This window comes from Maniola hyperantus, chromosome 10, assembly GCF_902806685.2.
Source record: "Maniola hyperantus chromosome 10, iAphHyp1.2, whole genome shotgun sequence".
In the NCBI taxonomy this organism is placed as follows: domain Eukaryota; kingdom Metazoa; phylum Arthropoda; class Insecta; order Lepidoptera; family Nymphalidae; genus Maniola; species Maniola hyperantus.
This window is the reverse complement of record NC_048545.1, coordinates 13,416,065-13,560,243: the sequence shown is the minus strand read 5'-3', so window position 1 is coordinate 13,560,243 and position 144,179 is coordinate 13,416,065. Positions and strand designations below refer to the sequence as shown.

The following is a 144,179-nucleotide window of genomic DNA, read 5'->3' as shown; positions in this document are numbered from 1 at the left end:
ACTTTAGGACTTATGGTCCTTTTCACTCTAAGATTATCGTATTCCGATACTCGAAATACGTTATCGAAATGTACAAACTCGTAATAAGGGTACTGAATAAGGCCGATGAAGATGACCGCTTGCATATTTTTAGGCATATTTTGTGCTAAGTGACACACATAACTGAGTACAAGGTCGCGTTGTTAGGATACGTTCACACCGCTCTGACTGCGTGACAAGAAACAACGAATACACTCAAACATTTTTGTCAATCGTTCCTTAAAAAAACTATTCTTCAGAAAATATGAGATTTAGCGGTGGAAAAATAAGGCTGAGATCTATAGAACGCACTTTGACTTTGCTCAGACTTAAGATTGAGTTTAAACGAGACAGATTTATGTGAGAGATATACATCTATCTCGTTTTAACTCTGTCTTAAGTCTAAGTAAAGTCAGAGTGCGCTCTATGGATTTCACCCTAAGAATCGCTCGGTTCGGAAAATAAATACCTAGTTCGGAGTTTTAAAAATAGTAGGTAGGTAGGTAAGTTTACTATTCTGGTAAACTGAAGGCGGAAGTGTTCAGCCTGAGCCAGAGGAAGGAGTTTTAAAATGTTCCAAAGATAAATATAATTAACTAGCTTATTCTCGCGACTTCGTCCGCGTGGACTAAACAAATTTCCAACCCATATTTCATTCCTTAGGGGTTGAATTCTTAAAAATTCTTTCTTAGCGGATGCCTATGTCATAATAGCTATCTGGATGCCAAATTTCAGCCCGATCAGTCAGTCAGTCACATTTGCCTCTCATGTATTTAGAGTACAAGAATTTAAATAGGTAGGTACCTATTTACTTAATAATGTATTTTTTTACGTTTTTATATTTTGATGTCATAACACACATAATAAAATACTTAGGTCCTAGGTATATAAAACAATCGAATAAATGCCGCAATAATTAGCTTGGCGCCGCCCGCGCCAGTATGAACAGATCTTTACGCTTTTTTAACCTCGGGAGATGTAATTAATTCAATTGGACTTTCTCGCCCTAGTTTTTAAAACAGTACAACGTCGATATTTTTAAACCAACAAATTAGCACAATGTCAAAAAGTAAACATGTAGGTATTAAAAAAACAAGTTATTTATTATCACACGGAGCCGTGATAGCCTAGTGGTTAAGAGGCCCACCTCCTACTCAGTTTTTGATAGGAAAAAATCATATTATAGTCCGTTCAAAATGACTTCTCACGCCCCATTTTGACTCTATGGGTCAACTGTCATGTCAAAGGTATAGTTCACCTTTATAAAATAAGTGGCCCTACCGCGGTTGTTTGACAGCTACAATGTCACGATCGCAATCATCTCTGATTGGTTAATGCTCGCTCACTATTGGCCACAATGCATTGTTGCAACAAGAATCGCAAAAATTCAGTCAATCAGAACAATTGAGATTGTAATAATGATTGATGCAGGTTTTAGACAATCGCCCTATTGGAGGACTTAAATCGTACTTTTGACATGACAATTGACACAAAGTTAAAATGGCGCGTGAAAAGTCATTTTGTACGCATAATTCCTACATGTAGATTATATTATGTTTTAGACCTTTAAACGAGATTATATTTATGTTTCAATTTATTATCATATCCGGGGCCATTCTACACTACTAGAATAAAATATGGCTGGATAGATAATAATTTACTTGTCTACCACGGTTCTATGGCTAAACGTCTCTTAGGTTGTTTTTACATATTTTAAAAATTACAAAAATCCGTGACACTTTCGAGCACCTCTTTAAGTGCTAATAACCTCAATATTAGCTATTAAACTTAAAAAATTGAGGACGGACTCATAATTTGTTTTTTTTCAAACTGATTTGATCCTTAGGTACACTTCAAATCTTTTAGTAGGTACCTTTTTTTTTAATTCGTTATAGGCGCACGCTTGACCATGATCACCTATTTTATTTCCTTCTAAAAGTGCCATATTTTGTGTTTCTTTGGAAATTTCAAACTATTCAACAACCTAATTTTGAGCCGTTAGATAAGTATTATAATACGTACCTAGTAGGTAAATATTTTTTTTAATATAATTATTATTAGTCAACTATAGTCATCTGCAAAAAAAATCGTAGTGCGTAAACTTCTTTGACGTTATAAAAAAAATTGTCATGTTAGAATACCTACTTTTTAAAATAAGTCATAGTGAGTAATAAATAAATAGCGCTTTTAATCTATGGCACTAACTACTTGGTACGTACTTTAAAACACAACGATAAAAGATGGCAGTATCAAACGTCCTGTTCTGTTTGGCGGCCAATTTAAAAATTACTTTGGTCCAAAAAAAAATCTGAGTCACTCAAATCACGCCTGAAGAAGTTTTACTTCAAAAATATAAATATAAATAACGATTCTACAAGTCTACAGATTGACTAGTGCAAAAGTGGTCATTTAGTCTTACATAATACAAATCTTAATAAATTAGACTATAATTTATTATTTATTAATAAATAAAATTAATTATCTAAGTATTTAAATTTATAACTAGAGGTATTTTGCCAAATTAACTTAACTTCAATATAACTTTAGTATAAAATCTCAGACAAGGGAAAATAAATAGACGGTATAAATATTAATAAGTAGTCTAATCAACACGAGGCGTTTGACAGCGCACCCGGCACCATGTTATAACTTCAGATTGGACTACTTATTTTACGATCAATGTAATCGGGACATATGGGACACCAAAGCCGATTTCAAGAATAAACTTTCAAAAGTCTATCTTAAGGCAGTGATGTTTATTTCCATTGTGTAACTACTACCTACATTTAAAATCGTGCATTCATGTTAAAGTTTACTCGCAAGAGATCATTCTATAGTTTTACTTTAGTCTGTGGCGGTTATAAAAGTAAAAAAATCCAAAATACAACTTATTAGATATTGGTATTGGCATGAGATCAGAAATAATGACTTATTTTGGTTACAAATACGACTTCAGGTCGTTCAGTAACCTTTCAGACTATAATGTTATGCTCAAGACACATTGTCAGAGTCGAAGGGAAGTTACGTGTTTTTTGTAAAATGTATCAATGTAAACTGAACTTTATTTATAACAGGTTATGTACGAATTTGAAGCAAAATGAAAAAGACCATACCAGATAGCATACCTGCATTTGCGCGTGTGGATTTGTCAGTTTTTTTAGGTTACAAATTAGCCCTTGAGTGCGATCTTACCTGAAGGATGTAATCTATGACAGCGAGTCTATGAAGGGATTTATATTTATATGGCAGTTTAACAAAACAGATATCTCAGAAAGATTATGCGCCCTATATAGAGGAATTAAAGTTCAGTTTACTTTTGCAATATTTTAGAAAAGACGCATCGTTACGCGCTTCAACTTTCCTGCAATGGGCTTTGAGCCTTATGTATGTAATGTACTCAATTATTTGAGCGAAAGGTAACGCTGCACATACTTTCAAAAACCTTTATTTTTTATTTGGAAGAATCATAGCTGTCGTTGAGAGGCGGCAGGCTGTGTGTCAGAGTGCTGTCTAGCTTCCTCGCTTCGTGCTCCAAAGTGTAGGAATCTAATGCCGGATCCTGACGGAAAAAAAACATTGTGAGGTTAATCCAAATAGTTTTTGGTAAGATTTGTTGTTAAGAAACTTAAATACCCTCTTAAAAAATGTCAGTTCGAAGAAACTGGAAGGATACGTATTTCTCTGCTTTTTCCCAATTTTTTTATAGATCGCACCAAACTTTTAAAAAGTTGTATTACGGCTCGGTGATAGGTATAAATCTCGAAATAGTGATTCAATTACCTGCGATACGGTCCTCAGTGAGTCTCTGAGAGCAGATCGTATGCCCTGCACGTCGCGAGCGGCGCGTCCGCTGCGGGCGATGTACGCTTGGCGACGACGGATCTCCGCCGACAGCTGCGAGCGAAGCTGCGACAGCTGACACGAACAAAAATACGTTTTTTTTTTAATTCAGATAAGTTAATAAAAAGTTAGCCCTTGACTGCAATCTCACCTGGTGGTAAAGTGATGATGCAGTCTAAGATGGAAGCGGGTTAACCTGAAAGGGGTATGGCAGTTTAAATTACACCCATACGCCTTTGATTTCTACACGGCATCGTACCGGAACGCTAAATCATTTGGCGGCATGCCTTTGCCGGTAGGGTAGTAACTAGCCAAGGCCGTATTCTCCCATTAGACCAAAGAAAATTTAGAAATTATAAAATTCTAAACTTCTCCTGCCGGGAATCGAACTCGGGACCACATTGAACCTTTGGGACCTCCCAACTGTGCCAGGGAGGTCGTCAAAAATCAATCTTGCCTGTGTATGTCTTGTCTGTTCTGTCCACAGTTAATTCAACCTCAAGAGTACGCATATATAAAACTTTACGATTTTGTTTTGCATGAAAACAAAATCGTAAAGTCTTGGCGGGGGACAGGGGAGAATGCTTTGTTGTGATTGGTGGACTCAAGTCACGTAATCAAGACAATGTGCGGAATGAGGGTACCGAACGGGCGTGGGCCGAATTTTATGCTAAGCAACTGCCTAAGCTTGGCGATCGCGGGTCGGCTATTAGGAGTCTATCGGTTGGTGGTGGTATGTGGTTGTGTCTTACCAATATAATTCGTGTGTGTTTGCTTTTATCTGCGCATGTGCGCGACTGCTGAATACGGTATTTGACAACTAGTCAAATCAGTGACTTTTTATCAAACGTCAAAACGCGCTCTTAGTATGCGAGATTCTATGAAGTACCGGTGTGTGACGTCACAATCATTTGAAGTGCTTTTTTTAGTTTAATCGATAATTTAAAATGGTTATTACACTTAAAACCAACAAAGGACGTGGATTCTACGTATTTTGGAAGACCCTCTATTTAATAATCACTGAGAAATAATTTATTTTTGATGCAGTCAAATACCCAATTTCAAATTTTTGAACTTGAAGCAATTAAGTCTTGTCAGAGTTTAGAACGCACGCGCATACTAATTTTATCATAAGTCCCGCAAATTGATATTGCGGTGGAACCACGTCTAACATCGAAATGACGTCATTTTGATGTCAGCCGAAATAAAAATATACCATCAGCTCGAAACTTCAGTCTAGTACTAACGCAACTAAAATGGCGGACACGCGCATTAGCGATTTGCGGGACTACAAATAGTGTGCAAACGAACACGACTACTATTCTCACCTGGTTCTCAAGGCGTATGATCTGTTGTCTATAGTTGGCCTCTCTCGCCTCCAGGAGCCGCTCCGCTTGCATGGCCGCCATTCTGTACTGCTCTATGTCTTGTCTATTATTCGCGCCGCCATTAGACGCGTCGCTGAAGTAGCGGTTGCGAGCTAATGTTAGCTCGGATTCCTGCAAAGGATACCGTTTTTTGAATATTAGAAGAAAAATATAAGTAGATAGAGAATGTTGAATACAGCTTTTTTCATTTTATGGTTGTTCCTTAACTTCCATTAGGGTGCAAAGGAGCTCATCTTGTGCCAGCCATATTGTATTTGTTATGACGTCATATATCGTACCATTTTCTGTAAATTTTCTCCATCTTTGGCAAGATCAATACTTATAATAAAACTGTAACAGGTCAAATTCTGTACATTGAAGATATTTTGAAATTTTTTTTTCGAGGGCACTCTATAATCGATACTGAACCCAAAACTGTAATTTTTTTCATTTTTGTCTGTCTGTCTGTCTGTCTGTCTGTCTGTATCACGGCCGCGCATCACGCTGAAACTACTGAATGGATTCCAATGAAACTTGGTACGATTTGAGGTCATACTATGAGGAAGAATATAGGATACTTTTTATCCCGAAATTCAGCATGGTTCCCGTAGGAGAGGGGATGAAAGTTAAAATGTATACTGAGTTGTAATTCATTAACGCGTAGTCCGATTTCATTCATTCTTTTTTTGTTAGAAAGGGGATATTTTAAAAATTGTTCCGTAAATATTTCAAGGTAATCGGTTTTTAACCGACTGTCAAAAAGGAGGTGGTTCTTTTTTCTACATCGATTTTTTTGAGGTTTCTGGACCAACAAAAAAAGTTTTCGTGGTGGTCACATAAAAAATTCTGGATTCAACTCCTTAATCCTGATGCTGCAGGGTTACTGCCCGACTGAGTTATCAAGATTCAGGAAGTGTTCATAGTGAATTCATATTGTAGGTACCAAGCAACGACTTTATTCTCAGACTTCAAATCTCAACTCCTCAACCCTGATGATGTAGGGTACAGCACTCCTAAACTATAATGTTTCAGGAACTGCGGATGATGCAAAATTATTAGGACCGATTTGCAAATATTTTTTTTAAATCAACAAAAAAAGTTTTCGTGGTGGTCACATAAAAAATTCTGGATTCAACTCCTTAATCCTGATGCTGCAGGGTTACTGCCCGCCTGAGTTATCAAGATTCAGGAAGTGTTCATAGTGAATTCATATTGTAGGTACCAAGCAACGACTTTATTCTCAGACTTCAAATCTCAACTCCTCAACCCTGATGATGTAGGGTACAGCACTCCTAAACTATAATGTTTCAGGAACTGCGGATGATGCAAAATTATTTTAGGTACCAAGCATAGGCTACATCATTGAACTTCGGATCCTAACTCCTCAATCCTGATGCTGCAAAATTATTTTAGGTACCAAGCATAGGCTACATCATTGAACTTCGGGTCGTAACTCCTCAATCCTGATGCTGCAAAGTACTGAAGTCCTAAATCGTGGGGATTTTTAAAAAAAATAAAAAATTTGAATCGACTGTTAGGCGAAACGAAGTTCGCAGGGTCAGCTAGTTCTTTAATAAACCTATTGCACCCAAAGTAAAAAACCCCTTCTTTATTATGTATTTTGTAACTGAACTTATCATTTAAATAACCTTTCAAAAAAAAAGAAACGGGCCGAATTGAGAACCACCTCCTGTTTGGAAGTCTGTTAGTAACACTCGAACATAATTTAGTATTAGATGTAGGTTTTTAGTATTAAAGTACCTTTGACTCCTTCAGATATAACAAATCAAATACTATTTAATACCTAAATACGCAGGGAAACTTACTTTATCGGCAAGTTCCTTCTCCAATCGCCGTATCTTCATCTTGAGCTCTCTGTTCTCAAGTTCCATCAGACTAAACTCGGCGCTGTAGGGCTTGTCCTTGCACGGAACTTCTTTATATGTGCGCGAGTCTTTCGTGGAATCTGGTCCTGATGGGGAAAGTGTTATTTTGTTTCATTCTATTAAAAAACCGGCCAAGTGCGAGTCAGGCTCGCGCAATGAGGGTTCCGTACTACAGTTGTATTTTTTCGACATTTTGCACGATAATTCAAAAACTATGATGCATAAAAATAAATAAAAATCTGTTATAGAATGTACGAGGGAAGACCTTTCATATGATACCCCACTTGATATAGTCACTCACTTCGAAAGTTGAAAATACTAATTATTAGTTCATGACCACAATATATTTTTTTTTGTGTGATCTAACCCCTAAATTCACGGTTTTCCGATTTTTCCCCGAATGTCAGCTATAAGATCTACCTATCAGCCAAATTTCATGATTCTAGGTCAACGGAAAGTACCCTGTAGGTTTCATGACAGACAGACAGACAACAAAGTGATCCTATAAGGGTTCCGTTATTCCTTTTGAGGTACGGAACCCTAAAAAGTAGCTGATGCCTGCGACTTCGTCCGCGTATACCTATTTTTTTTAAAGAATGCCAATGTTAAATGACTAATATTGCCCTTTCCTCTCAATTAAGCGTCAGGCTTGTGCTAGGAGTAGGTACGACAATAGTGCAACGGGCGGGGTTTGAACCGTCGACCTTTCGGTTTTCAGTCCACTCCTATACCGGTTGAGCTATTGAGGCTCTATCCTACCTATCATCATGATCAACCCATCGCCGGCTCACTACAGAGCACAGGTCTCCTCTCAGAGTGAGAAGGGCTTTAGCCATAGTCTACCACGCTGGCCATGTGCGGATTGGTAGACTTCACACACCTTTGAGAACATTATGGAGAACTCTCAGGCATGCAGGTTTCCTGACGATGTTTTCCTTCACCGTTAAAGCAAGTGATATTTAAATAATTAAAACCCACATATCTCCGAAAAGTTAGAGATACGTGCCCGGGATCGAACCCCCAACCTCCGCTTAGAAGGCAGACGTCCTAACCACTATATTGCGTATACCTATAGGTTTTCAAAAATCCTATAACATAGGCTACTTTTATCCCGTAAAATCAAAGAGTTCCCACGGGATTTTTATAAACCTAAATCCACGCGGACGAAGTCGCGGGCATCAGCTAGTGTATATTAAAATCAAAATTAAAATTATTTAGATAATAAAATCACTTACCCGAATCCAAATCTGAAGAATAGTATACACTCTTCTCAGTGCGATCGTGACTTTTGCTGCGAAGAGCGGAAGTGACGGACGGGCGCACCATCCGTCGATCCGCTTCTAACTTCCGGACGGTGTCTTGCAAGGCGTCGCACTTCGCCTTCAGTTCAGACCGGTCGCGCTGTAAGGCGTGAAGTTCGCGCTCCAACTCGCTGCTGTCGTTACTCTCTTTGCCGTCCCAGGTTGTCATGCGGAGTTGGGATTCGAAATCCGCTCTGACGAATAAGTGAAAACACTTGAACCAGATTATGCCCACAACTTCGTCCCCGTGGACTTCACAAATTTCAAACCCCTATTTTACCCCCTTAGAGGTTGAATTTTCAAAAATCCTTTTTAGCGGATGTCTACGTCATAATAATAGTTGTCTGCATGCCCAGCCCGATCCGTCCAGTAGTTTGAGCTGTGCACTGATAGATCACTCAGTCAGTTAGTCACCTTTTCCTTTTATGTAATTAGACAAATGCGAGACTACAATCACGCCCAATGAAGAAGTCGAAAAATGCGGCGAATGTCGAAAGGTCTCTACAGGCGCCAGAGGAAATGCAGAGGATAGTCAAAAATGTATGCCCAGTTCAAGCATGATATATTATATCATAATATATTATATAATTAATATAGCACTCTCTTTACCTAATCCCATACAAAAACAGAGAGAGAGAGAGCTATACTAACTTGATTCCACAGATAAGTTAGCATAGCGCTCTCTCTGTTACGTACCTTACAAATGATAGAGCCAAAAAGAGAGAGCGCTATATTAACGTCATCCCGCGGATAGGGTTTAGAAGGGTGCATACACAACTAATTTCTACTAACTTCTGCGCTTCGAGATTTGCCAACTGGTTGGTGAGGCGATGCACTTGGTCCTCCAGAGAGCAGTTGTGTCGTTTCAACTCTCCCAGCGCTGCTTTGGCGCTTTCCAGCTTTTCGGTTAGGACACGACGCTCGTTCTCACAGTTAGCTGTGATAATTAAAGAAAAATGTAATTATTATTACACCCTTTTACAGCAGTTATTATGAATAATCGTCGAAAAACTGATCTCTATTATTGTGGCTGATTCTGTTTTAAAGTCTGTTCACTAAGATAGTGTCGGGACGCCGGTGTACGCCACACGCGGCGACATTTCGTATCGTGGCGGCGCCTTTGGCAAGATACGGCACGTGCCAAGGCGGCGCGACATAGAGGCGACAGCATCTAAGTGAACAGACTTTACACAATCTCCAACTTAACTTTTAGTCTTGTCAATTTAGTTTAGTTTTGAGGTTGTGTCACTTTATCTGAATAAATATAAGCTACAATGACATAGGTACTATTGTGTCTAGAAACAAACATCTGAATCGGTCTAAGGGCGATTACGCATCCGAATCCGTGAAGAAACGTTCCGAAGTACATAGTCATATAACTTTGTATGGTGGCTTACACACTAGCTCTGACTTTCGTCATACGAGTTCTCTCTGTCATCCGTGAGAATATAACATCCCTGAGTATAAAACTTAACAATACACTTCTGCATCTGCCTCAACTTGTCCATAGCATTGGCCTCATCGTTCTTCGCCTCACTCAACAAGCGTTGAGTCCTGCTTACCTTTTCTCTCGACTCGTACTCAGCAGCGATTGTATCTTGCAGAGATGTCGATACTTACCAATACACTTCTGCATCTGCCTCAATTTGTACATGGCATTGGCCTCATTGTTCTTCGCCTCATTCAACATGCGCTGAGTCTTGCTCACCTCGGCTCTGAGCTCGCTCTCAGCAGCGACTGTATCTTGCAGAGATGTCGAGTTCCTTCACTGCCCTATGGGAAGTAAAAAGTATAAGACTTACCAATACACTTCTGCATCTGCCTCAACTTGTCCATGGCATTGGCCTCATTGTTCTTCGCCTCACTCAACAAGCGTTGAGTCCTGCTCAACTTTTCTCTCGACTCGTACTCAGCAGCGACTGTATCTTGCAGAGATGTCGATAGATGTATTGAGTTGCTTCACTGCCTTATAGGAAATAAAAAGTATAAAACTTACCAATACACTTCTGCATCTGCCTCAATTTGTACATGGCATTGGCCTCATTGTTCTTCGCCTCATTCAACATGCGCTGAGTCTTGCTCACCTCGGCTCTGAGCTCGCTCTCAGCAGCGACTGTATCTTGCAGAGATGTCGAGTTGCTTCACTGCCCTATGGGAAGTAAAAAGTATAAAACTTACCAATACACTTCTGCATCTGCCTCAATTTGTACATGGCATTGGCCTCATTGTTCTTCGCCTCATTCAACATGCGCTGAGTCTTGCTCACCTCGGCTCTGAGCTCGCTCTCAGCAGCGACTGTATCTTGCAGAGATGTCGAGTTGCTTCACTGCCCTATGGGAAGTAAAAAGTATAAAACTTACCAATACACTTCTGCATCTGCCTCAACTTGTCCATAGGATTGGCCTCACTGTTCTCCGCCTCACTCAACAAGCGTTGAGTCCTGCTCAACTTATCTCTAGACTCGTACTCAGCAGCGACTGTATATCTTGCAGAGATGTCGAGTTGCTTCACTGCTCTATGGGAAGTAAAAAGTATAAAACTTACCAATACACTTCTGCATCTGCCTCAATTTGTCCATGGCATTGGCCTCATTGTTTTTCGCCTCATTGAGCATGCGCTGAGTCTTGCTCAACTCGGCTCTGAGCTCGCTCTCAGCGGCGGCTGCCTTTTGTAGAGACGTCGACAGTTGTTCGACTGTGCCCTTCAGAGATGTGCACCTGTCTTCTAGGGATGCGATAGTACGGGTGTAGCCTTCACAGCGCTCTTGAAGTTTCTGATAAATTCTAGATATTTAAAGAAAACTCCCGCAACTTTCGCCTCATATAATTAACAATATTCCGCATTAGGTAATGAAATAACAGCAGTTGACTTTACAGCGCTAAAATGTTGTAGAGGAACTTAAGCTATTAGACAGGCAATTATTAATTTATTTACCCCATATACCTGTTTTTAATTCATCCATACTTCCTTACTATACTATATTTTGACTATGACTTTTGACCAACAGTTTAACTAATTTTGATGGGTACAGAGTTAGCTTCCATCCCGGGGACGGACATAGGCTAATTTTTTTGCCGAAAAACCAAAGAGTTCCCACAAGATTCTTAAAGGCCCATCCGTTTAACCGATTTATTTGAAAGGTACAGAGATAGCTTGCGTCCTGGAAATTAACATAGGCAACTTTTTATACCCGAAAATCAAATAGTTCCCACGCCATTTAAAAAAACTTAAATCCACGCGGACGAAATCTCGGGCATCGTCATCTAGTATTTATATATTAACTTCAACTCAGCGTGTTGATTAGATACTTACAACGCATGTTAAGGTTAGTCCCTGAACTTTTCTCACTGGTTCAATGTAGTTCTAGGTCAATTAGTTATACAAAGAAGAACTTAATATATAACACTTACCTTGAGCGCTTGATCGCGATCTCTGGCAGCGACGGCAGCCCTCTGTACGTCGCCTTCTAGTTGCGCTCTACGTACATCCAACCTAGCAGCACGACCTACGCAAATTTTGATACAGATAAATAAAAACTTAATTTAGATACAGATAAATTCATTTAAACTATACCTGTGCCTTTTTTACTATTTTTTACTACCTATTTCCTTTTTAGGCGTTCAAAAAAAAGGGTTGAAAAATCTGTGAAATCCTATCTGAAAAAAATTGTTGGTTTGTCCTTCAATCACGTCGCAACGGTGCAACGGATTGACGTGATTTTTTGCATGGGTATAGTTAAAGGCCTGGAGAGTGACATAGGTTTTTTATCGCGGAAAATCAAAGAGTTCCCACGGGATTTTTAAAAAAACCTAATTCCACGCAGACGAAGTCGCGGGCATCAGCTAGTAAGGGTATATAATAAGGGTACTGATACCTTCGGCAGCTGCCAAAGCTTCACGCAACTGTCCAACTTCCTGCACACGTTCAGCCAACTGCACCCGAAGATTCTCAGCTTTATTCTGAAACACCAAAATACTCATGATTTATCATGTCCCCAAGTTTATACATTACTATCTTATGCTCGCGACTTCGTCCGCGTGGACTACACAAATTTCACACCACAATTTCACCCCTTCAGGGGTTGAATTTTCAAAAATCCTTTCTTAGCGGATGGCTACGTCATAATAGCTATCTGCATGCCAAATCTCAGCCCGATCCGTTCAGTAGGTTGAGCTGTGCGTTGATAGATCAGTCAGTCAGTCAGTCACCTTTTCCTTTTATATATATATATAGATTTCGTTTATTTTCTACCCCATATTTTTGACTCGAATAGGATTGATAAAATGATGAAATTACCTCATTTTGGACTTTCTCTTCGGTGACAGAGGTCAGGGTTGCTTCCAGACTGGTGATCTTGTCTCTCAAGTTACTGATCTCTATAGTCTTCGACTGTACCGACTCGTTCTGAAATAGGATGTTCGTATCATACAACAAAACAATCGATTTTTGTAAATAATGTACCAATATATTGTCTTTCAGTAATGTTTTATGTTGACTATATTTGGGAACAGATAAACCGCGATTTTTCTCATTAGTTTTGTTTGTGTTTTATTTATTTTTGGTTTGCGTCTGTTTCCAAACTAACTGCCACATGCCACAAGCTCATTTTTTAAAAATTAAACACCATAATATGATGGTGGGCATAAAAATATAAGGAAAGGTCAAGGCGTCATGCGCGAACCCAGAAGACGCAGGTGCGAATCCTGCCGGTTCCGCAATTTTTGATAAATATTTAAAATTATTTATTTTACAAAGTATTATAATAACTAAGTAGGTACGTCTTTCATGTTGTAGCGTTACATGTTAGCCCCTATACTATAAAGGATCCCTCACTATCAGATGAGATTGTAAGCTAAGAACACTCTTTTAGCCAACTTCAAAAAAGCGGAAAAATTATATTCGACGCTTAATTTTTGATTTTTTCCAACTTTTCCAAGTTCCAAAACTGGAAAAAAAATGTAGAAAAATAACATTTAAAAAATCTTACCAAACTATTGAACTGCGCATCCTTCTGGCCCAAAGCGGCTTGCAATCGCCCCTTTTCTTCTTGCAAGCCACGTAGGTTGGTGTTGAGTGACTGTAAGCGACCTTCCCCTTTGCCGTGCTGTTCCGTCGCCTCCTTGAGTTGCTTCTTGAGTATGCCCACTTGAGACTTGAAGTCATCCTAAAATTATTTTGGAAAACATTTAAATACATTCTCGTACTGTTATGTTATGTAAAATGTTCGGGAATGTTTTTCTCTAGTAATCTCTTGTTTTTGAAAGTGATTTCTAGTCTATGATTGTCGATGGAAGAAAAAGGAGAAAGAAAGTAGATGACGGATGTCTGAAAAGAAAACAAAGGAAAGTAGGAGTTTAAAGTCGTTGTAAAAAATATACACGATTCTAATTTTGGCGTTATTATTTAGGCTAAGGCCCAGCAGAGACCAGCAGTCCTGCACAAATTGTTTTCATATCAGCAGGGTGCACTGCGTGCAGTTGGCATAACTCAGTTACCTTTTCTCTTTCGATCTGGCAAACCTCGTGCATTAAGTTCCTAACGCCCTTCTTGATTATTTCCGGATCTACGTCTATGATCTCGTTCCGATCTTCCGAATGGTCACGACCTGCAAAATTTGGCTGTCTTAGGTCAAACACAAAGTTCGGTCTTAGTATAGAACTATGACAAAATTTTGCCAAAGCTGAGGTTTTTTGAAAAACTTCACTTAACTTCACTTAACTTAAGGCAAAGCTAACCTGAAAAGTTAAAAAAAAAATGCACATGTTTAGAACGCAATTTCCATCTGAGTCTTGTTTCTCATGGCCATGAAATCAAATGAAAACAGAAAAACTGCCTCGTAAAATTTCCAATAAACACATTTGGAAGGATATTGCCCATTTTCTTAGGAGCTTTGGGCCCCCCCAATATAATTGTTATGTCACCACGGTTTTAATTTTATTTTGTAGACAAACAATTACCTTTTTATATTCTGCAAACGATTTCAATTTATTCACCCGGGTTATAAAGAAATCTTATTTTTTATTATGCTGATATTGAGGTTATATTTAATTAATACTTCCTCAAAATAAATGAATGTTTACGATTCTAACTGTAATTGTGGATATTTTCAATGATAGGGTGAAGAGAAGTCGTAATAAAACATATAATCGTAAAAAATAACACATTTTTTTAAAATCAATTTTAAGTATTGATACGCGACGCCACAAAGGAGGGCCCGTTTACGGGCAATCTCCTTTACAAGTCACATACCTCTGTGCGGGCTGTATCGCCGGGACGGGCTGGCGAAGCGTCTTCTGGCCGCCTGCTGCACGCTGCCGTCAGGCTGGATGCCGCACACTCTGCGCAGCGAGTGTGCAACTGACGATAGCCGCGCTTCGGCCTCGCGTCTGCCCGCTTCTGTTTGAGCGAGCGCTGTCTCTACCGCACGACAGCGGCTTTCGCTGGCGCCGAGACGTGTCTATGAAACAAAATCTTTAAAGACAAGTCTGTTATAAACGCCGAAAGCCATGTCCGGCGTAACGCTGTACGCGACCGACAAATGATTATTATTAAAATGCAAAATAGTGGTCTCTCTACACGTCTGACGCGGCACATATGCGCTATGCACGTTAGGCGTATGCGAGAGACCACTATATACCATTACATCATACAAGAATTGGATCACAATGAGTTTAATTTTTCTTAAACATACGCTTCAGAAAATAACTATTTTATTACTGTTAGCTACATTCCACTGACTACAAGTTTTAACATAACGACTGCTACTGGCGTCCGACTTATACAGACGGTTAACATTGGTCCATGAAAAAAAATATAACCACATTGAGAAGAACCAAAAGAACAAAGGAATGAATACTTATCAGCCAAATGGGTGACCACAGTTTGGTTATCAATCCAGTTACATTAAAACTGCCGAAACTATTTTTATTCTAAGTTTCAATGACATAAACAAAACCCATGACGTCCTAGTCACTTATTAAGCAAGTTTGGGAGAGCTATATAAAAGCTTACTGCTGAAATTTTTCTTACCTTCAACTCCTGAATCTGCTGTGTAGCATCAGCGAGACACACTTCCAAGTTGTGCTTCAGCTCCTCCAAGCGACGTTCTTTAGACCTGCAGTCTTCCAAACGTAGTACCAGTTCCTGCCGATTTTATTTACACTCAATATATTATATACCTACAACCGCAAACCTCTATACAAACGCAAACACAAAAGTGGAACGAAAATCATGTTAAACTAGATTTTAGCAACCACACCCTCTAAAAACGTAAAAAAAAATTTTTTTGACAATAGTGTTGCTGAATGTGGTTTATTGTTTTTTTAATTTAATGTTTACCAAGATTGTGACACACATTTTAAATTTTTTGCCATACCATATACATACCTTTATTCTTTCATCTCCTTTATCGACATAGTAAACAATCGATCTTCCTTACACTAGTATGCCTACATCTTCCAAAATATTTGTCGAAATTTCTAACCTGATCTCTAGCCCGACAAGCCTCCTCCAACTCTGCGCCGCGTTGTCTAGCTGCGGCCAGATCGGACCTGGCTGCGGCTAGCATCGCCTCCAGTTCAGCGCTGTGACGCTTAGCCGTCGCCGCGTCGCCCGCGCTACGCTCACGTTCTTCGCTCTCGTTTTGCAACCTAGGGAAGATTGTCAAAATTTAAATTCACAAAATTCTTATGACTTGAGAGTCTCTGCTCAGTGACGGAATTTCTTAGACCCGACTGCGTGGAAGCCCAACCATGAGGTGCGAAATTTTCTCAAGAGGTCATAAAATATTTTTACTCTAACAGTGTTATATGGTACAGAATCTTATTGTGGGGGCAGAGCTGTTCTATCGGAACTATTTTTATTTTTCAACTGGGCTAAAGGGGATTCGCTAGCTGTATATCAGTTTGTAAACTCAAATCACGCAAATCTGATCCAAAACGTCGCAGTCTTTCTTCAGGTTCCGTATATTGCTGCCACTCTCCAACATTGTTGCTACGCCCAACAAGTGAGCTCTAGAGTTTTAGTACTCACCTAGACTGCAACTCCTTGATGTCATGCTGCGCCTGCTCCAAAGCTGCGCGCTCCCTCTTCAACTGCGCCTCCGTAGCACGCAGAGAGCGCTCCGTGTGTTCGCCGCCACTCTCCGCCTCCTTCAGCATTGTTTGTACGCGCGACAACTCCAGCTCAAGAGTCGTGCGATTTTCTTCTAACCCTTAACGCGTCGGAAAGAAATTATTAGTATTGACGTTTTGCCAGAATTAATCCAACAGCTTGTTTGCGGCCACAGCTGAATATAAACCTTCACAACAAGTGTCTGCACTTTAGTGGCGCGTGGAAAGCTTCAATAGTTTTCTATGATATGATAAGACATTTTGTGGTTATGAATTGATATGATTGTGTGACATATCTGCAATCTTATGATAAGCTCCGTCACTTGTTCCCTCACTAGAGTTCCACCGCTTTAGAGTCTTGAGGAAAGCTTCAACAACACTATGATATGATATGACATTGTGTGACATGACATACCTGCGATCTTATGGTAAGCCTCGTCTCTGGCTCTGGCCGCGTCCCGTCTCTCGTGCTCCGAGCGCTTGACATGCTCGCGCAATTCCCTACATGCGCTATTGTATTTATCCCTTTCAGCCGTACAGTTGCTGAGTTGACGACGCGTATCGGTTAGTTCTTTGCGGAGACTTTCTGTTTCGTTTTCCACTGGAAACAAAAATTTTATTAGGGTACCCCGATGAATTTGAAAGAATGCTACTTTTTGTACAACATTAGGCTGGCACGGATGCAGGACAATTTCTTTCGCGATTATTATAGAACATGAAGAATTGTAAACTGTGACGGTTAAAATTTGTCTGTATAAAAAATTTACTAAGGCCAAGGCAGTTAACGTTTGTTTGTCTTCTGATCCAGCACACCCATGATCAACGTATAGACGACACATTATATAAATGCGTGATCAAAAAATACACATACCGGCATAAAAAGTATTTGTATTATTTAATTTTAATGAGATAGCTTTATATTATAATCAAAACTTAACTAAATTAATAAAGCAACCCCATGAATAAAATTAGTCTCATACTTTACATTCGCAGTTGATTGCCACATTTTTGAGGCTCTCGAAACGGTCTATATACTCACAATCCTTCAGTCTGCGTAAAGTGTCTTGCAACTGCGCATACGCGGCATCGTACTTGTCCTCCGCGAGCGACAGTTGCGCGCGAGTCTCCTGACACTCGCGATTGACTGCCTCCTTCTCCACGTGCAACTCTTTGATGCGGTTTTCGAAGCGAGCGCAATCGTCTTCTGCCGCCGCCCTATTGGATGCTACATTACTAGATGCACATCACAAAATTGTTACACGCATTTTGCTGATTATCGTTTTAGAAGCTCAAGTCGCGAAGACGTCTATGAACATTTTAAGGTTCCTGCTGAAACCCAGCGCTGCAACTTGCTGCGGCTTTTCTTAGAAAGCAGTTTGTTTTCAGCACCGAACTCCTCATTCCCTCCCCACTCCGACAATTCATCGGCCTCTACAAGCCCGAGACTTGCTATTTATCTACCAACTTTTGCTGACATCTCTAGATTTCATTCAAAGTGCGTGTAATATGTAGTTATATTTATTCTATTTGATGGATGAGACTAAGATTTCAATAATTTGGAAGGCTAAACAATCATTGCATCGTTGCCTATTATATCATTTCAAGATCTCTATCATCTATCTTCTTATGCGTGGCGGCGGTATGTGTTTCTATGAACTGTATTATCATTGCGATTAATATAGAACCAGACATTTAAAAAAAATTATAAAGCCTGATACACAAGTCATCACGCGTTGTGTGTTTGCACTGCAAAGCGCGGTTGGGTTTTGATTTTTTACTTACTTAGCCTCCTCTAGCCTGGTTTTCAAAGCAGCCAAGTCATCCTTCAACTGGTTGATATGATTCCTGTCCTGATCCGAGCGCGCTTGCGCGTCGCGACGCACGCGCTCCAGCTTGTTCTGCTCACAGCAGAGAATCCGCTTTGCTTCCTCCAATCTTTCCATTAGGGCTTGGTGTTCTTGGTGAGCTATGGGCAATAACATTCATTATGCCCGTAAAATAATTCGATAAAACTTCATTCTAAATAGACTACTTATGCCCTAGGAGAAAAAAAGCAAGTTCTTAGGACGACCTTTGAAAGTTCATTGAAAACCAATGTAAATAGGTTTATGTACAAGCCAGATCAGTTACAAATTCTCCTCATACACTTGTCTCGTATTTTTCACGCTCCTTTGTTACCCTCGCTTCCACCACACATTTATCTCTTTCTAGGCTCTGACACAAGAGTTCAGAAATATCCTAATAACTTACCAATAAGCAAAGCCTGTTGTTTATCATTCTCAGCTCGTAGCATAGCCTCATCATGTTGCAACATCAACTGGTCTTGAGCTACTAATAACTTCTTCTATTTCTCACACTCGCTTCCATCTACTCGCTCTATCTCTTTCTAAGCGATGACACAACATTTTGGAAATATCCTAATAACTTACCCATAAGCAAAGCCTGTTGTTTATCATTCTCAGCCCGCAACATAGCCTCGTCATGCTGCAACATCAACTGGTCGCGAGCTGCTAATAGCTTCTTCTCTTTCTCTCTCGCAGCGGCCTCGAATGATTCCCTTTCACTCGTCAATGATGCTATTGTCAGGCTGAGTTTCTGTTCTAATGATTGACGCAATAGTTCCTTTAACATAAAATAATTATTTTTTAAATTTTATTTAATTTGGTTTACTTACGGCTACTTAATCTAATACATTAAAAATAGTATTTACTTATTCTAAAAATATTACATACTAAAAGTATTTTTGATTTACAAAATTACATATTAAAATGGAGTTTATAAAAAAAAATTTTTTTAAAGCATTTTTGAAAGGAAATTAGGTTTTTTTTTTACATCTAAGTACCTTTTCCTCTTTAAGTTTAGTAATATTCTCCGTTGTGGTCCGGTTGAGATTAGTGATGACCTGTTGGTACTCGGCCTCTTTCTTGCCAGATTGCTGCGACATGCTGTTCCTTGTCTCTCGAAGTTTCTTCTCACTGTTTTCCAGATCTTTTGTAAGACGGGCGATTTGGCCTGTTACCAAGTTTTTTTTTTTTAAACAATATTAGCCAAGTTAATTGCTGACTAATATTCCCCTTTCCCTTCCAATTAAGCGTAACGCTTGTGCTAGGAGTAGGTACGACAATAGTGCAACGGGTGGGATTTGAACCTGCGACATTTCGGTTTTCAGTCCGCTCCTTTAACCGTTGAGCTATTGAGGTTTTAAATTACTAACCACATTGTTGTGATCTATATCCACGTGCAAGCTTTATATGAGGGAACATTTTAATAACTTATAAAATTAGTTAAATTTAACCTGCTTTTCTGTCTTTAAGCTTATAAAATGCAAAGGTTTTTTCGGTAGTGCATGCAATCTGAACCACTGGTATAGGCAAAACTGAGTAGGCTCCTGCGATAGTGGAGCGGTGCGCCAAGGTGACAGATGTCACAAACTGACGAATCACCGAGGTCTTGCGTCACGTCACCTCACGCCTTCCACGGGTCTCCACTACCGTAAGAACCTCGTCAGTTATGCGTTACGCCTGTAGATTCACTAGACGACTCGAAAGCACTTGTAAAATTTTATTTGAATAAAAATATCTATTTCTATTTCCTACCTACGAGTAATAAATTTCTGCTCCTTCTTCAAACTCTATTTACAGTACGTGGCAGAAAATAATGTACATCGGCCTTTAAAATGACATTATGGCTTTGTAGAGCACTTTCTCCGTCCCTCATACCTATATGACGTTTTGTCGGTCTCAACGACTTTCTAACTCCTTCTAAAGGTCGATGTACATTATTTTCTTCCGCGTCAACAATTGGTCAAAACTTTACCTTTGTGATTCTCCTGCTGGACAAGCGTTTCCTGCAAGTCATGTTCCAACTTGCTCCTCTTATTCTCCGCATCTTCCAACATATTGGCCGTATCAAACAACACCGCCTCTAGCGCGTCCTTCTCAGATCTCACCCCCGCTAATTGCTCTTGCAAATGCTGCTTGTCTTTCTCCAAATTGTCTATTAATAACTATGGATAGAATAAAGTTTGAGCAGTTTGGCAATGAAACGTAGACCTCTAAAGTCATCGCTAGAGTGTTTGCAGTGTTTCAGCATCATCATCATGATCAACTCATCGCCGGCTCACTACATAGCACAGGTCTCTTTTAAGAGTGAAAAGGGTTTTGGCCACCACGCTGGTCATGTGTTGATTGGTAGACACACTTTTGAGAACATTGTGGAGAACTCTCGGCATGCAGGTTTCCTCGCGATATTTTCCATTACCGTTAAAGCAAGTGATATTAAATTTTAATTACTTAAAAACGCACATAGCTCCGAAAACTTAGAGGTGCGTGCCCGGGATCGAACCCCCGACCAACGATTATAGGCGGACGTCCTAACCACTTGGCTATCACAGCTACCACTATAGGCTATCACAGCTCAAAACTCAAGGCGGTGGAAAATTCAATAAATTTAAGGTGGTGGTACTAATATGGGTTGGATTATGAACATGCGCATTCAGTAACAAAGGTTTTGTTTTTGGGTATGCAAAAAGTTGCTGGACAGAAAGTACTGTACGCGGCCAAAAGTGATGAACATCTGTAGAAGAAGATAGCAGATTTGTAGAGCACTGTCTCGGTCGTTGAAACCGTCAAAACGTCATATGGGTATGAGTGACAGAGACAACGCTCTACAAACCTGAAACATCATTCTTAAGGCCGATGTTCATCACTTTCGGCCACGTACTGTAAGCAGGATAGGTGGTGTTCCTAAGAGCGCCACTTTACTTGCCTGTTTTTCCTCAGAGTCTTTAACGTGGTCATCAAGAGATCTATTCAGTCGGCCGATAGTTTCGTTCGCCTGCTCCAGTCGTTGTTGCAAACGTATGATCTCTTCGTTCAGAGTGTCCTTCTTGCGAGCCATCGCCGTTAATTGGGAACTGAGTTCACCACGCTCCCTGATAAAATACCATTTTTGTCTCAAAAATATGGTAAAGATAAACTGTTCAATCCAACCTGGACCCTTTTTCTATGTAGGTATAGCGCATAACTGAGTAGGCTTCTGCGGTAGTGCTGCTGCACACCGCGCTGTGCGGGAGGGTGACAGTTGTCACAAGTACACTGACATTTCGAACCACTGAGCGTACTCAGTTATGCGCTATGCCTGGAACACAGACCACCACCTTTAGACGCCTAATAGCCGGACACCCCCGATCGCCAAGCTTAGGCATTTGCTTAGCATAAGTCGGCCCACGCCCATTTGATACTCTCATTCCACACATGATCTTGATTTGACGTGATTTTTGAGTCCACCAATCACAACAAAGCATTCTCCCCTGTACCCCGCCAACATTTTACGATTTTGTTTTCAATACAAAACCCCGTATATGCGTATTCTTGAGGTTGAATTCTCTGTGGCCTGGAACAACTTTGCAAGCTAAAAGCTAAAATACTAAAAAAAATCACTTCGGCTTTGGCTTAAAAGTCATACCAATATTGTAAAAAAATTATCTGTCTGTATGTCAGTCCGTTACCTTTTCACAGCTTAGTCATTCAGAAACAATCTTGGCAAAATTTGGTATGGAGATCCTCCTGAAGCCTAAGCCCCTGCCAGGATAGGATACTTTTTACCAAAGAAAATCAAATAGTTCCTACAAGACTTAAAAAAATATACGTGAACGAAATCATAGACATCTGCTAGTTTAATAAAAATGCAAACTCTGATGAAACCTCATCTCAATCTCTTACCTCATCACTTGCCGTAACTCCATCTCAACTTTCTCCCTCTCTCCCTCCAGGAACTTGATCTTCTCATGCAGAGACGCCTTATCTGCCTCCAACTCCATCCTATTCTGCTCAGCCGCTAGCAACTCTTTCCGGAGCGAATTCAGATCACCCTGTAGGTCTGATGACTGGTTTGACAGAGACGATCTGTCGTCTTCGAGCTACAATGATAAGACTTATTTTTCAATCGACAAATAAACTTTGACAGATGAATTTCGACATTTTGGCAGATTACCAATACTTACAAAATCTATCAAAACGTCTCAGTTCTTTGGACAATAGGTAAAAGTCCCGCAAATTTCTACTGTGTTGGAACCATGTCTCATTAACATCGAAATGACGTCATTTTGATGTCAGCCGAAATAAAAATATACCATCAGCTTGAAACTTCAGTCGAGTGCTGACGTCACTAAAATGGCGGCCACGCGGTTTGGCAATTTGTGGGACTTATATTGTAGATATAAAAATATTTTTTTTTCTATATTTAGGCTTATTTTAATCGTATTTACTTAAAAATCTATATTACTAGTAAACTTAATCTCACATGTTTGACATCTTCCTGAAGCTTCTTCTTCTCTGCTTCCAGATTTCGGACAAGATTTTGCAACTTCTCCACTAAATCTTGAAAATCTCCGCGTTCTATTAACGTTCTTTCTAACTCGATTTCTAGTTCACCTGTACATATTAAAACGAGACAGGTTTATGTCAGGGACACAAATCTGTCTGTTTTTAACCGACTTCAAAAAAAGGCGGAGGTTCTCAATTCGTCGGAATCTTTTTTTTAACTAACGTTAAGACTTTTGTCGATATTTCAACCCGATTTCACAAGTCGTGGTCACGACGGGACTGCGGTGCTACGAGAGATGAAGTTCGGCGGGACAGCTCGTGCAGTTCCAGCGAAAAGAACAAGAAAGAGGGTAGTTCGCTACTGCCCATAACAGCTCGAACTTCATCTCTCGCAGCAACCCAGTCCCGTCGTGACTACGATCCATGCAATTGAGTTGAAATTTCGACAACAAATTAATCATGGTATGTCCCCAATACTTACTTACGGCTGTCAAACGTGGGGTCTGACAAAAGCTCACAATCAAAAAATAAAGGTATGCCAACAAGGGATAGAGAGAAGCATGCTGCACATCAAACTGAAAGACAAATGGAGACTGACCAAAATTAGAAAGATCACAGGTGTGACAGATGTCTCAAGAAGAATCAAGAAACTTAAATGGCGTTGGGCTGGCCATATGATCAGATCCCCAAAAGATAAATGGACCAAAGAGGTCACTTACTGGTACCCCAGAGATGGAAAGAGAGCGAGAGGACGGCCACAGAGGAGATGGGAGGATGACCTGCCAAAGGGTTGGCGCGGACTAGCGTTAGATAGGAAAAAATGGAGAAGTCTAGAGGAGGCCTATGTCCAATGAGGACAACCTGAACTGTAAACTGCTGGTGTTACTAATTTTTTTAGAATAAATTATGTAGGATAGGATAATTAAATAATAGGAAATAAGAAATTAGTAATACGTTTAGTTAGTAATATAAGATGTAAAACTAGTGTATCAGTAAATAAAGGCTATTTTATTTTTATTTATTTATTTATGTCCCCGTTATCTACATTAAACTATGCTACTTACTTCTGTTTTTCTCCATCTGCGACAGTATGGCGTCGGCCTCTATTTTCTGCTGGTCCAGCAAATCTCGCGCTAAGGCGATCTTGTTAAGCTCCTCTCTCAACGTCACGAGTTCTGAACGCATTCGCGACGAACGCTCTTCCTCGACTCTACAAATTGTTTTAACTTAACATAATCATCCCATCGCCGGCTCTCTACAGAGCACGCTTCTCATTCTGAGAGATCCTCTCAGAATAAGAATGGATTTGGCCATAGTTTACCACGCTGGCTAAGTGCGGATTGGCAGACATCACCACACCTTTGAAAACATTATGAAGAACTCTCAGGTGTGCAGGTTTCCTTCGCCGATAAAGCAAGTGATATTTAGTTACTTAGATATGTAAAGTTTTTTTTTATCAGTCCGAGGACATTTAGCAAATTAGGTGTAGGATATCGTTTAGCGGCTGCTCCTCTTTAGGAGCTAGCACTCAACTCTTTATTGCCTATCAAGAAGCGAGGTCGAGAATACATTTCCTCTTTAGGCCTCTCGGGTAGTCCTCAATTAAGAGCTTGTAGCTAATGGATTCGGATTCAGAAGCCGTTCTTTGTAGCGTTTCGCTAGCCCCCGAACTTCCTCCTTTACTGATATTACGTTCAGGTTCTGATGGAGTTCTTCATTAGTTATAAACCACGGCGTGTTAGCGATCGAACGTAAAATTATATTTTGCATTCTCTGTAATATGTTAAGGCTGGAGTCACATGCACTACCCTACAGTTGTGCGCCCAGGTATGTAAAGTGAATCTATAAAATACCTCAATACAGATTCTCTGCTGGACGCTTCTCGATGCAAGCGATCTACTTCGGAGTTGAGGGCGCGTTTTTCACCCTCTAAAGATTCGATGTTCTTTTCTAGACGACTGTTAATTTTCTGAAGCTTCTCGTAATCGGATGTTAACGACTCCACCTAAATAAAAATCGTTGTTTAATTTTCTTAAACCAAACCAAAGTTAAATTACGGAATATGGAAAATATAGATATGGAAAATTTGTAATCACTACTTCCTATAGTAAATGCGAAATTGTGTTTGTTTGTTGGTTTATTGGTTTGCTGGTTTGTCCTCCAATCACGTCGCAACGGATCGACGTGATTTTTTGCATGAGCATAGTTTAAGACCTGAAGAGTGACATAGGCTACTTTTTATCCCGGAAAATCAGAGTTCCCATAGGTTTTTTAAAAATCTAAATCCGCGTACCAAGTCGCGAGCATCATATTAAATGATAACTAGCATAATATTATATAATAACTAGCATATGCAATCGACTTGGTCCATATGGACTACACAAATTTTAATCCACTATTTTACTCGTTTAGGGATTGATTTTCAAAAACCTTTCTTAGCGAATGTTTACGTAATAAAATAATAGCTATCTGCATGCCAAATTTCAGCTCGACCCGTCCAGTAGTTTGAGCTGTGCGTTGATAGTTCAGTCAGTCAGTCAGCCAGCTTTTCGTATTATATATTTAGATTCCTAAGAATTTATTTTTGACATAGGGCATCATCCCAATCGAGGATATATCAAATTAACTTACCATAGCATTGATTTCAACGCGATTTCGTTCTAGATTATTCTTATCTATTCTCAAGGCTTCGAGGGTCTTCTGCATCGATTCCTTCTCTTGCAGGAGTTGGTTCAGATCTGTGTTGGCTTGATCTAATTTACCTGCGCAGAAAGTAAATACTAGAAGTGAAACTATACGCGCACGGGATTCTATTTAAAATGAGCCAACAAAAGTTGGGTAAGCCTTCTTCATAAACGTGACACTGGCGAAACACTCTGTGCCCAGCTGGCACAACTAAAAGCCAATAATTGGGAATTGAATTGAATTGAAAGTTGTGTAAGTGATAAGCTTCTAATCTATGGTACTTACTAAGTAAGTTTCACCAAAGCTATATTGATACGCTAATTGCCTTGTCTGGTTAACATGTTCGATGTAGATTACGAAGGTTTGAGTTCGATTCCCAGGTCGGACCAAAAATGCAATTGGAGTTTTCTGTCCAGAAACTCAATAATAGCCCAGAGGTTTTACCTCCAAGCTTCAGAAAGCAAGAAAAGCCATTGATTCTAGACCTCTGTCCGATTGTGTCGGATTCTAGATCTCTGTCCGATTGTGTCGGATTCTAGATCTCTGTCCGATTGTGTCGGATTCTAGATCTCTGCCCGATTGTGTCGGATTGCCGTCCCATCGGATTATGAGAGAAAGGGATTGTACTATTTTAATTGTTAATATAGGGCCATACATACCTTGCAAATCTTGCACTTTTCCTTCCAAGGACGCTATGCTACTGTCCGCCGCTTCACAGTGCTTTCTACTCGTCAGGAGTTGTTCTCTAGCGTTTTGGAGTTTTACCTACGTAAACGTTTTTTATTATTTGAAATTGACACCTTCATTGAACAAGAAAAAAATGAGTCTCAAAATTTGAAAATTTTGAAATCAAAATACACTCTCTCAATACAAGAGAAACTGTTCTAGAGTTTTGCTTAAATTTAAAAATATCATTGATTTGAATTAATTAATTTCTATCATCCTCAGCATCCTGCGTCACTATGATATAACCTTTGTGTCGAGTCTACTATTTATCTTCTATTCTTCTAGTTAGCATTCCTCTAATTAGCATGATGTTACACATATAAATGTACACATAGTGACCAATATTGTTGATACTACCACCGATTTCTCCAAGATTGCTGGACCGATTTGCGTGATTTTTCTACTGAGGCTTCCACTAGTTTATCCTATCATCCTATGGTCCCAAAAAAAATATTAGGAAGTACCTGCAATTCATGTATCTGAATCTGATACTTGTGCAAAGCCGCTTGCACTGCGGAGATGGTGCTCTCAGCGAATGCAGTAGCATTGCCCGAAGATGGCGCACCGCGTTTGGGCGATCTAAGAGAAAGTCAACATCAACAACCTATGCGATAATCGCAATCATTAACTGCTAATGTCACTATTGGCAGGCCGGGCTCACTTGGTCACGTGACCCAGCAGCGCGCCCCTTCGAGGGCACTCGCGTTACTCTTATCTCTCCTGTGAGAGAGAGAAAGAATAAATGTTGCGTGATAAAAAGAGGCGTTTAAACGCCTGTGCAGAGTGTCATTTTTTACGTAAAAACGTGACGCCTTTTTATACCTGAGAGACATTCCCATACTAGACGGACAGACGACATCAAATCAGTCACAGAGAATCGTTGGAATCAGCGGCGCAAGACCGTGGTGTTTATAAATCCCTACAAGAGAACTATGTCCAGCAGTGGACAGCTATTGGTTGACGGTGATGACAATATGAATTACGCGTACGCAAACATCTGCAAAATTGCAGGCCTAAGTTCAAGAATGAACGCCCACATATTAATGCTAATAAGATGCCGAACTTTTCTTTCAGCAAAATCGCGGCAATTTCTAAGGACGCATAATAGAAACTCACCGCTCAGAGATATGCAGATGTTGTGGCGTTGCATCGGCCTCAGAGTCCTGTATGAGCGCGCGAGCTACTTCCTCTAAAGCCGAGCGCATAATGCCGGCCTCCGAGCACAGTGTTTCCGCGCATTCACAACGCTCCTCCTACAGTAAAAATAGGCTTAATAAAAACTAGTGGTTCATTGATGTTTAGAAGTTTATTGAAATCGTTTTTTGAGATTACATGAAATGCAGATAAACTGCTAGCAGTATTTTATGCTGAAAATTCCAATCATCTATCTATTTACAGTATTACTATTTTTGGTTTCGGCATACCTTTTGGTCATCTCTGCTGAAAATTATCATTATTTATCTATCCATCCACTCACTAAGCCCTGCAATTCTCCCAGCAAGCGTTGTATGCGGTTGTCCCTCTCCCGCAGCTCAGCGATTGCGGAGTCGCGTTGTGAAGTGATGGTATGCAGCTCCACTCTAAGAACTTCTACCGTCGAACTTGAGGTCGTTTGTGTAACGCTTGTGCTTGAATACTGCTGTTGTAAGTCAGACTGGAAAATACAGGGGCTCGATTATGGAAAAGCTTATGCTCGCGTTTTAGTCCGCGTGGACTACACAAATTTCAAACCCCCCTTACATCGATTACATACTGAACTTCTGTCATCAGAGTTCTATCCGTCATCCGTGAGAATACCAGCGATTATCTACGACATACATATATATCTTAAGCTCCCATACAAAACAAAAAGGAACGTATTTTCACGGACTCGGATCGGATGAGTGCGTAACCGCCGTTGGGGGTAGAATTTCAAAAATCCTTTCTTAGCGAACATCTACATCATAATAGCTATCTGCATGCCAATTTTCAGCCTAAGCCATCCAGTAGTTAGTGTATTGATAGATCAGTAAGTCAGTCAGCCAGTCAGCCAGTGTAGCAGCCTAAACCATTCTTATTCTGAGAATCCTGCTCAGTATTCTCCGGTGGGTTAATGATGATGAAAGAAAGAAATATGTTCATTTTGTAAATAGTGCCACACATCACTTTATATCTAAAGGTTCTAATCTAAATGCAAATAAATGTCTTACCTTGGAGCCCTGGGAAGCATAAGCAGTTATAGCATATCCACTCAACGTGCCAACAAGTTCCCGAGCAGCGGAGTCTATCTCATTCTTCACTTTGTAGAGATCTCTCTCAGTGCTGGTCTGAAGCTCGGAGAAGAATCGCTTGACTGAGACTACCTCGCGCCAAAGGTTTAGAAGACGGTTGTGCTCGCTAGAGTAGTAGTCATTGAAGGCCTAGAATAAAAAAATTATTAGATTAGATCCATATCCTCCATACTAACATTATAAATGCGAAAGTGTGTCTGTCTGTCTGTCTGCTAGCTTTTCACGGCCCAACAGTTTAACCGATTTTGATGAAGTGTGGTACAGAGTTAGCTTATATATCTACCGGGGAAGGACATAGGCTACTTTTTATCCCGGAAAATTACAGAGCTCTCATGGGATTCTTAAAGGCCCATCCATTTAACTGACTTATACGAAATTCGACATAGAGGTATTTCAATCAATCAATTCGATCTAGTTTGATATAATTAGTGGTGATACTAAAAAGAACACCCAGCTGAGTTTGTTGTGGGCTCTTCTCAGAGCTTTGAAGTTTGGAACCCTCATAGCCTTTAGTTTTAAGTTTACCGAGTTAATTATCAACATTACATCATCTTACAAATCCAATAATTGACAGTCAAAAAGTTTACAATAGTACCTACTTTGAATAAATTAATTGACTTTGACTTTGACTTGATTTTGAGTATTCTATGGGCCCTTACTTTTTTTGCTTAAAAGATTTTACCTGTTCTTCATCCTTCCACTCATCCTCCTTGATAGCCATCTCATCCCTCAAGGCTTCCCAGTCATTGGTGAGCTTCTGCAGGTCATTGGTGAGGGCTTCGTTCAGCTGGTGCGACTCCTCCAGCTGGTCTCTCAACAGGTTGTGTTGAGATACCAGCTTCTCACATCTGTTTAACAATGAAAATTATTGCTTCAAATACAAACAAATGTTATAGATTACTAGCTAATGCCCGCGACTTTGTCCGCGTGGATTCAGGTTTTTAAAAATCCTGTGGGAAACTCTTCGATTTTCCGGAATAAAAAGTAGTCATCAAATTAGTAGATCAAAAGTATGTCACTCTCCAGGTCTTTACCTATACCCATGCAAAAAATCACGTCAATCTGTTGCACCATTGCGACGTGAGTGAAGGACAAACCAACATACCAACAAACAAAAACTTTCGCATTTATAATAAGGGTACTGATTGCTTCAAATACAAACAAATATTATAGTTAGCTGATGCCCACGACTTCGTCAGTGAAGATTTAGGTTTTAATAAGTGCAAATGAAAGTGAAGATTTAGGTTTTTTAAAAATCCTGAAGGCATTATTTGTTTTAGGGGGATAAAAGTAGCCTTACGTCACTCTCCAGGTCTTTAACTATATCCATGCAAAAAATCACGTCAATTCGTTGCTCCGTTACGGCGTGATTGAAGGACATATCAATATACAATCACAGTTTCGCATTCATACTATGGGTAGTGATGGATATAGTGATAAAAGGGACCTACTTGCGTTTTTCCTCGTCAAGCCTGCGCAAGGCCGTCTCCAAGTCGTTAATACGCTCATCCCGACGGTCGGATGTCGATGGAGTGGCAGCGGATAGTGCAGAAGGCGCCGGTAAAGCGATCTTGCCACTCGGCTGCCGGTAGCTGGGTTCGCTGCGAGGAGTCGTCTCCAGCATTTGATTCTCCAGCTCCGAACATCGTTGCTTGTATTGGAGAACCTTGGAGCACGTAATAATCCAGTAAAAGTCTTAGAACTGGGTAATAACTAAGTTAATAAAGAAGTTAAATTCACTCGGTTTTGTGAAGGCGTTTTGTGAAGGCGATTTATCAACATAAATAACTTCGGAAATGTCACGTAGAATGCAACTCCTGTTAGTGAATATTAAAAACGACAATTTAATGTAGATTTTATAAAAAATCCAGGAATTTTTAAGTTATAATTTTATCATAAAATGTTTACAAACAAGTTCAGAGTTCTTTCAAAACAAAACCAAAACAAAACATTGTCAAAAATATCAAATGTCAATGTCAACCCAAAATGACATTGACGTTTTCATAATTTGAAGAGTGTTGCGTTCTGAAACGTATAAACGAATTTGTTAAAAGTTTAAAACCTTAGGATATTAACTAACTATTAGTTACTCTTTGAAACCTTGCGCCAAAACGATTATTTACTGCATTTACCTTTGCTTGAAGCCTGGACACCAAAGCTGCCTGTCCCTGCTGCGCTCTGCGGTAAGCATCCAGCCGCCGCCGGTGGTCAGCGCTCTCGCCAGCGAGGCGGGCGCGTAGCTCCTCGTTCTGCCGCCGCAGGTCGCTGCCCACGCTGCCCACTGGAGAATCCATCTCCGGCGGACTTTCTGGCACCTTCTATTGATGGAAAAATTTATGCCTAAAATTAGAGCTTCCCGAAAAATTTAACCGATAGATGTCCACAGGTCTTTTGAATGGACTTCTATATAGCACGGTCTTGCACCGCTTGAATCCTGTACCTAACTCCCTACGACTCGTTTGATGTTATAAGTCAGCGCAATAGCAATTTGCGGTGCTATTGCGCTGGAACCATGTCTCATTAACATCAAAATGACGTCATTTTGACGCAAGCCGAAATAAATATATACCTACCATCAGCTCGAATCTTCAGTCTAGTGCTGACGTCACTAAAATGGCGGCCAAGCGTATTAGCAATTTGAGGGACTTATATCAGTCCACCTAGACGGCGGGGATCTTCCAACGCTGCGCTTTCCGGTGACAGGTCGCCTTTTTAGCATCTTTGGACCCCAATGTCTATTGGTCTTTCGAACTATTTTCCCATTGTATGCCACTTCAGCTTCGCAACCCATTGAGCTACGTTGGTTCTCCTACTGATCACCTCATTTATGATTTGCTCACGTATTTAAAGAACCATTAAGCATAACCCTCTCCAGTCTCCGTCGCCCGCCGAGTGATTCTGAGCTTTCTCATGAGGCCCATAGTTAGCAATCATGTATCTTACTTACTACCTATGTGAAAACCTCTTGAGGCATTCCTGGAGACCAGTTTTCGAGACAGGCCTCAGCTTCGGTTCCTCAGACTGGTAAATTTCAGAATGTATAATTTCTAAACCTTTAGAAACTACTAATCGGTGGCATCGTAATTCGTACAGGCCTACCTACTTGCTTGATCCAACCTACTAGTTATTGATCCATGATTTGCCATGGGCCATGGCAGATTATAATACCTTATACTAGATGATGCCCGTGACTTCGTCTGCGTGGAGTTAGGTTTTTAAAAATCCCGTGGGAACTCTTTGATTTTCCGGGATCAAAAGTAGCCTATGTCCTTCCCCGGGATGCAAGCTATCTCTATACCAAATTTCATCAAAATCGGTCAAACGGATGGGCCGTGAAAAGCTAGCAGACAGAGAGACGGACAGACAAACAGACACACTTTCGCATTTATAATATTAGTATGGAGTATGGATGAAGGTCTAGCAATGTCACAATGCACGACATATCTACTAATTTTTGAAATTGAAAATGCCTACTAACCTCTTTCTGCTCCTTCTTAATACGTTGATGTGGTAGCGTGCTCGTCGGCCTCCTGCCGATAGGAGCCCGAGCGCTCCTAGGCGTTGTTAAACCTTCCCTCGATGGCAACTAGAACAAAATACTTAATCAGAATCGTTATCATCATCGTCTCAACCGTTATGGACATCCACTACTGGAAAGAAAGCTCTTTTCTTAGCAATCTACCTAGTCAAGGTTGTCATTTAGCTGTGCTGTGACTCTATATTTTAGTGTATAGCTTTTAGTTATTAGGTACTCTTTGGCCTTTTTTTATCGTTGGGAAATGCATTTACGCATCCCTCCCGTGAACGGGCAGGGTATGTGGGACTCGCCAGGGTCACTGCAAGTCCGAGGCGCGCTAGTGCGTCTCCCGACCCTGGGTCTCAACGGGCGACAGCTGATAAGTCGCCCGGAGCTCTCGCTAAGGCGGCAGGCGGCGATCGTAGGTACTCTTTGGCACTAGCTGGTAAATAGAATCACGTGTTTACCTGAAATGATACTTTCTTTTTTACTTTTTTCTTATGTTTCACTTCTAAAAGATAGTGCCGATAATGCCGGAGTTCAAAAGACATTTAAAAAAGTTAAATTGCAACACTATACGCTATCTCAGATTTAATCTGTGCACAAAAAAGCGGAAAAAACAAAAGGAGGTCGCGACCGAAAGAGGTTTTACTTATTTTCTTCCCTTTTTTCCAAGACAACGATGAAAATGTGCCGAGTTTAAACCACAAACTAAAGTAGACTCGCCGTGTTTCCGTAGGGTGGTGGAACGGTAGGTAAATGGGAATACTGGATATCGAGCCTAGGCATCTAATTACCGCCCACATCGCAATAAATGCAATTTAGTGAGGTGAATAAACCCGCCTGCTTAGAGCTATTAAAAAATGTATCTACCTAATAATTCTAATCAAAACATTGTATGTCTCCTCTCTCCGCATGAATTTTCATTTAGGTTTTTAAATTCTCCCGAATTCTTTGTTTTCCCGGCATATCCCATGCCCTTCTCTCCGGTCAGGTTTAAACTAACCAGCTAGGTTTCTTTTTTTTTTTAATTCTGATACAAGTTAGCCCTTGACTGCAATATCCTGATGGTAGGTAAGTGATGATGAGGCAGTCTAAGATGGTAGCGGGCTAACTTGGAAGGGATATGGCAGTTTCATTAAACCCATACCTCTGATCGGTTTCTACACGGCATCGTGCCGGAACGCTAAATCGCTTGGCGGCACGGCTTAGCCGGTAGGGTGGTAATTACCCACTAGCGAAGCCCGCGACTAGTTACGTGATTATAACACGTTTAAACTAATAAAGGGAAATCGTGTTCGCCATGTCCTATAAAAACCATTGAATATCTCCTATCCTTATTAGTTTGTACGCTTTACAATCAGAATCAATTGTTGCTATGTTTTAAAAGTAAAAATTTAAAAATACCTACGGTTTGTTACTTAAAATGATAATTAATAAGTATTGCCATTTTCCGATATCAAAACGCCCACCCACCTTTGATGATGTAGGTACTTACTTAATAAATTATTTGAGGTAGGCTTAAGCACTTAGATATTTATTTTATAAGGGGCTTTTAATATTTTGTGATAAGTTAGAGGTGACTCCAAAGTCGAGATTTTGTCATAACCAATGAATAACTGGAAAATATTATATTTCATGGATGTCTATCGATACTTATTGGTGTAAATTCGTGGGCCACTGTCCACCTTCGACAGCGAGAGCTGGAGTGGACTGTATGCGGGTTGTTTAGAATTTAGAAGGTGTCCACGCAGATGAAAAAGGGGCAAATGAAGGACAAAGGATTCGTGCACTAACCTCGATGGTCTGCCAGCAGGAACAGGCTCAGCACGAGCACTCAGGGGTATCTCTCAAATGCACAATTCACTTCACGGGACACTTCGGGGCGTATCTTCAGACGAACAGCGGCGAACTTGGATTCACCTTCTTTATTGGGTTGTATGAACACGAGGACGCGACTCAATTGTCAACGGGGCGTCTCGCGGAGCACGCAGAACATACTGGCGTCGTGGCATTGTATTTGACACCACGAACATAGGCAAAAGTGCACGAAGGGGAAAATGGAGGGTAGGTAGATAAAATAATCGTGAACACCTTGTCAAATTATGTTTATCCAAAAGTACCAACAGGTGGCGCCACCACTTATCATACTAATTATCGACAAATTGCATTTACAAAACTTCCTTGACGGATTAGAATGCAAATCCTAAATAAAATAAAATAAATAAAAAATAAAAATAGCTTTTATTTCCAAGAACATTTAGATAAGATTGAATTATGTTTAGATTAGATGATTAAATAATTATTACTTACATTAAGTTTTCATTTAGTCATTTTTCGATTTCATGTTTGAGATTTTACCTACTTTAGATGATATCCCGTGTCTCAGAATGCAAATCCTAAAGATAATTTTATAAGGTTGGTTAGTAGGTAACTATAGATATTATACTATGTACCTATAAAGGGAATGTGGAAGATCTACTTCCTAAATAAACTTTCTCTTTAGTCTTTAAATTTTCCCTTAACAGCCTTACAGGCAGGAGACTCAGTTCAAGGTTTGAAGGAAGAGTAGTACCTCTACTTAGTTACCTGCCTACTAGCTGCTAAACCACTTTAGTATCTCACCTAGGAGCTAGGTGATAGAAAGCAATTAATGAAAATCATACCTGCTGCGGAAAGACTAGGGAAAAAGATTTACAACTTCATTGTTTTAATATTTCTAAAAGATTTCTGCTCGTCACTGAACAACTACACGTCATATTTTAACACTAGCACTCAAGCGCCTACCACTTTATAGTTAGCAACAAAAAGTTAAATCAATATCACGTTACATCTTGACATCCAGATTAATTTATTATTGATAGATACATTTTAGTGGTGCGCTATGATAGACAGGGGTTGCGATACTGTTAAATATTTTATGCTTTTTTCCCGTATTTTTTTAAGTTCCGCTTGAATAAGCACCCCATATTGTTTACGGTTCAACCCCATACGCCGTGCACCTTGCTCACTGATAGCGATGATAAGGGCTATGTGTCATAGACATGCATTACAATCTATACAAACTATGTAAGCAATGCATGTAGCTAGATACCTACGGGTAAATCAATTTTTTTATCAAGATTTTTTTTAACAAAAATCGAACTAAACCAAGGCAAGTGCTTGACTGCAATCACACTGATGGTATACTTTAGTTTTCCTTAGTTTACTTAAAAGATAAAGTATAAACAAATCGCAACAGCCTTCTCCAAGAAAAGCGAAGGGACGCGATAGGCTACTTGACACTTTTTTAAGTAGGTCTTAAATGGTTAATATTTGTCCTATAAGATCAAAAAAATTAACACTATATTTTTTTGCGCCCTAAAAACCGTAAAACTTTAATTTAAAAATATATTTTTCTTAGACAGGTGAAAACACTGTCGGCTATGTTTGGCCGATAGATTATCTGTGCTCTGACGTCTTGCATTTGTAAACAACAGCATAACCTCCCAAAGTTTAATAAACATGACTTCTATACTAGTTTACATGAAAAATATAGTAATTATCGTTATTGTATCATCCAAGAATGTAAAAACGCATCGATAAAGACCACAGGAAAGTTGTGGATTAGAGTGCCCAGTGAAATAAATATACCTAACACGCGAAGACTTGCTTAAAGGGATCCTATATGACTAACGACTGCAACCCAAATTTATTTTTGCAAAGATCACTTTGTTGTAAGTCTTACTTAATAACATATTCAATTTATAAAGAGAAAACGATAATTTTTTACGTTTACTATGAGTTTTTAGAAATATATAAAAACTAGCATATGCTCGTGACTTCGCCCGCGTGGACTTCATAAATTTCAAACCCCCATTTAACCCACTCAGGGGTGGAATTTCAAAAAATCCTTTCCTAGTGGATACCTTCTCTTTACCTACAAAGAACACACCCACCAAATTTCGTGTATCTAGGACCAGCTGGTTAGATGTTTAGGCTGTGCGTTGATATATAAGTTAGTCAGGACTTTAAATTTTATATATATGGATACTACGTTAGTCCCCGCGTGACATAGGGATGACATTTCTTTGTTTACATATTTAATGACGTCACATCATGGCTGACAGCGTTTTCTGCATTTTAAATAAAAATAAAAACTGTATTCTTTAAAATTGGATTTATATATCCATCCTGCGTTTTTAATAATTGTTATTGATATATTTCGTTGTCTTAAGCAAAATTCTATAATAAATAATCATTTATTGGATGAAATTAGATATGAGTCAAGTAGCCTATTAGCTCGGCGCTTTAAAGAAAACTAAAGTAAGTATACAGACTGTTTACCTCACTAATCTATATCTATATCTATATCTGTATATTATATTATCTATCTATACTAATATTATAAAGAGGTAATGTCGTTAAGTTTGTTTGTAGGGGGTAATCTTTGGAACTACTGAACCGATTTTAAAAATTCTTTCACCAGTAGAAAGCTACATTGGGGCCGATTCTCTTGTACACAATCTTTAAACTAAACTAAATTAAAAGGTCTAAATCTGGTGCTATGCTTCTCCGCAAGCAACAGTATGAAAGGGATAGCAATAGATTTAGTCGTGTCATTTTAATTTAGTTTAGAGATTGTGTACAAAGGAATTAGCCCCATTATTCCTGAGTGACATAGGCTACACGGGATCTTTAAAAACCTAAATCTACGCGAGTGAAAGCCGCGGGGATCAGCTAGTAGCTATATAATACAAGTGAAGACAACTTTACAAAAATTCCATTCCAAGGGCAGGTGGAAAAACGGATATTGAACTTTGAGAATATACAGTACCTAAGTACTTTTATACTAGAGAAGAACCCAACGTTTTATTTTTAAGGATTTATTTTTTAACTGCAAAACTGCCTAAGTATTAAGGTTTTGAGTTTTGATATTTTCCGGGCTGTTGTAGTGGCGACGGTGATGTCTTTAATTTTCGGCAGGGGCAATTTGGAAATTTAAAATTTCCATCGAATAATTCGTAGGTAGGTAGGTACTTACTAAATTTTGCGAACATAATATATTTCATATTCGTATACTGTATTTTTGGTATTTACCTACAAAAACCAGTCAAGTGCGAGTCAAGCACACGCACCGATGGTTCCGTACTACAGTCGTATTTTTTTCGACATTTGGCACAATAATTTAAAAACATAAAATTGCATAAAAATAAATAAAAATCTGTTTTTTTGATATGCTGCATAATGCAGCATATCACGTAAAACTCCATCAGATATAGGTAGGTACACCTATCATAGACTGGGTAAGCAGTAAACTGGCGCCTTGTAATTGTAATACGCTATCAGACTTGCACTTATCAGTATACGGATCGCGTATCGGACGATGCCCTCACGCATGGTTCCTGCGTATTGGCTGACGTAAGCAACAATGTTGTGATGGACGGAAAATAGCATCATTCCTTATTTTTAGTTCGCTTGTATCAGGGACTCACTCACTGGGTGGGTAGACGATCTAAAACGATAGTTCCAGGGACCCATTATTCGCGGATTACAATGCGGATTGGCAGACCTTACTTCACACACCTTTCAGAACATTGTGCAGAACCCTCAGGTATGCAGGTTTCCTCACGATATTTTCCTTCACCGTTAAAGCAAGTGTTAAAACGTGCATAACTTTGAAAAGTTAGAGGTTCGTGTCCGAGATCGATCCAAGGACCCCCTACTGAGTAGGTAGCCAAAGTCTCAGAACGATAGGTTACTCTAAGAACTAGGCTATATCAACGCTTATTAAGTCACCTATTTAATAGTAAAAAAAGATTCCGACGAATTGAGAACCTCCTCCTTTTTTTGAAGTCGGTTAAAAATAGTAAAAAAGCTGTGATAGGCTAGTGGTTAAGACGTCCGCCTTCTAATCGGAGGTCAGGGGGCTCGATCCCGGGCACGCTATTTAATTTTTTGGAGTTATGTGCGTTTTAATTTTAAGTAATTAAATATCACTTGTTTTAACGGTCAAGGAAAACATCGTAAGGAAACCTGCAGGCCTGATGAGTTCTCCATAATGTTCTCAAAGGTGTGTGAAGTCTGCCAATCCGCACTTGGCCAGCGCCAGCGTGGTAGAGCTTCTCGCTCTAAGAGGAGACCCGTGCTCTGTAGTGAGCTGGCGATGGATTGATCATGATGATGATGATTGAAAAGTAAGTAATTATACTTTATTATTATGTCACAATAAATAACTAGTCTTATCAAAGCAGATTCAGAAATTCACGAGCCTGCTACAATAAAATCTTCTCGCGGTCATTGACATTGCCCAATCTTATCTGTAAACTAGGTACCTACCATTACTTATTATAAGTAAGCAAAAAAATTTAAGTGTGGAGGTCTACCTTATCTCGAATCCAATACATGCGTAGAAAATTCTTACTTTTTCGATTTAGTGGGTATCTAAGGCTCTAAAGCACTTGAATGGATTTTCATAAAAACTGACTGTAAACCGCACTTACCTAGGTAATTAAGTGATGAAAAAAGCCCTTAAAAATAAATAAAGATATTAAAAAGAAAGTGGTGAACTATTGATCAATCTACTAATCAAGATACTAGAATGCATTTTTAGCTGGAATACTTACTCAGGTGATCATTTCTTTCATGGATACATGGATAAAGGTACTTAATTAAAGACTGGGAGAGTGACAAAAGCTATACTTTTTATCTCGGTGATTTAAAAAAAATCTAAATAAACCTAGACGGAGTCGTGGATATCATTTAGTCCTTTGTAGGAACTCATCATCATCATTATGAACATCGCAGGGTCAGCACACTACTAAGCACGGATCTACTCTCCGAATAAGAACGGTTTAAGACCTGACCTAGGAATCTGCTTATGGACGCTGTCCATGTGCAGATTGGTAGACTTCACACCTTTGAGAACGTCATGGAGAATTCTCAGGCATGCAGGTTTCCTCGCGATGTTTTTCTTCACCCTCAAAGCAGGTGATATTTTAACGGCTTAAAACGCACATAACTCCGAAAAGTTATGGACTAAGACTAAGAGCCATTTTATAAAAGCTGAAAGTTTCTATGCGCATTGTCTCTACCATAGGGAGGAACAATCAGCGACTATGAAGTTTCGATCATGGTGGCTTTGACAGATAACAGGTAACAAAGACGTATTTTAACGAAGGTCTGGGCCTCACAGGCTCCAAGTCTATTAGGTTGCAAAATAGCAACACATAATTAGGCAATTCGTGGAGCTGTTACAACTGATTGCAGAGATTACCGAGATTGCTCGTACAAAACTCCGCATTTCGACCGACCAACTTTCGAATTAGTTCGCCCAAATTTGCACTACTATACTGTTCACTTGTATCCCAAACGTTGCGTGACGATTCACGGGAAACAAACAAACTGGGTCGCAGAATATAAACAGTTTATCATTTACGATTAAATGATAAACCGGCGGATTATGAAAATGATGAGGGAGCATTTACCAAAAATAAATTGGGGAACGCATTGCCGTGATGTCCCAAATACATACCTAAACTAGCATTTTAGAAAACGTATACAATAGATAGCTTGTATACTGAACAGAAGATAGGTAAGTATCTATCTAATTCTAATACCTATCCTAATTCCTACCTGAAAACATCGAAGTAAGTAACTACTTATTGTGATATCGATAGAAGTGGTCCACATCCGTAGTGAAGTTGCGACTCTGTTATGTCAATAGATACCTACCTACTATTTTTTTTATTTTTTTTTATTCAGATACAAGTTAGCCCTTGACTGCAATCTCACCTGGTGGTAAGTGATGATGCAGTCTAAGATGGAAGCGAGCTAACCTGGAAGGGGTATGGCAGTTTTTATTAAACCCACACCCCTTTGGTTTCTGCACGGCATCGTACCGGAACGCTAAATCGCTTGGCGGCACGGCTTTGCCGGAAGGGTTGTAACTAGCCACGGCCTAAGCCTCCCATCAGACCAGGCCAGTAGAAATTATAAAATTCCAAACCCCTGCCGGGACCTTCCACTGATATGACAACAGCGCTTACCACTGTGCCTGGGAGGTTGTTAACTTGGAAAAGCCCCTCCCCCCCACTAGATGACGATGAGTGGTTAGACACAAGTGACACAGGACGGTGTCCAAATCAAATCAAATGAAAATGTTTAATATTCAAAATAGGTAATAGGTAAATTACACTTTTTGATGGTCGGATACATTTGTAAAATGAAAATATAGTGGTGATAATTTTTAGGCGACGAGGTGGTCCTGTGAAAGTCCTCTCAAAACATTTGGAAGATATATTCATCCAGCAGTTTAAATCAGTGTGAGACTGCTAGTCCCCATGTGAGTTCATGTGAAAGGGCAATATTCGAATGCTGTATAGATGAAGCGTGGAAAGGCCTGGAAGCTCTTGGAAGAGTCGATGCCCACAACACGGGGAGGATAGGCATACATCTTCTAGTGTCAGAGGCCAAGATCGGCTTTGGGTCACTGAGCCAGCAAAGTAAGTATTAAGTAAACATGGCCACAATATTTTGAAAAGATTCATTATTATAAGGTCAGCGGGTGATGAAGATAAATAAAAATATTATTATAAAGATTAAAAAACCGGTCAAGTGCGAGTCAGACTTGCACACCGAGAGTTCCGCAGCCAAAAAGGATAATTCATACCTATCTAATTATTTTGTTGCTCTAATTATTATCTCCAACTGCAAATGTCAGTTTGTAAAATATATATATGTATATTGTGATAGGTAGATAAAAACTACCTAACTACAAAATATTAACGATTTTCAGATTTTTTCCTTCATTGTGCTGTCAGACTTTGCTCCTAGCCAAATTTTACAGTTCTTGGTCGACCGTAAGTACGTAGGTATGCTTTATAGATTTTGATTTATTTGCGAGGCTTAAATGATCGTACTTTTTGATTAGATACCTTATGACTAGAAGCTCTAGGACCGTAAACCTAAGTATAGTCCGCGACAGATTGAGATGGCAATCGAGGTATGAGGCGGGGGGACGCGCCACACACACGCACCGGGTGAGCGCGGGGTCTGTGCGGGTGTGCAGAGCATCCCCACCCCGATTGTCATCTCGACCTGTCGCGTACGTTAAGGTATTTAATGTTAATTTCAGCGTGATATCCTCCATGCGTTCCGGAGAAAAAGGGTCTTGGGGTCGGACTTCTGAGGTATGAGGTACGGAACCCTAAAAATAGCAAACATAAGAGCACATTGTTTAAAAACAACCAGCAACCATTATCTCCTTTCACTCGGAGTAATCATAATCGTCGTATTTACAATAACAATTCGAAATGAAAGCAAAACATTTCGCCTCTTCGCAGTTCACCGCTCAAAGCAGATTAAAATATAAAGCAGATAATAAAGCCTCAATAGCTCAACCGGTAAAGGAGTGAACTGAAAATCGAAAGGTCGACGGTTCAAACCCTGCCCGTTGCACTATTGTCGTACCTACTCCTAGCACAAGCCTGACGCTTAGTTGGAGAGGAAAGGAGAATATTAGTCACATTAGAGAACATTTTAAAATTTAAAAAATGGCTTTGGGTAATGAAATGCAGGCGAATTTGATACTGTACGCAAATTAAACTAAACTAGAAAAGGTGGTAAATTAAACTAGTTGACGATTCAAAAGCACTTGTAAAAGTTTATTTGAATAAAAATCTATTCTATTCTATTCTACACGGCAGAAAGTCGACCTTTAGAAGGAAATAGCAGATTTGTAGAGCATTGTCTCTGTCGTTGAGACCGACAAAACGTCATATAGGTATGAGTGACAGAGACATCGCTTTACAAAGCCGAAACGACATTCTAAAGGCCGATGTACATTACTTTCAGCCGCGTGCTGTGCAGCGATCCTGGCCTTTTTCTGATTAGGTTGTCAGTGCAGCAGCGGTGCGACATCAGCACGCTCGGTAGACACGGTACCGAAAGCTTACCGAGTGCCTATAATATTTCTATGGGGCATTTCTGATTGGTGTGGTAAACGCGGCAGCAATGCAGCGCGGCGGCGCGGTACAGATTTGGTTTACCGCGACGTCTCTGCATGCATGTCTGGTATTACCCGGCATTAGTAGGTACCTACTGAAAGTTCAAAATCTCGCGGCTCTGCATATTTTTCTAAATATATAAAAGGAAAAGGTGACTGACTGACTGACTGACTGACTGACTGATCTATCAACGCACAGCTCAAACTACTGGACGGATCGGGCATGGCATGCAGATAGCTATTATGACGTAGGCATCCGCTAAGAAAGGATTTTTGAAAATTCAACCTCAAAGGAGGTGTAATAGGGGTTTGAAATTTGTGTAGTTCACGCGAAGTCGCGAGCATAAACTAGTGTGCAGATAAAATGACAAACAGAAACGAAAGTGGAGGCGGTGCGGTATGCTTTCAACATACGAGCGTGCCGATGTCGCACCGCAACTGCTGCACCGACTAAACAGAAATCGATGTTTCGAATTTGCCTGCATTCCATTACCCACTTCCCAGGGCTATATTATTATCCATTTTAGGCGGTGAACTGCAAAGAGGCTAAATGTTTAGCTTTCATTTCCTATTTCCTTATGCCGAAATCCTCAACATAAAACTGTCATGAATAGAAATTGTTCGTTAAAATCGTTAAAGGCCGTATTTCCGCGGTTCATGTCGTTCTCGCATGTCCCATCCCGCCTCGCGAACTTCCCGCCCATAAAGAACATTTTATGTCACGTGTCAGAGGCGCCATCTTTGTTCAGCGACCGAGCCGAACCTACCCTCAAACTGTGACACCCTTAAATCCATATGCGTTGCGTCCTCGGAATAAGGTCCAAAATTCCCTAATTTTTTTTGTTTAGCGAATTCCACGTAGCAAACTTATAAAAATTGGAGTCGTCTCTATCGATTGTGCCAACTGGTGCTTACCGCCGATCTCGATTATTCAATTGGTGTGTAATCGTTGTCTCGATTACTAGAATAGCGTCGATACTGATAGGTTACGTGAAACGCAACTTTTGTTTGTTTTGTTTCTAGTAACTACTACTCTATGAGTTTACAACTAAAATTGTACTAGGTACTTTGGTAAATTAATCGTATTTAGCTGTTTCAATTAAATACAAATACAAACTTTATTGCGAATCTGTGTAAACAGTGGAGTTTTTTTTTTTTTAATTGATATACCTAGCGAGCAAACGAGCAGGCGGGTCACCTGATGTTAAGTGATTACCGCCGCCCATGAACATTTGCAGCACCAGAGGAGCCGCCGCGCCGATGCGTTGCCGGCCTTTTAGGAATTTGTTGGTCCGCCCCTTGAATAACCCCATGTCATAATCTAGTGGGAACACCGCCGATGGGAGATGGGAGATGTTACAAAAACAAAAAGGTACAGCCAAATTCTGCCTATTAGCATGCAATATGACATCGGGTCTTTTATTTTCTTTATTTACAGAAGACGTCAGTAAAGAAGCCACTGGTGTGTGCTGCTGGGTGGTGTGCACACTACACGTGTCGTGGTTGCTATAGGTAGGTACATTCTAAAAAGCTATACTTTCAAGCAAATAAGAATTTCTATTTAATAGGTATTTGATGTAGTAGGATACCTACCTACTTAGTGAATAGTATTTGGTTGAAGCCATTAACAGAGCATACCTATAGGTACCTATGCTAGTAACTAATTCCAATATAAAAATTATACATTAACTAGGTGATGCCCGCAATTTCGTTCGCGTGGATATAGGTTTTAGGAAAATCCCGTAGGAAGCTTTTGATTTTCCGGGATAAAAAATAGCCTATGTATTAATCCAGAGTATAAATCTCCATTCCAAATTTCAGCCAAATCCATGCAGCAGTTGTTGCGTGAATGAGTAACAAACATACACACACACACATACATACTACACATATAAAAGATTCAGCCTTTATAATTTGTATCATTAGTGTGATGTCAACTACTTATTATATATTCTGTGGTGATGTGATTATTAATCATTTTGCTGAGAATTACCTAATTTGCAGATAAAATACTAAAGTTGATGTTAAAATTTGGCGATAAGAACCTGCCAAAATCGGCAAACTAAACTGAGGAATGTTTAATTAGAATAGGTTCTGCCCCTGGATTATAGAACAGTACCTATGATAGCCCAAGAGGCTAAATAGGGATTTACTCGAGCGTCGTGGGGATCTATTGGATTGTGAAGATTAGGTGCTAAAAAAAGGTTATATGATGTAACCCCTTTCACTGGTGGGGAGAGCGCGTACAGGTTTTCAAAAATGTAAAAAAAATCACAAAGTAATACTCGAGCGCTTTAGATTGGGTGTTTTTTTATCGCAAAAAATATTTATCTGCCGATTTGCATGGTGGGGGTGGTTGTACGAGGGTGTAGAAGTGGGCGCTCCATCTTAAGCTGCATTATCACTTTCTACCGGGTCTAATTGCAGCCAAGCACTAGTCAGTAGTCTATAAATTTTAAAAAAAGAAAAGAAAAAAGAAAATAGACCCAAAAAACATTTATCGAGCGCGTCAGATATTGAGAAGGGATGTTAAGTGAATCCCCAAGTAGCTCCGATCAAAAAACTGACAATTTGGATGCCACCAAAAGTTATGGCTGATTTTTAAAACCTTGGGACTCTCCCATTTCCTTATGTCACGCTCAAATTGTCAGATCAATGAAATGCACACTTTTCTAAGCATCTAATTAACTTACCTTGTCTTAATCTGACGCGCTCGAGTAAATCCCAAAATCCCTTCTTGGGCACCCCCACCATAATGAATGGTCTAGAGTCCTACTGATATTTAGAACCATAAAAAAACTCATTTCAAAATTGGCCAGAAACATTGCAATTACACTGCTAATGGCTGTATTCGGATCAACTTTATTTTTACGAGGCACGCAGAACATGACACGATTATGAGTTGACTGGCTCATGCTCGCGACTTCAAAAATCCTTTCTTAGCGGATGCCTACTACATAATAGCTATCCGCATGCCAAATTTCAGCCCGATCCATCCAGTAGTTTGAGCTGTGCGTTGATAGATCAGTCAATCAGTCAGTCAGTCACCTTTTCCTTTTACATATATAGATAGATTTGTAGAAGAAATAGGTAGGTAGGTAATAAAACCACTGCCTACCTTTACCTATCCTTTCTTCCTGTTTTTAGGGTTCCTTACCAAAATTGAACAAAAGGAACGCTTATGATGCAACAAAGTCCGTCTTGCACCTGCTTTTTTCACTAACTACATTTTGTTACTAATCGACTTGAAATATGGGATAGTTTTAAATATTAGGTGCATGCTCAACCTTATTATAATTGAAAGAATTAATAAAATATTATCAAGTACTAGACCTGGGCGCGTTTGGAACCCTCGTAGCTTTAGTTTTAAGTTTGCGTAATAATTATCACCACTATATCTTAGAAATCCAACATCTGACCATCAAAAAGAGTTATTAATTACCTATTTTGAATAAATCATTTGACTTTTTGACTTTTGATGCCCGCGACTTTGTCCGTGTGGATTTAGGTTTTTAAATATCCCGTGGGAACTCTTCGATTTTCCGGAATGAAAAGTAGTCTATGTCCTTCCCCGGGATACAAGCTATCTCTGTACAAAATTTCGTCAAAATCGGTTCAATGGATTGACCGTTGAAAGGCTAGCAGACAGATAGACAGACACACTTTCTCATTTATAATATTACTTAGTATGGAAGTATGGATTATAATAATTAAAACGGGTTTGAAAATTAAAATTGGGTCGATCTTTGAGACGACGCGCGCGCGTAGCTCTACGCTACTTAAGGTGGTCGACTCTGACTCGTATTTGGCTGATTTTTGTTCAAATGAAAATTTTTAAATCCGTTTCTCTTTATTTTTAAATACCAAACCAAATACCTAACAATTTCATACAATTCGTTGTTTTGCGTCCTTTACCTACCTCTCAAACATTATATCTATTTGCAAATATAGATAACCAGTGACGCACTACATTAATAAACAAACGATCTATAATTACTTTAATTGGATCTATTTTATTAATAAACTTATTTACTTAATACGCCTTTCCATCAGCCTACGCTTGTGGCACGTGACTATGGATGTATGGGTGATATGGTAGGTACTTCTACATATCTAATGAGAGGTAGTAAACTGCGGCGTCTCTAATTAGTCAAATCAATACAATAATTATTATAAACAATATTAAATGTTATCATATTAAGATTGCGCTTGTTTACGGTGTCAGTGGCTAAATTAGACGAGAAGATGCTTCGGAGAGCGAACAAACTACAAACGAAATTTGACTCTTATTTGAATGTTGATGATGTTCAAAAAATCCAGTGTGAGTTCACACAGAATTTTTTGTTTGAATTTCCAGGATAACACGAAGTATTTCCTGGGTTTAAGATGCTAAATTTTGTCAAAATCGGTTAAGTGGATGCGCTGTAAAATAGTACTAACAGACAGACCGTTCGACAGACAGACATTTTCAATGACATATATACCTACTTATCTACTTTCAAAGACTTGTACGTTTTGTATGTAAATCTTTGATCCCATTTAACTACGAAACAACTTACTTACATCTTTGTACAGAAATCTGCCTGCCTTAAGTACGATATCAGTCTTATAGACTATATAGCATATCAACAAATTGATTTTGATTGGTTTTTAACGATTTTTTTAAAAAAAAAACCTAAAAAGCGAGCAGCACATTCGTGCATGGGTTTTCTATTGCAGGTTCATGGGTTGTGGTCAACATGCCTGCTCATTCGTTCGCTATATTTATAGGTAAGTATATCGAAATCAAAATTCATTTATTTGCATGAAAGAAAGATTTTTCAACAATCCACAATCAACCGCAGATGGGAACATGCAAAATTCAGCAGGTCTATTCACGTTTTTAACTAACGCATTATACATAACGACTTAGAAATGCAGCATAATAATAAAACAAACAAATAAGAATCAAATTTCGTTCGTACGGAGAATGCTCCAAAGACACTCCTATAACACAATTGAAATGGGTAAGTATCATATTGAAGGACTAGCTTATGCTCGCGACTTCGTCCGCGTGGACTACACAAATTTCAAACCCATATTTTACCTCCTTAGGAGTTGAATTTTGAAAAATCCTTTCTTAGCGGATGCCTACATCATAATAGCTATCTGCATGCCAAATTTCAGCCCGAATTTCCGGTTGTAATTTCCATTGAGAAGTAAACTGCCTCCCCAGAAATCTTTAAGTCGATCGATCGCGATCAGTATAAAAAATAGCTTAGTAAAAAGTAGACACTAGACACTTAACCATATTACGTAGCATATAACATACAGTACATTTTCATGTCTTCCCTATCAGTAACAGCTTTGATTCCGGTCAAAAAACCGGCCAAGTGCGAATCAGGCTCGCGCAACGAGTGTTCCGTACTTCAGTAGTATTAGTAGTTTTTCGACATTTTCCACGATAATTCAAAAACTAGTATGCCTTATAAAATAAATAAAACTCTGTTTTAGAATGCACAGGAGAAGCCCTTTCATATGATACTCCACTTGATATAGTTATCTTACGTCGAAAATTGAAAATACTAATTATTAGTAATAACCACAATTGAATTTCTTTGTGTGATCTAACCCTAATTCAAGGTTTTCAGATTTTTCCCCTAATGTTTGCTATTAGACCTACCTAACTGCCAAATTTCATTTTTCGAAATACGATTGTAGTACGGAACCCTCAGTGCGCGAGTCTGATTCGCAGTTGGCCGGTTTTTTTACTTTAATCCTGTAAGTACTCCTAATAATCACCAGTTTGGTACTAGAGGGCCTGATTTAAACAATGTTGAATCTTAATTACGCATGAATGTTACGAATTACGATAAGAAAAATGCTAGAAAATATTCCATAGATAAATATAATTTTAGGTCAATGATCTACCTACCCAAAAATATGACTGCGTCTTATATTGATTGTTTACAACTTTACCTACCTACTACCGCCGAGTTTCTGGCTGGTTCTTCTCAGTAGGAGGGGCATTCTGAACGAGTGCAGTGGTAATTTCAGTGCCGATTGAGAAGCACTTATAAAATTTAATTTGAATAAAAAATTATTATCTTTCCATTTCTATTACTATTTGTAAGGTTCTGTGCCTCAAAAGGAAGCTTTATAGGATCACTTCATTGTCTGGTCTGTCTACACCGTCAAATAACCAAAACGCTATAAATCTCATCCACAGCCTAGCCTTACGTAAGGATTGCGACTTGCGAGTTTAGTAGGCACCTCCGCCGTATCAATTCGACAGTAGGTAAGTATAAAGTCTACACTAGTGTTCAGACGAATCGGTTCGGACTTTGGACTGGTCAATGCTACTGATTACTGATATGTTATATTGCATCAAAAAATATAATTATTCTCAGTAATAGGCTACTTGACACTTTTTTTAAGTTGGTCTTAAATGGTTAATATTTGTCCTATTATATCAAAAATTAACACTATATTTTTTTGCGCCCTAAAAACCGTAAAACTTTAATTTAAAAAAATATTTTTCTTAGACAGGTGAAAACACTGTCGGCCATGTTTGGCCGATAGATTATCTGTGCTCTGACGTCATGCATTTGTAAACAACAGCATAACCTCCCAAAGTTTAATAAACATGACTTCTATAGGTACTAGTTTACATGAAAAATATAGTAATTATCGTTATTGTATCATCCGAGAATGTAAAAAACGCATCGATAAAGACCACAGGAAAGTTGTGGATTAGAGTGCCCAGTGAAATAAATATACGTAACACGCAAAGACTTGCTTAAAGGGATCCTATATGACTAACGACTTCAACCCAAATTTATTTTTGCAAAGATCACTTGTTGTAAGTCTTACTTAATAACTTATTCAATTTATAAAGAGGGAAAACGATATTTTTTTACGTTTACTATGAGTTTTTAGAAATATATAAAAACTAGCTTATGCTCGTGACTTCGCCCGCGTGGACTTCATAAATTCAAACCTCCATTTAACCCACTCAGGGGTGGAATTTCAAAAAATCCTTTCCTAGTGGATACCTTCTCTTTACCTACAAAGAACACACTCACCAAATTTCATGTATCTAGGACCAGCTGTTTAGATGTTTAGGCTGTGCGTTGATATATAAGTTAGTCAGGACTCTAAATTTTATATATATGGATACTACGTTAGTCCCCGCGTGACATAGGAATGACATTTCTTTGTTTACATATTTAATGACGTCACATCATGACTGACAGCGTTTTCTGCGTTTCAAATAAAATAAAATTGTATTTTTTTAAATTGGATTTATATATCCATCCTGCGTTTTTAATAATTGTTATTGATATATTTCGTTGTTTTAAGCAAAATACTATAATAAATAATCATTTATTGGACGAAATTAGATATGAGTCAAGTAGCCTATTAGGTAAATATTACGCTTCGATAAAAATAACGTGTTATAATATCCTACATAATCACATTCTCGAGTGACACTGACTACCTACTTGTAGATTTTTTGAAAAAAGTTCAATAATATGGTAGGCGTGTTTTTTTAAATTCTTGTTTCCATTATTTTAAAGCGAGGTTATGGCAGAATTACACCGATATAGGAAAAAATAATAGGCAAATAATCAGTATGCCCGTTGGATGATTGATAACACAGCTTAATTATACTATATTTATCTAGTTTGACCGTGAACGCATGTTTGTCATGTCTGGTGTCTACGTGACTACGGTCGTCGCTAAAGTTTGACCCGGATTCGTGGTTTCTCTCCCCACTTATGTATTACTTATGTAATACTAGCTTATTCCCGTGACTTCGTCCGCGTGTACTACATAAATTTCAAACCCTATTTTACCACCTTAGGGGTTGAATTTTCAAAAACCCTTTCTTAGCGGATGACTATTATGACGTAATAGCTATCTGCATACCTTTCAGCCCGATCCGTCCAGTAGTTTGAGCTGTGCGTTGATAGATCAGTAAGTCAGTCAGTCAGTCACCATTTCCTTTTATATACTTAGATTATAATATTAATGTATGCATGTATGTAAAAGCTTAACTCACCTGTTTGTCGGAATATGCCCGACTAGTTTCGAACCTTTTCACCTAAAGGTAGGTGGGTAGGTAAAACTCCCGTTAGAGTTTCTCAAAACCTACCTTTCTTAGTAGGGGTCTACGATGCAGAGAAGATAAATACATGAAATCTTAACACTAAGTAGTCGATACGGATTACTTCACTTATTCTATTCGACATTTGAGCTACTCAAATACTTCACTTATTCTATTCGACATTTGAGCTACTCAAATACTTCACTTTTTCTATTCGGCATTTGAGCTACTCAAATACTTCTAGCTCAAATGTCGAATATAATAAGTGAAGCTGAATGAAATTATTTAACCAAGCAAGTCTTGTGGCGTAGCATACTTTGGACTCCACTATAGCACCTCAAACTCAAACTCAAATTATTTATTCAGAATAGGTAAAATGTAACGTTTACTTATGGTCAAAACTGTTAATTTCTACGATAACATATTAGTGGTGATAATTAATATGTACTTAAAACTAAAGCAATTGTCATATAGTAATTAGATAAGGCTAGCTTTAAGTTTTATTGTATTAAAAAAAAAAAAAAAAAAAAAAAAAAAAAAAAAAAAAAAAAAAAAAAAAAAAAAAATTGTCAAAATAAATTAATGTAGAAAAAATCGGTTCAGCTGTTCTCGAGATTTGCGATGAGCAACACATTTTAGTGATTCATTTTTATATTATAGATGTAGTTTGACAGAACTGATTTGTACCGAAAATCGAATTCGGCCCTAGAACTAGGTTAGGCCGGTTACATAATATTATTATATATTTAGGCAAGCTCAAGTAGGTAGGTATATCCGTCTTATTCATGACGTTGATTTATTTCATCACTAAGCATAAAACTATTGTCCACAGAACTAATGAAGTGATAAAAATGGTATGTTTGTGCCTTTAATACGACGACCGCATATCGCTGATTACAGAAATGTAAAAAAAATATTTGAAAGAACCATTTATAAAACCCAAATGGATGTGAATTATTAAACTGTAAAGCACTAACACACGAGTAGATATATAGACCAGAGGAGAAGCTTCATACTAGCGGCTGGCTGTAGGTTCACTCACTCTAGCGCAGCTCACGCACACTATGACGTGTCACGGACGCTCCGTTTGCCGCCAAATGGGCGCACGGAGCGTCCGTGGCACGTCGTGATGTGCGTGAGATAGTGTGAAGCTTCCCCTCTGGTATATAATATCTACTCGTGTGAGCTATATACTAAGCTATGCTTGGAGATTCAAATCAGGAGGAGGAGATAGGAGAACTAAAGTAACCGACATAGCTCAGCGGGTTGCGAAGCTAAAGTAGCAATGGGCAGGGCATGTTTTTCAGGCAATAGGTATTTTTTCCTCAAATTTTTCTTTAAAATTCCGCCCAAACGGAGTCGGGGTGGGCTGGTCGGCTAGTTCAAAGATTATTACAGCAACCGGCAAGAAATATTGTAGGTAGGTACATCGACTTTATAAAGACACTTCGGCTTCGTAGAGCGTTGTTTCTGTCACTCATACCTATATGACGTTTTATTGGTCTCAACGACAGAGATAACGCTCTACGAAACTGCTATCTCTTTCTAAAGGTCGATGTACCTAAATATTATTACAGCAGTTGGCAAGATATATCGACTCGTCGTCGTCGACGTCAGCACCTACTTTTAGAAAGACACTTCGGCTTCGTAGAGCGTTGTTTCTGTCACTCATACGACGTTTATATATGACGTTTTGTCGGTCTCAACGACAGAGACAACGCTCTACGAAACTGCTCTCACTTCCTAAAGGTCAATGTACCTACAATATTTTTTGGCGGCTACTGTATTTCTGTTGTAAAGTTGGAGCAGTAAGCAACCAACTAAGTAAATTACCTACCTAGTTACTGCATTATTATTATTATAACATAATAAATCTTATCAATATCAGGCGAGTTTTCGTGATAAAAGATAATTTTGTTTTTCACTTTCACTGCTAAGATAGCACTTATCTGTTTGTGAAATTAGAAATTAAAACCCATTAAATATTTATTTTTGCAATCCTTTCTGACTCGTCTGCGACACGGTAATGTTATCATACAGTAGGTATTGTAACTCGGTCGTTTCTTTGAAATAAATACCTACAGCAGCGCGGTACGTAAACATGCGACAGGGCTGCCCGCCTTTCCAGGTAATTGAAATAAACTTATCTCTGAATGCGTTAATGAAGAATTCATGCAACCAAAAACAGCACAATATTTCTTACTGGTCATACTAAATATGTACTTGAACTTATTTTAGTGGAAAAATCGCGGGGTTATTAAAAAACAACACACCATTCGTTCGTCACTGAGGCACAGTCGCGACTGGCAGTGTCCCGAGCACATCCCGAGATCGAGGATTTCGCGTTTCGTCCGTTTGTATGAAGTTGGAATACTGTATGATAATATTACCGTGTCTGCGCTTTGCAGGGGTGTGATAACTTATCATGATCAACTGATCGCTAGCTCACCACAGAGCACGGGTCTCCTCTCAGAGTGACAAGGGTTTTGGCCACAGTCTACCACGCTGGCCAAGTGCGGATTGGCAGACTGCACACACCTTTGAGAACATTATATAGAACTCTCAGGCATGCAGGTTTCCTCACGATGTTTTCCTTCACCGCTAAACAAGTGATATTTAATTATTTAAAACGCACATAACTCCGAAAAGTTAAAGGTGCGTGCCCGGGATCGAACCGACCTCCAATTAGGAGGCGGACGTCCTAACCACTAGGTTATCACAGCGTGATAACTTGTACTCGGGCATTTTCATTTTTAAGTGACTTCCAAAAAACTGGCCAAGTGCGAGTCAGGCTCGAGCAACGAGGGTTCCGTACTACAAAAATACGACATTTTTTCGATATTTCGCACGATAATTCAAAAACTGTGATGCATAAAAATAAATAAAAATCTATTTTAGAATGTACAAGTAAAGCCCTTCATATTATGATAGCTCACTTGATATAGTTATCTTACGTCGAAAATCGAAAATACTAATGATTAATAATCATGACGACAATTTAATTTTTTTTGTGTGATGTAACCACAAATTCGCTGTTTTCAGATTTTTACCCGAATGTCTGCTATAAGACCTACTTAGCTGCCAAATTTCATGATTCTAGGTCAACGGGAAGTACCTACCCTATAGGTTTCTTGTCAGACCGACAGACAGACAGACAACAAAGTGATCCTATAAGGGTTCCGTTTTTCTTCTTGAGGTACGGAACCCTAAAAAAGAAGAGGTTCTCAATCCATCGGATTTTTTTTTATTTTTCTGTATGTTCTCCGATCACTCGAAGACGCCTTGACGGATTTTAAAAATTCTTTTTTGTTTGAGAGGTAAGTATACTTCCAAGGTGGTTCCATACAAATTTGGTGAAGACTTGATGACCATCTTCGAAGATAGATAATGGGTCTCCTCAATTCATAAGAGTAGGGTCTTCTTCTTTGTCTTGTATCACTCTTGGCAGAGCGGTCGTGGTCATCACGAAGCAACGTCTTTGAGGGCAGATGCTATATGCCTCACGAGCATTCGCCATTTCTCCCTGCTGGTCGACAGCCTGGTACACTCGTGCAAAGGACCGCCCACAGCAGACTTAATTTGGTCGGTCCATCGCATGGGTGACCTTCCTCGTCCTCTGGTGCCCTCCACCTTGCCCTGCACGACAAGACGCTCGATGGAGTCACTCTCACGCCGGGAGACGTGTCCGAAGAATTTTAATATCCGACTCTGTACTATCGACGAAAGTCGTTTTTTAATGCCGAGTTCTTGGAGTATAGAGATGTTGGTACGAAATTCGGTCCATGAGACTCCTAGCGTAGGGTACTCCAAGAGTGGGGTAGTTAGATAGTTAATCCTAAATTGCTATCAGCTTAGCACTTAAACAGTAGATTTTTAACCAGGCATAGCATATTTCAATACACGGGGCAGCACTGATATAGTAGTAAAGTTATCATTCGATACATAAATTTGGCCATTACCATTCGCTTCACAGGTAAGTACTCGTATATCGACGCAACCCCTTCCGCGTACAAACTGCCAGAAAGTTCTGACAACGCAATAACTTCGCAACTTTATGACATGACTAGCTGATGTGCGCAACTTCGTTCGGGTGGAATTAGGTTTTATTAAAAATCCCGTGGGAACTCTTTGATTTTTAATATTTTATACACATGCAAAAAATCACGTCAATCCGTTGCACCGTTGCTACATGATTGAAGGATAAACCAACAAACAAACATACTTTGGTACTGATTAGATGCGATATGAATTGCCGTCTGCTATCTGTGGGTAAAGCGGTGATGGCTTAGTGGTTTTGGTCTTTGGCCTCCTATTAAGGAGGTTCGGGGGCTCAATGCCGGGAACGCAACTCTTTTCGGAGCTATGGCGCGTTTTAAGCAATTAAATATCACGGAAAAGGTTGTAAGCGAAACTGCATGCCTGAGAGTTCTCGGTCTTGTTTCCAAAGGTGTGTAACTGTGAAATCTGGCAATGAAATCAGCATGATGGATGTATGTTGTATACCAAGTCACGACCTTAGTGTACATTACACAAATAAGGTGTACCTTCTGTATCTTCTGGAGGTAGCTCTATGTATATAAATTAAGAAAAAACTACTAGGTAGGTAGGCAAGGCCATAATATAGGTTAGCATAGTAGCGTTGACACATTTCATTTGTAACCAAAAGTTTCAGTAGAATTTAGAAGCGATTCAATATCCCGCCAACCCTCAAAACGTGTTAGTATAACAGAAATGACCTTATCGAGTTTTAGAACTATATACAAAGAGGCCATGTTCCTGAAATCGTTTAATGGTATATACATATGTGTAAAATAGTCCTGAAAAGTGTTAACTTACCGGCATATCGTCCAAAACCCCGCGTAATCCGACCGCCGCGCCCGCCTTACTGCCGCGAGCAGCGAGCCTCCACTGTGCCAGCTCACCACCTGGCCCCATCTGAAGCCTGCTCGCGTGACTACCAGCGACCCTCGTCACCAAACCAACATCAACCTTCCCACTCTCTAAATTAAAGTCCAAATCAGCTTGACACGCTACGTCGCGATTTACATTCGAATTTGATGCGTCTTCGACATCCGCATTAGTTATTATAATCGCCGAGATATCTTCCTGACTATCAACTTTACCCCCATCATCACAAGACTCTGTTTTGTCATAGACAGGATATACTCCTGCGTTACCAAATTTTTCCTTTATCGAATTAATAATGGCCTTCCTTGCCAATTCATACTTGGCTTTCGAATGCCTTTCCCTCCATTTCCTGAGTATTATGTCTTTTGGATCTTTTTCGGGTTTTAACTTGCGGTTGTTATTTGTCAAATTATATTCGCTTTCTTTGTTTCTTGTGCTTGTTGATTTATTCTTTCTTTTAGTTTTTGACACGTTTGTATGGTCCTCGGGGTTATAAGGTTGGTCTGTTTCGTAACTGTTACCCTGTGTCATCATCAGGTGCCACAATATAACACCATTTTCATCTATCGGTGCTCTAGATCTTGGCGAATTTATGGAGTCGACACTTTTGGACATTTTAAAGTTTTAATCTAACGTAACATCTACTTAAAACCTTTGAAAATTTACAACGGAATTTAGGATGTTTTGCCTTAACCCAGGTTAAATTCATTAACTTTCCTTGGCATCCAAATGAATGTGCCTACTGAAACACTAAACAAATTACGATTAGACGTACATTTTGACCTTAGTTTTAAGAACTTTTTTGACTATTTAGATATCTTATTAAGAACATTAATTTGTTGTCTTCTAATTATTAACCGACTTCCAAAAAAAAGGTGGTTCGGTTCTCAATTCAGCCCGTTTTTTTTAAATGTTGTTTGTCTCCACCTAATAAGTACATAGGTGTGAATTCCACAATTTTTTCAAACACACTGATCATAAAAGTAGTTCAATATAAAACTGCAAGTCAGTTAACCCAATTTACCTCACCATACGTTATAAATAGTCTCTTTCAATACGTTTATGCATGCATTTTGTTAAGCGACAACAATACTTTTTGTACCTTGGATTAATGATAAGCTACTTTCCTTTAGTAGGTCAGTATGTTGATAAGAGGGCGAGCATTTTTGCATAAAAATACGACACCTACCTACTCATTCTTTTTAAATATTAAGTATGCTTAATACATAATATTATCATGGTTAAACTGTTACAAAGACACGCTCAGACGTACTAAGTAATGTCTATGCACTATGTAGATAAATAATAATAATTCACACAAATACATTATTTCATTTCATTCATTTCTTTTCATTCATGTCATTTCATTCATTTCATTTCACTCATTTCATTCATTTCATTCAATTCATTTCTTTCATTTCATTCAATTCATTCATTTCATTTCATTTCATTCAATTCATTCATTTCATTTCATTTCATTTCTTTTCATTCATTTCATTCATTTCTTTCCATTCATTTCATTCATTTCATTTCATTTATTGCATTGCATTTCATTTCATTTCATTTAGTTTCATTTCATTCCATTCATTTCATTTCATTTCATTTCATTCATTTCGTTTCATTCATTTCATTTCATTTTAATAATGATGAGGCCTGGTACTGTGTAAATTTACGTTTTTAAAAATTCTGTGGAAACTTTAATTTATGGGAAAAGTAGCCTGCACACTTCAGGTCTTTGACGAATCTATGAAAAAAATTAGGTAGTTGCTCGGTTGGGGCGTGATTGAAGGAAAAACCAATAAACAAACACGCATTTTGAAAATTCAACTCCTAACGGGGTAAATTAGGGGTATGAAATTTGTGTATTCCATGCGGACAAAATCGCGGGAATAAGCTAGTTAATAATAATAATTTTAATTAGATACCTAGTATATCAAATATCACATTGAGATTTGAGTTCACCGAGTTCGCTGGACAGTCAGTTTCCAGACATCTAAGGGCATCTGTACACCGTTAATTGTCGGTTATCAGCTAGGTATAATTCATATAGTAACTATAGTATTACATTCGTAGCTATACTAACCTATGTTGAACGCTCTTTAAAGATATACTATAGATAAATAGTGCAGTCTAGTAAGTACTTCCAATACGCGGCCGAAAGTTATGTACATCGACCTTTAGAATGACATTTTGGCTTTGTAGAGCGTTGTCTCTGTCACTCATACCTATATGAGGAAGTCGGTATCAACGACAGGTACAACGCTCTACAAATCTACTATCTCCTTCTAAAGGTCGATGTACATTACTTTGGGCCGCGTACTATAAACACTTTCTAGTTAATTTTGGTAGAGACTCGGACAAAGAAACAAATTAGTTATTCGTAAATTGAACTTCCCATTTTGAAATTGCGTCTATAAAAAAAAACATTTTAACGAAATTAAGCCTCAACGGTGAGTCAAAGCTCTATATATTATTTTTTCGAACCAATCGAATCGAAACCATTGAAACTAATTTTAAAATGACTTTCATAGGAAAGTAAAGTACGTACAATTCAACGTACAATCCATCTGCCTGTTTGCGTCCACTGCTGGACATAGGCCTTTCCAAGAGCGCGCCACCAAACACGGTCCTCCGCCTTCCTCATCCATCCGCTCCCCACCACCTTCTTCAGGTCATCGGTCCAGTGGGCTGGAGGTCGTCCCACACTGCGGTATAATTAGGCTAATGATAAAGGCTGCTTTTTATCCCGGGATGAATTACAAAAGGCTTCTAAAATATTTTAAAAAATCTAAACGAATCAAGTCGCGGACGGAATCTAGTTTACAATGAATAGTTGTTTAACTTGTGATCATTTGTCTTGTCTCTCGTGTTCCATCCAAGCGTGGAAAGTTCTTGGGTCAACGCATCGCCCTCGTCGATGCTACCAGACGGGCGAAGTCCACACGGACAGACGATTCGACCCATATCTACTCTTTATACTGCTATTTTATATACCACAACATTATCTTCTATATGTATGTATGTGTATTCTTTATTGCACACACAAAACACAAATGACAGGTTCAGGTGACAGAACGCGACTTCGTCCGCGTGGAATTAGGTTTTTAAAAATCCCGTGGGAACTCTTTAATTTTCCGGGATAAAAAGTAGCATTTGTCACTATCCAGGTCTTTATATATCCATGCAAAACATCAGGTCAATCCGTTGCATCGTTGCGACGTGATTGAAGGACTAACCAACAAACCAATACACAAACAAACACACTTTCGCATTTGTGTGCACTTTTGCACACCCACGCAAATGGCCAAGTTATAACTTAAATAGTTTTTCTGGTTTAGTTTAAGTAGGGTAACTACCTATTTTTAAAATATTTATGTTTAAAAAAAAAAATTGCACAATAAATAAACTTACTTACTTACCTGTGTCAGTTATAAACTTTGAAGCCATCCAACCGATGTGCCCCAAATCTGTTTCATTAAAAAAACAATAATGCGAAGATGGTTTTAGACCACTAAAAATGCATTAGGCATATTCTGTTTTACCTAGCACACGTTGCGATAGTTTATTGTATAAGTTTTAACCTCGGTACCTCGAGCCTTTGGTATCATTATGATGATCAAACCATCGCCAGCTCACTACTAAGCATGGGTCTCTTCTTAGAATGGGAAGGGTCCATATAGTCCATCACGCTTGCCAAGTGCCGATTGGCAAGTTTCCCACACCTTTGAGAATTATGAACTCTCAAGCATGCAGATTTCTTTTCGTTTTCCGAGGTTTACTTTTTCGCAATTATTCTTTTCCGAGGTTTTCTTTTCACGATATTTTCCTTTGCCTCAACAGCAAATCATTACTCCGAAAAATTAGAGAACTGAATTAAGTATTTTGTAATTTTTCATCATAAAGAAAAATTAAGGGATTTAAAAATAAATATGAACCTATTTTAAAATATGCAAACCAAACTACTTTTCGTACTATACCCCCCACTTGATTTAGTAACCCCACTTTAAAATTTCGACCCTCATCATTTCAATCTCCTTTTGCAACTTATATACTTACCTACTAATATTTTTTTGAATTCTTTCACGAGCGAACTTTAAGACGGTATAGTCCAAAAAAGGCATTTTGGTACATAACTCTAAAAACAGAAATCCGAAAAAAGAAGTTACTATAAAATATTTCGTATTATTTTATGATTAGCTAGGTTCCAAACACAGAACTCTACATTATACCTACAGAAAGAAAGAAAGAAAAGAAAAGAAATGGCACTCAGCTGTATCTACGATGCAGTGTGTGTACAAATTTTATTTACTTTCAGACAAATAAATAAAGAATAAGTACATAACTAGGTACGCCTAGACAGTTCTCTTGCAAACAGCGAAATGATTGAAAATGAACTCACAATATTATAATGGTTTCAGCAAAATCGTAGAAGAACTCAAATGACCTAGGGCCTAGGCAAATGCTACGTACGGTCTACGGCTTTCCGGTTGTAGCATGGTTGTAGGCAACCAAACTTCTGCTACGTCGTCGTAGCTGTATGTAGCATAAAAGCTACGTGAAGCTGTAGCTAGAAATGACGATAGAAAAACAACATTTTTCGTATACAAGACTAGATTGTTTAGTTGAGTTATCGGAATTTTAATTAATTTTGCCACCATGTACACAGTCTCAGCACGTCATGTGAGAAAACTTTTACCCAAGTGTCGACAGTGAGTTAAATAAGGAAAAAAACTACACAAAGTTTAATAGGTTAAAAAGTGAAAATATTTTATTCAAAATTGGTAGAGCTGCGAGTCAGCTTTAGTTCTTCATAAAAAATACGGCACGGAAGCCGGAGCGCAAGTGGCGGTGAGTAGAGGTGCGTTAGACTGAGATAAATAAAATAAAAAAAATTATTCAATTGGTTCGGAATGCCTTTCCTACCGAGAATAACCAGCAAGAAACTCGGCACGAGGTGGCTAATGCACGATGATGTGTGCGAGAGTCGGCTGACGCTTGAGCGCGCGCGTTCATTTTCAGTACAACGATGTCAACCGTATCTCATAGTTGGTATGCTGAGTTTAAGTTGATAAAATATAGAAGCTGCGCCTCGCTGCCACCTTACTCTGTCGGTGTGCCTTTCTGTTGTATAGAGGCGGTACTTTGCGGAAGTCCATGATATACAATGAACCAAAAGCTTAATTTGCTGTAATCCGCTGAAACAGATCGAATCTGTATGATGCAACATGCAACATGCAGCATGCGAAATGCACCACCCGCCCTCCCACTGCTAACCATGCAGGAAAAGCAGCCACTCGGCAAGCACCACCACCACCACGCCACAATGCACTACCTTGCGTATACCTACGCGTTGCGTTGTACCTACTACTTCTACTAATAGCTTTGCAATTGTGCATTGTAAGGTCTACATCTCCTGAGGATGCTCCGGTGTCGGGGCGAAACGTGCGTCGAGTGTGTTTTGGGATTTGTGTGGTGCTGCGTGGCGGTGGTGCGTATTGCTTGCCGAGTGGCTGCTTTTCCTGCATGGTTAGCAGTGGGAGGGCGGGTGGTGCATTTCGCATGCTGCATGTTGCATCATACAGATTCGACCTGTTTCAGGGGATTACAGCAAATTAAGCTTTTGGTTCATTGGTGTGCCTTTTGCCTAACAATATACTCAAGTAGATAACTACAATCATAACAATGTAGCTACTATAGTTACATCCGTTTTTATAACAACGCCAAACTGCGTCTCGTATTTAATTGTTTGTGAACATCAGTGCAGATAAGGAATGTAATCTAAGTCTACAGCTCGTCTGACCTACACTGCACAGCCTTGGACGATGGAAAGATACAAAAATCAGTAAGTACGTATAATCGATGATAAAATATTTCACGAAAAATGTATTTAAAAAATCGTTGCTAACGTGGGGAGAACCACGTTAAAAGTTACAGTTTTATTTTACTCAATAAGTAGGTAAAACAAACAGGTAACAAGTAAAAAATCCGCGTGGATTAATTTTTTTAAAAACTCGGTGATTTTTCGGGATAAAATGTAGCATAATGTATGGGAAGGCACTGGCTCCTAAGATACGGGATCTCCTAGTTTAGGTCCTCCTAAAGTTTAGGAGCCAGGACTCCATTTAAGTCAATTGTACAAAATTTAGTAATAAATAAATATTCATTCATTCAATGTTTCACTCTCCAGATCTTTAACTATATCCATGCAAACAATCACGTCGACCCGAAGCTCCGTTGCGGTGTGATTGAAGGACAAATCCACAAATAAACACACTAGCAATTAAGTATTCAGTTACATTTTTTTTTTTTTTTATTCATTATAGGTGTACGCTTGACCACAATCACACCTGATGGGAAGTGATGATGTGGCCTAAGATGGGACGCGTTTACCTAGAAGATGCCTATTCACTCTTGTCTCTTGTATTCTTTTTTCATGCATGAAAAACTTTCAAATTCACTGGTTTTATAACGATTCATTCTACAAAAATACAAAATGATAACAAAACATAACCTGATTCTCTAATAGACTCTTAGACTAGCCTCAACGCCAGATTTTCTCCTTTTCTTTATTGCAAGTATGCAATTTGGAACATAAAATTTCAGTTTTCTGATTTCAAATTAGTATACTACTACAAATCAGCAAGTAAGTAAGATAAGTACTTCCTATTAGTAAATTTCTTCTTGAATCTTACAAAAGCACTGTTACCGATTTTGAAGTATGTATAAGTATAGGAAATTCCCAAGATTTTCCAAGGTACCTATACTGGCGCTCTTCCTCAATTCGTTAAAGAGGAATGTGTGGGTGGATACTGAATAATTTTTTTTTTGCGACCTAAAAGGGTGATTTTTCTGTTGTTAATGGCCGACACTGTAGGTGACTACACACACCTTTAAGAACATTTAATTTAATTTTAATTTAATTTATTTTATTTTATAGAGACAAACAGTTACAATTAGTTAACTAGATAGTATATATATATAAACACTTAAACCAAAGCAGTCTCCAATGAGAAATTAACACTTATAATAAAGAATTATGTCCACAACACACGGGCATAGTATGCGTATGAAAAACTAGGCACAGAGTATTTAAAACTAACTAGGTAGGTAAACTTATGGAACACAGAACTGAAATCGACTAAAGTATAAACTATAACTAGGCAGAATTTGATATAACATCCTTAATTGCTAATTTATACCTATGGAGAGAGAGATGAAAAATATCACTTTTCGCGAATAGATGATTAGCTTGGTTGCAACTTCGTCGTATGAATGTGTTATCAGCGTGTTTAGTCTTACTTGGTGCAATATGAAACAGTTTCCGATGCCGGGAGTTAACCCGTGGGCACCTTAAAGATATTTTTGATAGCAGATATGGTGAGTCAACGCCGTTGTTAAGAAGCTTAAATAAAAGGATTTGATCTCTTTGAACACGTCTGTCAGCAGCTGAAACTGGCATATGGGGATTGTCATTACTATTAGTATCGTTTAATATGTAATATGTTAGTCGTTTTTTGAACCGATTGTGGACTCTTTCAATTTTATCCTTATGTACATTATACTGAGGACTCCAGACTGTGGAAGCATATTCCAGAGATGATCTAACGAACGAGTTATAGAGAATTACAAGTGTTGACGGTAGTTTAAACTCTTTGGAAATCCTTAAGACAAATCCCAACATCCTGTAAGCCTTACTAGCTATGTGGTTGACGTGTTCATCGAAAATCAGCTTTTTATCCAATATTACGCCAAGATCCTTTACCGAGGACACCCTGGTCAAAATTTCATCTCTTAGTTTATAATCAAAGTTTATAGGTTTGCGTTTTCTTGTAAATGTTATAAGATTGCACTTTTTTATGTTCAAGAATAGTGAGTTTTGGGAGCAATACTGACAAAGTGAATCTAAGTCCTTCTGTAAATCAATACAATCATTTACGCTTCTTATAATTTTGTAAATCTTATTATCATCAGCATAAAGTAAAAACTCTGAGTGTTTGAAAACTGATAAAATGTCATTTATGTAAATATTAAAAAATAATGGACCAAGATGGGAGCCCTGAGGCACACCTGAAGGGACAGGGATGAATGATGAACAGTATCCTTTGACTGTAACAGCTTGACTACGATTAAATAAGTATGATTTAACCCATCGAAGCAGGTCCCCGTGTACACCGATACGTTTAAGTTTAGAAATAAGGATATTGTGGGAAATTTTGTCGAAGGCCTTAGAATAATCTGTGTAAACGACGTCAACCTGATAGCCGCTGTCCATTGCTGAAGTAACGAAATCAGTGAACTCGCATAAATTTGTTTCTGTTGATTTTCTGTTAATAAATCCGTGTTGCTGATTTATGATCAAGGGACGTAAAATTGGGAAAATTTTATCATAAACTATGTGTTCAAACAATTTAGGAATACAACTAATCTTAGAAATAGGACGGTAATTTTTAATATCATGCTTGTCACCATTTTTAAAAACAGGAACAACATAAGATTGCTTCCAATATGTAGGCATGATACCTGTTTTCAGAGATAAGGAAAATAAAATACACAATGGAATTGACACTGAATGAAAACATTTTTTTAGAAAAAGGGGTGGTATGCCATCGGGTCCAGACCCTTTATTGATATTAAGTGATTTTAGGTATTTTTTGACAGTTGATAGAGAAATACTGATAGACGATAGGCTGATACACGTTTCGTTTGTGGAATTGCACGGGTTGTAAACGGCGGATGTAGAACAAGAGGAGTTTGGCTCAAAAGAAGAATGAAAGTATTTATTAAATAGATCACTTATTTCTTGACCACTGCTTGTAGTGATATCGTCCAAGTAAAGTCTATCGGGTAAGTCTATAGTTTGTTTTTTTGATTTCACAAATGTCCAAAAATAATTAGAATTCTTTATGAGAATTTTTTCCGCACGATCTAAATATCTAGTATAGCAATCAGCTTCAACCCTCTTTTGCCTATCACGGAGGCATCGGAAGGAACTATAGTCCTCATAATTATTATACATTTTCCATTTTTTATGAAATTTAAGTTTTTCTTTTATGATTTTTTTAAGGGCAGGTGAATACCAAACTGGATACATGTTATTATCAATAACTATTTTGGTAGGGATATAAGTAGCAATAATGTTATTCAAAATATCATAAAAAACTTCAATCGCTCTATCTATATCGAGACCATTGAAGCAGTCATGCCAGTTATATTCAGATAGTTTCTTATTAATGACATCGTAATCGGCCTTATAAAATAATCTAACTGTTCGGGGGGCTTTTGTAAGATATTTGGTAAATATATATTCATTCAAACTAATTATGAGAGCAGGATGATGTGAATCTTCTTTAACTAATGGTGAATCACTACGCATCACAACCACGGAACTTGTGTTACTAATAATTAAATCTAAAAACCGATTATTAGCGTTCGGGATTAAGTTAAATTGAGTTAAATTATTAATAGACAAGAATGTTGATAGCGTATTGACAAAATATACCTGTGATCCACCAGTGAGTTGTGCACCCTGACCACCATTAGAAGCCATCCAGTTCGCGCCAGGAATATTAAAGTCACCTAGAACCAAAAATGTGTCTTTTGGATGTAAAATCACAGCTTCAGAGACCGATTCGTAAAACTTCACCTGTTCATCGTATTGGTTAGAGCACTGTGGAAAGTAGCAGCAGTAAATTCGACAGTCAATAACTTTACTTTTTATTTTTAAGCTAATAGTAAGTGAGATAATATCCGCTGAGTTACTAATATCAGAAGGTTGCAATACGACGTCCTTCACTAGCATTCCCCTACGCGCGGCGATCAGCACCCCACCGCCCATTTTGTCTCCACGAGAAATATAATCACGGTCACAGCGATATACTGAGTATCGACTGTCAAAAATCTCTGAATCATATATACCCGGCAATAACCACGTTTCGGTTAAACAAATGACGTCATAATCACAAGCTAAAACGTTTGACAGAAATCCAACAGTTTTTGATCGTAGTCCCCTAACATTTTGGTAGTAGAATGTAAAATTAGTTCCCATTATTAAATAAGATATATAGTTCTATAACATAAATAGTTAGTAATTATAAAAATATAATGAAAGATTCTGTCACAACAACCACGACTGGGGAAACATACAAAGGTCAGACGTTTTAATCTCAATAAATAAGTTGACGTTTTAACCATCTCACGGGATTCCTCACCATAAAGCATTTTCGATATAAATAAAAGCACTAAAAATAAAAAATCTAATGAGTAATAATATGTTTGTATATTCACCAAGCAAGAACAAGTTGCATAGAAATGTAGTTTATATTCATTCATCTCTCTCCCCGCCACACTCAAGCATAATACATTGACATAAACATTGACCGGTCTTTTCCTTGCCGCCTCACGGTATTTTCCTTTGCCGTTAAAGTACTTAAGTGATACTTAATTGTTTAAAACGCACATAAAACCGGAAAATTACTTAACTACTCTCAATACTACGAAATTATGAGCTATGGGTTTCGCTTATCGAACAAGCCGGAACGTCCTAATGTGATAGAATGGTCTGACGGCGAGCAAATGTAGACTTTGGCAGACACGCGGGAGACGCCTGACCGCCAAATGCGTTGAACACACTCTCTGATAAGCAGAAAACCAGCCAAGTGCGAGTCAGATTCGCCCATTGAGGGTTCCGTACTACAATCGTATTTTATCGTCATTTTGCACGATAAATCAAAAACTATGCCTAAAATTAAATAAAAATCTGTTTTAGAATTTAGGTACAAGTAAAGCCCATTCATGATACCCTACTTGGTATGGTAAAAGTTGAAAATAGCAATAGAAAATAGTATTTCGTATTTGTATTATGTTTCAGTGGTGCTCTCCAAATCCGATGGATCGACGATCCTAAGAAGGTTACGGGAAATGAGATGATGAAGGAGTGGAGTGTATAATGGCGCGTCTCCAAAAGGTCTATGGACGCACCGCTGATATGGTGATGTATGGTGGAACATTATAGATAGGTATAGAGATCTTTTGTATGGCCATCATCATCATCATGATCAACCCATCGCTGGTACTACAGAGCACGGGTCTCCTCTCAGAGTGACAAGGGTTTTGGCCATATTCTACCATGCTGGCCAATGTGCGCATTGATTGACTTCACACACCTTTGAGAACATTATGGAGAACTCTCAGGCATTCGGGTTACCTCACGATGTTTTCCTTCACCGTTAAAGCAAGCGATATTTAATTACTTAAAACGAACATAACTCCGAAAAGTTAGAGATGCGTGCCCGGGATCGAACCTCCGACCTACGATTAGAAGGCGGGCGTCCTAACCACTAGCCTTTTGTATGGTACGAGAGTTTTTCTAATCTACTCTTACGCTAGTTGCTTGGTAGTAATAAGCGGGAAACTTTTATTTCGGATGTGCATCACGTGTCCTAGAAACAGACACGTCATTAGGTATACTTAATAGGGACGTCATTTTAATTGAGACTAAGTAAATTGGAATTCCACTAGTTTCCAATAGTTCATAATATTACGAAGAAGTTTTTTTCCTGTTTATGTGCTACTTATCTATAAGGTATCTACATTCGAAAATTTCCTACAGGCAAAACCGTTTTCATTGTCAGAACTCAGAGGGGACCCGTGGACCATAGGGTCTTGGACTGTAGTAATGAAATGATGTGATTTTTTGTATAGCGGTAGTTTATGGGGCTAGAATTCATTATTAAAGAGAATTATTCAAAAATTCATAATTTTTATTTATTTTTACTGTATACGAAAGGTGATTAATGAAGTCACAACCCGTAAACGACTTTTTTTTTTTTAATTTTTAGGGTTGTTAGGTTTTTGGGGTATTTATAACATCTTTTTAAGAAATTGATCCAGTTCTGGTGTGGTGGGAGAGCAGAGGTTTCGGCCTATAGTCCCCGACAAATAAAGATGGCAATCGGGGTATGATTCGGAGTGACACCCCTCACGCCGGCACCTCACCCGCGCTTGCCCGCAATGGGTTAGCGCGGGGTCTCCCCCCCCCCCCCCCCTATTGCCATCTCGACTTGTCGTGGACTATATATATATATATATATATTTTATTAGGTTTACTAGCGATTTTAACATAAAACTTACTAACTATAATAAATACATAGATTTTTCTATCATGCACAACTATGTTAAATCATTTTAAAGTAAACACTGCGTGCAAATTCCGTACAGATATCAGTTACAAAGGGGATAACAATTTAAGTAATGATTCCATACAGTATGTCTGTAGGTATGGTTAAAAAGTAAACTAGGTACTTGCTTGTTGTTCTATATTCATCACTGAGGGGTTAATTATTTATTATCTATACGTCGCGTTTTACGTTGCATAGTCCCTTACCTACCTTAACAAACACTTAGTTTCTGTTTTGCAATAGTAAAATAACCTTATATAATATTCTAATTAGGTTGCAAGTCTTCCTCTGACTTTTGCACCTTGTTAATTGGCTGACGATCACTGGAAATCACGTTAATTTAATTTATTATCAGTCCAATTACGATTTTATTTTATCAATTTTTCTTAATTGACAATTAACGAACGTAAATCGATAAGAATCGTACTTTGGTACTTACTTAATATGTTTAAATTTTTTTTGCGGTTGTAGGTAGTCTTGCCTTTTCTAAAATTGTGTAATATGTATATAATAATACTTATATAGTAAGTGCCTAGTTAGGATAATACCTATATGTAAGGTCATGCTTTCGTTATTCTAACTAGCAAAGTATAGTACGTGACAGGTCAAGATGGCCATTGGGGAGGGAACGTCCCGCACACCCGCACAGCCCCCGCGCTAACCCGGTGCGGAATAGCGCGGGTAACGTGCGAGTCGTCCCTCCCCCTCATACCCCGACTGCCACCTTGATCGTCGCGGACTAAACCTACCTAATTAGGTACTTTTTGGGGTTATCCGTTTTTTAGAAAAAGCCATACAATGCCATATAACTGGCATTGTATGGCTTTTTCATTTCCATTAAAATGTTGAGTTTCAAAGAATAGAATAGAATTTATTTTATTCAAGTAGACTTATTACAAGTGCTTTTGAATCGTTAACTACTTAGTTTAATTTACCACTGTTAAAAGTTACACAAACTCAAGGATTTACAAACAAATCGTTAAACCCGAATAACTTCAAAACTACATATTTTAACAGCAATTTGGCAAACCACAGACACAGATATTAGTTTCTACAACGAGTTTACACAATTTCACTGAGTTTGATTGGTTAGTATTCAAATGAGAACTCAACTACGTATCTATGGAGAGCGCTGTGGAGCGCACTAAGGCAACTAGTTACTCTTAAGTAAGTAAGTCCATTATATTTTTAAAAATATAAGATAAAAAGTACATTGCATTAGGAGGCTTTTAGGATAGCCGTTTGTATCAAATGGCATGCAAATGACAAACCAATATGGATCCTTTCGTTCCATAAAAACTTCAAAAACTAGGTCACTTCGCGAATGTTGCAACCAAGCTATCTCCATTCAATATATTCCAATGCAAATCAACAAAATAATGTTTATTGTTGTGATAGAGTGACCATATTAGTTCCCAATCCAAGACCAGACGCCAGGCGAGTGAACTCGTTAAATAGCCGTTAAAATGTCAGGCCCACTTTTTATAGGATCCTGCTAAAACTGAATAGTGTATTCACACGGCCGTTCGGCGTTCGTTGGCGCCGCCAGTGATCTGCACACCCGGGCCTGCCACCCGTCCAACCGACTCATCAGTTATGGTTTTTATTCTGCGAGATTCTTGATTCGAGCTTGTTTGAACAGTGAGAACACATTATGTATTGAATACTGTTACCACTAAATCCGATCCAGCATTTTTTAGTACAGCCGGAGCGATTTGCACTCACAAAATCGGATAACTTTAGCAGAAAGAATCTGAATGTCTGAGTGAACGGGCCACGGACGGCATGGCTAACGACGCCGCGCCGCAGCACGCTGCACGCATTGTAGCACGTTGCACGGTACGAGGTGCCGTGTCGTAGCACGCTGCACGCCACAGCGCCGCGTCGTAGCATTCTGCACGGCACGATGCTGCGTCGTATCACGCTGCATTGCAAACGCAGCGTCGTAGCACACTGCACGGCACGACGCTGCGTCGTAGCAACACACGATGCCTCTCCATGCTGATGTATCCTAGCCCTAACTTACTAAGTTACTTAATTGCTACGTTATGTTTGCGTTAGTTACTGTAGAAATTATGCCAACGGGAATGGTATCAAGAACACTGGCAGCATTTCCGCGTTGAATCCTTTGCGCAAAAAATGATGGATAGAAAGCTAGAAGCATATAATATTATGGTTACCCTAGTCCTCCCCTATCAAAGAGGCGCGCATCTCGCCGCTCGCCCACCGCTCACGTATCACGCTGCACGCACGCCGGTTATGGCCGCCGAGCACGATACCAAACAACAAACAACCAGTTTTTTATTACGAAGTATGCGTATCAAATAAGAAGACCATCACTTTTTTTTCGCTTAGGAGGGGAAAATCCACATGGACATAGTGCCGGACTCCTACCGACTAAAAACCCCTCCTTTCTCTAAACAATTATGTTTCCGCCTTGTTTGCCAACCATTACTGCCGCGGTCTAAGTAAGGTACCTACCTACCAACTTACTTCGTAACTCGCATACCTGTAGTACGCGACAGGTTGAAATGGCAATCGGGGAGGGAACGCCCCGCACAGCCCGCGCGCTAAGCCGGTGCGGGCGAGCACAGGTGACGTGCGGGGCGTCCCCCCGCCTCATACCCCGATTGACATCTCGACCTATCGCGGACTATCCTACTTATGTGATTAACTTGAAATACCTAACAAAAAAAAGTCCTGTACATTTTCTGTTTGTAAGAAAAGTTTGGTAAGTAATGAGGTAAGCCCAGGTATTATGAAATTCAGTAGTTTTAGATAGGAAAGCGTTCATTATTTGCGCAAAGGGTCAGTCTGGCGGTCCAGCGCGGATATGCAGCTAGTATTGTTGGCAAAATTACGTACGGACATGGCTTGTACAGTAGTTTAGCCACTACAGTGTACAAACCTAAGTACATAGTAAACATAGACTGCCGAAATCATAACCTTGCCTTTGCTGTAGCTAGTAGGGTAAAAAAATTACTTACCAAAGTTATAAATACTAAGACAGCTTAGAATCCGGAAGAGCATTCTAAATCCGTTATTTATTTACCGGCGGCGGCCTCGTATTTGTATCGCTTAACAATTTTTCCACCAAGCTGCGATCTTTGGCCGGCTGACCCGAGCCCCGACTGCGGTAGCTACTATATTTATAATGGTGGGTGCTTAAAGCTACATATACATGAGACCATAACGTCCATAACACCATGAGACCATGACAATAAGGTGCAACTTGTAGTGTACTTATAATTTAAAAAAAAAAGATTTATTTCAAGAAAAAATTACCCAAGCCTAGTACCTAGGACTAGTAGACTACACGGAATCTGGAAGAGCATTCTAATCCGTTATTTGTTTGCCGGCGCCTCCTTTTGGTAGCGCTCAACTATTTTTCCACTAAGGTGCGATCTTTGGCCGGCTGACCCGGACTGCGATAGCCACTATCTCGCAAGTGCAGTGGAATTCACAACATGTTTCAGCCCTTATCACGAGCGGTGCACAAATACTTGCAAGTTTGTTGGCTAGTAAATGGTAAAGTCATAAAATGTTCCAAAATATTGGTATCTAAATAAGTATAGTACATGCAGAGGCGGATTAAATGTCAAGAGCGCCCTAGGCAACACCTCGTAGGGCGCGCCCCTCTAACAGCGATATTTAAAATTTTACTAACTTCAAAAGCACGAGGAATTGTCTCATTGCATAGCTGGTAGTTGGTGATTATATTTATTTATGTGAATGAGTGAAGAACATCACGACATTACACTTCGCTATATTAAAGGGGAGGCAGTTTCGGTTACTCCAAGATATTATTACTTAATAGGGATAATTAGGTAGGCCAGGGTAATGGAACTCTACATGATCACCTGCGCCCCTTCGTAACCTAGCGCCCCTAGGCACGTGTCTAGTTTGCCTTAGGAATAATCCGCCCCTGAGTACAGGTCGAGATAGCAATTAGGGTATGAGGCGGGGGGACGCCCTGCACACCTTCACTCGCCCGCACCAGATTAGCGTGGGTGGCGTATTTCTTATTATATTGGCAATAGAATTAGTACACATTAGTAAAATTCAACTCTAGCTATTACGATTGACGAGATAGTCCGCTGAAGATGGACGGACGGAGGGACGGATGGCCAGCGGAGAGACGTACCTAGTAATAGGGTTCCGCTGGCACTCTTCGTGTACGGAATCCTAAAAATTATAAGAATATCTTATCTGTCTATCATTTTTGTTTGGCTGTTATATATTATTTTGTTCGGCCCGCGTCACATATTTTAGTTTATCTGCTACTAGCTTATGCTCGCGACTACGTCCGCGTGGACTACATAAATTTCAAACCGCTATTTCACCCTCTTCAGAAGCTGTGACAGCCTAGTGGTTAGGACATCCGCCTTCTAATTCCGCCCCCGAGGTCGGGGGTTCGATCCCGGGCACGAACCTCTAACTTTTCGGAGTTAATAGTTATGTGCGTTTTAAGTAATTAAAATTTAAAATAGGTATATCACTTGCTTTTACGGTGAAGGAAAACATCGTGAGAAAAATGCCTGGGAGTTCTCCATAATGTTTTATGGAGTAGGTATGGGCGTATTTTGTACGCATAATACAGTATAGGTAGCTCCCGAAAAGTTTGAGCTGCGTGCCCGGGGTCGAACTCCCAACTTCCCGAATAGGAGACAGACGTCTTACTACGATACTACTTAAATCGTTAAGAGTTTTAGTTTGTTGTTTACGATCTTATACGGAACTTAATGGTTATGTATTTATGTACAAATCAGTACAAAGTACAACTTGGCAATGCAAAGCGCACTTCTGTAGTATGCAAGATAATGAGTTACGGAACTCGGTGCATATTGTTGTGAACTCTTGACACCCTTTACGACTTAATTGATAATTAGGTATGCAAACAACTCCACTGCATGATACATATTACCATAACTTCAGGAAAGTTCTATGCAAAGCTCTGTATATTTTACTTTTTACCTAGTAGGTATCTAAGTACACCTAGGATCTACCTAAATGTTAAGAACTTAGCGCAGAAAAATACCACAATTTATAATTGGAATAAATAATTTATTACCATATTCTTCCTTATTCTTAAAATATACAAACGTAGACCACTTAATACTAATCCATAAAATTAATAAAGAATACAGAAATCATTCATCTGGATGTACTCATGTAATGCCTACTTAGTAGTTACAACTTATATCCTCCGACCCCACGACCTTCACTTTATTCGTCCGAGAGAGAGGACGGGTAGAGAGAGCGTGACTCCGAGGACAGCATCAGAAAAGTTCCACACACTTTTCAGGTACTCGAGCGTCTTAATAAATAATCGTCTTAGCCGTAATATGCCTCCTGCATATCAGCCGGGAGGGACTCAAAGAGGCACGTTCGGAGGGGTCTTGCACGGCTCCGGCGAGGGTGGCCTCCTGTCTTCTGGCAATCGGGACTGGTAATAAGCACAATACGGCAGCGGATCCCAATAAGCGAATAGCGCTTCACGGGTGTCCAGCACCGTGTTCAACAGCTTCCCAACAGTCGCGGTGTGTCCGCACCGTTTAGACCCTTGGCACAAATAAGGCAATGATACCCCAACACGCGCTCCGATCGCTATCATTCGGCTTACATGCCCGTTCGTTGTACTTTCCTCGCGCACTAATCTGAACGAAATGTGGCCCGTCATAGGCCGCGACGGTGTGAGACAGGATATGAATCTTTGCACCCAAATATCAGCTTCTTCATCCCTCTGCGGCACCAATCCTTTCCTAGCCGGGTCCACGCGACAGGTTACATTGTTCACAGCGCGTGACTCTTTCAATGTTGTGCAAGTCACCATCTTCTCTCCCTTTGGCTCTCTCACAATAACCCACGGTTTTTCTGCACTTATCTCTCGCGGGAATCGGAAGTTTGTTCTGTCTTCCGGCATTACAAATCTAAGGCGATCTCTCGCGCCACGAGCGCCCGCGCTGGCGATAAAGTGACGGTATCCTTCCTTGGACGCGCCGCTATCGTACCAAGCCCGAACATCATCCTCGCTGGTCACGACCCAGAACTGAGGCGTGGGCAAGCCGGCGACGCGGCACATGCGCATCAACTCCAACGGGTCATCTAACGTGACCACGTCACGAGCACAGGGCACGAAACATTGGCAACCGAGCACTTCCAAATGGGGTTTTGCTAAAGCGTCGTAGTAAGCAGGGGTCGTCGAGCTCACTGGAATGTAGAACACGGCGGACTCCCTTTCCGCGATCTCTTTTAAAGCTCGTGCGTAAGCTAACGGATCAGCCGGATTCGGTCGAGGCACCGTATAAAACTTGTCGACAGCCGCAGAGTATTTCAAAAGCGCGAATTGTCCCTCTACCTCGAAAGCGATCACTCTGGCACCGGCAGAGTGAAAGTTTCGAGCTAAATGCAACGCTTGAACAGAGCTTCCGCCGCTGATGAGAACGGTGCGTCGTTTGTCTGTGCTCCTGGAGATCGCGCTTCCGACTATCTTCAAAAATCCAATAGGGAACTGTACACACTTCCAGAAAATGAATAATGATGCTGCAATCCATAGCGTGGGTAGGACTACGAGTATTTGTTTCCAAGCGGGGTGTGCGATGAGGCCGAAGAGAGCGAAAGCAGGTCGCAGGCATTGTCTGGGGAACCAGGTGATGATCTGGAAGAGTCGCTGCAGCAGCGGCGTGTGTTCGGGCGGAACGGCGCGCTCCTCGGGTATGAGGGAGAAGGTGGACGAGAAGGAGCGCCTCAGGGCGGTGAAGGGCGGCTGGTGCGTGCAGCGCTTGGCGCGCGGCGCGAAGGCGAGCTCGCTGGCGGAGCGCAGGAGGCGGTACTCGGGCGCGCAGGCCGGCATGGCGGAGGACGTACGGCGTACTGGCGCGCGCGCCGCTGTCCCTCGCATATAAACCGCGCTCTTATCTCTGTCGCCAGCGTATACCCATCTTTGCACCCAATTAAACTGTTACCTAGTAAAAAATATGCTTGTCGTAAAATGGAAAGTAATTCTCACTAATTAGTTTATTTGACACTCATTCATTACCTATTTTTTGTGAAAATCCATAATAGTTACCTACCTACCTACTGACCTATTAATAAATAATTTACGTGAAGATTTTTAGTTGTTTTGAATTTTTTTCAATCACTGGTGTCAGAACACTATTAATGAATGTTGGATAAAACGAAGAAACGACCTAACTCAAAAAAATTCAATAGGTATTTTCACAACAAAATTTAAAAAAATACAAATCACTTATAGGCAATCTTGTCAAATATTCGATGAATTAAAACATGTAGGCATCTAATAAATAATAGAGAAATTCGAATTCATACTACTTTTATTTTATTTTTAACGTAGACAATAATAATGATTTTCACGTAATATAATAACAACATTATATTTAGGAAATATCATAATTAATAACAATGTTACCAAGGTAAACCTACCTATTAGGTATCTATAATTGTATTATTCTGTTACACACAAAACATAAGTATAAACTAACTGGTAGAGCTGAGTAAGCCACGTCGGTCATTTTTCTTAATACTTAACATTCTTTGAAAGAAATATGGCTTGTTTATAACAGATGTTACTCTTTTTAGTACCTACCGATTTTTCGATCGCCAAAATCTTTTACTGAGGAATTTGACGTTTCCAATTTTCGACAGATCTTGGATATAAAAAATTTAGGTTGTTTAACGACGGAAAACTCAGTGCTCAGCCATATTAATTTAGTTTATTCATAGTATTGTTTTACAAGAGTATTCGTACAGTTGTGTGTAAATCTTAGAGAAAGTTATATATGTATATAAATACTATATTTTCCATTACTCAATAACTAACAACAATTACAAAATATGAACGTTCATAGACGTAACTAACTTGGGGCCATGGGCAAGGGGACCCAACCTTACAAAACTTTCCAACCTTTCCCAGAAAATAAAGAATTTTGGAACATCAACTAGTTAATAATAAATTAAAAAAATTTCTTTATCGAGAAATTAGTTAGCATGAATAACGACCAATAATTAAGATGTGACAAGAATGACTTGATTCATTAAAAAAACATACCTGCAATACGCGGCAGAAAATAATGTACATCGACCTTTAGAAAGAGATAGCAGATTTGTGGAGCATTGTCTCTGTCGTACTGTGGTAATAAATAGCGATTAGAGTGAGAAAACTTTGGGCTTTTTTAATATTTTGGCTAGTTCATTTTTTACCATCTCTAATTTATTTTGTTCCAAAACTATCAAGACACATTAAATATTTACTAAATGCAAATTGCATAAATTATTTGTAACATTATTAATAGCAACTCTACTAGCAATAATATTAATTAATACTTTTCTTTATCTTCAAAAACACGTAGTTTTTAAGAAGATAAAAATACATAGACTAGGCAGTATCGTTTTAAAGCAAACTACTTAAATAAATATATCTATTACTAAACTAAATATTAGGTAAAGTAAGTTGGCAATAAAGGATTACAAATTACAATTTAGCACAATGACAGTTTCAAAATTGGTGTTCTTACCTACACATACACATTATACAGTACGCGGCCGAAAGTAATGTACATCGACCTTTAGAAGGAGATAGCACATTTGTAGAGCGTTGTCCCTGTCGTTGAGATCGACAAAACGTCATATGGGTGTAAATGACAGAGACAACGCTGTACAAAGCCGAAATGTCATTCTAAAGGCCGATGTACATTACTTTCGGCCGCATACCTACTGTACTTACTTTCCCTAATTTTAGTCACCAAATTTATCAATTAACGTGATTTTTAACAGAGCAATACTAACCAAAAATATCACCTGTATCTAATAAATTAAGACTAAACTAAACAAATCTGTGACATCAGTAACTTACCAAACTAATATGACACCTTTAGAATGGACTTAAAAAGTAAAAATAATGGTTTATATCACTTTAATTCTAAAGGTGCAAATTTTAGTTAGATGAACGAACCCATGAAACGTTTTAACACGATACATAGTCACATAAAAAACAGAATGAAAGTGTTGCTCGATTTTATTTGTTTACAGTACAACACAATCATAAAAAAGTATGAAAGTTCTGTGAAAAACTTCCCTTTTCCAGATAATATTAAACATATAAATCGCCTAAAATGATAAATATACCTACCCGCTTATATAGTGGGTAAGTGGAAAGTTTCACGGACAATATATCTGTAAGTTCATCTCTCTCTCACTAAGTTCATCTTGTAATCATCAATGGAATTTTTAATGCTTGTGGACCTAATAAAAATATTGTAATAGAATAATAATTTCTTTTTATTTCTGGAACTTGGAAGACAGAATGAGGGTCGAAACGCACTGGTTGTAAACGACCGGCGACAAAATATGCGCCCCGATTTATGATACAAAAGTGTACGCCAGTGCAATGTGCGTAAACTCAGTATATAGGTACATTGCCGTAAGATCGAGGACCGAGGCGTTATTTGACCTGCGACGCACCGCTGGTTATCTGAACATCCGATTAGATATGTTTTGGATAATTATATATAAATTGACTTGGAGAAAAAGTAGGAATCATCTAAAATTTGCTTAGGTTAATATTACATTAATTTATAATCTTAGTTTAATGAGTACACACTTACAGATAAAATATGTTACTAAAAATATTTTTGTGTAAAATTATAAATGCTTTTTATCTGTTGGCATGAATAAATACATGTAGCTACAGTTCTATAAATTACTAATTAAATGTTTATTTCTAAATAACTGGATGGGCGGGTAATATTTGTAGATTGTGAATACTAAATTCTGGTTAAATGTGTTCATTATTCCAAACAAAGTAACCAAATAAAGAAAACTTTTGAGTCAATCTCAACAGAAACCAATTTTCAAGTCTAACTACACATAATATAACTTGCTTAGTTGACTTAACAACTAAGAAAAAACTTGCAGATTGCTCTAGTAATGCATGGGACTGCATTAATTACTTTTATTATGTATAAAAGTAATTAATGCAAATCTTTGAAAACAGTACCAAGAAAAAACAGCAAGAAACTTGGGGGAGGTTACTATTTCTTCTTGGAAGGGCTTTTCAAACCAGTGGTAAATGCATTTGACAATTCAGAAGTACTTGTTTTACAATAAAAAATATTATTCAATAAAAAAATCTTTCTATTTCTATTTCTTAGCTATTTAAAGTCACCTGTTTCTCTGAAGAGTTTGCTACTATTTCAAGTTAGCTGAGTAAAATAGCTTATACCCTTTCTACTTATTGTGAAGATGCTAGATCTACATTACAGTATTGAAAACTGATTTTTGGTCACCCTTTGAACAAAGGGTTTTCTTTAAATCTCAAAAACAAGCATTAACATTCACAAATGCCAGAACTTTAGTGACTAGACCATGAATGGTAAATCTGTCTCCTTAATATCAATAGACCCATTTTTGCAAACTATATGCAACTCATGCTGTGGATCCTTTTCGTAGCGAAACCTTTTTGATGGAGAATCATCCATGAACCTGCCAAGTTTCAGTATACTTTCCTCTACTTTAATTTTGTCCGCAATCAAGTTAGTTGTTGGCAAATTCTTAACTATATCAGGCATCAGCAGTTCTACCGTACCCTTTTCGTGTACGAATATACTGCTTTTATTGGTTAGCTGGGACGCATGCATGAATACATCCCCGCTTTTAAGCGAAGCCTCTAAGTTGCCAGAGAATCCGGTCATGCGTAAATTACCTTTCTGTATAACATCAATCGTCACAGATCGATGCATGTGATCAAGTTTAATATTTCCCATCAAAGTAGTGAAATGGGACTTGTCACTGTAGCACGACTTGACTGATATATGACCACCGTGAGAAGAGACGTTAAAGGTATTCGCCATTATATTGTTGCACTTTATTTCGCCGTTCATACCTGTTTTTAATTCAATGTTACTTGCTTGCAACCTGCCGATAGTTTCTACGTCGCCTGAAGTAGTTTCCACTTTAATATTATCTGCCTTCAAATCACCTACATTCACAGACCCTTTCTGAGTCTTGATAACAAACTCTTCAGCTTCTAAATTAGCTAAATGCACTGATGCCTCTTCTGTGGTTGTTACCTGCACTTTCAACTTATATGGTACTTGTATTAAACATACGTCATTACGATCCGGCGAAGTGTTCTTATTGAGAAGCTCTAGACGCTTCGAAGTCTGTTTCAACTGGAAATCAATAGTATCTTTCCCTTGGCTGTACAATGTCATAGTCAATTTGTTATGAGCTTTCAAATCATTTACATCTATAGGCTGTACCTTTACATGAATAGGACTTTCAATGAATATGCTCGTGTTGTTATCAATGGTCTTCTCCACGGTCCTGACCAGGTTCAACTTCTTTATATCGGGCAGGCTACTAAAATCTACGATTGTTAACCTCAAAATCTTGAGACACTTATGTAAGACCCGCTGCTTCCCGAAAGAAAACATCTCGATGCTTTGAATAAACAGGGTCTTTACTAATACATTACTCGCCTTAATTTACTGTAATTGTTTTCAATTTATTATCGAATTTTTTAGATCTTTGACATTTACAAGAGCAGCTGACTTTGACAGAGCTAAACAGGGTCATCAATCTTAGAACAAATAGCATGGTACTTCAATTCATTTAGTACCAAAAGTCAATAGCAGACCGCGCTACTGTGACTGGACAAATTCGATATATTATTCTGTGGTCAAGGCATCCCATGTTTAATTTTTCTACCAAATTGGTAGTTTAGTTTACATTAACATATTTGTATTTTAAAGAAAAAAATATTCTCTAACAATTAATTTCTATTTACCAATATTTTATTTGGTTCTACCTTTGGTATGTATCATTGATTTAATAAATATTCTTCAAAATAAAATTGTCAGACAATTTTTTGCTATTGATATGGTAGAAATTGGGCAAACAACCTGGTCTGTGCTGGCGGTCGTAATGTTTTCTGATTTTGCTATTTTCAATACCTTTTGTAACTATTTAAAGCCAGTTTTTAGTGATTTCACGCTACGTTTAGCAAACCAGTGAACCTAACCCACGCTAAGTAAGCTGTCAGAGATTCTAGTGTTTTGAGACCAAAGAAATTTTAAGTTTTCCGTACCCATGTTTGAAACAGAGACTTCCAGTGTTTTGAGACAGGACTCCAGTGTTTTGAGACAGAACTCCAGTGTTTATTTACGAGACAGGACTCCAGTATAGTTGTAGTTAGGTACTAGTTAAGTTTAGTGAACATTTCTTACAAGAGGGGCTGTATTCCAGGCTGTTCAGGTTCACTGCAGGTTTGTAAATTCCATTGTAATACCGGTCATATCTACTTTAATCCTTGAATGCAATTTTTATTAAATTCCTTGAACTTGATGACAATATGGTTCACGCATAGGTTTTTCTTTAAGTATTGGGCGTTCCGATCCAGTGATAGATTCTCTTGACGATTCGAAAGCACCTATTTACAAGTTTATTTGCATAAAGAAGTAGGTATTTCTTTAGTTTTTCTAGACCAAATTCCTATCATGATCAACACATCGCTGGCTCACTACAGAGCACGGGTCACTTCTTAGAGTGAGAAGGGGTTTAGGCATAGTCTACCACACTGGCCACGTGCGGATTGGTAGACTTCACACCCTTTGATAACATTATGGAGAACTTTCAGGCATGCAGGTTTCCTCACGATGTTTTCCTTCACCGTTAATGCAAGTGATATTTAATTAGTTAAAACACACAACTCCGAAAAGTTAGAGGTGCATGCCCTAGATTGAACCCCCGACCTCAGATTAGATGTGATTAGATTAATTGAGTCAGATTTAGTGAACATGTTATGAACTTGTGACCATACTAAGATACTCATATTTTTACTTTTCAGGTTTAGAAAATGTCCTGCATGAATTTCCAAATCGTGCAAAAGATTTGGATCGTTTTATGACCTGGATTCATAATATTGATATCTTGAAACTAAACTACTCGGCACCAGACCCCAGTCCTCAGGCAACTTTATAAACTGTTTTAGGATAAGGAAGAGTGATTAGGATTAATTTTGGTAAAAATAAAGATTAGAATCCAAAAATTTCTATTATTTAAAAATATGTGTTCAGATTAATTATTATAGTTTTTTTTTAAATTTACATGATATGTTAAATTGTAAGGGAGTCAAATATTAATAAATAATTAATCTGAACACAATCCTACCTTCCATAGCAGTCCTATATGTATGTATTATATGTATAGGTATGAACCTATAAAGCAGTCTATATATATAGGTAGGTATGTACATATTATAAATATTAGTTCCATTCGTCAGATACAGATGGCGCTACTAAGCTGTTGCCACTATTAGCTCGCGAGATAGTACTCTATTTCCATATGTTAAAAGTACTCTGTGGAGCTAAAGGCACACACTTGACACTTCGTGACTTCACAGATGAAAAACGTTACCAGTTTATAAATCATTTTGAAAAAATATAGAGGAAATCTTGTTTCTTGTCTTTTCAGCCATAATGTGGCTTTTGGCCTACTCAATTTTATATGACAAGCTTTACCCATTATTATAGGCACAGCGCATAGAGATAGTATACATCATCCAAGGCACAGCGTTATTAATTTGCTTTTTATAGCACACAGAACTATTTTTATGAACCTTTCAATTAAATTTTTACGAACGCAGACATTTACGTCATTTCGACAACAGCTCTGACAATGACATAAAAATTAAAACAAATTAGTTTTTCGGTGGTTTTTCGGTGCAATTTCGGAAAAGAGAAAAAGTAAAAATAAAATGTCTATATTACTTTATTCTATGATAAAATGGTTTTTCCGATATTTTAATACGAAGACGTCTTATAAATATTTTATCATGTTCCATTCATATTTTAGCCATACACAGTATTTAATTTTATACTAAACTTGTATTTTGTACTTACCTATTTATTAATTAATTAAATTAATATTTTCCGATTATTTCATACATTCATCATTTAATAATTATTATAGTACGATTATATTGATATATTTTTGTCTTCAATTTCAGTATACAACAATACATACAAATGCGCTAAAATATTATTCCGCCTAATTACATGTTACAAAATTGTTTACAATCATGGATCCAATGATGATAAAGTTGATGAATATGAACCCTCTTGTAAGAGCAACATTTCTTCAAATCAAACCTGTATGCGACCTGGTGTTCAAGGACCCATCTCCGGCGAACCTAGCTAAATTCAACAAAATGGTGGATGACGTCAGGAAGGATGTAGTTCAAGAATTTCAGCAATACTTGATGTTTCCTTTTACAAGCCACTTGGAATCTGATGACAATAAGTATGATTTATTTCTTTCTAATGTTACATTTCTTGTAGAGTGACTGGATCCTTTGCAATCAGTACCAAATTATCTGCAAATTGCAGGTGTGACAGCTTACATATTATTATTCACCACCCTTCCCAATCAAAATTTCTGAAAATTTCCAAACCAAAAAAAGCTTTAGATACATGGGATTCCCAGTTCCCTTGTCTGACTCTTTTATGGTATCATCAGTGGCTATCATCCCACACGCGCATTCGTTCCGGCTGTCGGCTGTACGGTGCTCCTCTACATTCGCTACCGTGTCAAGCCTTACATTCAAGCCTTTGCCGACGTCCAATTTATTAAAACCTACATAGTAGTATACCTATCACCCTATAGTACGCGACAAGTCGAGATGGCTTCGGAGTGGGGGCGTCCCGCACACCCGCACAACCCTTGCGCTAAACCCGTGCGGAATAGCGAATCATATCCTGATTGCCTTCGCGACCTGTCGCGTACTATGTCACTATACTTTTAGGGATCCGTACCCGAAAGGTGCCAACGGGATCCCATTACCCACTAAGCTTCCGCTGTTCGTCGAGTTTCATTTTATGAATATACCTAATACGAATTTTAAAATTCCTCTCCAATGCTTGAACAACTTTCCGAGATAAAAGCTATCAAAGTTACTGGTAGCACCATCAGTACAACAGTCTAGTCACCAGCACAACTTTGATAGCTCATATCTCAGAAATGTGACACTTCAGATGATTTTGTCTTACAAATACAATACTTGTTTGTATTGATGCGAACTATTGAGTGCTCGGTAGTGAGCCAGCGAAGGGTTGATCATGATGATGATGCTGACTACTAGGTAGGCCAGTCTCCATACTAAAATATTCTTGAATTTTGAATTGGTTCTATAATTCTAAAGGTGAATATTACATACAGTACACTGCCGAAACTAATGTACATCAGCCTTTAGAATGATATTTCGACTTTGTAGAGCGTTATCTCTGTCACTCATACCTATATGACGTTTTGTCAGTCTCAAGAACAGGGACAACATTCTACAAATCTGCTGTCTCCTTCTAAAGGTTGATGCACATTACTTTAGGCAGCGTACTGTACCTATGTGTTTAAGTCACAAAGTGCTTTACAGAAAGCAGTATGAGTTGCAACTGCGCTTGGTGGATTCAATGAAGGAGGTGTTGCAGAGGGTCAAAGTGGACAGCTACAAGATGTGCTGGAAAGTGGAGAGTGTGCTGCTCAAAATGATCTTTGACAAGACCCAGCCTGGCATGAGTAATTGAATTTTCCAATATACTTTATTGTGTTCATAGTAAGAATAGGAAAGTGTAGATCTCTATATTTTATCATCATCATCCTGATCAACCTATCGCTGGCTCACTACTGAGCACGGGTCATGTGCGGATTGGCAGACTTCACACACATTTGAGAACCTATTTAGTATAGAGATAGCTTGCATTCCAGACATAGATATAGGCTACTTTTTATCCTGGAAAATCAAGAGTTCCTCTTGGGATGAAGTCTTGGGTATCATCTAGTCATAATATAGAGATAGCTTGCATTCCAGACATAGATATAGGCTACTTTTTACCTGGAAAATCAAAGGGTTCCTCTTGGGATAAAATCGTGGGTATTATCTAGTCATAATACAATTAGCTTACACTTGCTCATAAAGTAACTCTAATTTCACCGCAATTAGGCACTTAATGACACCTATAATCAAACTGTGACTTTTTCATTGCTATTATTCACAAGTGAGTTATAGAGTTTTTATTTCATTTTATAGGTTGAGTTGCTTTGTTTTTAAAATAGTTCAATCACACCTATAATCAAACTGTGACTTTTTCATTGATATTATTCACAAGTGAGTTATAGTCATTTTTTTTTTATTTGATGGGTTGCTTTGTTCTTAAAAAAGTTTCGATACAAAAAAGATTGTATTTAATAGTAGGTACAAACAAATTTTTAGGATTATTTTCTGCACAAGTGTGTTGAAAAACGTCGTATGATACACGTGTGTATTGATGATTACACACTTGTACCATAATGTACTATTATCTGCAGTTGCTGATATACCAGAGGAGCTAAAACTAAGTGTTGTACAGTGTCTCACAAACCTGATGCTCAACCTAGATCAGGTCACGAGGATCAAGATGCTGGAGGGCCAAGTTCCCATGTTGGCTCAGGCTATATTTGTGTCAGTCCATCTGGCCAAGCTTGAGAAACTTAGAGCTTTAAGGTATTTTGGATCATTGCTTGTTTGCATTCACAACTAATGGTAGATTAATTTGATGATTCAAAAGTACTTTTATAAATAAACTATTTCTTATTTTTATCTCTATTTAAAAAAACGCTCTTTGTTTATCAAAATAAATGAATAATCAAACACTTCTACTTCTTGCTTCTTTTTCAAAAAAAATTACCATTCATTGGCATAATGGTGATGTAATGTGTTTTATGTTAAACAGCCTGAAATGAACCTTAAATAACTATTTTTAAGAAACAAAATGCATGCCTGCAACTGGCGTAGTCTGAATGCTCATTGTGTCATGACAAAACATACGGCATACTACAAGTAGTGACACTAATTTTGCATCAGCAATCTTAAGCAGCACGCGCAGTCTGTTTTATGCCGAGATAACATCAATTAGAATGACGTGCTAAGTATATTTTAAATTATTGTACTGTGTGACCCTATATCATGCCACAATGTCACTGTTTCTCTGGCATAAATGAAAGTTAAGAGATAATATTTTGTAGGCTACTTTTTAAGTAAATTATGCAAATTACAACATATTTTACAGATACTCAAAAATAATCCATCTGTGATAATAAGGTAATTTTTTACTAAATAATGCTAACCCCGCATTAAATGAATCGTATCGCCGCGCTGTCCTTTAGTTCACTTATTAATTATACTTTTCCAGATTGGCAGCATTGAATTGTCTAGGCGCGCACACAATGACACATCCACAACTCACAGACAAAAACGATCACATAACTGATCCATTACTAGAGATAGCAGTGGTTAACATGATTGCTTGCATTCTGCCCGGCGTACTGGCCGCCTTGCAGGATGTAGCTACGTGCCCGAATAACCCGGGACATGCCATTGTTGTGGTAAGTGAGGTCACGTGTATGATCATTGTCAGATCACATAGTTAATTAAACCCACACTAGAGATAGCAGTAGTTAACATGATGGCTTGTGTTCTGCCCGGCATACTGGCCGCCTTGCAGGATGTAGCTACGTGTCCGGACAATTCAGGACATGCCATTGTTGTACGAAGTAAGGTCACGTGTATGATCATTATCAGATCACATAGTTAATTAAACCCACACTAGAGATAGCAGTAGTTAACATGATGGCTTGTATTCTGCCCGGCATACTGGCCGCCTTGCAGGATGTAGCTACGTGTCCGGACAATTCAGGACATGCCATTGTTGTAGTAAGTAAGGTCACGTGTATGATCATTATCAGATCACATAGTTAATTAAACCCACACTAGAGATAGCAGTAGTTAACATGATGGCTTGTATTCTGCCCGGCATACTGGCCGCCTTGCAGGATGTAGCTACGTGTCCGGACAATTCAGGACATGCCATTGTTGTAGTAAGTAAGGTCACGTGTATGATCATTATCAGATCACATAGTTAATTAAACCCACATTAGAGATAGCAGTAATAACATGATGGCTTATATTCTGCCCGGCATACTGGCCGCCTTGCAGGATGTAGCTACGTGTCCGGACAATTCAGGACATGCCATTGTTGTAGTAAGTAAGGTCACATGTATGATCATTGTCAGATCACATAGTTAATTAAACCCACACTAGAGATAGCAGTAGTTAACATGATGGCTTGCATTCTGCCCGGCATACTGGCCGCCTTACAGGGTGTAGCTACGTGCCCGAACAATTCAGGACATGCCATTGTTGTAGTAAGTAAGGTCACGTGTATGATCATTGTCAGATCACATAGTTGAACTCTTACTAGAGATAGCAGTGGTTAACATGATGGCTTGCATTCTGCGTGGCGTACTGGCGGCCTTACAGGATGTAGCTACGTGCCCGAACAATCCGGGACATGCCATTGTTGTGGTAAGTAAGGTCACGTGACCCGAGAAATATACCTACGGTGGCGCGCCCCTTGGTTGGCTAACTATCTCTAATAAGAAAGATATAATAGATAAAAGTCTACGCGATAGAAAGAGAGGTGTTTATTAAATGTTAGGCTGCACGGCTGTGCAAGCTAAGTCGCTGTTTAAACATCTTCGCGGCGTGATCCGTCTGTACCAGGATTAAGGTATGATGATGTATTTTGTGCTATAATCGTCGGATATCCTAAACGATTGTATATTCATAACTGAAACCAATAAAACATGTATGTACTCTACTATGTACTAGTTTGGTTCTAGTAAGTTTGTTTCTAGGTGCTGGAACTACTGAACCGATTTTGAAAATTCTTTTACCAGTAGAAAGCTACATTAGTCCTGTCCTGAGTGACATAGGCTATATTTTATTTTCAAATATGTTAGAAATCCATATGAAAATTTTGATAACCTACCCGTGCGAAGCCGGGGCGGGTCGCTAGTGTGGTATAAAATAAAGCTTTATTATTGCAGGCAGCTTTAAGCGCCACGCATCGTGTGCTCTGTATAATAATGCAGAACAAATACCTGTACAAAAAGGACAGCGTCACCGCGAAGGACTTTCTACACTTGTACGCGGAAAAGGTCAATGCGGACAAAGAAGTAATCCCAAAGGGTAAATGATCTTTGACCATTTTTTTGTAGAAATTATTACTTTTTTGGGTTCTGTACACGAAGGATGTCTCCACTCCTAAGCCACCGCTGTCCGTCTGTACCAGTTTCGCAAAGTTTCCGATAGGAGCGCCGGTTGCAGAAGTAAGGACGATTTGAGTTTTAAAACAAGGCATTTAAGGTCCATTTTACCTTGACGCTAAATTGTTTTGACGACAATCAATATCAAGATTTAAAATCAAATGTTACACTAACGGCGGTTGCGCACTCTTCCGATCCGAGTCCGTGAAAATACGTTCCTTTTTATTTTGTATGGTAGTTTATGACATATGTCGAAGATATTTTTTATATCCTTATTTTTACGGATTCGGATCGGATGAGTGCGTGATCGCTGTAAGACAATTGAACACTGTCATTTAAAACTACAAAAAAATATGATACTTTTTTACTCGTAAAATTAAAACTAAAACTATCACAGAAGTGTTCTTGGAATTAGCAATACTATCTTCTATGAATACGGTCTTGCAGAAGCAATACGAGATCCAAAGTTAATGGCGATACTGGCCGCCGCAGATCACTGCGAATTGGCCGAATACTTATATACTGAGAGAAAGTATACCCAACACACTACCTCGCTCTGTATGGACACACCGTTTAAAGGACAAAGTTCTAAGTCTAAGAGCAGTAAAGGAAAACGTTCTTCTAAAGACTTAGGGCGTAAAAGTAAGGAAGAATCTGAGTTGATAGTGACAGGTAAAGGAAATGTAGTTTGGAAATGTTCGTAGCATGGATGTGTTACTTGTTGTGGACTTTTGTTGTAACTTTTATTTGATGTCACAACACCAACACTTCAAAAAGCTGTATGTAGGTTAAAATTGTTGAACGTGTCAACAATGAATTCGGGATCACAAGTATTTGTGAACGTCTTCTTCTCGTCACTGCCATAGTTTACGACAGTTAGTAAACTTGTAACAAAACGTCGAGGCTTCACCTATAAATGTAGGTGTAGGTCTAGTCCTAGGTCTTAATGTAACGAAAGATGAGACTGGAGAAGCGCGGCAAATTAAAAAATATCAGTATGGCAGCTCTTAAGTAAGTATGACATCTGGAATAACCTAATTTAATAGAACTGAAATAAAAATAACTAATTTTAAAGTATCAAATTAGGTTATTCCTGGTATGTCATATTAATTTCAGAGCTGCTATACTGATATTTTTTAAATTTGCCGCGCTTTTCCAGTCTTATCTTTCGTTAGCCAGACTCTAGGCATCTTTGATTTCACGCCACCCCTATAGCCTAATATTTGACAGGTACTGATTCAGGATCAAACCGAGAGTTACCTTACTCTAGTTCACTCTGACACTGGTCTGGAATTCAGCTTTTTGAGTTCATTTTGCATGAAATTAAGAAAATCCAACATTTTGCCATGCGCGGTCGTATTGGCTATGATTTTTGTACGGTATTTGAGATCAGATCATTTTATATTGATAACTATGTCGGTTTGATAGATTAAGGTTAGTTTTTTTTTAGATCTATGGTATTAGTGCGCACTACTCAATAAAATGTCATGAATTGTATGTATTTTTTTTGCCTTTTATAATTTGCATATACAACCACGTTGCTTATTTATTTACAAGTTGACGCTTGCTAATTTATATTTTTTCTTAAATGTATATTTGGACAGAAAGCTTTGCATCTTGTATAGACGTACATAAGTCGCCTTAAGTTGAAACATGACATCTTAACTGGCTACCAAAGGGTAGCTATAATAACTAGTTTTGAGTTCAAAATTTGCTGGACATTTGGTATAGTGTGAAAAAGCAATCAAAATGTGTATAGACACGGCACTTCCATAAATTACAGATTCTAACGGCCGCCGTCGACTGAGTTGCCGGGCGACTAGTTCACTGTTCGTAATGGGTCTAAGTCTAATTTGGAAATTCTCAAGATAAGTCAAAATCTGTTTCAGTGACAAAAGCAAGAGACATTCCACAACGCACACCGGAATGGTACGCCATGGCGAGCGAGAAAGTGGCGTACGTTGTGAAGAACTTAGTGCCTCTAGTCACGCACGAGCACTTTAAAGTGAGGAAGGAGCTTGCCGTACTTTGCTATAGGATACTCGCCGAGTGTAGTGCGTAAGTATGTCTGTTTTATACACAGATCTGCTACCTATAGTCATAGATAAGCAACTAGCCACGTAGCCACGTGGCCACGTAGTAGTATAGTCCATCTCGCTCTAGCAGAGGTACTTACTAGGTACCCCTATAGGTTTTTCTTGGCAGGCATTCCTTCAGGGGATTCCTTTTTTCCTTTTGAAGTACTGAACCCTAAAAACAATTTAAATTCTCTAATGGCTATTTGTCGATATGTTACTTGGAAAAACTCATTTTCTAGGGTATGGTGAACGTTTAATTTTATGAGGGTATATCTTCCTTGTACCTCAGAACAATGCAGCCGTCCCTAGCAATGGCTCTAGACATCCTAATCACGTTATCCACGGACCCGTACAAGGAAGTGTCGGAGTATTGCGTGAAGGCCGTAGACTCGCACTTCGACCGCGCGACCACACAACGGCGGATAGAAGCTGTCGACAGCTTGTGTGAAAACTTCTTCACCACGCTCAACTGTCTACCACGGATACTGAACAACATTGGTAAGTGTTATGATGGGCTTACTAATGAAGCTGCAGTGTGAAGAGGTAAGTAAAATCAGAGATGAAGAGATCCAGGTCCCCGTCATAGCTTAACGAGTTGCGAAGTTGAAGTGTCGGAAGATTCTTCCAGTAGTTACACAGTTTTCAGTATTGAAAATACGAATAACATCGGGCGTGCTGAAAAATTTCACAAACGTCTGGTGATGAAACATGCAATACTTCTGTGGGGTAGAGGTGGCTGACTAGTTTTAAAGACCTCAGTCGCGTTTTCTGTGTTGAAAATTACGTTGGTAATCATATGAGACGTTTTAATCACGGTATCCACGGAGTGTGTGAGAGCCGTCGTCAACTCGCACTTCGCCCGCGGACCACACTGCGGCGGATAGAAGCCGTTGACAGCTTGTGTGAAAACTTCTTCTCCACTATCAACTGTCTGCCACGGATACAGAATAATATTCGAAAGTTTTATAGGGCTTTGTAAGGAAGCTTAAGATCATTGCATTCGAGAGAAGAGGTGCAGTTGGAGTATTTCTACATGGTCAAATCAAAGATGAGCAATAGGCACTACCACACAACATCACAAAAATCTTCTAAACCAGTTCTAAACACTGAACCAGTACTCCGATACCGCTGTATCTTCAGATGTATTTCTTCAGATTTTTATAATGCGTGATAGGCTTGCGCTTCATCTTATAAAGTAGCAATTATGAGGTCTAGGTTGGAGCGCGCTTGCCTAGACGATGCCTATTCACTCTTGCTTTTAAGTTTATATGTAGCAGGAGATACGGACATCGGAAGAGCATTCCACACCGTAACGGCTCGTATCAGAAGCGTTGAGCAAAAACGTTTCGTGCGAGTAGATTAGATGTCGACCACATATGAATGCCAAAGTTCACGGTTTCTCGCAGTTCTCTGGTAGAATGGTGAAAGAGGAACAAGGTTGTGAAGGCTCTACAATGGTCAATTGCAGAGATAATTTGATAGCTGAAAGCTGAGACTTGAATGTAAACTTTTTCCCACAGATTCAAGTCGGAAATTATCAGCCCTAGGCCTTCTATATGGCTACTTAAAAATCCTTTGCGACGAGGGTCGTCCACAACGCCTGACCAGCGCGCTGAGTCCCAGCGACGGATTTGACAGACTCTGTGACGCCTTACTGGCGGCCGCGGACTTGCACACCGACATGGCTTTGCTCACACGACACGCTGGAAGGGGTGAGTACCTTAAACATGTTATGCGATGAGGGCAGGAGGGTCGTCCGCAACGCCTGACCAGCGCGCTGAGTCCCAGCGACGGATTTGACAGACTCTGTGACGCCTTACTGGCGACCGCGGACTTGCACACCGACATGGCTTTGCTCACACGACACGCTGGAAGGGGAGAGTACATTTGTGCTTTAATGCTGGCAAGTCGGCTTAAATGCTCAACTGGAGGAAGCGCCGGGATAACCAACTCTTGGCACACAAATTGATGTAAGGTTTAACACATGTGATGTGTGGCACAATTTAAGAAATAAACGTTTTTCTTTCTTTCTTTCTTTTGAAGTGAAAACTTCTTTAGGCACGTTGGGTGATTTTGGGATGGATAAAAACTACAAGGTTGCGTCAGCGACATACAAATTTTTGGCTATCGAAAATTAATCTTAACTATTGACAAAATAAGGACAAAAGACACACTATTCAAAGATGTTTAAATAAAAATAAAAAATAAATTATTTTGACCAGATCATATTTAAATAAAGAGCTCTTGTTGCATAATAATAAAGTGCAATTAAGCTCGCACAACCGTTCCCACTTGTCGTTTGTCGTTTGTCGCCACTTGGTGTTCCAGTGGTGGTACATTATCCGAGCCCGACAAACGACAAGTGGGAACGGGGGTTATTGGGTGTTCAAAATCGCGTACCGACTGCAAGCAAATAATTCATCGTGTGCAAATTTTGTTGGTTTGAAAGTGATATTTTTTCCTTAGACGTGACGTCACCGCCCTCAACCGACACGCCCTGGTGTCGCCTGAGACACCTGGACTGCAAAGTGTCGGAGAGGAGGCTGCAGCAGGTTTGCCAAATGCTTGGCGAAGCTGAGTGCGCAGAACTATTCCTTGACAGACTGTTGGAGCTGTTCCACGAGAGGAGGAACTGTGAGCTGGTGTATATTATGAACTGGGTTTGTTCAGGTATGCTTAATTTTACTACTTAACTAGCTTATGCCCGCAACTTCGTCCGCGTGGACTACACAAATTTCAAACCCCTATTTTACCCCCTTAGAGGTTGAACTTTGAAAAATTCTTAAGATTGTAGAGGCATGCGGCCTCTTCTAAGACTGGCAGCTGTAAAGAAGACATTTCACATCGCAGCTGCCACTTAGAACGGAAATTTGAATACGGAGCGATTCGAAAATCCTGCGGCCCTGGGCGAAATCCAGGGGCCACATTCGCTCCTCAGATACCAAGACCGACACATCACTGTCGAGCACCGAGCTCCAGCTTTCTTGATTTCGTCTGGTCGGAGACAACCAGTTTGTGTTTTAAATTAATTGTGTTTATCCTGAATTATATCTTGTAAATATGTGAGCAGCCGTTTCATTCATACTCCGTGCTACCACAAGATGTCTACAACATAATAGCACGAAACTTGTGATATGTATGTTCACTCAGTACTGAAGCGACTGTTAATGCCATCTAGTAGAGTAAAATTATTAAGAAACCATTATCATTTTGTGAAGTGACACTTTCTCAGTAGTGGGCCAGCGAAGGCTTGATGAATTGAAATAGATTGAACTTTCAGCACCAAACTCATCACCAAGCTTGGCGAGGCGGATAATAAGCACGTACATAGCGGAAGACATCTGGTACTTGCCTCTTGAAGTGAGCAAAGGGGAGGCGCCCGTCACTAAGGAGGAGACCCTGGACACCTCTGTTTATAATCCTCGAGCCTGGACCAAGGACAGTGTACCAGGTACATGTTTGTATGTATGTCATTCATTATCCACCCATCAGCCTGTGTACTAGATGATTCCCGGGACTTTGTCCGCGTAGATTTAAAGTCTTAATAATCTATTATTTTACTTTCTCATTACCAAAGTATAAAGAAATTAATCGTCAACCGATAGATGTCCACTGCTGGCCTTAGGTCTCTTTTAGGGACTTCCACACGCCAAGGTCTTACTTTTTTTTAAAGAATATTGGCCATGCTAAATGACTAATATTCACCCTTTCCCCTCCAAGCTTGTTCTAGGGGTAGGTACGACAATAGTGCAATGAGCGGGGCTTGAACCGCCGACCTTTCGGTTTTCAGTCCACTCTAACCGTTGAGCTATGTTCGTTACTCTGGTTCTCCTACGGATCTCCTCAGTAGAAATCAATAAAAAACTCAATTCCTCCAGGTCTCTACGAAGGAGCCACTGAAACGCGTTACACAGACATAAGTTACGCCCTACCGCGCACTAGATATGTGGAGCCCAATTCATGCAAGTCCTTAGCTGAAGCGCAGAGAAACATGGCCTTTAGCTGCCTCGTCACTGAGGGCCTCGGTATGATGGCGAGGCGACTCAACAAGGACTACCAGCCTTATCTGCTGAAAACTTTGTGCCTCATATTGGAACGAGTTGGTGAGTCATAGCAATAGTAGCTAAGGCGCAGAGAAACATGGCCTTTAGCTGCCTCGTCACTGAGGGCCTCGGCATGATGGCGAGGCGACTCAGCAAGGACTACCAGCCTTATCTGCTGAAAACTTTGTGCCTCATATTGGAACGAGTTGGTGAGTCATAGCAATAGTAGCTAAGGCGCAGAGAAACATGGCCTTTAGCAGCCTCGTCACCGAAAGCCGAAAGAAGACGAGACGACTCAACAATGGCGACTCGATCTATGGTAAATTATTTTGACGATTCAAAAGTACTTGTACCTATTCTAGTACCATACAACGACTACATGATTGAACTCAAAGTCCCAACTGCAAGGTTGAAGAGTTAGGATTGGAGGCGCCTGATAATGCAGGATATAGCACTCCTAAATCATACGTATTCAGGAGCTGTTGATGGTGAAGTTATTAATTTTGACCATAAGTAAAATTCATGTTCCATCCCGTTTTAGCAATATTAAAAGGAAAAAGATGCAGATACTCTAAATTTAGTTTAGAGAAAGATAACAGAATCAGCGCCACTATCTGATATTTAGTTTACTTGCATGTGTTTCAGGTAGTCAATACGAGAATCTTCATCTATCAGGTCTAAAAGCTATCAACGATGTAGCGTGCGCGTTCGACCACACGAACGTCACAGAGTTGATAGCAGAAAACGCTGATTACTTCACTAGTCAAATCACTTCGCGGTTGAAAAAGGTAACTTACAGCTAATAAAGTTCATTTTACACTCACTGACATGATTTTAATCTTTCGTGAGTGATTTCCATTATATATAATATTTCAGACCCGGCTTTCCTCACCATATATTACGTCCTTAGGGGTTGAATTTTTAAAAAACCTTTCTTAGCAAATGTCCACGTTATAATAGCTATCTGCATGCCAAATTTCAGGAAGATCCATCCAGTAGTTTGAGCTGTGCGTTGATTGATCAGTTCCTTTTAGTTCAGACCTTTTCGTTTTATATATTTAATTTTGTAGAGAAAATGGCGAAAACATTCAGTATTTTTCGTTGCCATTTTTTTTCTATCAAAACCATTGAAAATGTAAGAATGTGTGAGAGAGAGGGAAACCTGGGTAACCACAGCGCCTTAATATTAGAATTTCTGTGCAGGCGTGGAACACTCAGTCGGCGCTGCAAATATTGTCAGTTGTAATGGAGTACAGTGACTCCAGCATCCTGGACTATTTGTATGGAATAGTCGAAGATGTAAGTTCAATACAGCTTGCGTCACGAAAGTTGATGCTGCGCAGTTAATCTCGCCAACGATAAGAGTTTGAGCGTTGAAACACAACAACGTCACAGTAAATTGGTTACAAAGGTCCTTGCTTTAAAGCCAAGAAAGCGTCTAATAACTTCAATAGCTCATGAGATATGAAAAATCGGTTCAAACCCCACCCATTGCTCTGTTGTCATACCCACTATTAGCACGCGTAGTTGGAGGGAAAAGGGGGATATTAGTCATGATTAACAGAGCTAATAAAAACAAGTACCTACCTAAATGTCTTTGATTTAATGACATGTAATCAGTCCCACCGATTTTTTTCTGCTTGGATCGAAATTGTGCTATGGACAAACTTGTGCTTTAAAACAACACTGTTGAGGTTCATTTTATTTTGGCGTTAAAGTTTTCTGCGCTCGAATTCTATCAACGTTGTCTAGATTCGGCGAGAACTATGTGCTTTCAATATGACTTGTAGGTGTTAGTCAAATGCTGTGACAAATACTACGAGAGGCACCTATACGCGTACCTACAAGTGTTCCTGACATTCGTCACTTGTATACGGAGATGGTTCCTGCTCGACCAAAGCAAAGCGGCCACGGACAGCCCAGCTCAGGAGGTTGATATCATGCAGGATGTCATTGAGTTTGTTAACAACAAACAGGAAGCTGTGAGGTAAGCAGTCGTAAAACTTCTTTAGATGCGATATATATTCGTAGGTCGATTTCGTAAAGCCTGCATCAATCATTATTACAATTTCAATTGTGATTGGCTGAATTTGTGCGATTCTTGTTGCAACAATGCATTGAGCGAGCGTCAACCAATTAGAGGTGATTGCGATCGTGACATTGTAGCTGTCATTCTACCGCAATCGAGCCGCCGTTTAACTGATATAAATCGGTTAAACGGATGGGGCTTTAAGAATCCCGTGGGAATTCTTTGATTTTCAATAAATAATGAAAAGTAGCGTTTATCCGTCTCCGGGATCTAAACTAGCAGACAGACAGGCCGACACACTTTCGCATTTACAATATTCGAATGGATTTCAATATAGCGATCGAACGCAGGACGTCGCCAGAATGCGATGTAGCATCATATATCTCAAAGTCATAAAAGTTTTACTTCAATTTCGCGTTTAGACGTTACACGCAATATTTTTTTAAGGTTGTTAACGGCAGAAGAGTTTGAGAAAGAGAGTGAGATGACAGTAGAGGAGATGTACAGAGAGGACATGAAGAAGAGAGAAGATGAAGTCTTGGATTACGACGATACAGTGGCGGGTAAGTTTCATTTTATTGACCGACTTCAAAAAAGGAGGAGGATCTCAATTCGTCGGAATCTTTTTTTTTTTATATATTAGCTGATGCCGACGACTTCGTACGCGTGGATTTACGTTTTTAAAATCAAGTGGGAATTGTATGATTTTCCGGGATAAAAAGTAGCTTACGATACTCTCCGTCCTTTCAACTATCTCTATGCCAAAAATCAAGTCGATTGGTTGCTCAGTTACGGCGTGAAGGAAGGACAAACAAACAAATAAACACACTTTCGCATTTATCAGTACCCATATTATAAATGTATAATTGTTTGTTGGTTTGTTGGTTTATCTTTCAATCACGTCGCAGCGGAGCAACGGATTGACGTGATGTTTTGCATGGGTATAGTTAAAGACCTGGAGAGTGACATGGGCTGCTTTTTATCCCGGGAAATCAAAGAGTTCCCACGGGATTCTTAAAATCTAAATAAATGCGTACGAAGTCGCGAGCATCTCGTAATATTATAAGTATGATTCGATCCCAGGCTTTCGCCTCTAACTTTTCGGAGCTACATGTATGACGTGTTGATACAAAACTATTTATTTTCCAGAGGAATCTGCCCCTCTGCCCCAACACATAAAAGTAACCGTAACAATACTCAAACGCTGCATAAACTTCATACCTTCAAATCTTTATGAAACCCTCCTGGCAATGCGAATCCTAACACTCGGGCTTCCTTTACTGAAGGAATATGAGAATGAGCTATTGCCACTGGTGCATTTGAGCTGGTCTCCCCTGATGGGGAGGTTTGAGACGACGGAACCAACGGTTCTGAGATGCGCTTTCGACCTGTTTGTGGTTTTGGCAGAACTTTCGAAGGATTTCTTGAGGAGTCGGGCTGTTAGGTAAGTGGCCAATAACCAAAATCTATATTCTATAAAAGGAAAAGGTGACTGACTGACTGACTGGCTGACTGATCTATCAACGCATAGCTCAAACTTCTGGACGGATCGGGCTGAAATTTGGCATGCATTAGCTATTAAGACGTAGACATCCGCTAAGAAAGGATTTTTGAAAATTCAAGCCCTATATGGGTAAAACAGGGGTTTGAAATTTGTGTGGTGCACGCGGACCAATTCGCGAGAATAAGCTAGTTAACAAAAAAACTCAATCTAGCTGTAATCTGTTGTCAGGCAAAATGTAGTCTTTTAGACAGACTCTACCTAAAAAATTTCCTATGTTGGCCTAACTAAAAATAAAATAATTCAAATACTATGCAGAAACCAATGTATAGTGTGATTTTATGCACTTATAGTTTTAATGTTATTTTAGTTGTGCTGAGTTTATCGATTACAGACCAATAAATTTTCCTCTTTATATATTAGTAGGTATAGATATAAATGTAAAAAAATATGCAAATAGAAAATTTGAATTTTTCCGCAGAGACATCCTCCAACAAATGTACAAATTCCTCAAGCGGTCAGCCCAAGAGAGCCACCTGAAGGACACCGGCTCGGCCTACCGTCTCTCCCACACGTACAGCCTACAGCTCGCGGTACTGACGGCGCTGCCCGGCCTCGTCACCGACCTGAACCTGGACGAGGACAAACTGACTGAGGCCATGACTTGTGTGCAGGTGTACCTCTCCAACAAACAGCCCAAACCCTTGCAGGTGAAATATATTATCACAATAGGTATATCTGTCATCTGTCATGGGCAGTATCGAACTACCCGCTTTCTTGTTCTTTTCGCTTGAACTTCACGACTCACAACGTCATCATCAACTTTGGGTGTATTAAGAATCTGACTAAACTATCGGCGATAGAAACTCTATGACCCATTACGCTAGGTCGACCAGTCGCCCGACATATCGCAGGATGCTCCGCATAAGCTGGACGGCTAAGGTGTCCAACGCTGAGGTTCTTGTTGTATTGTTCTGTATTATTATTATTATTTTTTTGTAATCTCTAGCAAATAGTTATATTTAGACTTTAATCAATTATGTGTCAAGTTTCATTACTCCAGGGATGGGCGATAGAATTGCGACGCAGTGTTTCACTAATGCAGTTCTATCGATTGTGTTTTTTTTGTTTACACATATTATCTTAGTGATTATTAATTATTATAGTGGTTTTGTAAATTCATTGATTGTGTACCAAGTGATTAATAAACAAATTCTAAAATTCTAAAATTCTTGTCCGGATGCAGAAGACCGAGTTAGTTAAAACCATCAAGCAGCGTAAGATGACGTACCTGTACCATATTTTGCGACACGATAGGTACCGCCTGCTGCAGACAATTATGATGGGTAAAATAGCTGGGAAAAGGAAGCTTCTGCCCACCCCTCTTTTTCTTAGTCCTGGTTACGTAACATCAGGGAGTGGATTGGCATTAAAACAGTCGGAGAACTATTCCGCCTAGCCATGGACAAGGAGGTAAACAACTGACTGCTGACCTTCAGTAATGGAGAGGTACTAGAAGAACGGACGCCGTCATCCGAGTTGCCGGGCGACTGGTCGACCGTGCGTGATGGGTCTATAACTTGCGGGGGCTCTAAAGGTCATGTGTCATCGCCCACAGATGCTGGCAGTGAAATTCTTCAAAGACATCCTATCATTCAACTACGGCTGTGCGTGGTACCATCTGCGCCTCCTGTGCGCGAACGCGGAGGTCCTGCACCCGCCGCGCGCCGGCGACGCGCGCCTCGTGCCCGTGCTCGGCACGCCGTACGAGACTAGAGATCAAGACTACGATACCAATGTCAAACTTATATTCTACTAGCGACTAGACACAGTAGATACTAATGTAGTGTCATTGTTATACGTTCAACTGCGGCTGCACGTGGTACCACCCGCTCCTCCTGTGCGCGAACCTCCTGTTTCTGGAGGTCCTGCTCCCGCCGCGCGCCGCGCTAGACCCGGGATCATTAGGTCAATTTCGCAAAACCTTTTATTATTACAATCTCGAGCAGCAGCTGCGCGATTGCGGTAGAATGACAGCTACAATGTCACGATCGCAATCACCTCCGATTGGTTGACGCTCTCTCACTATTGGCTACAATGCATTGTTGCAACAAGAATAGCACAAATTCAGCCAATCACAACAATTGAGATTGTTATAATGATTGATGCAGGTTTTACGAAATCAACCTACTGGACTAAGATACCAATGTGAAACTTATATTCTATATGCATAAATAAACTTGCTGAATATAATACTGTTGTTTGTTAAAACCATCTATTCCGCTCTGTTAGTTCGATTGATTGGACAAATCTTGATAAAAAATGTGATTTAAAACTAGTACGTGACGGGCCGAGAAACCTGTCAGGGAATGGGGCGCACAGCCCCAGCTTTAATCCGGTGCCGGCGACGTGCGGGTGTGCGAGGCGTCCCCTGCCTCATACCCCGATTACCATCTGAACCTGCCGTGGACTGTATAATTATAGAGCCTTTCTCTGATTACAATTGTGAAAAAAATAAGTTATGGTTCTGTGGTGGTGAGGTGAACGAATAGTTCTCACCCGCGGTGGTAATTTTTTCTCATTCAGGTATTTCCCGAATTTCGAGTGCATAAAGTCAAAGACAATTTATTTTATTTTATTTTATACTGGGTACATAACCTGTTATAAGCTTCTCTTTGAAATTGCAAAAAAATCACTACTGTGGTAAGTTTAACCGAGGCACCTTTATTCTGATTCAGAACGAAGTCACGTGTTGCGTTGCGTCGCCGCTGCTAATCCTACATAGAATTAATCACTGTGCCACACGATACCATTATGTAGAAAGTTTAAAATTACATATTTCACACTGAAAGTGATCGCCGCACCGCTGCCGTTTCGGTGTGAATCAGCCGTTATGCGCGAGTGTAGGAGCGGGCGGCGGGCGTCGGGCATGAGGATATTAAATGAAACCACACATAGGCAGTAGTTACTTCAGTTTTTATTTATATTGAAAAACAAATTCGTTACCAAAAACATACTTATAGGTACCAATTTTATTTCGAAATCTTTCACCTGAATCTTAAGGCTTCAACAGACACGAATCGTGGCGGAAACTGCAGGTTTTTTTTTCAACTGGTTTACGGCTCTGGGTTCTAGCCCTTTGCAGTTGCACGACAGTTCGTCATACTAAACGCTTACTGTATAACTCTTGCCAGCTAATCTGTGTAAAGCCAGAAGAACAAAAAAAAACTTGCCAAAGTTATTAAGTACTACAAACATATAACAGTGTATAACTGAGGAGGCTCCTGCGGTAGTGGAGCGGTGCGGGAGGGTGACAGTTATCACAAGTTGACAAATACTGAGCCCTCGCGTTGCGTCATCACACCCTTCCCGCACCGGTCCACTACCGCAGGAACCTCGTTTGTTTTATATGCCTTATGCCTGTAGTACCTATACCAGACCAAAGATAATATATACAAGTAAGATCGCTAACGTCATACATTCATTTAAAGCTTGCGTAAAACTCCTTTAAGTCGCCGGTACCTTGTAGGTCAACTCCTTATAGTGTGATGGCATTATTGTGCAAGCTTAAATGTGAGATGCGAATTTATTTAGTGCCATCTATCGAACAGCTGATGAAACTCAATTTTATTTAGAGCCAACTCAAATTTTCACGGAACAGAAAAAACAGTGGAAGTGCTAAGTAGGCGTGGCACGCGTGCCACAATTAAGCGTAGTTACGTAAAACTGATCCCAGTCGCGTTCTAACATCGCGTGGAGTTGGTAGTCTCGCGACAAATTCATATTGCCCTAGCAATGTCACTGTTCCGTTTTGGAGTGTAAAAATGATAGTAGGAGAAAAAATCTTAAAAATGGAGGTGTTTCGTATCATCGGTAAGTACGAATTTCATTGTTTTCTATAAAATCTTAATTTATTTCAATTTACTAATATTTAATAGAACGGTTAGTCAAAATCAACCTTAACCAATTAAGATAAAGTTTATTTTGGATTGATTCTATTCCGAAAGTACTTCGCTCCGTGTTCGCTACTCAAGTAGTGATGTGGCCAAGTCGAATATTGAATTTATCGATTGATATCGATACAAGGATATAAATAAATAGTAACGCAATAATTATAATTTATTAATGAGTGAGACGTTGCATTGATCACTAAATAGACATCAGTAGTTCCTCTAACCTTCATTTAAAATATTTTTAGGTTTCCCAAAGATGCAAGCATTAAAGAGAAATGGATAGATGCAACGGGTAGAGTTAATTGGATGCCAACCAAATCAAGCATGATATTATGCTCTGAACATTTTTTTAGAAGTCGATTTTATAATATCAAATAAAGGATATAGATAAACGAAACCTATTGCGCTTCCATCAATGAAAATCGTTAAGTTTTTTAATCAAGTAAGTAACCTTGTTTTATTTTATTACTTTCAGTAAGTATTGAAAATACTTGATATTATAATACAAAACAACACCACCTCTTAGTTATATTTTTGTATGAAGATTGACTGACTAAATATCAAATTTAATTCATAAACACACTAATTAATTTTTCTCCTATTCATTTTTATATAGGTACTAGATGATGCCCGCGACTTCGTCCGCGTGGATTTAGGTTTTTAAAAATCCTGTGGGAACTTTTCAACTTTCCGGGATAAAAAGTAGCCTATGTCCTTTCCCGGGATGCAAGCTATCGCTGTACCAAATTTCATCAAAAACGGTTGAGCGGTTGAGCCGTGAAAAGCTAGCAGACAGACAGACAGACACACTTTCGCATTTATAATATTAGTACGGATTTATTCTCAAAATTTAATTTTGGTTTCAGCCACAAAATGATAAATGTGGTCACTCCAGGTTCTTCAAAAAGACAAAGTGATTCGGAGATTCCTGCGTCTAATCACGTTACCGATTTGATGAAGGCAATAGTCGAAAAATATATACATAAATGTTCGCATACACCGTTTATTAAAATTAAAAATAAGACTTTCGAAACGCCAGTTTCTTAACAAATATGTTTTATTTCAAGGGCAATAAATAAAATTTAACTATTTTCATACGTTGCAGTATTTATTGTGCATACTTGTAAAAGGCATGCATACATACCAGCACTTTCATTCAATTTTATAATTACCTTTTTAATTTTATTTTTGCGAATGAACAAAATAACGATTATCTATCGATATCGATAGGTAATTCATTGAGCTACGTGGTGCGGCCTTAGCTGAGGAGGAAAAAAAATCGACCGATCACGCAAATGTCAACCATATGTTTAACGTAATTAAGTTTATAATTGCTACCACTTAGAATGCCGCCATCTATGGTCAAGTAGCGGAATTAATTGGACAATTGAATCTAGTGTGACGTGAGTGTGACTATAGCTCGTAAATACGTTCTTCCGCTAAAGCAAAATAAATCTTATTTCTAGAACGTCAGGGTTTATTTCCAAATCTGTGACGTAGGCTAGTTTTGACTAAACTTAAACGACAAATCAAATGATTTGTTTCTTTGTAGTGCAATATATGACTATCGGTATATTTGTATGAGTTTGGCGACAGCGGTTCCTATAGTCATTTTGGTGAATTGCACTTCCACTGTTCTTTCTGTTCCGTGCAAATTTTACTCAAATAATAAACGAAATCCAAAATGACAGGCAATCATCAAAGGGTCCGGTATCAGGCGTAGGTCAGCAGTTTGGCATCATCAAAAATCCAGGAGCAAGCACAAGTAATCGGGTTAGCAGAATCTCGGAGTCCATATAGCAGAAACAATTCACAAACGAAATAGGGAAAAGAAATAAAAGCACTCAGAAAATTGTAATACACCGTCAAATTCAACCGTCACCAATCCAAAGGCAAAATAATAATTTTATTTTCAAGTAACAAGTCATTTTGTTACGCCATCTACTGGAATTTTGTAATACTACTTCAGCTATCCAAAGCAAAATGCTATGGATATCGTAAAGTTCAATGAGTCAATAATTAAAATTAAGAATTAGCTTTTTCCGATGGTGATGTTGTGAAAATTTTGTATTTTGTTACTAAATATAAATAAATTTGATGAACCAGACAAGTAAAATATGATATTTCGTCAAATCCTTAAAAAATATATTTCATACGAACCAAGTGACGCCATCTAGTAATAGTCTTGAACTTGTTACAATTTTAAATAGAGAGTAGATCGCTCACTCGATCATTGTTTAATATATTATCTTTGACCAGACAAATCGAAAATAGCGGGTCAATCATTCCGTCTCGTCTACACATCATGATTTCTGTGTATATATAGTGTGAGTGATACAGAATGATAAGCGCCGTTTCGTTTCAATTCGTTTCATTGGCACGAGTTATATTTAGGAACGATTGATCATACAATATAAGGAACTGTATGAAGTGCCTGATTCGTTTCACTGCTTGTACGCGTGTTACGCACGCTTTGTATTGTGACCGCTTTGGAAGTTTCATAACGACTTTAAGGCACGTTTAATGTGTTGCCCATCACGCTTGTCTGTTTAACCCATTTGAATATAATATACAATCGCCTAAATAAATTTGGTTTTATTGCATCGTTATTATTATGCAGTGAATAAATGTAGTAGGTATATTTTTTCTACCTTCATTGTAACAAATCAAATAAACATAAACCATATTACACCAACCAATAAAAAAACAGAATTAAAGTCCTGAGAGTTGATTACGTAACTATTTTTATTGTTTATCTCCGAAATATTACCGATAAAAATCAATAAATAGTTGTATATAGTGGTTAATTCCGTTACACAATCTCTAAAATGACACGTGTAAATTTATTGCTATCCCTTTCAAAATGTTGCTTGCGGAAAAGGATAGCACTAGATAGACCTGTTAATTTAGTTTAGTTTAGAGATTGTCTCCAAGAGAATCAGCCCCATTGTCCGTACAAAATGAGTTTCACACGCCATTTTAACTTTATATGTCAACTGTCATGTAAAAAGTGTTCACCTTAAAAATAAGGACTAAAATCGTACTTTTGACATGACGGTTCACACATAAAGTTAAAATGTCGCGTGAGAACCCATTTTGTACGCATTCAACCTAGTTAGAATACAATCGCTCGTCTGCACTAGGCCTTGATTGCGACAATCACAATCAATATAAAAAGTTACGTGATCAAATACAGATGTAAACAGAAAAACGACATTAATACTGTAACCTTAACCTCTAATAACAATCCTCCATAGTACATTACATTGTTCACTAATCAAACATTTAACTAACCACTTAAAATAATGATTAATGTAAGATTAATTGATATTTTCTAAGTATATTTACGTTAACTGAAAACATTGTTCTTTATGACTGGCCGCACATCGGCTACTATCACCACAGAATATGCTCAATACTAATAGTACGCGACAGGTCGAGATCGCAATCGGGGAGGGAACAACCCGCACAGACCCCGCGCTAACCCGGTGCGGGCAAGCGCAGGTGACGTGCGGGCGTCCCCCGCCTCGTACCCCGATTGCCATCTCGACATGTCGCGGACTATACTTTGTAGTAAGAGATAAACGTTATGCGAGTGGTACTACAGTTCAACTTAATAGTAGAGGCTTCTATCATATTAGACATTTTAGATCACCAGGAAAGTACCCTACAAATCTCTCAAACTATGGAATTTTTATTTGGGAACGACAACTTATATTAATAGAAGAACTATCATGTCATCGTTTTACTTTAAACTGACTTATCACTTTCTAATAGCAATTAGACAGTGATAGTAACCAGTGTGCGGTCAGCCTGTGAGATATATTAAGTGCATTTACTTATACATTTCATATAACTATGTACATACAAAGGAAATATTCGATATATACATTTTTTTCATACAATACCTAGGTATTTGATTCATTTCATTGAAAACATTCTGTGTATTGTAACTTATAATATACTTGATGATGCCCGCGACTTCGTCCGCGTAGATTTAGGTTTTTTAAATTCCGTGGGAACTCTTTAATTTTCTGAGATAAAAATAGCCTATGTCCTTCCCCGGGATGTAAGCTGACTCTGTACCAAATTTCATCAAAATCGGTTGAACTGGTTTACCCCCTCGAGTTCTTCATCAAACAGGTACTGTTAAGTTTTTAGTTTTTGACAAATATGTTAACGAAATAACGGCAGTCAAAGTTTTTAAAATCGAGCACGAGCACGGGCCCCTTTAGGCAGTGGTCCGACCGCCGACGATGAACGAGAAACGAGTACAACTAGAAACTATAAACGAGTTGGCGATCAGCGGGAAGCGAGTGTGTAGTTTCGATAGTTTTGTCGCCGGGCTATAAGCGAGTGTGCAAGTGCGACGAGCGATTACTCGCGCCATTCGCCCGCGGTCGCTCACTCGTGTGCAAACCTGCACGCGCGTTACACGTGCGAGCATCGCTGAACGAATATTTAGATAGCGAGTTTATGTTTTAAAGCTCGTCGCTCAGTGCCAAAACTAATAAAGCGAGTCGTCGCCGGCAGTGTTTGTGAGAGTAACTTTTGATATGTGCATCTCTTTCGTTTACACGGAATGTACATTTATTGTGCGTTTCTTGAGAGAAAATCCCCGACAGTTAGTCGTTTTCTCGCCGGCGCGACGATAGGACCACTGCACTTGCCTAGTTTTTTTTATCTGCTGTGAATAATATAAACTCAAAGGGAATAAATACTTTCTCTATTACATTTTGTATGTGATTACATACTATCTAATGCAATCATTTATCAATGGTTTTATTATGAACAGTTGGAAGTTATTTAGTCCTATAGAAAATCCCAGCTTATTTCAATAGGACTTAGTTTTAGCTTATATGTAAAAGTTCTATAATTGTTCTATAATTATTACACATTTGATGTTCTTTTTGGAATGGTCTTCAATAGAAATATAAACAAACCATTTTGCAATAAATAGCACAGCACGCGGCAGAAAATATTGTACATCGACCTTTAGAAATAGATAGCGGTTTTTAGAGCGTTGTCTCTATCGTTGACACCAAAAAAACATCATATGTGTATGAGTGACAGAGACAACGGTCTATAAAGCCGAAATCTCATTATAAAGGTTGATGTACAATATTTCTTGCCGGCTACTGTAATAATACACCTAAATTGCACTAGCTAAACATATTGTTTATTATTAATCTTAATATTATTATATCTTTATAGATAGGTAGTTTTGTAGTGGTCCAAGATCCCAGAACCATCAGACGTTACTTATTTTCTGATCTAGATCCCAGAACCACCAGATGTTACTTATTTTCTGATCTAGATCCCAGGACCACCAGATGGTGGTCCTGGGATCTAGCTCCATAGTAGTTATATTATATAATTGGTTAGTAAAATAAATATTATTTAATCTTCCAGCATAATTGTGTGATCATAAGCAAACATAAATGCATTACTTTTGAAATGTGTAAAATTGCACTGAATCAACATTACAAATTTAAAAAAAAAACACAAAACAGAAACTTGCCACTAACAATTAAAAAAGCATGTATGTATTCAAAGAAACCATCACATGTTTTATTTAACACATTATAAATACATTTAAATGATTATCTATATATATATATAAAAGGAAAAGGTGACATGACTGACTGACTGATCTATCAACGCACAGCTCAAACTACTGGACGGATCGCGCTAAAATTCGGCATGCAGATAGCTATTATAACGTAGGCGTTCGCTGAAGGATTTTTCAAAATTCAACCCCTAAAGGGTTTAAATAGGGGTTTGAAGTTTGTATGAAAGTCTGTCAGTTTTGAAGTTAGAATCGCGAAATTTTGTAATATACACTTATCTAAATATATAAAAGGGAAAGGTGACTGACTGACTGACTGATCTATCAACGCACAGCTCAAACTACTGGACGGATCGGGCTGAAATTTGGCATGCAGATAGATATTATGACGTAGGCATACGCTAAGAAAGGATTTTCGAAAATTCACCCCTAAGGGGATGAAATAGGGGTTTGAAATTTGTGTAGTCCACGCGGACGAAGTCGCGAGCATAAGTTAGTTTAGAATATAAACAAGCATGTTTATAAATTCACAATTAGTTCACACAAAACAGACAAAGTGGCTATTCTATTGTACACTGTATGTTGTACACAGGTCTAAATGAATTGCTATCCCTTTCATAATGTTCCCTGCGGAAAAGGATAACACTAGATTTTTTTTTAAATAGAGATAGCGAGCAAACGAGCAGGTGACCACCTGACGTTAAGTGGTTACCGCCGCCCATGAACATTTGCAGCACCAGAGGAACTGCCGAAGCGTTCCCAGCTTTTTAGGAATTTGTTGGTCCGCCCCTTGAATAACCCTATGTTGTAGATTTAGACATGTTTAGTTACAGTTTAGTTTACAGATTGTATACAATAGAAATAGTGACAATAGTGCTAATTTGATTCTACACCAAACACAAACCAAATCAACGGGGCTAAAAATATTGCCATCCTTTTCACAATGTAGTATGAGGGAAAGAGGTAGTACGACTTTTAGTTGTACTCTGCTAGCATTTAGATTGAGCACTGCGAAAATACACTGCCTCGAAGAGTCAGTTTAAGAGATTTCGGTTCACCCTGAAAATAAGGACTAAAATCGTACTTTTGACATGACAGTTGAGTTAAAATGGCGAGTGAGTTCTCATTTTACAGACTATACTACCGAATATGCACCACTTTAGCACTAAATTTTGATGAAATCAATAAAATTAAATGTCCATGGTTTTAGTTACAAATCGGCACATTAAACATTGAACGATAAAGCATAGAAGGCGTGTTTCTAACAATTGTCATTCGAAAATAGGGGGCCACAAACTCAAATCTGTTAAACACGTAAATTGAACCAATTGACTAGCGTATATCGCAACAGGCTCATGATTGGTTCGTACTTATCCTGCGACACAGGTCGCTGCTGTGATTGGCCAACCTCAAGTGACAGTAACACTGGTAAAGTTCTTGCATTTCACGAGAGCGAGTGGCTCACGCACAAGTCATATCAGTATAAGTAAGGTAAAGTAAATGTGTGCGTTTACGAGCGATTGCTCGAGACTGATTGGTCCGACATGCACGCACACTTATGCACTGTCCATGTATTCGACCTAACCACAAGTAAAGTTCACTCGCCTTCGAGGATTGAAAAACTATACCATCAAATTGAAGATGTGTGCGGTTAAGCATTAATACACCGCCCACCACGTAAAGGTTTTGTTACGCTATAATGGAGCGCATTGAATATTTCTATGCTTTGTTGTTCACTGCCAATAAATTTGCAAGTGAAAAGCGGGTGTCACATTTGAACATACTATGCACATTCATTTTATATATTTAAATAGTTGTATAAATTACCTAAACGTCCTTTTTATAGATATTTGTATAAGTTTTAACTGAATAGCCATCATGATAGAGTTTCAATTAGCATAGTTTGGATTTGGAAAAAGCCTTTTTGTTGTCACTTTTGTTAAATTTAGGTGACCAATAAGCTTAGAGCCATTACATTACATCATTTGTAAGTGGGGTGGTCTTTCTTAACAAATTTTGATGTTTTGACAGATTATTTATTTATTTACTAGCTGATGCCCTCGACTTCGTCCGCGTGGAATTAGGTTTTTAAAAATCCCGTGGGAACTCTTTGATTTTCGGGGATAAAAAGTAGCTTATGTCACTCACCAGGTCTTTATCTATACCCATGCAAAAAATCACGTCAATCCGATGCACCGTTGCGACGTGATTGAAGGACAAACCAACAAACCAATAAACCAATAAACCAACAAACAAACACACTTTCGCATTTATAATAAGGGTACTGAGGTACTGATTTATTTTCCACACAAAAAGAAAAAACACTTACAATATTGGTTTCTTCGTGCTCGTAAGCGCTTGACGGCTTGTCTGAGCACTGCACATTCCTCTGTAGTTAATTGTTAAGATTTCTCAGTTAAAAGTTACTTGGGGATTGGAAAAAATCGGTGACTTAAGCTTATCGACAGATTACAGATAGATCGTTAAAAGTTCGGCAATTAGACGATTCAAGCACTGTCTAGCAACACTCTCCTGTGGCTATACAATCCAATGTTGGAGTGAAACTTTCGGCTGTACTGTCAAGAGACCAAGCACACACGCGATTATCAACTTTATCACTCGGCAACACAGTCCAAACTGGTTCGTCACAACACTAGCCGCACGGGCATCACTTCCACGCCAGTTTGAGCATTTTCCTCGACGCGAAGTACTTGGTGCTGTACGTGGCCACTATGAGAGCGCCCAGTACCACTGTGATGAGGAAGTAGTCGAAGTCGTCCTTGAGAAGGTCGAACGTCTTGGATGGCGCTACTCGTGTGTAGAATAGATCTGCAAACAATTTTATTTTTAAAATTAGCTTGCTGTGTAGGTATAGTACGCGGTAGAAAATAATGTACATCGATCGACCTTTAGAAAGAGACAGCGGTTTTGTAGAGCATTGTCTCTGTCCGACAAAACGTCATATAAGTATGAGTGACTCTACAAATTGCGCCCGTTTGGTGCATCCGCGCGCCAAACTAAACAAAATATAATTGAACGCTCTACAAAGTCAAAATGTCTTTTTAAAGTTCGATGTATATTATCTTCCGCCGCGTACTGTATGTTGTCTTTCCATCGAAATTGGTAACAGAAATTGAAATGTTACAAAAACATCTAGTTTGATGATAACCAGGGGAACCTGAGTGGAGCTAAGGGGGGAGGTGGCGAGCGAAGTAAGCCGGTGACCTCCGTAGCACAAGCACAAAATTGATTTTTGGGATATCAGACAAAAATGAAGAAGTACGTAAGTATTATCAGAAATTACACCCCCTCGCCGATTTTTAAGACCAGGGCGGAAGATAGTTTTTCAAAAATTTTACATAAAATAAAAACTTCACCTAAACCCGTGACTAGTACAAGACTGGTGGACTCGAGGCCCGCGGGCGCAGTGAGAACGCCACGCACTCGCTCCACAGTACGGTTGTAGTTGAGGGTCGCCTCGCCCGGCAAGGGCAGCTCCGGGGTGTAGGGCAGTAAGGCCTCGTCGCCACCGCTCAGGCCGCGCCGCGCTTCTAAGAACGCCCAGGGCATCTCGACGACTGCGCCAGTTGTGAGCGCCACTGAAAACAATACAAAGTTATTTGCATTGTAGATACAGTGGAAACTCGATTAACCGGACTAATTGGGTATTTGACTCCAATTTTTTTATTACTTTTTTTTTTTTTTTTTTTAAAGAATATTAGCCATATTAAAATGACTAATATTCCCCTTTCCTCTCCAATTAAGCGTCAGGCTTGTGCTAGGAGTAGGTACGACAATAGTGCAACGGGCGGGGTTTGAACCGTCGACCTTTCGGTTTTCAGTCCACTCCTATACCGGTTGAGCTATTGAGGCTCTAAACTGAACTCTTTACTAGCTGATGCCCGCGACTTCGTACGCGTGGAACTAGATTTTCAAAAATCCCATGGGAACTCTTTGATTTTCCGGGATAAAAAGTAGCCTATGTCACTCTACAGGTCTTTATCTATACCCATGCAAAGTCAAATCACGTCAATCCGTTGCACCGTTGCGACGTGATTGAAGGACAAACCAACAAACAAACACACTTTCGCATTTATATAAGGGTACGGATTATGAACTAGGATAAAAATAATGACGTAAAAAAAATTAATTAAATCGATCAAATAACAAAAAAGCATTTAAATATTTCTGATTAGACAGAGATAGCGATATAGAATTATGACGTCATTTTGACTAATGCTATAGTAGCTTCGTGCAGTTTCATACAAATTTTCGTTCTGCGAGAAAGGGATAGAGACCCTCCCACTCCAAAATTAAATGCCTGTAACTTTGTAAATCTTTGTTGGATTTTAATATTTTTTACAGTACAAAAACCATAGAGAATATCTTTTTTTTTAAGTTGTTTAAAATTGCTTTATGTTTTTAAGTCTGATTTTTGCGGAGCGTAATGTAAATTATTGTAATCTAGAAAAACTTTAAGTGACATTGGAATGCATTAATAATACGGCAGGGAGTGTATGCTGAGAGTCAAAAAAATTAAGCTTTGGGATGCACAGTCTCCAAGATATATCTCATCAATAAAAACTTCACTAGTGTGATTGAATTACATGCAGCGCCATCTAGTTTGTTGCGTGGAAGCTGCCGAGGTAAGCAGCTGGACAGGACTCCCGGCTGTGTCTGTGCTGCACAATATACTCACACAACACGTGTCGGTCCGTCAGCGATCGCTCAGTGATGGTGAAGGTGGCAGCGGTGGGAGAAGCAGGTAAGATGTAAGCTTGTCGCTCCACGGCCGGCGCTCGGTCTGAAGCAAACGAGCTGAAGGCGACGCCCGGCTCCAACCAACGCTCTTTGCCTTCGTATAACTCCATTGTTGCTGAAATTTTGTATACATGTTCCAAAAACTAATACTTGTATCTGTGGTTTACCAGATTTCCCTAAAAATATATGTAGTGTTTCAAACTTACACGGATTACAAGATTTATAAGGAGCGTGTTATGAGTCACTTCTCTTAGTTCGACTACGTTTTAGAGACTAATTTATAGACATATTCAAGGAGAAACCATCTTCAGGGACTCAAGGAGAAAGACACATTTCCTTGTAATCACAACAAAAGAAATTGTTGCCAAAATTTTAAAAAGTTGACACCATTATCTGTTGCCAAAATTTAGAAAAAAGTCCCCCGGGAAGATTGACGGTGCTAGTAGAGGTGACTAGTATTTACGATTATAAAGTTCAACTAGTGTCTAAATTAGTAGCTCTCGTTAAAATGAGTTTAACTCCCTTACCGATCTCCAGACGGCGATGTTTCTCGCTCCTGTAAAGGTACGCGAAGCAGTTGTCAGCGTGTACGGCTAACGGCAAAGCACGCGCCCTCCTGTGCGAAGACGCCCCTATTAGAGCACCAGATACAGCGTCCAACGCCACTGCTGTTACTACCTCTGTGGAATGAAATATGAGCTACATCAAACTACAATTCTACTAATTATAAATACTATCTGTCCCGGCTTACTCACGTGTGTAGTCGACGTTAGCCCGACTAGTTTCGAACCCATCCCTCACGGTATCACTCACGGTAGTTTAAACGCTAAAATTCTACTAATATTATAAATGTGAAAGTGTGGATGTTTGGATGTTTGTTACTCAATCACGCAAAAACGGCTGAACGGATTTGGATGAAATTTGGAATGGAGATAGATTAATTAGTATACCCTGGATTAACACATAGGCTACTTTTATCCCGGAAAATCAAAGAGTTATCTATATCAAACTCTATACTAGAGTTTATATTTCGTCTTTCTTTCGGACCTTCGTCTTCAGGCACTGAGGAATTGACGATGAGAAGACTTGACTCAATTTCCCAAAAGCTGACCAAACTTGCCGAATTCTTCTGTTGGCTTCCTCATCGAATTTGTTTCTACTTCATTGAATTATTTGGCCAAGGTAATTGCTTGTGAAACAATTTCGCCAATACGGTATTTGACAACTAGTCAAATCAGTAACTTTTTATCAAACGTCAAAACGCGCGCTTAGTATGGGAGATTCTATGAAATACCGGTGTGTGACGTCACACCGGTATTTCATACCATGCACGGCAGCATTTGACGTGCTATTTTAGTTTAATCGATAATTTAAAATGGTTATTACACTTAAAACCAACAAAGGACGTGGATTTTACGTGTTTTGGAAGACCCTCTATTTAATAATCACTGAGAAATAATTTATTTTTTATGTAGTCAAATACCCAATAGTGATAGTAATATGCATACCTTTATGCGAAGGGTCAGGTTTCTCCACCACAAACAGCACTAGATTCGGGTTAGAATACTTGTATAGTACACTGCGGTCCGCCAGTGCCCTGCCCGGGGAACGAACCCGCTCTAACCGGGACCTGGTAGCTGTGGCCACTATCTGTGCCGGGCCCGACCCGCCCAGTTGGACAGACCACGTACGCTGGGCTTCTACTGACTGGAACAATAAAGATAGCTTTAGTAAAATTCTGTACAGCAAACGGCATCGTACATTGACCTTTAGAATATGATTTCAGCTTTGGAGAGCGTAGTCTCTGTCACTCATACCTATACGACGTTTTGTCGGTCTCAACGACGGAGACAATGCTCTACAAAGCTGAAATGTCATTCTAAAGGTTGGTGTACAATATTTTCTGCCAGGTACTGTACCAAAATGGTAAAAAGGAAATGGTTCGACTCTATCCCTAGCGTGATGATCCCATGATTTTTATAAAATAATTCTCTTTAATAATGAATTCTAGCCCCATAAACTACCGCTATACAAAAAAAACCGGCCAAGTGCGAGTCAGGCTCGGTTCCGTACTACAGTCGTATTTTTTTGACATTTTGCACGATAATTCAAAAACTATGATGCATAAAAATAAATAAAAATCCGTTTTAGAATGCTCAGGTAAAGCCCTTTCATATGATACCATACTAACCACACATAATACCCATTTGATATAGTTATCTTACTTCGTATATTGAAAATACTAATTATTAGCTGTTCATGACCACAATTTAATTTTTTTTGTGTGATCTAACTCTAAATTCACAGTTTTCAGATTTTTCCCCTAAAGCCTCACCTACCTGCCAAATTTCATGATTCTAGGTCAACGGGAATACCCTGTAGGTTTCTTGAAAGACAGACAGACAAACAGACAGACAGACAGGCAGACAGACAACAAAGTGATCCTATAAGGGTTCCGTTTTTCCTTTTGAGGTACGGCACCCTAAAAATCACGTCACGTTACTACAGTCCAAGACTCTATTCTAGGTATTGATAATTTTGAAACTTACGACTCCGTTATATTTGAGCGCGTAGCCTTGCACCTTCCCTGTTTGTTTGTCGGCAACATACAAGTACAGGTTCTCCACCAGAGAAGTTGCCGAGATCGGAAATACCTGCAAATTGTACACATTAACTTTATTGTCTTGTCAGATTTGCTACAGTAAATCTAACTTGTTATTTAAAAAAAATAAAAAAAAAACTTGCTATTTAATTTGGCTGAACGGGGCGCTGCACTGTCTCAGCTTGATGCTGTATGATAATATAGTCTTAAAATAGGTTAAAACTTCGTTAGCGCGGTTCAGATTTATTGATGAAGATACTTATAGCGCCATCTAGTCTGTTCATAACTAAGTTACTAAGACGCTAGATCGCAACGCATGATTGTTGTATGATCGTTTTCGTAGGAGTGCAAGAAATATCGATAGTAGAATAGTGTCGATATGTGGAGACTGCCACAAGATATCATTGCCTGTGTTTTTTTTTAAATTTAGCAATTTACCATCAGTACATTTATACAATAATACCTAATCTGAATAAATGGTTTGACTTTAGCTGTAATCAGCTAATGTTTTGGCTGGGATTTTCCGCGCCTGTTTTAAAAGAACATACACATAATATAATACTCACTTGCACGGTCTCGTCTTCGTCCAATAGCACTAAGGCGTGAAGTTTCTCCGAGTCGGCCTGATGCAGCAGGGAACACTGCAGGATGCGAACGTCAAGTATCATCCGTTGCTCCCCAACCAAGTTGCCAGTTATTGGGTTGAGGCTTATGACGTAACCGTTGCCCGTTTCCTGTAATAAAAAGTTACATTTTATAAAGAACTAGCGCCCTTATTACTATTTTCATAGGGATCTTTATTTTTTTGAAAATATCAAATCAAAATCAAAAAAAAACAATCATTTTCGGAATCGGTTCAGTAGTTCCAGAGATTAGCCCCTACACAAAAACTTACAAACTTCACCTCTTTATAATATTAGTATCACTACCCCTATTACAAATGTCAAAGTGCTTGTTTGTTGGTTTGTCCTTCAATCACGTCGCAACCGTGCAACGGTTGAGGTTATTTTTTTGCATGGGTATAGATAAAGACCTGGAGAATGACATACTATTTATCCTGGAAAATTAAAGAGTTTCCACGGACTTTTTAAAAAACCTAATCCCACGCGTACGAAGTCACGCGTCAGCTAGTAGATAATAAAGGGGTAGCCTTGATCTGATTTCATTAGGCAATCCAATCGCCATAAATATATGTAACAGTATGTTTATACTTCAATAAAACAATCTTACCTCGTATTTGCCGACAATAGTAAGATACGCATCGTATGGCGGATGTCTGGCAGATCTTCTCGTGTACACCACAACAGACTCCGTGTCAAGGCCTGGCTCGTATCTGCTCCACAGAATTTCTCCGGAAAGATTGTCCATGCCGAATATCTACGAGTAATTAATTGATTTTGTAATGAAAAATGAACTATATAACAATCTTATGACTAATCATCTTATAACTAAATAACTAAATAATCTTATAACTATAGAACAATCTTATGAGTCCCTTTCAATCAGGTTTTCGGCCCTCTCACAGCACCATTACAGCGTTAATCAAAGTCACTGATGATATTCGTTACGCAATGGATAACAAAAAAGTAACTATTATCGCCTTGTTGGATTTTAGTAACGCCTTTAATTCAGTTGACTTTGATATCCTGCTTGGTATCCTTCGATCTCTTAACATATCCTCCCCTGCGATTGACTGGTTTCACTCTTATCTTCACGGTCGCCTACAGAGGGTGCGCACTGAAGAGGCTAACTCTGACTGGGCTTACCTCTCTGCTGGTGTACCTCAAGGCGGTGTACTATCCCCTCTTCTTTTTTCAATTTTCATCAATGAAATCACCAAAATTATTAGTTCTAACTACCACCTATATGCAGACGATCTGCAGCTCTATAGGCATGCAACACTGTCAGACTTGGATGCAGAGATAACAGCAATGAACACAGACCTAGTTGCTATTAAAAATTGGGCGGACTCTTTTGGTTTATTAGTTAACCCTAATAAATCACAGGTTATGGTCATTGGAAGCAGGCCGCTAAGAAATCGTATTGCCTTCAGTGATCTGCCTTTGGTTTCTTATGATGGCACACCCGTTGCTTACACATCCACAGCGAAAAACCTAGGATTGACTATGGATGGCAACCTCGCTTGGGCAGCACATATAAATCAGATCAGTAAACGTATGCATTATTCGATTCATTCCTTGAGGAGACTGCAGAACTTCCTTCCGCTGCGTACCAAAATTATGCTATCACATTCTCTGTTGCTTCCGATTCTCGACTATGCGGACGTCTGCTACTTGGATGCTACCGAAGAGCTACTTGACAAACTCGATCGACTTCAAAATTTGTGCATACGGTTTATATACGGCCTGCGCAAATTCGACCATATTTCCGATTACCGTCGTCGGTTAAAGTGGCTCCCAATACGCTTTCGCCGCAATTTGCATATTCTGACTGTTCTCTACAATGTTCTTAATACCTCTTCCCCTGGTTATCTACGAGAGCGATTTCAACTATCCCGCCCTCCTACTAGACCTATGCGGTCGTGTGTCTCAAAAAATCCTCTCGTCACTCCCCGTTGTAACACAGTCTTCTATAACAAATCTTTCACCGTACTAGCTACCCAACTTTGGAACTCACTTCCTGAAAATGTCAGAGAGAACTGCCACTCAGTACACTCATTCAAATACAGAGTGAAGCAGTATTACCTATCATTAATATAGAGTATTTTATATATTATATGTATTTATATTTTTCATATATTATGTATATAATTATTTATGATAAGTATAATTATTGTATATAAGTTGATTTGGGTATTTATTATAAGATATTTATGTAGTTTATTAGATTCTAGTACCGTAGACCTATTCCACTTCTTGATACGCCTTACTCACAACCTTGAATGGGAAGCTGGAAGAAATCTCTGTTTAGAGATAAGCATTTCCGATGTAACTTAATTTATTATTACTTTGTAACTACAATTTTTGGTACATGAATAATAAAAATAAAATAAAAATATATTGCTTGCACAATAAGACTGAGGTTGAACCTTTACATACATGCTACATACAAGATGTAACCAGAACGCTAGCAAAAACTTAGCGTTATTGTTATACTACCTAAACACAATCCAATACCACTAGCCGTTTGCGGGTTTGAAAAACTACAAAATGAGGCATTTTGTAGTTTTTCAAACCCGCAATGAGTAGCGAGCAAAACTCGGGTCAATGTCCCGCCTACGACGCGGCATTGACTACTCCGAGTGGCCTACTTACGCAACATTCGTTGACCTCTAGCGTCAGTCAATTTACCAAACGTTTACCAAAATATAGGATTTTTTAAATATCATATTTTGTGATATCATATCATCACGCACAACAGACGGAAACGTTTAAGTGCGGAAACCAGCCCAGAGCGAAGAAGAAGCGAAGAAGATCATATCATCAGTACTATCATGTCTTCGTTTTGGTTACACCCTGTATATACATTTTATAGCAGTTAACTGTTAGAAGTTTTTACGCTTTTTGAATTTGTGATTGTGACGTGTTTGTTGTGTTGTGTAGTGTCATGTGACGTCACAACCATTATGCGATACACAAAAACTACGGGCGGAAAAGCGCACTTTGAACTCCTTATGATTATCTCATTCATTAAAAAAAGTCAAAGTCTTGCTTTTGATTGGCTGATGGCTCGCTTACCTTCCCAGCGTCAGTGATAAGAACGATGATCTTGTGCAGGTTAAAGTAGTCCCGGACTAGTGGGTTGGTGGATTCATCGGGCGCGCCTTGTCCCTGGAGATTTTTGATAACATTCTGCAGCTGCGTGAACTGGCTGTGAAGCCGGCGCGAGAAGGCCGACCACACTGAACCTGGGTAAGTTTCAATCAATCAATCTATCAGCCTGTTTGCGTCCACTGTGCTGGACATAGGCCTTCCCTAGAGTGCGCCACCACACGATCCTCTGCCTTCCTCTCCCACCCACTTCCCGCTACCTTCTTAAGATCGTCAGTCCAGTGGGTTGGAGATCGTCCCACACTGCGCTTGACGATACGCGGTCTCCACTCCAGAACGTCTGCCCCAGCGGCCATCGGTTCTGCAGCTGGCGTGGCTTTGCCCGCTGCCACTTCAGCTGGCTAATTCGTTGAGCTATGTCAGTCACTTTGGTTCTCGGACGGATTTCCTCGTTGCGGATTTTGTCCCTCAGAGAGACACCCAACATAGCTCGCTCCATAGCACGCTGAGCGACTTTGAACTTGTGGACAAGGCCAACTGTCAGTGTCCACGTCTAGGTAAGGTAAGTTTAGGTACAAACAATTTTAACATGATGCTAAGGGATAGAATCTTCAGGCATGTCAAAATAATGTACATCGACCTTTAGAAGGAGATAGCGGATTTTTTGAGCATTTTTAGAGCACGTCATATAGTACGAGTGACAGAAACAACGCTCTACAGCAGCAACATTTAGCGATTAAGTCGCGAAAATGTAATAGAGAGACACACTTTCGCATTTATGATATTAATAAGGATTGAAAATGTATTTTACGACGAAAATTGGGCGAATTTCCCCAAAATTGTAACTATAAAATTAGAACACAAAAATTATCACAAATAGTTAATTCTATACAAGGATAAAAATATAAAGCGTGAAATCTATCTAAGAAATCTAAGTATAGAAAATATATGTATTATCACATAGGTTTTAGGCTTTTGCTAAAAGGGAACCGTCTCGTAGGTTCGCACTGGAAACACACTGCTAACAATATCTACTGTACTTACTATACACCTTGGCAGCTAAAACAAGACAATATCTTATCAGTTTTTATACAATAGTAGCGACCTGCCCCGGCTTCGCACGGATAGCTTATGACGATTTTCGCAAGGATCTCGAATTTTTTCGAAAATAAAATATAGCCTATGTTACTTAGGAAAAATGGAGCTTGCTACTGGACGAAAAAATTTCAAAATCGATTCAGTAATTCCAGAGATTACTTCCTACAAACAAACTTACAATCTTTACCTATTTGTATTATTAGTATAGATTGGCGACCACCCGCGACTTAACTCCCAATTTCGAAAAATCCAACCTTATTCCTTGTATTGGGACCCCTTCGTGCAAAATTTCAACGTCCAAGGGTTTGAGCTGGGCGTTGGTTAGTCAGTGAGTTACGACTTTTCTTTTCATTGTATGAGACGAAGTGTAGGGTAAAACACTATAAAAATTATTAAAAAAACACAGGAATTTGTTGGTCCGCCCCTTGAATAACCACATATTGCCCCATAGGCTATGCTTTTGTGAATGAGTATGTACGTACCCTCTTTCTGATCGAACTCGGACTCTATGGCGGCGTCGGTGTCAGAGACGGGCAGGTCTACGAACTCCGCCGCGACCACGTTCGCGAGCGCCTCTTCGCGCGACCACAGCAAGCGACCTGATCACATAAACCATCATGATCATGATCAACCATCACCGGCTCACTACAGAGCACAGGTCTCCTCTCAGAGTGAGAAGGGTTTTGGCCATAGTCTACCACGCTGGCCATGTGCGGATTGGTAGACTTCACACACCTTTGAGAACATTATGTAGAACTCTCAGGCATGCAGGTTTCCTTACGAAGTTTGCCTTCACCGTTAAAGCAAGTGATATTTAATTAATTAAAACGCACATAACTCCAAAAAGTTAGAGGTGCGTGCCCGGGATCGAACCCCCGACCTCCGATTAGAAGGCGGACGTCCTAACCACTAGGCTTATCACAGCTTACATCACATAAATAATTACTTTAAATCAACATTTCCTATCTGTGGCTAGTATCCGTCGGAATTGTCAGCCATGGCCAAAGTCAGTTGAGAAAACTGTTATACTGGTGCAGTAGTTTTTTTATAGTAAGTTGTACTGATTTGTACTCCACGGTCTAGAGCAGGCGTGTCACGGATATTCGCATCCGCATCCGCAAATGCGGAACATCCACGTTAATTTGGATATCCGCACCAATTAATGAGGAGCTTTTACGAATCCAGATTCATATTTGCAACAAGTAACGGCCTCGCATGTTTGTTAGTTGATATCTTCGTTCTCTGTTACTACACTGTTAGCTGAACTTACCTCCTTGCTGCATCAGATGAACCGCATCGTCAGCCCCGTTGACCAGTATCCTGCACGCATGCTGCTCTCTAGCGTGGCGCGTACACATGGCCGCCAAAATCTCCGCCTCTGGAATACTCAGTGTGGAGTCCGAGCAATGGATCTCTGCTACTTCGCTGTTGGTCGATATACTGTACGCTGATAGCTGGAAGCCCTACAAAAATAATAACAATTTTTAATGTCAGATATAAATCCATAAAAATAAAAATATTTTAAAAAACTAAAACTTAACTCCAATCAAACAATGTGGCTAATTCCTTTGTACACAATCTCTAAACTAAACTAAAATATCACGTCTAAATCTATTGCTATCCCTTTCATAATGTTGCTTGCGGAAAAGGAAAGCACTAGATTTAGACCTGTTAATTTAGTTTAGTTTAGAGATTGTGTACTAGAGAATCGGCCCTATTGTCATTTGCCTTTAAGTAGTTTTTGCCCACGATTTCGTTCGCGGTAAATACGTTATACGGTTATAGCCTCGAGTAGGTATTTCTGAATAAAGTAGCATTTTAATAGTGAAAGAATTATTTAAATCAGTTCAGTAGCTTTAGATTTTATTGATTAAAAACAAACAAATTTCCTCTTAGTAATATTATTAGTAAAAATATTAGTATAAATGTAAAAAATATATTTGAAAATGAAACAGAGCAACTAACAGTTTACATAAAATTAAGTTCAAACTGTTGAATTTACCTTTACATCATCCGTCCAAGTCTGCATCAAAACCGGTCCATTCGCACCATCAACTACAGTAGCACTGGCTATCTCATCCTCCAACTCCTTACCAACCACTTCAAAACTATTATCCTTTATCAATAGAACCTTCTTATCGTCAACTATGAAACCTGGCACTACACTGTTGTCTAAAGGCCTCAGATTACCGCCTATAGACTGTTGGAGGTTGATATAGTTGGACAATGGTTTGCTTATGATTTGTATTGCGTTGGAAGTGACATCTAGTGATAGGAGGATTTGGCTTCCCATGTCTCCTGATACGCAAGTGTAGTATGGAGCTGTTAGGATACATCTGAAAGAAAATAAAAAGATATAGCATTGATAATAAACTGGCCAAGTGCGGATTAGACTCGCGCACCGAGGGTTCCATACTTAGGAAATTTTTTCAACATTTTGCAATTATGCATATAAATAAATAAAAATCTGTTTTAGAATGTACAGGTAAAACCCTTTTATATGATACCCCACTCGGGATAGTTATCTTATTTTTAAAATTGAAAAAACTAATTATTTGTCCATGAACACATTTTAATTTTTTTTGTCATGTAACCACAAATACACGGTTCTCGGATGTATTCCTTTACTTGTGGTATAAGACCTATCCTTACTACCTGCCAAATTTCATGATTCTAGGGGTGAATTAGGAGTTTAAAATTTCTGTAGTCCACGCGGACAAAATCGCGAGTATAAGCACTAGTTTACGCCCGCGTCTATATGTATTTGAAACTTACTAATGTTAAGTCTTCTAAATTTCACTCCCTTAGAGGTTGAATTTTTAAAAATTCATTCGTAGCGGATGCCTACGTTCTGCATGCCAAATTTCAGCCCGACCCGTCCAGTAGTTTAAGCTGTGCGTTGATAGATCAATCAGTCAGTCAGTCAGTCACCTTTTCCTTTTATATATTTAGATTTATTCAAAAGCTAAGATAGGTATAGCTCACCCATCATTACTCCATAGGGCAGGTAACTTGGATGTAGCACCTCTGTTGCTCCCCGTCAGGAGGTTGTACATAGTGACCTCTAAATGCGAGCCAAACGCAGGCAGCAGGTGAACTAGCATGTTGTTCTGCACCCACCACTCTGAGTAGTCCGCTCGTTCGTCATTTTGGAGGATTAGGGACCACTCGCACATTAGGACTCCTGTAGAATCAGTACCCTTATTTCAGTACCCTTATTATAAATGCGAAAGTGTGTTTGTTTGTTGGTTTGTCCTTCAATCACGTCGCAACGGATTGACGTGATTTTTGCATGGGTTGTCCTTCAATCATGTCGCAATGGTGCAACGGATTGACGTGATTTTTTGCATGGGTTGTCCTTCAATCACGTCGCAACGGTGCAACGGATTGACGCGATTTTTTGTATGGGTATAAAGACATGGAGTGACATAGGCTACTTTTTATCCCGGAAAATCAAAGAGTTTTTAGAATTAGAAATTTCAGTTTGGCTGGTTCGGTCATATACAGCACGGTTTTCAAATCTATGTAGGTTACAGTGGTAGTCTTTGAAAGGAAGAAGTTATAGGTTGTGCAAAATGGATGCTTACAAGAAAGCATGCAGCTACTTCTGTTGAACTCAATCTCTGAAGTAAATAGACATGTCTAAATCTACTGCTACCTTTTTGATAGGAATAGCAGAACATTTAATTAGTCAAGTTTAGTTTAGAGATTGTGTACAACAGAATTAGCCACATATTGATGAGAAATTATTCCTTTATAAAAAAAGATTATTCCTCCTCCTTGTGTTGCTCCCTCATTACTAAGGATCAGGCTCTTTACTGATAACACCCTCTTAATGTTTTTCCAATGAAGCCTCTGCTGTAATGATAAGCACAGTCAACGCCAGAGTCAAGAGCTTCCTTCACCTGTGCCCTGTTTATCAAACGTTACAAGTCTTGTATTACAAGCGTTTCTCTTGTAAATTTGTGCATTTTTACAAGAATGCGTTTATCAAAACTACACTTGTAAACTACAAGCTACAAGTAATATCACTTGTAATACAAGTGTTTTTCACACTTGTATTTGTGGTTTTGTTCATCAAAAATGCCTTTGTAGCTTGTAGCTTGTAACTTGTAACGAAAAAGTTGGAGAGCCTCCGTTGACTCTTAATTTATTTTAGAAGTTGTTTGCAAGTATGATATTGTATAAAAGAATAATTAAATTATCTAGTACCTAGTAGTAAATAGGTAAAATAACTATTAAATAATTCAAAGGTGTAATTTTATAAAACTTATCCATGTTGCTCTTTTTAAATTTGACCAAAACGTGTCTTATATACATACGAGTATGCTGGCAGAATCTTTTTCGGCAGATACAAGTCCAAGTGACTGACATAGCAATAGTATCTCTTTCCACTCTGCTATTTTTTGGTCTTTAGATAATTTATCAGTAAATGCGCCAAATAAAATATCTTTTTTGTCACGAATTTCTTAATTGAAGAATAATTGTAACTTTTGAATCAGATTTCGCCATTTTTTGCGGTGTAATTCGAATAGCGAAAATTTTTAAAGTCTATCTATTTTTCCAAATTTTAAGTCTAACCTTAATTCATGAAAAATAATGTATTATTTTTAATTTAAACTTTTTATGTAGGTACTTCCTGTTGGTGTATCAAAACAGAATAAATAAAAGTAGGTAGGTAAATAAAATAAGGAGCAATAGGTTTTACAAATAGGTTATTTAACACAAAATTAAATTATTTGAAAAAAAGTTTTATTTTTAACAATAACTTGACTAGTTATGGTACCGTAATTTCTATTTTATCGACATTTATTATGATTGAAAAATTATTTTGCAATTTAGCAAAAATAAAGTGTTATAAATTAAAAATACAAGTTCTACAAGTCTTGTAAAATTCTACAAGTCTTGTGAAATTATTTGATAAACATAATTTACAAGAGTTTGTAAAAAAGTTCTTGTAACTTGTAACTTGTGAGCTTGTAGACTTGTAATGTTTGATAAACAGGGCACTGGTCCATCCAATATCTTGGGCTACATCCTATGACCTCTTTCTTTGGATCTTACTCACCTTACAAAAACTTATTCAAGGACAAATCAATTTCAATTACCTGTAGCAGAGTCCCATCCTCTCACAAGGTAAGGATTGGAGCCAGTCACCGTGGTGATCTTTTCCCCCATGTGTAAAAGCTGTATGTTGCCTGCTGATGCACTCTCAAACACATGACGCCAGACTACTTGACCTTAAAATGGAAAATCATCACCATTGTTGCACCTCACACAAAGGTGAAACTAAACCACAGAGCACTCAAACTGTATTGAGACCTTAACATATTATATATTTGTTGAACTGTCATACTGTGAAACCCATCTGCAAATCTAGATTCCTAAGGATCTCAACATCGCAATCTAATTACAGACAGCACCATCAAGGGTCTTAATGTAGATGTGACACTATACTAGGCAAATCATAAATAATAAAATGCCTTATTAACTGATCTAAGCAATCCAAACACTCATCATCAACCACTACTAAATAACCCCCCAAATAGGAGACTCCAATATTACTGAGAGATGTGGCCTAATTGTGGTTACACTTGTAATATTAGTAAGGTTTGACACAGCTAAGCATTAATTTGAAATTCAAGTCATTTACATAAACTGTCCAAAGTCCAAGTGAATAAATAGTATTTTCATAACTTACAAGATTAGTTCAAACATCATTTAAGTACCTGAATAGAGTAACTTGCAGTAGACATACCATATTCTAGTGAAATTGTGTATTAAGTTGTAAGCTGTGTATTACTATCGTATAATCACTTTGCGGCATAAATGTGAGCGAATTGCTGGTAAAACAGCATAAATTTCCAGCCGGAAATCATTAATAAAGCTATGTTTACCTGTCTTCAAATTCAAAGCGGCCAAAACGTTCTCTTCCGTGGCGACTATGATTCTTTTCGCTGTAGATACAGTGTCGAACTGTGCAAACTTTATCCGCCCTACATAAGTTTGTCGCCTGAAAGAAGGTTCTTCAATTATTCACCAAAGTTGTGTGAAGACGTACAACTACCATAACCTTAAAACTATAAATTACCAATCGAATTTTCCGATTTGATCCTCGTAAATGCACAATGAAAGATTAATTAAACTAAAAAACACAATAAACCAGTTCATATTGTTTATAAATTTTAGTAAGCCCAAAAAATTGGGCTTAAAATTATGTGACAGCACCCCCATTTCTGAAATGACTGACCATAGACCACATATATTAATTATTAATCGTGAATTAATCTATGCCATAGACTATATGTATGACAATTGAATTTTCTTAATGTGTACTCTGTGGCGCAAACTAGCACAGATAACATTAATGTCACATACTTACGGTGAACATGGGTAACTTTAGAAACTAGTCAAACATTGTATAACGCGTGTTTAACTTTTTGTGTCGTCACACGCCATTTTAATTTTTTGTGTCAAATTTTATTTAAAAAGTACGATTTTAGCCCTTATTTTAAAGGTGAATGGGTAAACCCCGTACTTTTGACATGACAGTTCATTCTTAAAATGCCGCGTGAAAAGTCATTTTGTACGGACAATAAATCGTGGCGTTGTTGGTACAACTTTAATAACTATGTAAATTGTATAGGTTCTATAATTATTTATTATTGAGATAATAGCACAAAATTAATAATCAAATTGTGTGCACAAAAGTCTGATTTATAAGAATCTATGGCTATAATTAATCTTTTCTTCTTAAAAACCCCCGCTGCTGTACCAATGTTACCCGTTTCTACTGCACTCTTAGCATTTTGACCTTTTTCCTTGATAATTAACAACATGGCAACATTATCATATTTTGAAATTTTAGCGCGCATGGCGCATTCAGTTTTCAGAACCGTAGTGATTATAATATTATTCTCTTTGGTTTTCAGAGACGTGCAATGTGCATTGTGAGCGCGCTTTTTAAAATTATGTTTAAATTGATTTTAAAATAAGTTAGCGCGCATTAAAAATATTATGATTACATTTTAAATAATACCTATGGCAAAGGTGTTCATAATATTTTTAGTGCTGATATTTTTTGTTTTAAAGTATTCAGTTTTACTTTCATGTACCTACCTACTCAAGAAGTCACTTGATATTTTAAAAAAACTGATCAAGGGCGGGTCAGACTCGCTCACGAAGGGCTCCGTACCATCGCACAAGATATTTTAATATTTTTATGTACACTGCAAATTAATGACACCTGCGCCATTTATATGTGATTTGGTATTTTTCTTTTGTGAACACGTTTTTTTTAAAACCACAAATTCACAGTTTTCAGATTATGTCCCTTACTTGTATTGTAACACGCTACTTGCCAAATTTCATGATTCTAGGTCTACAGGAAGTGCCCTATAGGTTTCTTGACAGATAGACAGACAGACAGAAGTGATCCTATAAGAGTTTCTTTTTCCTTTTGAGGTACGGAACTCTAAAAAGCGTGTTAAAATAAGCAGGCAACTGCAAAAAGCGGCGTCGGCGTCCGTCCCCGTCATGACGAAAAAAGTTGACGCATAGGTACCTACTGGAAGCAAAAGCCGATGTGTGTTAGTCTAAGTATATCTAAATATATAAAAGGAAAAGGTGACTGACTGACTGACTGACTGACTGACTGACTGACTGACTGACTGATCTATCAACGCACAGCTCAAACTACTGGACGGATCGGGCTGAAATTTGGCATGCATATAGCTATTATGACGTAGGCATCCGCTAAGAAAGGATTTTTGAAAATTCAACTCCTAAGGGGGTGAAATAGGGTTTTGAAATTTTGTAGTCCACGCGGACGAAGTCGCGAGCATAAGCTAGTTATGTTATAAGTCCCGCATATTGCTCATCGAAATGACGTCATTTTAACGTCAGCCGAAATAAAAATATACCGAAACTTCAGTCAAGTGCTGACTTATACCTTTTCACGGGCATCTATCCCAGATCCAGGCATAAACCACATTTAGCTCGGAAAATCAAAGAGTCAATAAAACTAAATCCATGCAAGCAAGTCGCGGGCATCGTGTAGTTTACGATAAGTTTACTATTCAATTAATAGCCCTTAAATATTTACCTATTTACTTATCATCTAATTACCTATATTGCACGTTAAATGAATCCGACCAACTTTACAAAAAAAATTGTAAAAAACAAACAAAAAAAACAGAACGCTAACACTTAGCTCAGTTATTAAAGTCTTAAATTAAAAGCGCGATCAAAAAAGTATAATTAAAACGCTTCCGTCGATTTAAAGAGCGATTCTTCCGCTGGCTCGGTGCCTAAGTGGACGGAATGTACCAGCTAGGGATGGGACGAGTAAATCAACCTAACCTAACCCTGACCTAACCTAACGTGTATAAAGTTTTTGACATCTGGATTTCTGTCTAACTAAACTTGGTATAGCAGGAATACCTGGTACCTACATATAAATGTACTTGAGTATAGGAATGTAGGTACCTTTTTTTTAACGCAGGGCAATGCGTTTACGCATCCCCCCTCCTGGAAGCCAGCCAGCTTACCAGCCAACCAACTGGAGGGAAGGTGTGTGGGACTCGCCGGCCGAGAGGTGACCGGAATACCCACTAAAACCCAGCGGCGCTCCTGCGCGTCGCCTGGTGACTGGGTCACGGGAACACCGAAGCAAACCACCGCGACCCAGCCAGCGATATCCCTCCACCGGGGACCCCGCTCACGAGATCCCCACACCGCACGTCTGAGGCGCACCGACGAAGTGAGTGCGCCTCCCGACCCGGGACCCAACGGGCGACAACTGCAGACTCCGCGCACGTAGCCCGCGTCCCATCCTCCGCTTCGTCCACTGTACCCTCTGCTAGTCAGAGGGACACGCGTAGAAACCTCCACCCTGCCAGGTCATTAGCCATGGCTAACAATATCCCCGAAGAGAGATTATTAGCCATTACCGGAGTGCACCGGCCCGAATATTCTTCCCCTCGGATGCCCGATGCATCCAAAAGGGACCCAGCACGCAGGCACACTGGAATGTTACCTGGCTGGCACCCCATAAGAATGTACCTAGGTACCACAGATTACTAGGTACCTACCTATGAAGCAATTTTTAAATTAGCCATTGTGAATTTTGTTTGTTGTTATAGCAGCAATAGAAAATGCATATAGTGAAAATTTCAACTCTCTACCTATTACGTTTCACAAAAAACAGCCCGCTGACAGACAGATGTATGGATGGGTGGATGGGCGGACGGACAGCGGAGGCTTAGTAATAGGTTCCCATTGGCACCGTTCGGGTACAGAACCGTCAAAGGGAGCAGCACTTTTTTTAGGCAAGATCCTAAAGTCAAAAACCGGTAGAAAGCCAGTGTGAGGTAGATAGTAGCTAGCGAGAAAAGGTATAGCGGAGCATCCTCAGGATGTGTAGATCTTACAATCCATAATTGTAAGGTCTTCATCTCCTGAGGCTGCTCCGGTGTCAGGGGCGAAACGTACGTCGAGTGTATTTTGGGATTTATGTGGTGCTGCGTGGTGGTGGTGCGTATTGCTTGCCAGGTGGCTGGTTTTCCCCGCATGTTTAGCAGTGGGAGGGTGGGCGGTGCATTTTGCACCATACAGGTTCGATCTGTTTCAGCGGATTATAGCAATTTAAGCTTTTGGTTCATTGTATAGTTGTGATTGTAATAATAAGTAATTAATGCAGGTTTTTCAGAATCGACCTCAGCTTTACAAATAAATTGACGGGACCTCACTAGTAGGCGCAATCTGAGAGGTCGTTTTACACGCACCTGGATATGTACTTCCACTCCAGTGAAAGCGGTCTAGGCTAGCGCGGCCCTTAATTCTTATGCCTTTATATTATAATAACTGGATTGTATTAATAACTAGACCGCCTCCCACCCCACATCCCTGCACAATACTGCATTTTGTGCAAGGGTCACCGATTCATAAGATTTCTTTTCATATGCACCCTCGAATATAGAAAAGCTAGATTTCTATCAATTGATATTAAGAATAACTGCTTCATTTATCGCTATATAGACACTTATTTTTAGGGTTCCGTATCTCAAAAGGAGCTGTTTTAGTCACTAGCTTATGCTTGCGACTTCTTCCGCGTGGACTACACAAATTTACAACCCCTATTCACCCCCTTAGGGTTTGAATTTTCAAAAATCCTTTCTTAGCCGATGCCTACGTCATAATAGCTATCTGTATGCCAAATTTGAGCCCGATCCGTCCAGTAGTTTGAGCTGTACGTTGATAAATCAGTCAGTCAGTCACCTTTTCCTTTTAAATATTTAGAAGAAGATTTCGTTGTCTGTCTGCCGTGACTGTCAAGACTTGGGAATGAAGATCTATAGGGTACTTCCCGTTGACCTAGAATCGTGAAATTTGGCAGGTAGGTAGGTCATACAGCACAAGTAAGGGAAAAAATACGAAAACCGTGAATTTGATATCACATCACAATAAAATAATTAAAATGTGTATCATGAATAAATAATTAAATCACAATTTAGATCTCGCTGTCAGTCATTAAATTGCAGTGTTGCACATAATTAATGATTAAACGAACTTACCTGTACGTGAAGTTCTATCATAATTATACGAAGTGCTACGTCCGAAGAATTAGTAACGTCAAGATATTATTTTATATCGGTACGGAACCCCTTGTGTGCGAGTCCAACTCGCACTTGACCGATTTTTTATATTTTTTATGTCTCGAGAATGCAGACGAGCTGACTTATTGTTCGTATGAGTGAATCTGATCTGTAAATTATTTCCGCTGTATTGTTCACAGTCCCCTTTATAACGAAAAGTAAATCGGAATTGTTGTTTTTGATTTCAGATTTACTTTTATTAGTTATTAGATGATGCCCGCGACTTTATCCGCGTGGATTTATGATTTTGAACCGTGAAAACTCTTTGATTTTCCGGGATAAAAAGTTGCCTGCGTCAATTTCTGGGACGCAAGCTACCTCTGTACTTACCTATGTAAATGCCATCGGGCGAGCGGTCGCTGTGCGAGTGTGCGGGGAGTCCCCATTCCGATTGCCATCTTGACCTGTCGCGTTCTATAGGTACCTACATATTTTTAAAAAATCTCGCATGTCGAATATACAGTAGGTACAGTACTTACCTACTTACTTATTTTACAAAAAATATACTTTCCTACTAAATAAAGGTAAAGCAAGTTTTATTTTTGAAACAGTACCTACCAATAAAACGCTAAAAAAATAAGTAAGTAGGTACCTAGGTAAACTAAGTACAAGTACTAAATAATAAAAACAAAACAAAAAATTATTACTCTGTAACATTAAACCTATAGCTTCATAAAAAAAATCCATTTTGTCTCAGATTAAAGCAAAAATCTAAAAATAGTTGTAAGTCTAAAGCTGGTTTTACACTGTTCCATATTCATCCGTTACAATATTCAACCATTCGTTCTTCTCACAAGTATGTACTTAGATAAGTATGACAAAAAATAAAAATGCAAGCAACCGCCCAATTGTTTTTTTTTTTTCAAAAACTAAAAGTTTATTTGAATTTAAAAAAACTGTTCTATTGTCTACTTACCACCTCAACTAAAATATATTCGTCCTCAAATAAAGTACCTAATTATTTATATCTGTCTTTCTATCTCGACCCAGCTTCAATTCCACTTTGAAACTGCACTTCAATCTTCGTGTAGAGTGTAGACCTATCCTAACAGCATCCGGAGGCTGCACAGCGCAGCGGAGCCTATTCATTATCTGAACGGTCGGTCACAGGCTCATTCTATGCTTTATTACGACAGCAATAAGAGCTAACTTGGCTTAAACAGGACGCTAAAGACGCCTAAACGTGTGTAAAATATTTAAAGGATCTCGTATGTAAGCGCAGACGTGTAAAATGTACGCCGCGAGAAAAAATAAACACCCTGAAAAGTGAAAGGGGTTAGGTCAAGCGAAGTCCACTAGCTACAAAACTTGCAGAAGTCAGCTCTGGCAAGTCACTTGTCACAGACGTTTGTCCAGGTACAGTTCTTGCAATTCACGAAGGCGAGTGGCTCATGCTTGTGTTTAAGTCGTATCGGTATAAGTAAGGTACAGTGCATGTGTGCGTTTGCGAACGCTTGTTCGCGACTGATTGTGTATAATGTGGTAAATTAAAACTACCTGACTATTCATAAGCACTTGTAAAAAGTTTACATGAATAAAAAAACATTCTATTCTATTCTATTCTTTTGGTCCGACATGTACCTACACACACTCGCAATGCCCACGTATCCGGCGTAACTACAAGTAAAGTCCACTCGCCTTCGTGAATTGCATGTACTGTACATAAGAGAGCGAAATACCATTAACTCACTCACTGGCTGACTTTAATCACGATATCTCAGGAACTACAAAGCCTACAAACTTGAAATTTAGGAAGTAGATTTCTTCTAGGGCTTATGCATCATCTAAGAAAGGATTTCACATTATTCCACCCCCAAGGGAGTAAAATGGGGGTTGAAGATTTTATGAAAGTCGTGCAGTATGAATGGCCATAGTAATATTATATATTATGGAAATGGAATCCTATATTAATATAATATAAGATTCCATACCTAGGTATATACATAAAAAATCTATCAAGTGCGAGTCGGACTTCGGGAAGGGTTCCGTACCATCGCTTAAGAAATAACACTTTAATTGTTTTTAATTTTCATGGTAACAATTTTCAAATTTTTAGTATTGGGTATTTGTTGTTATAGCGGCAATAGAACATACACTACACATACTGTGAAAATTTCAGCTCTCTGCCTATTATGGTTCACGAGATACAGCCCGCTGACAGACATACGGAAGGACGGACGGACAGAGGAGTCTTAGTAATAGGGTGTCGTTGGCACCCTTTGGGTACGGAACCCTAAAAAAAGGAACTCTTAAAATGAGACTAAGTGAGTGGGTAAATGAGGCCTTTTACAGCAGGAAAATTTCTTAGTGGGCAATTAGAAATTGTACGCTAACGAAGTCGCGCGCAACTGCTAAAACTAATAATAAGTAGCTGCTAGTATAATAAAATACCTATGTGGGACGTGAAATAGCGCGAGTTGACTGGCTTTCTAGTATATCCTTAAACTAGCTTATGCTCGCGACTTCGTCCGCGTGGACTACACAAATTTCAAACCCCTATTTCACCCCCTTAGGGGTTGAATTTTCAAAAATCCTTTCTTAGCGGATGCCTACGTCATAATAGCGAGTTGCATGCATAATTTCAGCCCGATCCGTCCAGTAGTTTGAGCTGTGCGTTGATAGATCAGTCAGTCAGTCAGTTAGTCAGTCAGTCAATCAGTCAGCCACCTTTTCCTTTTATATATTTAGATATTATAAAATACATATATTTTAAGTACTTACTTAGTTTAATATCCACGCCAAAGTGCTGTCTCCTTGTCTCCCTCATATTTTCTGCTCGCGAATCATACATATTGCGCAGCTCGAGTTATATTTCACGTGCCTAGTAGGTAGGTATGGTTATAGCGATCCCGGCGACTGCATTGAAACACTGCAATGCCGGAGTAGTGCAGCTTTCGTTCGTTAGTTTCTTTTTTGTGCCTCGTTACTTGAACCCGGGTTAAAAGGCCCGCACTAACCTTTTTCTCGGCTAGAACTGGGAGTCAAAGGTTCACGTTTAAGTAGGTGACTATCTAATGATAGTGAACTAACTACTTATGCAACCTTAGAATGCAACCAGAGATCTTACACATTAAAAAAAAATACTACTTAATATTTCTACGAGTACATACTTACTCGCAGTTTAAACTAATAAAGTAGGTACCAAGTAGGTAAACAAGCAGTGTAAGCCTAGTGGTTAGGACGTCCGCCTTCTAATCGGAGGTCGGGGGTTCGATCCCGGGCACGCACCTCTAACTTTTCGGAATTATGTGCGTTTTAATTAATTAAATATCACTTGATTTAACGGTGAAGGAAAACATCGTGAGGAAACCTGCACGCCTGAGAGTTCTCTATAATGTTGTCAAAGGTGTGTGAAGTCTACCAATCCGCACATGGCAAGCGTGGTAAACTATGGCCAAAAACCCTTCTCACCCTGAGAGGAGACCCGCGCTCTGTAGTGAGCCGGTGATGGGTTGATCATGAGGATGATGATGAAGTAGGTACCTACCTACGGCGATTACGCACTGCACTTCGGTCATCCGAGATCTATCCGTCATCCGTGAGAATACCAGCGATTATCTACGACATATAATGTCATAAGCTACCATACAAAACAAAAAGGAACGTATTTTCACGGACTCGGATCGGATGAGTTGCCATTTATAGTAAGTAATCGTCATCAACAGTCTCAGTTATTTTAAAATGAACTCAGTGAGAAAACCGCTACGCTACATTTTCCGGTATGATGGTAAGTCTAGGTACCTTTTATAACAACGGGGGCATAATCTTGTACCTATATCAAATATTTGAAAAGAGCAACCGCCGAGTTTCTTGCTGGTTCTTCTCGGTAGGAAAGGCATTCCGAACCAGTGGTAGATGCATCCGACTATTCGAAAGTACTTGTAAAAGTTTATTCGAATAAAAAAGATAATTTTTTTTATCGCCGGCTCAAAACTCGGGTCTTTCCTCAGAATGAGAAGAGAACCGAGTCTGCCACGCTGGCCCACTGCGGATGGGCAGTCTCCAAATACTTTTATGAATATTATGGAGAACTCGGGTGCAGGCATGGAGGTTTCCTTGCGTTTTCCTTCACCGTTAAAGCAAGTGATATTTAATTGCTTAAAACGCACGTAATATAAACTCCGAAAAGTTAGCGGTTCCCATATAACTCGCTAGATCAAAAGTGCTCCTGCCTTCTACCTACTGATTGATTGAATCGGGAATCATATCCAAACCACAACCTCATTAACGGACGGATAGATATCAAAAACCTACCTATAATAATAATTTACCTAAATATGTATGGTATACTTAGGTTAATTATGTTCACTTACACAGGACGTGATGCAGTTGGTACAAATAGAAGCCTTAAAGCGAGTTCCTGTGTGCACGCAACGCAAGTGTACGCACACCATCTGGCTCTAGTGCTGATATGAAATGACGCACACCTAAGACATTATTGTCGACACAAGACTTTAGTCCTTGATGATAATATCCCAGCTTCTTGCATGGCAGTGTAGACAGAGCCACGAACATAAGTGGGCTTCTCCATTTGGGATTCAAAACGCAATTTTTGCATAATTTAATAATTAACTGTCTAATTTCACTACGATTCATAGCATCATCTCGTGACAGAAGGGCTGGCACATTTTTTGCGCAACGGACCAGCCTGGCTATCCAGTTCGAGAACTCAGCCAGTATTCTTGGGACCATTTCACGCGGGCATGATTATTTTCTATTTAAAAAAAACTATCAAAATTTGTCTAATTCTGTTGAACGCTAAACCAAACTAAGTATATGCATCTGTAATCAGTCGTTAATCGTATATACCTCTAGCAACGTTGTTAGTCGTCAAAATATACATATGTATTGTATAGTCAAAGAAAGCTCGGAGTCGCGAGCGACGATGAAATGAGCTATGATTGGAGTTACGGATGGCGAAGCTGAAGTAGCAATGGGCAGGGCACATAGTTCGGAAAACCGATATTGTTGGGGTCCCAAGGGGCTGGAAACCGGAAAGTGCAGCGTTGGAAGACCTACCACTAGGTGGATGGAAGACATCAGGCGAGTCGCAGGGATCCGCTGGATACAGGCGGAGCAAGACCGTGGCGTGTTGAAGTCTTTATAAGAGACCTATGTCAAGCAGTGGATGTCTATATCGGTTGATGATGATTGATGATGATTGTATAGTCTTTTTTGGCAAATAACAATGTTGCTAAGTTATCGACGGATGAATGGTAGATTGATTATTATCAATATCAGCCGAATCTTCTACTAAATTGAACTCGAACAAGTTATTGCAACTGCTATAAGTCCTGGAAATTGCTAATGCGCTGGAACCATGTCTCACGAACGCAATCACTAATCAGCCGAAATAAAAATATACCATCAGCTCGAAAATTCAGTCTAAGGCTGACGTCACTAAAATGGCGGCCACGCGTATTAGAAATTTGCGGGACTTAACGCCAAAATACGGTCGCTCTCAGAAATCGGCGGCAGTTTTCAAGGGCGGACCAACAAATTCCTGAAAGGCCGGCAACGCATTAGTGGTTCCTCTGGGACTGCAAATGTTCATGGGCGGCGGTAACCACTTAAGCATCTGGTGACCCGCCTGCTCGTTTGCTCGCTATTTTTATTTAAAAAAAAATCGCTATCAAGTAAAATGTCTCATGTTTGCAGATGCTTTGAGTGCATCCGTGCGCGTGTATGCTTGCTAGGACCTAGTTTTTGCGTTATTATGTGGTTATTTAATATTGAGTGACATGCGGTAAATATTATAATGACTTTATTATACTCTACGAATACGCTTTATGACGGGTGTCTAAGCGATTTTTAGGGTTCCCTACCTCAAAAGGAAAAACGGAACCCTTATGGCTTATAGGATCACATTGTTGTCTGTCTGTCTGTCAAGAAACCTACAGGGTACTTCCCGTTGACCTAGAATTATGGACAGGTAGGTAGGTCTTATAACAGACTTAAGGAGAAAAATCTGAAAACCGTGAATTTGTGGTTACATCACACAAAAAAAATTAAATTATGATCATAAACTAATAATTAGTATTTTCAATTTATATATATTTCAATATTTTTTTCTTTTAATCAATTTTTAATTACAAATAAACTATTAATAAACTTAAATCTAAAAAAAACAACATTAAATTAAAACTAACATAAATTAAATTAAATCTAAAACCTCATCGAGACCACCGCAGCGAGGCATTGTACCCAAGATGCTGGCAGCATTACCCCTTTGGATGGCCAAACTAATTCTTTGGCCAAGGTAAAAAATAAAATAAACATAAAAATTACAGGTCGAAAATATCATCTAAGAAAGTCTAAACCACCGCAACGAGGCAGGGTACCCAGAACGCTGGCAGCGTTACCTCGTTGAATGGCCAGACTAATATGCTGACTGAGGTAACTGCCAGCCACTGCCAGCCCTCCGGTCCTCCGTGGATTCCGACGGGACGAAGTTATTTCAATTAGATAACTATATCAAGTGAGCCAGTGAGGTATCTCGCTAACTCGGTGCGGGATGGCGCGGGTGACGTGCGCCTCGTACCCCGATTGGCATCTCGACCAGTTGAAATATCAGCTTAGTAGCACAAAGGAAGGATAGTATGTTAGCTATCTGTATTCTGTACCTACTACCTAGTGTTGAATCTACCACAGGAACCGCAAAGGCGCATAGATACTCAACTTTCAACCCAAGTGTATATAATATCGCCAAGTCGGGGTCATGGCCTGCTTGCTACTGTGTACCTTGTATCAAACTAACCGTGCCTTATTCATCATCATCAGCATCATCATTAGTCTGGTGGGAGGCTTCGGCCGCGACTAGTCACCACCGGGGCAAAGCCTCAATAGCTCAACAGGTAAAGGAGTGGACTGAAAAACCAAAAGGTCGACGGTTCAAACCCCGCCCGTTGCACTATTGTCGTACCTACTCCTAGCACAAGCTTGACGCTTAATTGGAGAGGAAAGGGGAATATTAGTGATTTAACATGGCTAATATTCTTAGATGAATGTGCTAATATTCGTTAAAAAAAAAAAAAAGCCGTGCCGCCAAGCGATTTTGAGCGATTTAGCGTTCCGGTACGATGCCGTTTAATAAAACTGACATACTCCTTCCAGCAGGGCGATTGTCTAAAACCTGCATCAATCATTATTACAATCTCAATTGTTCTGATAGGCTGAATTTGTGCGATTCTTGTTGCAACAATGCATTGTGGCCAATAGTGAGCGAGCATTAACCAATCAGAGATGATTGCGATCGTGACATTGTAGCTGTCAAACAACCGCGGTAGGGCCACAGGTTAGCTCGGTTAGGCGGGTGACATGCGGGTGTGCGGGGCGTCCCCCCGCCTCATACCCCGCATGCCATTCCGATCTGTCGCGTGCTATAGATACCTATATATAATATTATTGTTTGCTATTATAGCGCATAAGCACACCTAAGGCTTCCCACTGTAGAGTGTAGATAACGTCTTAAGTGTTGGTAGGTAGGTACAAAACAAAGCAGAGCCTAGGTGTTACGCAGTTACTGTAACTTGGTTGTAAGTAATAGTAACTAGACTTTTTATCACGTTACCTAAAGACTTGACCTCATTGATAACGTTGATATCAGTCTGTCTATCAGTCTAGAATCCTAAGATGGGTGAGGTCTAGGTAGATAAGCGGAAGGGTCTGGGAGTTCACCGCATTCGTCATCATCATTGTGATCAACCCATAACCGGCTCCCTACAGAGCACGGGTCTAAGTATGAGAAGAGTTTCCACCGCGCTGGCCAAGAGCGGATTGGCAGACTTCACACACCTTTGAGAACACTATGGAGAACTCTCTGGCATGCAGGTTTCCTCACGATGTTTTCCTTCAACCCTTAAAGCGAGTGATATTTAATTTCTTAAAACGCACATAACTTCGAAAAGTTAGAGGTGCGTGCGCGGGATCGAACCCCCGACCTCCCGAATAGGAGGCGGACGTCGTAACCACCAGGCTATCACAGATATATTCGATCTGTGCGGGTGTGCGGGGCGTTCCCTTGCAAGTTTACAAATTTTTATCGAAAAACCGCGTTCCGGGAGTTAAAAAATCCCATACAAGAATCCGGAATTGAAACCGTATTTAATTAAATTTTTCGTTTTTGCCTCGCTGACTCCTGAAAAAAAATCACCCTATATATAAAGTACAATACATACAGAAAAATTTATCACTAAAAAAAAATATATATTTACAAAAAATATACGCCGTCCAAATGGTACAATACATAGTATAATAGGTATAAAGTAGATTCAATGATGCGCTCCGCGCCCGTTATTTGTTCACACCGATTCTAGCCGATGAAAAGACCTAGGCCATTGCGACACGGTCTAGACTAGACTGGTGTGAAATTCGCACCGGCCATACCTTTCGCGATTTCAATGGCTCAGATTGATCGAGAGAACCGGTCGAGATACGGCGGGGTTCGACTTTGTGAACATTTTATTTGGTACATAAAAATTAAAAAGATTATAAAAAGAATAAAATTTTAAAAAAATATATTGCTATCATCAAGTTGTCTACGACTTTACCTTCTAGAGAGCGCATTCTCAAAGAGTCCTTGATCAAAGAAGCGCTACTAATTCTAATAAATCTTTAATGGCTTTCATTACAATCCGAGTATCTTTAAGATAAGAGTGAATAGGTATCTTATAGGTAAACGCGATGCATCTTAGGCCACATAATCACTTTCAAATTTCCATTGTGGTCAAGCGACACTATAGTGAATTTAATAAAAGAATTCAGTGATGATCACTGAGTTATATGGTGGCTAATAGCTCTCCTAGACTGCTGAATTGTGGAAAATAAGAAATATCTTCGTGAAGTGATTGTACCATAAGTAGGTACTAATTTAATTAATCTCAGTGAATCAACAAAAGAATCATTATTGGTAGGTATTTCTTCATAGAAAAAGGGTTTCTTATTCGAAATTCATTCAATGAATTTTCAGTATAGTTAAAATGAAAAATACGAAAAAAATACGTTTAAAATATATTTAAAAGTAATATTATATAAAATGAAAAATATTCATTTCTTGGCCAACTAGACTAGCACTAACCAGGAGCAGCACCATAATGCTTATGACAATAATGTACCACACGTTCGAAAAGCAGATTCTGCTGAGAATAGCCAATAAGAAACTAAGCAGAGTTTTCAAAAGGCAAAATGTTACTGATCTTCCATAGAAAAAGATTCCATATTTCAATATGTTTAAAGTAAGTATAATAAAAATCTTAATCTAGATTTGATACGATCAAAAGGGCTCTTGCCACCATAGACGTTTCTACGCTCATTGAGCGGGCAGGGATTAGTCAGGATGATGGCTAGAGACCTGCTGGATTGACGCTGGTCCACTGGGACCGGGGACGGGCCCTAATGTGGGACGCAACGTGCGTTGACACATTGGCACCGTGTCGTATCAGGGAGACAGCATCAAGACCTGCAGCCGCAGCAGAAATAGCTGAAAATGGCAAGCGGCGCGAGTAGGCCTCTCTTAACGAGAGTTATATTTTGGTTTGCCTTGGAGACCCTGGGACCATGGAGTCTTAGTGTTAAAACAATTTTACGAGACATTTCACCGCGATTAATAGCCTTATCTGGTTACAGAAGGGCTGGCTCATTTTTGCGCAACGGATAAGCCTGGCTATCCAGCGTGGAAATCCAGCCAGTATTCTTGGCACCATTCCACGTTTGCATGATTTGTATAGTAATTAGATAAGGCTAGCTAAAGGTTTTATTGCAATGTTTTATATAAAAAAAACTTAATATTAATGTAATTTTTCTCTGTGATAAAGTTAAGCAAATCACTTACAAAAGCAGACGCCACGTCATAACTGGACACATCTCGAGACATGTGCGAAAAATATGCATAAGTAAAGATGCAGACGATTCAAGAGCAGCCCGAGGCCGACAGCCGGCCGCGCCGAGGCGAGCGAGGGGGCGCGGACCGGATCCGAGACCCTAAAATAAAAACATCTATCGAAATAATAATACGCACTGCTTACCCGGGACAAGTACAAGTACGGCCCGAATGACGTTGACCCCCCGAACATTCCCATGCCAACTTGCCGGACAACTGGATTTTTCTTAATGGTAGGGTGGTACTACACAACTGAATAGACCTTTCAAATGTTTGCACTTATTAGCTTTTATTTCTAAGACTAGCTTTCATGGGGATTCGATGTGGTCTCGAACTGATACATTCGGATCGGAATCGTCCTTTCTAATCAAATACAATAAGATGAAACAGAATCAGGCTAATTTCTAACTTGAAACTTTTGTATCCTTAAAAAATGAATGGTATTAAAAATTGAAACCGAAAATGCTTTGAATTATAAAGCAAAATTATCAATACAACGCTTTTGAAAATAGTAATTGTACTTTATAGTAAAAATAAATATTTAATTATTTAAATTTAAGGTGGTAGCTTGGTGGTAGTCGAACTGGATTTTTCTTAATGGTAGGGTGGTACTACACAACTGAATAGACCTTTAAAATGTTTGCACGTATTATCTTTTATTTCTAAGACTAGCTTTCATGGGGATTCGATGTGATCTCGAACTGATACTCTAAGGTGAGGATTGCAAGAGGAATCGTCCTTTCTAAACCCACAATAAGATTCGACAGAATCAGGCTACTTAATTTCTAACTTGAAACGCTTATATCCCTAAAAAACCGGCCAAGCGCGAGTCAGACTCGCGCACCGAGGGTTCCGTACTGTAGTCGTATTTTTCGACATTTTGCACGATAAATCAAAACTATTATATTGTATAAAAATAAATAAAATTCTGTTTTAGAATGTCCAGGTAAAGCCCTTTCATATTATAATACCCCACTTGGTAAAGTACATTTACTTTTTAAAAAAATGGGAAAAAACACGTTTGTTGTATGGGAGCCCCCCATACATATTTGTTTTATTTTAATTATTTATTTTAAAGTGAATATATAACTAAATATTTTGTAAATATTACATGTGCCATTTCAATATCGAGCAAAAACGAGCAAAAAAATCACGTTTGTTCTATGGGAGCCCCCTTAAATAAGTATTTATTTTGATCTGTTTTTTAGCATTTGTTTTCATAGCAGCAACAAAAAATATACAACTAACAGCTAATTTCTAAGTTGAAACGCTTACATCCTTAAAAAATGGATGGTTGTAAGTTTTATATTGCAGATTTTCATTGGGTAATTTTCGTACTAATATAATGAAAAAAAGTTCTCGATTGCAGACGTGCCTAATTTTTTATCGTATGATTTTATTAAAAATACATAATTCAGTTAATCTAACACAAAATATATCTTAATTATCATTATTTTAAAACTGTATAAGATAAACCTACGTTAGGTTATCTAGCTGCTAAAATGCTAATGTAATTAGGTATAATCAACTCTTTCAACAACGTGGTTTAGATAAGACTTCATGTTAAAGAGAGATGACCCCTTTTGCATACCTACTAGTCGGAGTTCGAATTGGACGTTTTTGTGTCACCATAGAAACATAGAAATGGCAATGGGCAGGGCCCATAGTTCGTAAAACCGATAGACGTTGGGGTCCCAAGGTGCTGGAATGGCGACTTCGCACCGGAAGACGCAGCGTTGGAAGACCCCCACTAGGTGGACGGATGACATCAGACGAGTCGCAGCGAGTCGCTGGATTCAGGCGGCGCAAGACCATGGCGTGTGGAAGTCCCTACAAGAGAACTATGTCTATGAGCAGTGGACGTCATACGGAACTAGTTTTTCCGCCCTCCGCCCACTAGATCTACTGGGCGGAATCATTCTGGCCATACTTTACTAGTGTCTGTATTTTTTAAATAATATTTTTACTCAACTACACATGTATGTACCTATGTATGTATCTTTTTATTTATGAGTGTTTCACCGAAGCACCTACACTGCAGAACTGATTTTGATGAATTAGATGTCAATTAATTCGTTATTATAGTCCGGGTGGCATAGGGTACAATTCAAACCCCTAGTTTACCCCCTTAGGGATTGAATTTTCAAAAATCCTTTCCTAACGGATGTCTACGTTATAATAGCTATCTACATGCTAAACAGCTAGTACATAACATCTGTCCAGTAGTTTGAGCTGTGCGTTGATAGATCAGACAGTCAGTCAGTACGTGAGTCAGTCAGCTTTTTCTTTTGCATATACGGATGTATGCAATCAAGTATCAATATAATGGAAATACCTACCACGGTTTGAAACACCGAACGTAAGCTTTTCTTTTGTTACAAAGGCGTAATCCTCGGATTACGCCTTTGTTTCGGTATACTTATCGTTTTGTCGGTTAACTGCGTGCATTGTTGAGAAATTGCGTGGAAATAAAAACTCCAATCTATAATAATAGACCGAGATTCTGTGATCACTAGACCTACGTCATACCTACTTAAGTATAACCTAATATAGTATAGGTTTCCACCACACAAAGTACCTGCCACAGAATTAAGTGATTTTTATAATAATTTTGTATCCCGTTGAATATAATAAGTATTATAAAAAATTACGCTTTATTTTATGCACATAAATACCTATACTTAATACTGGTCAAAGCAACCACTACTTACCCAAGGTTCATACTTCATAGTAGCCAAATATTCCTACCGCTCAAACGTCTCTATCGGTTTCCGCCTAATCACCAAACTATTTATTGTATTTTGATAAATGAGGCTTCGTCTTAATTTTCTGCGTGTAGGCCTCATGACGTAATTAAAAATCCAATATGGCGGATTTGACAATGTCTGAAAGTAAAATAAAGTCGTGCATATTTCTCTCTTTATACCCTTAGTTATTAGAATAAGTACTTGATAATTACAGACGTGCAGACATCTCTAGTTCCGAATTTATATCTACTTAGTATGATTTTCTAGTTATTTAACAATTTTTTTAAAAAAATAATGTGTTGATTTTAGACTTGATTGATATTTAGTCAACATTTTGTAGGTACACTTATAGACATAATTTTGATAAAAATATGTTAAAATTTTGGTAGAGATAAGAGCACGTGGAAGCAAATTATGATAACAGAACAGCCACATTCATTTGTTCAGCACAAGAGGTCTTTAATTCAAATGGGGTAAAAGGTCAAACTGAATATTTTATTCAACCAATAAGTAAAATAAATAAGTATTTTAAAACTAGCTGATGCCCGCGACTTTGTCCGCGTGGAATTGTCGAGTGGTAGATGCATCCGACTATTCGAAAGTACTTGTAAAAGTCTATTTGAATAAAAAAGATTTTTATTTTTATTTTTATTAGGTATGTTTTTTGAAAATCCCATAGGAACTCTTTGATTTTCCGGGATAAAAAGTAGCCTATGTCACTCTCCAGGCCTTGATATATACCCGCCAAAAATCACGTCAATCCGTTGCACCGCGCCGTTGCGAAGTGATTGACGGACAAACCAACAAACAAACACACTTTCGCATTTATAATAAGGGTAATGATTAATAAATTAACGTAAGTATATACCGGAAATTGTTTTATATCAGCTTGACTTGAATTTTTCTGCAAGTGTTTTTTTTCTATCTTTCGATTACCTCCTCTTACGGATCGTGTTTTACTTAATCACGATGATTTTTACATAAATTGTACTTGACTCTCTAAAACATCAATATACCTACTTAATAAAAAACCGGTAAAACCATCGGCATTTAGTAGCATGCCAAAAAAATGGACATATAAAAGAAATAAATCTAAGTAGGTAGCGCCACGCGCCGATAGAAAAACGGATCTATGATCCCATTGAAATCTTTTGTATGGAACCTAATCGCTAGGCAAACGTTACTATCTCAATGGTGTGACACCATCAATTACCTTTTACCCTTTGTAGCTTTAACCTATGGCATCACCTTTCTTCGCCTATATTATAGTATATACAGGATGTTTTTTTTTCATTAGGACGGCAGGAGAAACGTTTATTACCATAGAAATATGTCAATAAATCTATTTTTAATGAGTGGTTCTTTTTGAAAAAAATGATCTGAAAAGTTCCATTTTTTAATTTTGATTTGAATTTGGTTAGTGTTTATTAAAAAGCAATTGAGTAGATAAGTAGGTATACCTAATATTGTACTTGTTAACCTACCTATTTAAGTTTTTTAAATAGATAGTTAAGTTGATTATATAGTCAAGGTTTATCATTTTGAATATCACTTTGAAAAACAAATTGTTCTAAATTAAGTTAAATACCTACTTACTTAATTAAGTTTTGTGCAGCAGCACAAAGTGTGTGAATTTTAATATTTACTTAAATTGAAAATGTCTATTGCCCATTTAAAGAAAGTGATCATATTATGTACCTAAACAAAACAAGGAACGCTTGTAACTTTTATGTGTGTTGTTTCAACTAATGTTAAAGTTTCAACAGCAAGAGTCAATAAAGACAGTTTTCATCTAGATGCAGCGTCTGGTTTTTAAGATTGCACCATAATGTTCTAAACAAAAACCATCCTGTAGAATATAGACTACAGAGTAGACACAGACGACCAGTCTTATGAATACCATACCACCTTTTCATTCGTCTTTTGTGTGCAGAGGGCAACCAAACCCGTTGCCGCTTTGATGAAAAAAAAATTAATGGATGCAAGTACAATGAGAGAAATTGTGATAGCTGAGAATAATCTTTTACTTTACGGCCAGTGACAATTCTTGTTCTTTTTATTTTTTACGAGACCCCGATTTTCTGAGGTTAAAAAGGGTCACGATTCCACGATCCGGTGCCGATTTCTGAATTGTAAATTTCACTTTAACAGCTCGTTTTCGCTAATATTTGTATGATTATGCGCTTAAAAGTTTTTAATGCGATTGTACTTACCATGATTGTAAGTAATCGTTAGGGGTTCGGTGGGGTAATTTAAATTCTTTTTGGTTGCATTCTTGGCTACAGTTGGAGCTTTAACTACTTATGCATTTATAATATTACTAGCGACCCGCCCCGGCTTCGTACGGGTGCAATAAGGATTATCGCAAATTACCACAAAACCATATTAAACTATACGTATAAACCTTCCTCTTGAATCAATGTACCTATCTATTGATGAAAACCGCATTAAAATCCGTAGTTTAAAAGTTCTAAGCGTACAGACAGAGGGAAGCAACTTTATTTTATACTTACTAGCTTATTCTCGCGACTTCGTCCGCGTGGACTACATAAATTTCAAACCCCCATTTAATCCCCGTAAATACGGGTGGAATTTCGAAAAAGCTTTTCTTAGTGGATACCTACTCTTTACAAAGAACACACCCTCCAAAGTTCACGTTTCTAGAACCAGCGGTTTAAGCTGTACGTTGACATATATTAGATATTAGTCAGTCAGTCAGTCAGCCAGGACTTTGAATTTTATTATAGGTATAAAAGAAGACGTAGGTATGAATTTTATAAATATTTTTCTAAAGATTAAGCTTTTAGTACAATTCAATATTAACCTCCAATCATTATTTCGTACTAGTACTTTACGTCCTGCATAACCTACCCAGGTTACCATGAGACAGTGGGAAGAGGAAGCAGAAAAAGTGTAATTTATTACACATAAATAACACTTCGCCAAAATACACATTCGATCTGATCTGTTATTATTACAATGTAGAACCATCCTTTGACCTTTCACCATAATCGTACCTAAGCGTTATTTTATACTGTTTCGCGGTTTTCTTAAGTGTTTAATAAGAGAGTCCCTACTTTCACCCATTATTAGGATGGATTCGAGTATTCTTTGACTTCGCTTACACCATTAAGGGTCTACCGAGTACCACCCTACCATAGATGGGGTTACTAAG

General features: G+C 38.9%; 5 protein-coding genes and 1 long non-coding RNA gene across 13 annotated transcripts; 1 reads left to right on the top strand and 5 right to left on the bottom strand.

Moving 5' to 3' along the window:
• Window positions 1–3,414: 3,414 nt before the first annotated feature.
• Window positions 3,415–34,000, bottom strand: Root (ciliary rootlet coiled-coil, rootletin). Of its 2 annotated transcripts, none has more exons than XM_069501522.1 (38): window positions 33,845–34,000; window positions 32,009–32,116; window positions 30,663–30,848; window positions 29,982–30,196; window positions 29,213–29,378; window positions 28,450–28,659; window positions 27,738–27,914; window positions 27,377–27,513; window positions 26,725–26,839; window positions 26,194–26,299; window positions 25,481–25,611; window positions 24,703–24,854; window positions 23,914–24,059; window positions 22,827–22,957; window positions 22,247–22,443; window positions 21,291–21,456; window positions 20,340–20,529; window positions 19,366–19,535; window positions 18,953–19,145; window positions 18,306–18,489; window positions 17,563–17,738; window positions 16,939–17,124; window positions 16,444–16,624; window positions 15,896–16,061; window positions 15,442–15,555; window positions 14,662–14,869; window positions 13,908–14,017; window positions 13,400–13,576; window positions 12,709–12,816; window positions 12,287–12,371; window positions 11,823–11,917; window positions 10,957–11,185; window positions 9,205–9,349; window positions 8,347–8,606; window positions 7,052–7,197; window positions 5,187–5,357; window positions 3,799–3,933; window positions 3,415–3,577 (listed from the first exon to the last, which is right to left on the bottom strand). In XM_069501522.1, exons 3-38 carry the CDS (start codon window positions 30,822–30,824, stop codon window positions 3,470–3,472), a joined length of 5,748 nt encoding a protein of 1,915 aa, XP_069357623.1. In that variant the 5' UTR covers window positions 30,825–30,848; window positions 32,009–32,116; window positions 33,845–34,000; the 3' UTR covers window positions 3,415–3,469. The 2 variants fall into 2 exon arrangements, with proteins under 2 accessions (XP_069357623.1, XP_069357622.1); XM_069501521.1 differs by lacking the exon at window positions 33,845–34,000 and adding an exon at window positions 32,515–32,636.
• A 38,248-nt stretch (window positions 34,001–72,248) lies between these two features.
• LOC117985891 (uncharacterized) lies at window positions 72,249–74,298 on the bottom strand. Its single transcript, XM_034972694.2, has one exon. The coding sequence runs from the start codon at window positions 74,104–74,106 to the stop codon at window positions 72,580–72,582; it is 1,527 nt and encodes a 508-aa protein (XP_034828585.2). The 5' UTR covers window positions 74,107–74,298; the 3' UTR covers window positions 72,249–72,579.
• A 223-nt stretch (window positions 74,299–74,521) lies between these two features.
• LOC117985833 (protein FAM185A) lies at window positions 74,522–78,785 on the bottom strand. The gene has a single exon (XM_069501309.1). The coding sequence runs from the start codon at window positions 78,656–78,658 to the stop codon at window positions 77,582–77,584; it is 1,077 nt and encodes a 358-aa protein (XP_069357410.1). The 5' UTR covers window positions 78,659–78,785; the 3' UTR covers window positions 74,522–77,581.
• Window positions 78,786–80,889: 2,104 nt separating this feature from the next.
• On the top strand, window positions 80,890–98,272 carry Tti1 (Telo2 interacting protein 1). Of its 5 annotated transcripts, none has more exons than XM_069501573.1 (20): window positions 80,890–80,968; window positions 81,232–81,524; window positions 82,651–82,793; window positions 83,583–83,757; window positions 84,446–84,638; window positions 86,142–86,283; window positions 86,808–87,032; window positions 88,250–88,418; window positions 88,728–88,936; window positions 89,959–90,150; window positions 90,905–91,108; window positions 91,719–91,889; window positions 92,317–92,541; window positions 93,127–93,269; window positions 93,685–93,780; window positions 94,272–94,468; window positions 94,958–95,073; window positions 95,660–95,954; window positions 96,493–96,721; window positions 97,630–98,272. In XM_069501573.1, the coding sequence occupies exons 2-20, from the start codon at window positions 81,304–81,306 to the stop codon at window positions 97,828–97,830; spliced, it is 3,546 nt and encodes a 1,181-aa protein (XP_069357674.1). In that variant the 5' UTR covers window positions 80,890–80,968; window positions 81,232–81,303; the 3' UTR covers window positions 97,831–98,272. The 5 variants fall into 5 exon arrangements, with proteins under 5 accessions (XP_069357674.1, XP_034828881.1, XP_069357675.1 ...); XM_069501574.1 differs by lacking the exon at window positions 80,890–80,968 and adding an exon at window positions 81,068–81,086; XM_034972990.2 differs by lacking the exon at window positions 86,808–87,032 and having other exon boundaries at window positions 97,630–98,270.
• A 696-nt stretch (window positions 98,273–98,968) lies between these two features.
• LOC138402946 (uncharacterized) lies at window positions 98,969–99,656 on the bottom strand. Its single transcript, XR_011237254.1, has 2 exons — window positions 99,105–99,656; window positions 98,969–99,068 (listed from the first exon to the last, which is right to left on the bottom strand). It is a non-coding gene; the product is annotated as an uncharacterized lncRNA (long non-coding RNA).
• Window positions 99,657–105,844: 6,188 nt separating this feature from the next.
• Window positions 105,845–123,961, bottom strand: EMC1 (ER membrane protein complex subunit 1). 3 transcript variants are annotated; one of them, XR_011237244.1, is made up of 18 exons: window positions 123,817–123,961; window positions 123,623–123,738; window positions 122,834–122,965; window positions 120,711–120,909; window positions 119,728–120,061; window positions 118,996–119,188; window positions 118,208–118,324; window positions 117,672–117,686; window positions 116,595–116,764; window positions 114,127–114,273; window positions 113,463–113,630; window positions 112,844–112,948; window positions 111,803–112,001; window positions 110,822–110,974; window positions 110,233–110,409; window positions 108,911–109,132; window positions 107,863–108,362; window positions 105,845–106,592 (listed from the first exon to the last, which is right to left on the bottom strand). XR_011237244.1 is itself a non-coding variant. In XM_034972709.2 (17 exons), exons 1-17 carry the CDS (start codon window positions 123,957–123,959, stop codon window positions 108,202–108,204), a joined length of 2,751 nt encoding a protein of 916 aa, XP_034828600.1. In that variant the 5' UTR covers window positions 123,960–123,961; the 3' UTR covers window positions 105,845–108,201. The 3 variants fall into 3 exon arrangements, 2 of the variants coding, with proteins under 2 accessions (XP_034828600.1, XP_034828601.1); XM_034972709.2 differs by having other exon boundaries at window positions 105,845–108,362; XM_034972710.2 differs by lacking the exon at window positions 117,672–117,686 and having other exon boundaries at window positions 105,845–108,362.
• Window positions 123,962–144,179: the final 20,218 nt, after the last annotated feature.

Bases quoted from the DNA above. Each gene is read 5' to 3' on its own strand.
- Root (XM_069501521.1), bottom strand. From the start codon at position 32,598: ATGTCTTTTGAACTCCGGCATTATCGGCACTATCTTTTAGAAGTGAAA. The intron at 19,536-20,339 runs GTAAAGTTTTGA...ACTTGGTAACAG, and splicing joins CCAGCAGGAGAATCACAAAG to GCCAAATCGCCCGTCTTACA. The intron at 16,062-16,443 runs GTGAGTACTAAA...AATCTTCCCTAG, and splicing joins ATCAAGGAGTTGCAGTCTAG to GTTGCAAAACGAGAGCGAAG.
- LOC117985891 (XM_034972694.2), bottom strand. From the start codon at position 74,106: ATGCGAGGGACAGCGGCGCGCGCGCCAGTACGCCGTACGTCCTCCGCC.
- Tti1 (XM_069501573.1), top strand. From the start codon at position 81,304: ATGGATCCAATGATGATAAAGTTGATGAATATGAACCCTCTTGTAAGA. The intron at 87,033-88,249 runs GTAAAGGAAATG...AATCTGTTTCAG, and splicing joins ATCTGAGTTGATAGTGACAG to TGACAAAAGCAAGAGACATT. The intron at 88,937-89,958 runs GTAAGTGTTATG...TTTTTCCCACAG, and splicing joins ACGGATACTGAACAACATTG to ATTCAAGTCGGAAATTATCA.
- LOC117985833 (XM_069501309.1), bottom strand. From the start codon at position 78,658: ATGTTTTCTTTCGGGAAGCAGCGGGTCTTACATAAGTGTCTCAAGATT.
- EMC1 (XM_034972709.2), bottom strand. From the start codon at position 123,959: ATGGGGGTGCTGTCACATAATTTTAAGCCCAATTTTTTGGGCTTACTA. The intron at 112,002-112,843 runs GTAAGTTTCAAA...TTATTGTTCCAG, and splicing joins CGCTCAAATATAACGGAGTC to TCAGTAGAAGCCCAGCGTAC. The intron at 108,363-108,910 runs GTGAAGTTTTTA...AATTGTTTGCAG, and splicing joins TGTACTAGTCACGGGTTTAG to ATCTATTCTACACACGAGTA.